At 43.1% G+C, this 133,154-nt stretch overlaps 3 protein-coding genes and 1 long non-coding RNA gene across 7 annotated transcripts; 3 read left to right on the forward strand and 1 right to left on the reverse strand.

The window, feature by feature from the left end:
• Window positions 1-9,828: 9,828 nt before the first annotated feature.
• Window positions 9,829-17,975, forward strand: LOC145881514 (uncharacterized). Its single transcript, XR_014393053.1, has 3 exons — window positions 9,829-10,048; window positions 16,034-16,084; window positions 16,201-17,975. It is a non-coding gene; the product is annotated as an uncharacterized LOC145881514 (long non-coding RNA).
• Window positions 17,976-27,243: 9,268 nt separating this feature from the next.
• LOC106609965 (calcium-binding protein 1) lies at window positions 27,244-40,793 on the forward strand. 2 transcript variants are annotated; one of them, XM_082978368.1, is made up of 4 exons: window positions 27,244-28,293; window positions 29,672-29,784; window positions 35,346-35,493; window positions 40,446-40,793. In XM_082978368.1, exons 1-4 carry the CDS (start codon window positions 28,224-28,226, stop codon window positions 40,472-40,474), a joined length of 360 nt encoding a protein of 119 aa, XP_082834494.1. In that variant the 5' UTR covers window positions 27,244-28,223; the 3' UTR covers window positions 40,475-40,793. The 2 variants fall into 2 exon arrangements, with proteins under 2 accessions (XP_082834494.1, XP_082834495.1); XM_082978369.1 differs by having other exon boundaries at window positions 27,257-28,293; window positions 29,672-29,763.
• A 182-nt stretch (window positions 40,794-40,975) lies between these two features.
• Window positions 40,976-64,743, reverse strand: LOC106609964 (LON peptidase N-terminal domain and RING finger protein 1). Its single transcript, XM_014209036.3, has 11 exons — window positions 63,963-64,743; window positions 56,088-56,203; window positions 53,398-53,520; window positions 50,892-51,107; window positions 50,392-50,620; window positions 49,632-49,849; window positions 49,296-49,417; window positions 48,785-48,943; window positions 46,032-46,194; window positions 45,386-45,538; window positions 40,976-43,119 (listed from the first exon to the last, which is right to left on the reverse strand). Exons 1-10 carry the CDS (start codon window positions 64,603-64,605, stop codon window positions 45,503-45,505), a joined length of 2,025 nt encoding a protein of 674 aa, XP_014064511.3. The 5' UTR covers window positions 64,606-64,743; the 3' UTR covers window positions 40,976-43,119; window positions 45,386-45,502.
• Window positions 64,744-101,774: 37,031 nt separating this feature from the next.
• Window positions 101,775-125,395, forward strand: LOC106609967 (ribosomal protein S6 kinase beta-2). Of its 3 annotated transcripts, none has more exons than XM_082978370.1 (16): window positions 101,775-101,956; window positions 102,819-102,876; window positions 103,168-103,205; window positions 103,333-103,445; window positions 103,648-103,718; window positions 103,879-104,026; window positions 104,199-104,256; window positions 104,457-104,557; window positions 106,170-106,260; window positions 107,647-107,737; window positions 107,848-107,955; window positions 119,649-119,711; window positions 119,982-120,059; window positions 121,485-121,592; window positions 121,854-121,966; window positions 122,939-125,395. In XM_082978370.1, the coding sequence occupies exons 2-16, from the start codon at window positions 102,823-102,825 to the stop codon at window positions 123,129-123,131; spliced, it is 1,428 nt and encodes a 475-aa protein (XP_082834496.1). In that variant the 5' UTR covers window positions 101,775-101,956; window positions 102,819-102,822; the 3' UTR covers window positions 123,132-125,395. The 3 variants fall into 3 exon arrangements, with proteins under 3 accessions (XP_082834496.1, XP_082834497.1, XP_082834498.1); XM_082978371.1 differs by having other exon boundaries at window positions 102,822-102,876; XM_082978372.1 differs by lacking the exon at window positions 102,819-102,876.
• Window positions 125,396-133,154: the final 7,759 nt, after the last annotated feature.

Consider the following 133,154-nt stretch of genomic DNA (forward strand, 5'->3'; position numbering starts at 1 on the left):
AGAGGAGAGAGAGAGAGAGAGAGAGGAGAGGAGAGAGAGAGAGAGAGAGAGAGAGAGAGAGAGAGAGGGGTTTGAGGTAGAGTGATGTGTGGTGTTTTATGATCCGTGGAGTTTGTCCTTTTGACCTGAGGGTGAGGTGGACACAGACAGGACTAGATGTACGGAACACACTGATTACATTTCAGTTAAGAATTTCATTTGGGGCTTTATGAAAATCCCCCGGAATAGCTTGGGGATTCCATGAGAGGTTGGCAGTGTTGCAGGTAAAATGCAACCCCACTGACCAACAGCTTTTAGGGGGTATGCAATTAAAAAAAAAAAATGTATTTCACATTTATTTAACCAGGTAGGCCAGTTGAGAACAAGTTCTCATTTACAACTGCGACCTGGCCAAGATAAAGCAAAGCAGTGTGACACAAACAACAACACAGAGTTACACATGGAATAAACAAACATACAGTCAATAATACAATAGAGAAAAAAAGTCTATATACAATGTGTGCAAATGAGGTAAGATAAGGGAGGTAAGACAATAAATAGGCCATAGTGGCGAAATAATTACAATTTAGCATTAACACTGGAGTGATAGATGTGCAGAAGAGGAATGTGCAAGTAGAGATACTGGGGTGCAAAGGAGCAAAAAAATGTATAACAGTATGGGGATGAGGTAGTTGGATTAGAGAAAGCGAGATGGATGGGGATTCCAGGAGACACCAAACCGGGAGGGTTGGCAACCCCCACCAGTTACCCAAACCATTAACCTTGAAAAAAAGCTGCTTGAGAGACCCTCGGTACTCCTGCCCCAGATACCCCCAGATACACACTTTCTGACACTTACAGTAGATATCAGTCTTGAGATCCGATTCTCTATAGGCTATTTCTCCCTGAAGTGTTCACTTCCATACTCCCCGTGTGGTTTTAAAAGCATTGGAATGGTGCCAGTATTAGCAAGAGAGAGATTACATCCCATATCTTAAAGCAGTCAATTTTTCGTAAATGCACAAGGGGCAGGAGAGGTAGAGAATGAGGGATATTCATTATAATACTATGCAAGCCTTAATGCTGGAGTCTGTGGAATGACCTCCAGGGCTGTAGCACTCCCACTAGTAGCAGCTAGGCTCAAATCGCTAGCCATTCAATAGATACAGTCCATTAACTAAGAAAGCTTATGGCAATTTCAGGAGGACACTAGATGAAGCCCCCTAATTCAACAATGACACAACTGCCATTTTGGCTCCAAAGATCCACAGTCGAACGGTGCCGTGGGTGACTGTGGGTAAGAATTTAAAAGAAGAGGAGAGTTGGGTCCAGTCTGGATTGACGCCAGCCTCCATTTGACAAAGACCTACACGGACCACATAGATTTGTCTCTCTCCCTATGGTCAGTGCAATGGATCAAATGTAATCAATGGTGCTTGAGGAATGAACTCTGGAGAATGACTGGCACTGGGTATCGATCGCTCCCGCAGGGTAAACATGAGGTACCAGGTTGATATTTTAGACAGTGGTCTGGTGCGGTTCATGAGGATATTACAGTTTTTCTCAATTGCTAAAACACTAAAACCCATTGGCTGAACAAAGTTCTCAGTTGCCCGGACTCATTTAGCTAATTATGCAGTCTGCTGTCAATACCTTAAACCATTTCACATGGTAAAACACAATTTGCAGATCTCACGTAGACTTTTCAGCAAAACTCTAAACACATTCTCATTCTCAAAACACTCTAATGCACGTCATCCATATTGGTAAACACAAGTGGCAACAATCAAATACAAATAGAGAACTCATATCATTGATTGAACACAACCACTCAAAATTGATTTAACCTGTTTCAAATGATGCGACACAACCAATATAAGCCAGTTCAGAGAGCAAACAGGTTGTTGAAGGTGGGAAGAAGAAAGTCTGAGAATGGATCGAAGAAAAAATGTGAGAGGACGAGGACGAGTGCGTATGCGAGGTGGGCGACGAGGAGGAAGAGGAGGAGGGCAAGAAAGAGGAAGAGGAGGACGAAGAGGAAGACAAAGAGTGGAAATATCTGATGAAATTCGAGCAACAGTTATAGACCATGTTCTTGTCCATGGACTGACAATGAGGGAAGCAGGACTTAGAGTGCAACCCAATTTGAGCCGATTTTCTGTGTCCACCATAGTGAGGACATTCAGAGAAGAGAACAGGTACAGTATACTACTGTATTTTTGTAATTGCAAATTTACTGTACTGCACTATATGCAGCTGTTTCAATCGACATTTGTAAAGTTACAGTTTTTCTCGATTGTTTACACACATTTTCTGAAAGCATGCCTCATATTCTCAGAACTCTACACACAAATCAAAAAACATACACACAATGGGCAAAACCCCTCAATTCTCCAGCAAAATGAAACCTTACATTCAAAACAATGTTATTTCTTATCAAAATGGTATTTTGTTTTCAAATGACACACACAAACCATCATATGAATAGACATTTATAAGAACCAGTTGAACACTGATGTGCTCAATGTAAAACACTAAGATGAATGGAAAACACTTCTTCTCCATTCATCATAATGACTTAGGCCTTTTCTGGTTCAGTGTTGCCATTACTACAGACAGTACATACATAAGTGTGTTGTAAAATATTTGAGAATATTGTTTTTATACTCAGAACACACAAATACACGGTAACAAATATATTTTATTTTTCCCACAAAAAAAATGTACACAGTGTACATCCCATTCCCAACCAACACAAAGTTGCACATACAGTGGTCTACATACAAAACAGAAGAATTTAATGTATACAGTTACAGTAAAAAAAAACGTTAAAAAACTATGCTGCATCCTCTCTTCTGTTGCGGTCTGGCCACAGCACCTCATCCACATCACAAGCAATGTTTTCCCTGGCCAAGCAGCAGGGGAAATATCGCCTAGCATGGCGATTCCAGCCATGAAAAGCATCAGCTGCTATATCTCCACATGCGTCTTCCATAGCTTGGAGAAGAGGTTTGTGGAGTTCGGTCATACACTTTCCATCTCCAGGCAGAAAAAAATTCCTCAATAAGATTGAGGAATGGAGAATATGGAGGGAGATAAACAACTACAAAGCGTGGGCAGTGAACCAGTTACGAACCAGAGCAGCCCTGTGGAAACTTACCTTGTCCCAAATGACAACGTACCTGAGCTGCTCTGGGCCATCTACCTGATCTGGTGGAATGAGTGTGTTGTGTAGGGTGTCCAGGAATGTGATCAGATGGGCGGTGTTGTAGGTGCCAAGGGTAGCATGGTGATGGATGACGCCGTGGTGGGTAATCGCTGGACACATTGTGATGTTCCCTCCGCGCTGGCCAGGGACTTGAACAATGGCACGCTGGCCGATGATATTCCTTCCCCTCTTTCGTCTTTATGTGAGGTTGAATCCAACCTCATCAATGAAGATGAACTGGTGCTTCACTGCAGCCACCTCTAGCTCAAGGACTCCCTGAAACCCACATGACAATATCAGAAATAGACATGGAGTGGTCACTATTGTGAAGCACAATCATTATGATTACAATACTGAAATATGTATCATTTATACAGTGTTGAGAGTATGCATCAATTGTGGGATTATACAGGACTCATTTGCACATAGTTATATCGCAATTCTTTAACTTTCTGAATTGCTTTCAAATGGCACCCTGTAGACCTGCTTCATCCTGAGATTATTTCTGCGCAAGACATGGTCCAGTGTTGATAAGCTTACCCTATCAATATTTTGAAATATCTCATTGTTTTCTATTATTTTTCTTTGTATTTGCCGTAATGTTATGGCGTTATTTTCTAGGACCATGTTCATGATTTCAGTTTCCTGTTCAGGAGACAGAACACGTTCCCGACCACCTTGTGTTGGTAATCTTTCAGTTCTGCCAAACAAATAGTAAAATACTGTAAATACAAAGTAGGAATACATTTCCCAAATACTTGAAACATACTTTATTTTTACAGTCCTACAGAACAGTCCACAGGCAATACTGTACTACTGTACTCATTGAGTACTGTATTGATATGCAGTACTGCAATTTTCTAGTGAGAGTAGATTTCTTACCTATTCTCATTTCGGAATGTCCGGATGATGGATGCTACAGTGTACCTGCTCAAATTTGGCTGTACTCTTTGCCCAGCCTCCCTCATTGTTAGACCATGGTTGACCACATGATAAACCAAAGTGGCTCGGATCTCATCAGAGATTACGGTCCTTGGCCTTCCTCGTCCTCGTCCTCGTCCTTGTCCTCCCCGTCCTCCTCCTCTTACTCTCACTCCTCTGGCTCTGCCTCTGTTTCCAATGTTGGCACACATTGCTCAAAAACAGAAGAGCTCACCTGTTGCCCTTTTATTCTAAAGCTCTGATTGCTAAATGTAAAACTGTGTGACGGGTGTTTGCCAATGTGATGAGTCAGTGTGCATATATGAATGGCAGTGTGTTCATTGTGAAAACAAGAGATTTTCTGCATGAAAATTGTGCCAAATGCAAAGAATTGTGTGCAGTGTTTTGAAAAAAGTGTGTTTTAGAACTGCAATTTGAGTGTAAAGCAGGAATTGTCCTTGTAGTTTAGCAGAATTGGTTCAGGGGGTTGGTGCATGAGTTACATGTTGTGGTCATTGTGTCTCAAGTACCAGTATTTGTGTGTAAACAATTGAGAAAAACTGTAATCACTGTATGTATTGTACTGCATGAATATGTTTTGTAACTGCACAACTACTTTTTGTAGAATTGCAAGGCTGCCATATGCCTGAAGGACAGCTATATTATTCACTCGGGAGCAAGAGGCCGTTATAGTTGGCATGGTCCTTCAAGATAATGCAATACGACTCAGAGAAATACAAGAACGAGTGATACAAGACAACACACACTTCCAGGGAATCGACAGTGTGAGCATTTCCACAATTGACCGTGTCCTCCATCGTAACAGGATGCGAATGAAACAAGTATGCAGAGTACCTTTTGAGTGCAACTCACCAAGGGTGAAAGAACTGCGAGCTCAGTATGTGCAAGTAAGTGTACATTCAGAAACATTTACTGTAATCCAGATTGTCTACAGTACTAACACATACTATGTGAATGGCATTACTCTTCAGTACATACAATGTATGTGAATCAGAAGTGCATACAGTAGGCCTAATTGTACACTACAGTATAGCACTGTCTCTGTACGACTTACAAAATCCTACATATGGTATATTGTATTTCTATACAGACAATATTTGACTTGGAATCCTTGGACAGACCCCATGAGTTCATCTTTGTCGATGAAGCAGGCTTCAATCTAACAAAGAGGAGAAGGAGAGGCCGAAACATGATTGGACAGCGGGCCATTGTTGAAGTCCCTGGTCAACGAGGTGGCAATGTCACAATCTGTGCTGCAATCAGCAACCATGGTGTTCTACATCACCATGTTACACTCGGGCCATATAACACCCAGCACCTTCTAACATTTATTGCCAATCTAAGAGATATTTTATTTGAGCAGCAGGTTCAAGAGCAGTAGGGTCAAGAGCTAAATGAGAATCCCATTCCCACCTATGTGATAGTGTGGGACAATGTCAGTTTCCACCGAGCTGCTCAGGTAAGGGAATGGTTTAACATCAAACGGCAGTTTATGAACTTGTACCTCCCTCCATACTCACCTTTCCTGAATCCGATTGAGGAGTTTTTCTCCTCTTGGAGATGGAAAGTGTATGATAGACAACCCTACATCAGAGAAAATCTGCTGCAAGCCATGGATTTAACCTGTGGTGATATAGGTGAGGAATCGTGTCAGGGCTGGATACGGCACACAAGAGGCTTCTTCCCCCGTTGCCTCAGGAGGGACAATATTGCTTGTGATGTTGACGAAGTGCTCTGGCCTGACCCAGCCCAAAGACAAGAAGAAGCACATTGATCACATGTTTACTCCTTTGATTTGTGTCCCTTTTAGTATTGTATACTGTAGTACAGTGCATTGTAGGCTGTATACTGTACAATGGACAAATTGTATGGCCCTGAACATTGTGCTTTACATTTATTAAGAGTACTGACTGCTCAATAGATTTTGACTGGTTGCAGGTTCATATCAACAAAGAACAAGAGTTACAGTATCACAGAGACAAAGGACAAGTTTGTGAGATGCAGGGTACAGTACTGTAAAAATAGGGGTACAAGGAGGAGGAAGAACAAAAAACAAAATTGCAAAGAGCAAAGCAGAGTAGTAATTTCTGATCAATTTTGAGCTACTATGATAGAACATGTTTTCCTTCATCAAAAGACAATGACGGAAAAATATGAATATTTTTTTAGATTAAAAATGTACTTCTCCCTGAGAATTGTATGTTTTGAACAACGTGTTTTCTATTTTTCGGTGTATTGTTCACTGACTGCTTGAGAGTGTATATCATTTTGATCACTTTGTTTATGAGTTGAGAGCAGTGTTTGATTTTGAACACAGGTAAAACTGTTTTGAGGCGAATGTTTCATTTTGCGAGAGGAGTCAGAGGTTATGTAAATAGTGCTTGAAGATGTGGTTTTGTGTTTAATGTTTTCAGGAAATGGAGCAAGGTTTCAGCAATTGTGTTTTAGCAATTGAGAAAAACTGTAGTGCAGGTAATCAACTGGATTTTCAGGGAGTAAGTCATCTGAAACAGGAGAGAATGGTGTACGGGCCTATTACAATTCAACGAGCAGAGAAAAACAATGAGAGAGAGAGGGAGAGCGAGAGGGAGAGAGAGAGGAAGAGAGAGAGAGAGAGTGAGAGAGGAAATATTGCAAAAGATAGACAGAGAGAAAGACATACAGACAGAAATAAGATGAGAGAAGGAGGGGGGAGTGAAAGGAGAAAAAAGACAATGAGAGAAAGAAACCAGAGAGAGAGAGCGAGACCAAGTGTTTTTTTTTCCGTTGTTGTTTTGTTTTTTCCCTTGCTTTGGCAATGTAACACGTTTCCCATGCCCCACTGAATTAAGAAAGAGAGAGAGGGAGAGAGAGAGAGAGAGAGAGAGAGAGAGAGAGAGAGAGAGAGAGAGAGAGAGAGAGAGAGCAAGAGAGCAATTTGCAGGAACAAATTCTCAGTCCCACTGCATGTTGAGATTATCTTCTCCCATTACCTCAATACAAAGAGGCAGCGGCCCCTCTATTAGGAAATACAGCACAGAACTTCCCCAGCCTCTCAGCACCATATTAGCATAGATAAAGTCCGCCTCTGTTTACATTTTACATAGTGTCGAAATCAAATATTTCCCTGTTTGACTCAGAGGGAGGGAAATCGCATAAATCTCGCAATTGGGATAGAGCGAGTCGCACCGCATGTCCTTTGACTCGCCCTTCGCAAATATACTTTGTCTTATCTCGGTCAGAATATACACTTTTTCCTGTTCCAGTGAGAAATACAAGGCCAGACCGGTGATGTCATACAGTGTTTGGTGGAATTTTTCTGTGGATTGTGAATATCGCACATTGGTTTCGTCTCCCAGGGGTTTGCTAACAGCATCGAAGTGGTGCTTTGTTGAATTCAGAGTTTTGCTCTAGCCTATTGTTTTTCTCTGCATTGGAAGGTGCTATGTAACAATTGTTCAATACTTTTGAAATATGAGAATATACATGACATAGATTAGGCCTACTGCTATGATACTTGATTATAAACCCACATTTTTATTTTACACAGGTGTGAAATGTTGCTATATTGTTTGTGTTTACAACCACTGAGAATCTCATGGCAGGTCTACTCATATGTTGGACCTCAGCGTCTGAGGTAATCTTCCCGTTGCTGTGTTGTATTCTACTTTGCTGCTCAGCCTAAGGGAGGGATCATTGCGAGTGGTGGCGTTCAGTCGATGTGCTCAGTGTCCACTCACTGAGTCCCTTGGGCACTTATCTTTTCTCTCTCTTTCCCTCGGTCTCTCGCTCCCTCCACCCCCTCTCCACACACCTCCTCTGACAGAGACAGATACCATTAACCTACCGTTGAATTGTCCTCAACTCCAACTAGCAGAAGAACACGCAGAGAGACGGCCAGACACGTCACTTTTTTTCTCTCTTTCTCTGTCATCATGCAATTTTTCTGCTTCTGTTACACTTTGTGACAGCAAAGTCAGCGGTGTAGAAAAACTGTGGAATAAAATAGCTCATGACATATTGACAGACGCATTCCCCCCGAGGATAAATTATTATTATCCATTTTTTTTCTCACTTTTGTGACTGTTCTCGTTTGCTGGAGCTTTAGCCTTGATAAGGATCCTTGTGGTAGTCCTTGGCATTGTCATTACCCTTCCATGTTTATCGTTACTGTTCCACGTTGTATTATGGAGGGATAAGATTAGCATTACATTTTGAGTGATGCAGCTGGCCTACGTAGTAAGGGAGGCTTGGGGTTTGGGGTTCGCCTCAAAACCCTCATCTCTCTTGGGATTAAATTAGTCTCATGCTGGGGATGATCACGAGCTGGGCTGCATGCGGTGCCCGACCTCAAAGTCAAACTGAGCACTAACTCAGCCACTTCTTTTTGCAATTACGCTCCCCTCTGACACACTTTTACACTTTTCCTCTCTCGCTTTCGCTCTTTCTCCCTCAATCCTTTTTTTGTTGTTTTTTTTCACTGTCCATGATGAATGGTTACTTGCTTTTTAGGATAAATGACAGGTCAATGATTAATAGTACGCTCTCTTTCGCTCTTCTGTTCCACCCCATCTTTCGCTTCCCACATGCTCACTCTTCTGTTCTCTCCCTCCCTCACTTCCTTTTACTCAGGGGTATTTTTTTCTATACCTGGGTTAGCCCCATCAGCATATTCCCATAAATAAGCGAGTGGAGCGCAGGGGAGAAGCGTGGCCCAGAGGCAGGGCAGTGGAAATGTGCAGGAAAGAGGGAAGAGAGGGATGGAGGGAAGAGAGGCCAACTGCTCCAGAATACAGTGTGAAGGTGACTGTGGAAAGACGAAAATGGAGACATGGAGAAAGAGGGAGATGGTAGGAGAGGAAGCTATATTAGAAACTAAGAGACAGACAGACGGATTGATATGGAGACAAAAATAGAAGAAGAGAGGGATAGAGATTAAGATGAAGGAGGAAATAGAGAGATTGCGAGAAGGAGGTACCAAGAAGGGAAAGCTGGGACAAAACAACAAAAGATTACTTTCAAAGGTTTATAACTAAGAAGTTCAAGCGTCAACAAAAATCGATCCGTGAGAAAGACAGGAAGGAGTGCTAGAGGAAAGGAAATGAAGGCAAGGCCATCTAAAAAAGATGGAGGGATGAGAGCAGGAAGAAGAGAGGGAAGGAAGAGAGGGGAGATGAAGAGACAGTGTGATCTGCCTGGGTGTTGTGGCCAGTGCCCGAGGGCGGTGCCGTCTTGTTGTGGTTAATGAGGCAATGTTGCAGGTAATTAGCTCTCAATATGGCATTATCAGTCACCAATAACAGGACGCTTCATTATGCTCAACCCACCTCTCATCTCTGCCCAACACACTCCCCGAAGGCAAAGCATCTCATAGACACAAACACACATCTGTAACTACAAAACACCCTTACACACAACATCAGTTTCGGCTGTGTCTTCTTATTTGCGAAGACATGTCTCCCACCAAAATAATCCATATTTCCGCTTGAAAAGCACTCAAACATTATATGAGGCACAATAACCTCACGAAAAACCAACAAGAACTGGGCTTGGCTTGTCTTTGCACCGCAGCCTTGAGGCAAGAGTGAGGCAGCGAGCTAAAATAGTGGATTTCCACTTTAGTAAACATTTCATTGCCAAGGTCCACAGTCCACCGGGAGCTGACTGGTGCGTGTAATGTGACAACATTATTGCGACCCCCATTTCTTTTTCAGGTGGAAAGGAGGGTGTTTTCTCGCTCTTCAGAAGGCACAATGCTAAATAAGGGCTTTGGTTGGCCGGACTAAGCATATTTGAGCGTGGCGAGGTTCGAATAGCATTGGGAAACAGCTTCCTTACTGCGCCAGTGCTTGGCAAGAAAGGGCGGTATAGGACGACAGTGCGGTAGAAAAGGAAGGATAGAGAGGTGGTTCCAAAATGTTTCCCCTCGCTGACTGCACGGTAAGACGAATGAACATTTTGGCAGCCCACCAGTAGGCTAGTGCAATTTTCCAGAAGAAGAAAAGTCTGACGTTCTGCATACTTATCTATCTCACATTGTACTACGTTGATGAAGGTCATTTGAGCGAGGACTTATATGAACTGAAACTTGCACTGACATCATGTATACCTTTCTGCACCGTGGCACAGTTTAGTCGGTTGCGCGGTAGCCTAGATTCCCATGCATCCAGCCTACTGTATTACAATTTTCCAGAAATGCATTTAACACCTTCTCACTGATGCCTAGGTAGCACCTCAAGGACCAACACTGGTCCACAGACCACCATTTGGGAAGCTCTTTTAAGACATATTGTATCCTCAAACAATATGAGGGAAACAAAGTTGTAGCAAGTGACGAAGCAAGGACAACTAAGTTTCGGACAGTGTAGCAAGGAATACAAAAGTTGGAACTGTGACACTTCGGTGAATGTAGAGCTGCAAGGGTAGATGAGTTTGGAGGAGCAATACAGTCATCCACAATAATCAGGTAATTGCAATGATTGTAACCTGAGTGTTAAGAAAAGGACAAGCTCAGTGCTTAAGCCCATCAAAGGTCTACATTAACACATGTAGCCTTGTGAACCAGTGACTCAAAGAAAGGGTTCCCCGGAAGATACACTGGAAGTTTTCATTGTTTGCCCACAACCTGTACATGACTACCCTACAATGTAATTTCAAAACAGTGACTCGGTCAAGCATCTCAAAGTCGAATCCAGACGTATTTAGCGAGATAATCACCCTTCTTATTGTATAATCCGGTGAGGCAGAGGAGGCGGAAGGTAGAGGAACAGGAGGGGAGTTATAGTCCTAATTTATATCAGTCAACACGTCCGTGCCAAACGGTAACAACTGGACTTGTCAGAAAAAGTTTGAAACTCTCTCTCCATTCCTAGCTGCATATTGAAGGTAAGGAGGATAGAGGATGGGGACGAGGTCAAGGGCTGTTGACCATTGGCCAAATTGTGCTTGTATTTGTTTACTTCAATCGATCGGCTAATCAATCGATACATTTATCCTTTCGTCAATAGGGCTTAATGTCGTGTAGCCCTCTTTGCATTTTATCCAGAGAGCTTGGGCAGTTCGAAGTGTACAGTCTGAATGGGAAAACAACAGTCTGTCAACCATTACTGGTGGTAACAAACAGGAACCGACAGACAGACAAGATGCCAGACTGATACCAGGACAGAAGGCACTGAAATGACAACCACACAGGAGATTGATGGTGTAGGGACGCGAGATGGCAGTGAACGGTGGGAAATGCCAAGATGGAACCATTGATAGGAGGATGACAGGGCAGCCGGCGGACAGGAAAATCTACCCATCTCCCTCTCCTCCTCTCCCCCTTCCCAAAAAGGTAACAAAGGGGAGTCTGATTTCTGAGTCGTGACACAAAATCAGTGGTGGAGATCGATAGGGAGAGGAGGAGGCAGCCAGGCCTATTGTACCGCGGGTTGTTTTAAGACATTGGACGAGAAGAGAGTAGCTGAGCCATCTGGGCATTGATCTGCATTCGACTGCAGATGAACAGCAGGGGAAGCAGGAGGAATGACCCAAAAAAAACATAGGGAAAAACACTGAAGAGAAAAAAAAAGACAAAAGGATGAGGCCCCCAGCTAACCGGTTCTGGATCACAGCCAGTCTATGATATCATCTGCATTACCTCTGCTTTAACTCCCCCCCCAGTCCACCGTTTCATTATTTCAATTAGCGGGATTAGGATCTGAAATTGCTCATACCGGCTTGGTGATTGACAGCGATTGGCCACTTAGGGAGCAGCTCATGCTGTCTCTAATGGCTCATGTAGAAGGGTGTCTGTATGTGTGTGCGCGCGTGTACGAACGTGCATGCGTGTGTTTGTTTGTTTACCCTGATATTTTGCGCATTCAAGAGAAAAGCTGGTCTTGAGGCAAACAATAGTTAGGCCTATTGTTAACTATGAATGCACCACCATGGGAATTGTAGCAATTTAGCTGTATGTGTGCGCAAGCAACTCATTATCTTAGAATCCATTTTGTAAAGTGGAGGCTGGTGAGGGGAGGACGGCTCATAATAACGGCTGGAACGGAGCGAATGGAATGGTATCAAACTACAGTATGTATTTGACGTATTTGATACCATTCCACTGATTCCGCTCCAGCCATTACCACAAGCATGCCCTCCCCAATTAAGGTGCCACCAACCTCCTGTGATTTTGAACAGCAATTATATTATTTGGCACTAACTACCAAATACCAGCCAACTGCTCACACATTCTTATTTCCAGTTGTTTTCAGTCATTCCCTGAACCAACTATGAGAGAGGAACAACTGTTAAGATAGGCTAGATGGCTGAAACACCCAGAGAGCTCGAGGAGTTAGTAGGGAGACCAAAGATGATCTATTATGAAGATAGCCGAGTGACTGCTCTAACAATGGAAATACATGTCCTCAATGATTGAAGGCAGGCGAGATCAGATGGTACCATTCTAGCCATTGAGAGGGCAGATATGGGTGTAAACAACAGGCACAATTAAGTAATTTTTCCTCAAAGTTGTCGGGATGTTATCTACTCAATACATTTGTAACAGACTAAATATTTTGAAACTTCTATTCCATCATATAAGCCTCACGTACTTGCTCGTACACCTCCATACAAAAATGGCTTATCTCACGTGGACAGATTTTGGGGCGGAGTAAATCCTCTCGCTTTGCCTCTTCCTCTCTGGGGAGACAGCATGCTCAGAGCATTGCAATCAGTACACATCACATGCGTGCTGCTCGCGTGTCGCTTTCTCTTTCCTGTAATGGTGACGAAGTGAAAACGGGGCTCTGGTTTGCTCGGAGAGGCACATTACAGTGAGGGAAAAAAGTATTTGATCCCTTGCTGATTTTGTACGTTTGCCCACTGACAAAGAAATGATCAGTCTATAATTTTAATGGTAAGTTTATTTCAACAGTGAGAGACAGAATAACAACAAAAAAATCCAGAAAAACACATGTCAAAAATGTTATAAATTGATTTGCATTTTAATGAGGGAAATAAGTATTTGACCCCCTCTCAATCAGAAAGATTTCTGGCTCCCAGAGCTGAGATTAGGAGCACACTCTTAAAGGAAGTGCTCCTTAACTCAGCTTGTTACCTGTATAAAAGACACCTGTCCACAGAAGCAATCAATCAGATTCCAAACTAACCACCATAGCCAAGACCAAAGAGCTCTCCAAGGATGTCAGGGACAAGATTGTAGACCTACACAAGGCTGGAATGGGCTACAAGACCATCGCCAAGCAGCTTGGTGAGAAGGTGACAACAGTGGGTGCGATTATTCGCAAATGGAAGAAACACAAAAGAACTGGCAATCTCCCTCGGCCTGGGGCTCCATGCAAGATCTCACCTCGTGGAGTTGCAATGATCATGAGAACGGTGAGGAATCAGCCCAGAACTACACGGGAGGATCTTGTCAATGATCTCAAGGCGGCTGGGACCATAGTCACCAAGAAAACAATTGGTAACACACTACGCCGTGAAGGACTGAAATCCTGCAGCGCCCGCAAGGTCCCCCTGCTCAAGAAAGCACATATACATGCCCGTCTGAAGTTTGCCAGTGAACATCTGAATGATTCAGAGGACAACTGGGTGAAAGTGTTGTGGTCAGATGAGACCAAAATGAAGCTCTTTTTGGCATCAACTCAACTCGCCGTGTTTGGAGGAGGAGGAATGCTGCCTATTACCCCAAGAACACCATCCCCACCGTCAAACATGGAGGTGGAAGCATTATGCTTTGGGGGTGTTTTTCTGCTAAGGGGACAGGACAACTTCATCGCATCAAAGGGACAATGGACGGGGCCATGTACCGTCAAATCTTGGGTGAGAACCTCCTTCCCTCAGCCAGGGCATTAAAAATGGGTCGTGGATGGGTATTCTAGCATGACAATGACCCAAAACACAAGGCCAAGGTAACAAAGGAGTGGCTCAAGAAGAAGCACATTAAGGTCCTGGAGTGGCCTAGCCAGTCTCCAGACCTTAATCCCATAGAAAATCTGTGGAGGGAGCTGAATGTTCGAGTTGCCTAACGCCAGCCTCGAAACCTTAATGACTTGGAAAAGATCTGCAAAGAGGAGTGGGACAAAATCCCTCCTGAGATGTGTGCAAACCTGGTGGCCAACTACAAGAAACGTCTGACATCTGTGATTGCCAACAAGGGTTTTGCCACCAAGTACTAAGTCATGTTTTGCAGAGGGGTCAAATACTTATTTCCCTCATTAAAATGCAAATCAATTTATAACATTTTTGACATGCGTTTTTCTGGATTTTTTTGTTGTTATTCTGTCTCTCACTGTTGTAATAAACTAACCATTAAAATTATAGGCTGATCATTTCTTTGTCAGTGGGCAAACGTACAAAATCGGCAAGGGATCAAATACTTATTTCCCTCACTGTAGGTTGTTTATTGTAATTTATAGGGCCTACCTGTTCTGCTAGTCTCATCTCATAATGATCTGTGGTCCCTAGGGAGGAGAATGCAGACTAACGGTGCCTTGTTGGCGTGTGCCTCTGCACTTCACATGCACTCGTACAACGTATGTTCAAACGGGGGGCCTTAGGTGCAAATTTATGAGCATCTGAAATGGTAGAAGTGTACTGTTTGACGTGTCAGTGTCTGAGGCAGTCTTTCATGTTCTGACAACACAGTGCATTAATCTGTCTCTCAAATGTACAGCCATAAGTTTATCTGTCTTCCACTCACGCTCTCTCTCTACCTCCCTCACTCTCTCTCTTTCTCTTCTGTATGTCTCTCTCTCTTCTCCTTGGTCCCATGGATACTTATTATTCCTTCTCTCTCTCTCTCCCCCTCTCTCAATTCAATTAAATTAGCTTCATTTGCATGACGTAACAATGTACATATTGCCAAAGCTTACTTTGGAGATTTACAATAGTAATATAATTAAAATAATAATAATCAATATTGTCAATGGGACAACAGTAACAACAATAATCAAGGGTCAAAATAACCAAGGGTTTCAAACTTGGGGAAATTACAGTCTCTAATTGTTTTATATTGCTTACATTTTGTCAGGAAATGCAGCTCTGTCTCAGGTTCTGCTGTGGTGCAGTGGTTGCACAGCCTTTCCTCTACAGGGAGCCAGGTTTTCCTGGCAAGGCTGTGCTCATTGAGACTGTACTTTGTGAATGTTTTTCTAAGGTCTTGATCACTAACCATGGTCAAATAGTTTGCCACGGTGTACTGTCGATTTAGGGCCAGATAGCAGTTCATTTTTCTTTGTGCTTGTGTTTCCCAGTAAGTAAACTAGTTTTGACTGTGTTGTAATTTGGTTTATTCTGATTGATTGGATGTTCTGGTCCTGAGGCTTCAGTGTGTTAGTAGAACAGGTTTGTGAATTCAGCCCTGCATGCTTTCTCTCTCAGTTTATTCATTGCATCATGTTGTACCAATTGAGAACATTGGTCTAATTCCCTGAGATATGGATCTTCTCTGTAAAATCATTATTTTTGTATTTTTACAGTTTACTGCCAGGGGCCAGTTCTGTCAGTACTGCTCTAGCAGGTCCAGGCTCTGCTGTAGATCTTGTGCTGTAGGTGACAGCAGGCACAGGTCATCTGCGAAGAGCAGGCATTTAACCTCTGAATTGTGGAGACTAACACCAAGGGCTGAGGATTTTTCTAGAATAGTGGCCAATTCGTTTATGTAAATATTGAAGAGTGCAGGGCTCTGATTACAACCCTGGCGAAGGCCTCACCCCTGGTTAAAGAATTATATTGTTTTCTTCTTTTTTTCTTTCTTTCTTTCTTTCTTTCTTTCTTTCTTTCTTTCTTTCTTTATTTATTTATTTATTTATTTATTTATTTATTTATTTATTTATTTCTCTTCTCAATAAATCAATCAAATGTATATTCATAAAGCCCTCCTGACATCAGCAGTTGTTACAATTCTCTCTCTCTCTCCCTTAGCATGTCTCAGAAAGGGACAAAAAAGGGAGGCGCGCCCTCACCCAGAGCGAGGTAAGTGAGACCCACCCTCAAAGATAACGGTGATGACACAGTGGCAAAGATGGTCATGTTGACAAGGATGAAGTCAGACCCTTTTCCCTATTCTCCATCTCTCCGTCCCCAAACAGCACGTCGTCAAACACCCCCTCGGCACAGGGGACCCCTGGGCGCTCCGGGCTCCGCCAGCCCAAGTCAGGAGAAAATAGCAACAGCTCCAAGAGTGGCAGGAGCCACAGCCAGGGCTCTGTAGCAGCCGTCTACCTGTCCTACCTCAACACTCTCTTTGGACAGGTCAGTAACACTGTCGCCTTTTTATACCTCTGTCACCTCCTGCCTCTCTCACATGCCAAATCAGTTGCACAGTGAGTTGTGATCCAGAATCGAACGTTTGAACGTTTGACAGAAAAGCTGGGGTGGATTTATACTTTTGATGCAATGCAACCTGGACACAGATCCATAAACCAACTGAAAATGAACAACAACCATATTTCTCACACCTCAATTCCCTCCCCTTCGCCGTAAGCTGACAACTCTATATCAGAGGATTGGCAACAACCACTACTCCATACTGACTCTTAAAATAGGGGTCATCAGCCCTCTGCTGTACTCCCTGTTCACCCACAACTGTGTGGCTTTGCACGAAACCAACTCCATCATCAAGTTTGCTGACGACACCACGGTTCTAGACCTGATAACCAACAACGACGAGTCAGCCTATAGGGAGAAGGTAAGTGAACTGGCATTGTGGTGCCAGGAAAACAACCTCTCCCTCAACGTCAGTAAAATTAAGGAGCTGATTGTTGACTTCAGGTACCGGATCCACGTCAACGGGACTGCAGTAGAGAGAGTCAGCAGGTGTCCACATCACCAAGGACTTGACATAAGACCAACGACACTACCACTCGTCAAGATGGCGCAATAGCGTCTCTATTTCCTAAGGCGGCTGAAGAAATTCGGCATGCCACCCCGGGACCTCTCCAAATATTACTGCTGCACCATTGAGAGCATCCTGACCGGTTGCATCACGGCCTGGTATGACAATTTCTCCGTCCATGACCGCAAGGCCCTCCAGCGGGTGGTGAAGACGGCCCAGTGCATCACTGGGACCGTGCTCCCTCACGACGCCAGGACAGCGGAGTCAATCACCACCTTCCTGAGACACCTGAAACCCCACCTCTTTAAGGAATACCTAGGATAGGATAAAGTAATCCTTCTAACCCCCCCCCTCCCTAAAGATTTAGATGCACTATTGTAAAGTGGTTGTTCCACTGGATATCATAAGGTGAATCCACCAATTTGTAAGTCGCTCTGGATAAGAGCGTCTGCTAAATGACTTAAATGTAATGTAAATGTAAATGTGCTCCCGACCATCCAGGATATCTACTCAAAACGGTACTTAAGGAAGGCCCGCAGCCACGAGCTGTTCACTCCCATTGTGCAAACGGAACATGAGGTCTGATACCAACAGGCTCAGGGACAGTTTATATCTACAAACCATCAGACTGCTGAACACTTGAACTGGACTGATCATCTGCACTGACTCTTCACGCCCTAGCACACATGCACTCTTTCACACACACACGCACGCACACTCACGCTACACGCACATCAAACTGACTCTTATTATGATTTCTAAATACTGCACAATTGAAACACTTTTCCCCCAATCACCCCTTCCCCAAACCAAGTGTAAACATTGGAGAATAAATTGTGTATTTCTGTATTATGCTTATGCTACTGAGCCACTTTATGTTGGTATTTTTATATTTTATTACTTCTTATTGTTGTTCCATTGTAAAGAAGGAACCTGTAAGTAAGCATTTTGTTGGATGGTGTGTACCATGTGTTTCCTGTACATACAACTAATAAAACTTGAAACTTGAAGAACATAGTGTGTATGTGTGCTGGTGGGAAATCGATCATAGAAAACCAAACATGACAATCACAAAGCATGGGGAGCACTTCGATAAAGCACAAACTGATTGACATCCAGGCTACCACATCCCAATTTTCACAATTAGCAGCCGTATCTCTGCCATGCCCCTTCCTCGGCACACTCTGCCCTTGCAGTGACATTGCCATAGAGTATTCGTTTTTTCTGTGCTTGGACACACACACACAGTGGGAGGAGGTTACCCCACCCCATAGCATTCTAATCCCTGCCTCGACTCAAGTATTAATAACACCGTTAGCAAGGCTCACTGTCATCCTTCATTAGCCATAACGAGAACAGAGAGGAGACAGACAAACAGACAGATACCAAGACGAATATCTGTGTACCGGCTCTTCATATGTGTGCACTGACCGTCCATGTGTCTTCTTTGTCTGTTCGTATGTCCAATGGTTATAAAACACTTTGCTCAGCCGCCCGTGTGAAATCAAACCGATTGGAATGAACTGTCAATGGGTCTGTGTATTGACTGATGATTGGAGACCATGCTTTGGCATACTGTCTAATCGTCTCCGGATGAAGAAATCAAATGAACGTGTGTTGACCTTGCCTTCTAAATATGTCCCTGTGTACGCATACACCGTAGGTCAGAATCTCCTCTACAGTGAGCACAGGAGCATATAGCGTATCTGTAAACCATTGGACGCTGTATTGCTTTTACGATCCCTCACCATTTTGATAGGGTATTAGTTATTTCACATTGGCTAGTTGTTGTTTCATCATGAATAATCTTTAGAAATAAAAACAAAGATGGCATCCAATGTATACAACAAATGATGCATAGTAACAGGGGGTGTTCAAAGACTAGGCTTCTACCTAAGTATGTCATCAACGTAGAATTTTGGAGAGTTTATACAGTGCAGGTCCTTTACATTTGTAGAGTGACCTTAACAGTAGCCTAGATGAAAAACATCCTTTTGGCCTGATTTTTTATTTATTTAACCTTAACCAGGAAGTCCCATTGAGGTCAGAGGACCTCTTTCCCAAGGGAGATCTGTGAATGGGTTGTGTTTGTGTCTGCTGCTGACCTTTAGCATGACCTGCGTACATTCAGCTTGACCCTGATATGTCTGCCTAAATGTGATTCACATGTGTACTGTAGCATGTTTCCTTAGCCTCCTGTGTTTTGTAACGCTTGTATCCCACTTTATAGCGTCATCCTTACTGTAATGTCCATTGTGAACATTTATCTGTAGGCTATGTCAGCAAACTTAATGTAGCAAGAATTTTTATAGGGCAGCAGAGTTGCTAGCTGTTTGTACAATTATCCTTGCTGAAATGTGCCATTCTTGTACATCATTGATATGTGTGACAGCATACTTAAATGTGGCTAACATGTTTCGTATGCTAGAGAGGTGCAGAGGGGGTAGTTGGTATGTATCTACTGAGCTATCTGTACAGCCTCTTCTCATAGACTAGACGTAACATAGTAAATGTAAATCCGGGACACCGACATTAGTATATGTTACGTTTGGTATGGTTACATAACAGAGATGGTTGCTTAAGGCAAAAACTAAACTGGGGTGGATGGGTGGGCATGTAACATGAACGTCTAACAACCCAAATGTTGCGATTTCGAATCTCATCACCGACAACTTTAGCATTTTAGCTAATTAGCAACTTTTAAACTACCTACTACTTTTTAGCTCCTCTAACCCTTTAACCTAACTCCTAAACTTAACCTTAACCCTAACCCCCAACCCTAACCGCTAGCCTACCTAACATTACCCAGCTAGCTAATGTTAGCCACCTAGATGGAATTCATAACATATCATATGTTTATCAAATTCGTAACATATTATGCTTTGGCAAATTCGTAGGCATATTGTATGATTTGCAATTTCATAACATACAATACAAATAGTAATCCATACCATACGAAGTGGGTGATTGACATCCACAAATGAATACATGCCATACGAAACGTAACAGAGTATCATACTAAATTGAGTATCCCGGATTTACATTTAGAATAATACGAAATGCTCTGAGACCAGGTTGATCTGTATTTTACTGCAATGCAGCTTAGCCTTTGGGCACATCTTTGTGCTACCAAAATGCAGTGTTGTTTGTATGCTATATGTCATTCTGTTTCTACTAGCCTGTGGGGCCTGTCTTTGTGGAAGAAGGATTCAATGTTATGAGTATCTTACATTTTCTAAACTGGATCTACAATAGCCTATTTATGCTAAGGAAGTTCAGCTTCACTAGTATGGTGCCATTTTTAGCCTGTGTCACTGTAACAAAATAGAAAGACATGAAGCACAGTATCTATTTTTCTACTCAATAATTCCATCTGCATTCCAGTGGGATCCGATCACTGTCTAGCATGCAATTGTTTTCTATCCAGCCTACAGGCCTATCTGTGAGTCCAGTAAGATTCATTGACTTTAGCATGTTTCTGCTCCTAGTGTTCTGAGTACTGTGAAATGTCACTGTGCTCTGAGCTTTGCCTGGCCTCAAGTCCTCAACTGGCAGCTTCATTAAATTAGTACCCGCAAAACACCAGTCTCAACGTCAACAGTGAAGACGCGACTCCGGGATGCTGGCCTTCTAGGCAGAGTTGCTAAGAAAAAGCCATATCTCAGACTGGCCAATAAAAAGAAAAGATTAAAATGGGCAAAAGAACACAGACACTGGACAGAGGAACTCTGCCTCGAAGGCCAGCAACCCAGAGTCGCCTCTTCGCTATTGACATTGAGACTGGTGTTTTGCGGGTACTATTTAATGAAGCTGCCAGTTGAGGACTTGTGAGGCGTCTGTTTCAAAACCTAGACACTCTAATGTACTTGTCCTCTTGCTCAGTTGTGCACCGGGGCATCCCACTCCTCTTTCTATTCTGGTTAGAGCCAGTTTCCGCTGTTCTGTGAAAGGAGTAGTACACAGCCTTGTATGAGATCTTCAGTTTCTTGGCACTTTCACGCACGGAATAGCCTTCATTTCTCAGAACAAGAATAGACTGACGAGTTTCAGAAGAAAGTGTTTTGTTCCTAGCCATTTTGAGCCTGTAATCCACAAATGCTGATGCTCCAGATACTCAACTAGTCTAAAGAAGGCCAGTTTAATTGCTTCTTATAGCTCCTTAAGGATAGGGGGCGCTACAGCGAATTTTGAAAACAATACGTGCCCATTTTAAACGGCCTCCTACTCAAACTCAGAAGCTAGGATATGCATATAATTAGTAGATTTGGATAGAAAACACTCTAAAGTTTCTAAAACTGTTTGAATGATGTCTGTGAGTATAACAGAACTCATATGGCAGTCAAAACCCCGAGACAGATCCTAACAGGAAGTGGAAATCTGATTTGTGGAATCACCTTCAACACTTTGCCTATGAGACACACCGTGAGTTAGGATTCATTGAGCACTTCCTAAGGCTTCCACTAGATGTCAACAGTCTTTACAAAGTGGTTTGAGTCTTCTATGGTAGAAACGGACCAAAAGAGAGGCTTGGAAAGTTGGTCATAGAGGGAGGGCCATTACTACTATGATGCAGGCGCCCATGGGTAGCCTCATCTTCCGAAACATTTAGTAAGACAATGCAATCGTCCCCCTTGAATATTATTGAAGCTCTGGTTGAAAAAGGCCCTAAAGATTTATGTTATACAACGTTTGACATGTTTGAACGAACGTAAATATATATTTTTTGCACATTCGTGATGACAAGTCCTGCGGGCTTCAGTACATTTTGAGTAGCCTTCGGAACGCGCTAACAAGAAGGAGCTATTGGGACATAAATTATTAACTTTTTCAAACAAAACTACATTTGTTGTGGACCTGGGATTCCTGGAAGTGCCTTCTGATGAAGATAATCAAAGGTAAGGGAATATTTACAATAGTATATTTGATTTTAGATGGTTCCAAGATGGCGCTAACTTGTATCAACTAGCCTATTTTTCTTAGCATAGCACCTCGTTTATTGCAAAGTGTGATTTCCCAGTAAAGTTATTTTTAAATCTGGCAATGCGGTTGCATTCACGAGATGTTAATCTATAATTCTTTGAATGACAATATTACATTTTTAAAATGTTTTCGAATAGTAATTTAGTAAATTGTAGCACTGATCACGGGATGCATTTGAGGGAAAATATTTTCTGAACATCATGCGCCGATGTAAAATGCTGTTTTTATATATAAATATGAACTTTATCGAACAAAAGAATGCATGTATTGTGTAACATGATGTCCTAGGAGTGTCATCTGATGAAGATTGTCAAAGGTTAGTGCTTCATTTAGCTGTGTTTTGGTTATTTGTGATGCATGTGGTTGGTAGGAAAATGGCGGTGTGGTTATTTTGACGATGTACTCTCCTAACATAATGTAATGTTTTGCTTTCGCTGTAAAGCCTTCTTGAAATCGGACAACGTGGTTCGATTCAGGAGAAGTGTATCTATAAAACGGTGTAAAATAGTCCTATGTTTGAGAAACAGAAATTATTAGATTTGGTTATGAATATGGCACTCTGATTTTTGGCTGGATGTTGATCCCGGTTACGGGATCAGCGCTAAAATAAGTTTTAATCAGAACAACAGGTTTCAGCTGTGCTAACATAATTGCAAAAGGGTTTTCTAATGATCAATTATCCTTTTAAAATTATAAACTTGTATTAGCTAACACAACGTGCCATTGGAACACAGGAGTGATGGTTGCTGATAATGGGCCTCTGTACGTCTATGTAGATATTCCATTAAAAGTCAGCTACAGTAGTCTTTTACAACATTAACAATGTATTTCTGATCAATTTAATGTTATTTTAATGGACCAAAAATTAGCTTTTCTTTCAAAAACAAGGACATTTCTAAGTGTCCCCAAACTTTTGAACGGTAGTGTGTGTGTATATATATATATACCAACTGTGTGTGTATACATATATATATATATATATATATATATATATACCAACTGCCTCCAATTGGAGATCATCCCAAACAAACCAACATAGAAATACAAAAACTAGAACCTAAGAACATAGAAATCGAAAATATAGAAAAACACTGTCACGCCATGACCTACTCTACCATAGAAAATACCATCTTATTATGGTCAGGACGTGACAAAGGCACTATATATATTTTTTTTTCTATGGTAGAGTAGGTCATGGCGTGACAGGGGGTGTTTTGTGTTTTTCTATGTTTTCTATTTCTATGTTCTTAGGTTCTAGTTTTTGTATTTCTATGTTGGTTTGTTTGGGATGATCTCCAATTGGAGGCAGTTGGTCCTCGTTGACTCTAATTGGAGATCATATTTAAGTAGGGTTTTTCTTCCTGGGTTTTGTGGTTGATTATTTTTGAGTAGTGTTTGTTTCTCCTCTGCGTCATGGTTTGTTGTTTTGTCGATTCAGTTTATTTATATATTGCAAAGTTTCACAGATTAAATAAAATGTGGAACTACACACACGCTGCACTTTGGTCCTCTACTCCTTTTGACAGGCATCAGAAAGTATTCAGAGCCCAATACTTTTTCCACATTTTGTTACATTACAGCCTCATTCTAAAATGTATATATATAAAAATCATTATCAATCTACAGTAGACAATACCCCACAATGACAAAGCAAAAACAGGTTTGGAGAAATTTTAGCTAATTTCAAAAAAATTCTAAACTGAAATAACACGTTTACATAAGTTGAGAGACCCTTTACTCAGTACTTTGTTGAAGAACCTTTGGCAGCGATTACAGCATCAAGTCTTCTTGGGCATGACGCTACTAACTTGGCACACCTATATTTGGGGAGATTCTCCCATTCTTCTCTGCAGATCCTTTCAAGCTCTGTCAGGTTAGATGGGGTGCATTGCTGCACCGCTATTTTCAGGTCTCTCCAGAGATGTTAGAACGGGTTCAAGTCCAGGCGCTGGCTGGGTCAGTCAAGAACATTCAGAGACTTGTCCTGAAGCCACTCCTGCGTTGTCTTGGCTGTGTGCTTAGGGTCGTTGTCCTGTTGGAAGGTGAACCTTCGCCCCAGTCTGAGGTCCTGAGCGCTCTGGAGCAGGTTTTCATCAAGGATCTCTCTGTACTTTGCGCCATTCATCTTTGCCTCGATCCTGAGTAGTCTCCCAGTCCTTGCCACTGAAAAACATCCCCACAGCATGATGCTGCAACCACCATGCTTCACCGTTTGGTTGGTTCCATGTTTCCCCCAGATGTGATGCTTGGCATTCAGGCTAAAGAGTTCAATGTTAGTTTCATCAGACCAGAGAATCTTGTTTCTCATGGTCTGAGAGTCTTTAGGTGCCTTTTGGAAAACTCCAAGCGGGCTATCATGTGCCTTTTTACTGAGGAATGGCTTCAGTGTGGCCACTCTACCATAAAGGCCTGATTGGTAGAGTGCTGCAGAGATGGTTGACCTTCTGGAAGGTTCTCCCATCTCCACAGAGGAACTCTAAAGTTCTCTAGAACCTCCCTGACTAAGGCCCTTCTCCCCCGATTGCTCATTTTGGCCGGGCGGACAGCTCTAGGAAGAGTCTTGGTTGTTCCAAACTTCTTCTTGGGGATCTTCAATGCTGTAGAAATGTTTTGGTACCCTTCCCCAGATCTGTGCCTCAACATAATCCTGTCTTGGACCTTTACGGACAATTCCTTCGACTTCATGGCTTGGTTTTTACTCTGACATGCACTGTCAACTGTGGGACCTTATATAGACAGGTGTGTGCCTTTCCAAATCATGTCCAAGCAATTGAATTTACCACAGGTGGACTCCAATCAAGTTTTAGAAACATCTCAAGGATGATCAATGGAAACAGGATACACCTGAGCTCAATTTTGAGTCTCATAGGAAAGGGTCTGAACACTTATGTATATAAGGTATTTCAGTTTTTATATTTTATATATTTGCAAAAAATAAAAAAATCTGTTTTCACTTTGTTATTATGGGTATTGTGAGTAGATTACTGAGTGTTTAAATTTTGGGGGGAATAAAGCTGTAATGTAACAAAATGTGGAAGAGGTCAAGGGGTCTGAATACTTTCCATAAGGCACTGTATACAGTGCTGTGAAAAAGTATTTCCCCCTTTGTAATTTTCTCTACTTTTGCATATTTTTATACTGAATGTTATCAGATCTTCAACCAAAACCTAATATTAGATAAAGGTAACCTGAGTGAAAAAATAACACAACGATGCATATTATTTCATAAACAAAGTTATGCAACACCCATTTTTACATTTTTTACATTTTAGTCATTTAGCAGACGCTCTTATCCAGAGCGACTTACAGTAGTGAATGCATACATTGCATTTATTTATTTATTTTATGTGCTGGCCCCCCGTGGGAAACGAACCCACAACCCTGGCGTTGCAAACACCATGCTCTACCAACTGAGCTACAGGGAAGGCCAATGCCCCTGTGAGAAAAATTAGTTACCCCCTTACACTCAATAACTGGTTGTGCCACCTTTAGCTGCAATGACTCTAACCAAACACTTCCTGTAGTTGTTGATCAGTCTCTCACATCACTGTGGAGGAATGTTGGCAGAACTGCTTTAACTCAACGACATTTGTGGGTTTTCAAGCATGAACTTCTCGTTTCATGTCTTGCTACAACATCTGAATTTGGATTAGGTCTGGACTTTGACTGGGTCGTTCCAAAACTTCAGATTTGTTGCTTTTTAGCAATTTTCATGAAAACTTAATTGTGCGTTTTGGATCATTATCTTGCTGCATGACCCAGCTACGCTTCAGCTTCAGCTCACAGATGGATGGTCTGCCATTCTCCTGTAGAATTCTCTGATACAGAGCAGAATTCATGGTTCCTTATATTAAGGCAAGTCGTCCAGGTCCTGAGGCAGCAAAGCATCCCCAAACCATCACACTACCACCACCATGCTTGACAGTATGAGGTTTTTTCTGTGGAATGCAGTGTTTGGTTTTCACCAGACATAATGGGACCCATCTTGTCCAAAAAGTTGACTGATGTTTGCCAAAAAGCACTTGGAAGCACCTGAATGATCATGAAGACTCTTGGAAGAATGTTATATGGACAAATGAGTCAAAACTTTTTTGATGACATGGGTCCCATTATGCCTGGCGAAAACCAAACACTACATTCCTGGCTGCATCGTGTTATGGGTGTTTGTCACCGGGAGGGACTGGGGAGTTTGTCAGGAGCAAAAGAAACATTAAAGTTGAGCAAAAACCCTGCCTCTGTCTTCTGAATATCTAACCCTGGGACAAAGTTTTTTTTCAGCGGGACAATTACAAAACAATTTAAGCCAAAGACACACCAGAAAGGCTTTGTAAGAAGTGTTAAGTGTTCCTTCCTTTTTACTTCATTTGGAAAATGTTCAATAAATGTCTTTCAATTTGAAAATGTTGAGTAGGTTGTTTAGATCTGTAGGGAAAAAATGTAGTCCCTTTATAGATGTAATTTTAAGGCAGCAAAATGTAAAGACTGTGCTATTGGTGTATAGACTTTCACTGGACACTAGAGACCGAAATTATTGATACCCTTGATAAAGATGAGCAATAATGACAGTATAAAATAAATACTTCAAATACTGAGTTACAGTAGATTGTATGCTCAAAATCTTTTTGTTTAACAAGTAATACATTTTCTTCTCAAAAAGGTACGGGTTAAAATGATTGTAATTCTTATAAATAAAGTAGTTAAACGTTTAGTATTTGGTCTCATATTCCTAGTACTTTACACCACTGTGTATATGGTTGCATTGGTGGCCATGATTTAGCAGTGCCGGTGCACCGCTGATAAATAAATATAGGAAAAACACTGGTGTGTCGTCACAGTTGACTTCTTGTCTCTTATCTTGAGTAAAGGGTGGTATTAATGTATGTATGTGTATATTAACGACCTGAGATGAGAGTGATATCATGTGTTAAGAAGTAGCCTGTGTAGGTGTGTGTGTGTGTGTGTGTGTGTGTGTGTGTGTGTGTGTGTGTGTGTGTGTGTGTGTGTGTGTGTGTGTGTGTGTGTGTGTGTGTGTGTGTGTGAGAGAGAGAGAGTGAGTTATTGAGAGTATGGTAGCACTTTATGACTGTGTGTGTGTGTGTGTGTGTGTGTGTGTGTGTGTGTGTGTGTGTGTGTGTGTGTGTGTGTGTGTGTGTGTGTGTGTGTGTATGCTTGCACATGCTGTGTGTATATGTCATTGCTCAGACTAGAAAGGCATGTCGTGGAGTAATCCCATTAGGGTCTCTGTCAGGCGCGCTGCGGTGGTTGATATGATATGCATGTTACCTTAATACTCTATAAAAAAAAAATGGATTCAAGTGGGGTATATTTCTCAAGGGACTACTCTGCTATAATGGAGCAGAGATTTAGGGAACACACTCATGCTCTCTCTTAATCTCCCTTCTCTGTTTACTGCAGGATAGGGAGCTGATGCCTGAGGAGTTGGATGGTAAATCTTTGTTATTGATTATAGAAATGTATTAAGCAAGTGCAGTCCACACAGTGAGCGAGAGTCCATTTTACTAGTGCACTTAAGGGTAGTGCCAGCGATATGACGTCTTCATACGCAACGGGGCGACTACCTGCATACATAAATCAACATCAACTAAATTATAATCCTCCAAGAAGGACTATTGGCTCGCCCCAACGTGGCCACGCCTCAAGGGAGGGTGTCAATTTTGATGCGCCAATTTGGGGCATTCTTTACAGTGAATTCAGTTGTTGTTGATGTCTGTAAGCAGGAAATCGACCAACTGATGTCATATTGATGAGTATACCTTTAAACCTTTGTTAGTGAAATGAATAGTGCTAATGCAAGCAATATTATAGAACGTTTTAAGAAACAAAATATTCCGCAGGCATACAGTTTATTGTCCAAAATGCTTGAGTCTCTCATAAGCTCTACTTAACCTTGTGAGTCATACAGGACACAATGGTAGCTTGTAAATGTTACTGGCTATTAGCTTCTTGAAACATCATTCAGCAATACGAGTTTTGGAGCTGCTAAGCTGCTCGAAAACCACTGCACCACAATTATTGAGCACTGTAAATATTATAACATTGTACACATTGTTGTTGTGTGTGTGTGTGTGTGTGTGTGTGTGTGTGTGTGTGTGTGTGTGTGTGTGTGTGTGTGTGTGTGTGTGTGTGTGTGTGTGTGTGCGTGTGTGTGTGTGTGTGTGTGTGTGTGTGTGTGTGTGTGTACGTGCGTGAGTGAGTGTCTCAGAGCTGCAGGTGGCCTTTAAGGAGTTTGACTACGATGGGGATGGCTTCCTGCACTACAAGGACGTGGCCGACTGTATGAGGACCATGGGATACATGCCCACTGAGATGGAGCTCATAGAGATTATACAGCAGATCAAGATGAAATGTGAGCATGTGTGTTTGTGTGCGGAGGTGTTAGTGGTGTGTGTTTGGATGTGTGGAGGGGTTAGTGGTGTGTGTTTGGATGTGTGGAGGGGTTAGTGGTGTGTGTTTGGATGTGTGGAGGGGTTAGTGGTGTGTGTTTGGATGTGTGGAGGGGTTAGTGGTGTGTGTTTGGATGTGTGGAGGGGTTAGTGGTGTGTGTTTGGATGTGTGGAGGGGTTAGTGGTGTGTGTTTGGATGTGTGGAGGGGTTAGTGGTGTGTGTTTGGATGTGTGGAGGGGTTAGTGGTGTGTATGTGTGTGTGTGTGTATGTGTGCGTGCGGAGGGGTTAGTGGTGTGTGTTTGGGTGTGTGTGTGCGGAGGTGTTAGTGGTCTGTGTGTGTGTGTGTGTGTGTGCGTGCGTGCGTGCGTGTGTGCGGAGGGGTTAGTAGTGTGTGTGTGGAGGGTTAGTGGTGTGTGTGTGTGTGTGTTTGCAGAGGGGTTAGTGATGTGTGTGTGTGTGTGTGTGTGTGTGTGTGTGTGTGTGTGTGGTGTGTGTGTGTGTGTGTGTGTGTGTGTTTGCAGAGGGGTTAGTGATGTGTGTGTGTGTGTGTGTGTGTGTGTGTGTGTGTGTGTGTGTGTGTGTGTGTGTGTGTGTGTGTGTGTGTGTGTATGCAGGTGTGTGCGGAGGGGATAGTGGTGTGTGTGTGTGTGTGTGTGTGTGTGGAGGGGTTAGTGGCGTGTGTTTGGGTGTGTGTGTGCGGAGGTGTTAGTGGTGTGTGTGTGTGTGTGTGCGGAGGGGTTAGTAGTGTGTGTGTGTGGAGGGTTAGTGATGTGTGTGTGTGTATGGAGGGGTGTGTGTGTGTGTGTGTGTGTGTGTGTGTGTGTGTGTGTGTGTGTGTGTGTGTGTGTGTGTGTGTGCGGAGGAGTTAGTGGTGTGTCTGTGTGTGTGGGAAGGGAATAGTGGTATGTGTCAGAGGAGGCTGGTGGGAGGAGCTATAGGAGGATGGGCTCATTGTAATGGCTGGAATGGAATTATTGGAACAGAGTCAAACATTTGGTTCCATATGGTTGATGTGCTTGATACCTTTCCATTTATTCCATTCCAGACATTACAATGAGCCCGTCCTCCTATAGCTCCTCCCACCAGCCTCCTCTGGTGTGTGTGTCGTGTTTGACTCATGGCTCTCTCAGGGGTCTGTGCATGTGCGTATGATTGATGTCTCCCTCTAGGAAGTTAGAGGAGGCGGGTGTGTGCATGTGTGACACGTGTGCGTAGGACTAATGTCTGTTTTTGAAGTTTGGGATATTGTGTATTTGATTGATGTCAGGTGGAAACGGCACTTTGTGCGTATGTGTGTGTGTGTTTGTGTGTGTGTAATCTGATGTCTCCCTCTCTGTAGGGGGCGGTCACGTGGACTTTGATGATTTCTGTACTGAGCTGATGGGCCCTAGGATGCTGGCTGAGACAGCTCACATGATGGGGATGAGGGAGGTACGCAGTGCTTTCAAACAGGTGCGAGAAGGACACTAGGAAGTGTGCAAAAGCCACGAGATGTGTGTTTTCAAGCAGATGAGATCGCCCCTAGGAAGTGTGCAAGATCCATAAGAATGTGCTATCAGACAGGTCAGAGGACCCTACGGTGTGTACAGAGTGCTTTCAAATAACTTTTTAAAAACCCAAGCAAGTGGTGCATTCTCTAATCATTACGAATGATAACAGTGTGAAAGATAAAGTGGAACGGACAGCATTTTAGCAAAATGAAATCGTATTCAAATCTGTTCATATACACCCCCAGGAAGAATATGACACTTAAAAAAAAAAAATTCTGACAAGCGACCACTTAGAGATGGTTATTTTCACGTTTTTCATAAATTCATAGAATGTTTGGAAATTACGATGAGTAAATTATTTGCGAAAGTTCTATAGTAATATAGAGTGGGAAAGCGGCCGTGCGTTTGGACAATTAATAGACACTGCAGTAAATAAAACCGAATAAAAATATCGGTCTTGTCCAGGTCCGGAGTCTACACAGACCTGTGCGCCATAGCCAATCAGAGCTGCAGTAGGCCTATATACAAATAAGCCACACGGGCCTGCCTTCATTCACTTTGAACTGGACTGTGTGTTTACAGGCCTAATCAACAGCATGACTTTAGATCATTAGAACACATTCGCCAAAAGCCACAAAATACACCTGAATGGATTTCTGCAAATGTGTAAATGCCACGGTAGTGCTCTTACATTTGGGAACTTCACAGTCCTACTGATCAAACAACCATGAAAAGGTAGGCTCTCTCGCCCTCAGTTCTGCACATCAACAACAACAAGATCAACACCTAATTCTAGCCAGAGCTAGATGAGATAGAATCTAACGAGGGAACATTAGATAAACCCTCTCAAACGTTTTCAGTTAGTTGGCCGTCAAAATTGCACTGATAAATGATGGGGACTAGTAGTCTGCTCCTCCTTCTGCAGCTTGCCTGCCAATGCATGATTGTCCCAACCCACGTTTTGACAACTGAACGGGAACTTGCCTGCCTGCCTGCCCGCCCATTTGATCGATGCCAAATACATGTAATGAACAACTAAAAGCAGTGTTAAACTCAATCAGTGCACGGGCCATATTTAAAAAAAACACAACAAATTTGCGGGCCAGACATAGCCTATTTGTTTTTACAAAAAAAACGTGCAACTGCGACCTAAACTGGCCATTGTTTTATTCGAAAAAATATGGCCCTTTATAATGTCCATTTATGTACATATGATAATGTATATCGACTTTTAAGATATTAAAACAAAAGAGATAAATAATATTTGTCCAGTCTTTGCTGCTATGCTTGCAGATGTGCATAGTATGCTGCGACCCTAATCAAAAAGTATTCAATAACTCCAAATAACAAAAACGTAGCTATAGGTTGTTGTACACTTAAAACATGTTGAATGCAGCATTGCTGTATGGAGCACTCAACATGTATTGTAGTTGAGTAGCCAGCCTAGGCTACTGTTCGAATGTTGCTGTAATAGGCCTACGAGTTTCTCCTTTGCATGGTGTTTGTTGCATGTTTTCTTTCATAGATGAGACAACTTGTGTCCAATTCCACCTGCGGGCCTTGTGTTCGACACGTGTGTGTTAGCCTATTAACCAGGTTATGTCTGACTTGTGATCATTGCCCTTGCTAGTTTGATTGTACTGTCATTTCCAGCCTTAGTTACAGTCGTCTGTTTTTTTCTCTCAAAATATTGAGTCATTGAAACTTAAAACAGTGCATCCCGAATGGGCGGAAGCAGCAAACAATGTACCAGCTGTGATATACAAAGGCCAGCTGTGATATACAACCTGATAGCAATGTTTTTGGGACTACCAAGAAATGTATTGGTGAATTACATGAATCATGCATTGACTTGCATCCATCTATTCTGGCAATAATGCCTTATTGTACGTCATGGAATTTTGAGTCAAATAGAATCTATTATTAAAACGTCTGGTTATTGGTTTTGAGGCAGAGACTGGGAATTTGATACATTTTACTGACATTAGGATTGTCTGTTTGTGTCATATCTGCAAAGTAGTTAAAACGCTGTCACTTCAACCTACCTTTGTAACATCTGCTCGCACTGCACTGACACATCTACCTGTCCCTCATCCTCTTGCTTGTCCTCCACCTCCCTGTCCTCTGTTTCTGTTGTGGAAGTTTTTAAACCACCCTTTGCCTTGATGACAGCTTTGCACACTCTTGCTAAGAAATTCCACAAATTAACTTTTAACAAGGCACACCTGTTAATTGAAATGCATTCCAGGTGACTACCTTCTGAAGCTGGTTGAGAGAATGCCATCATAACAAATGACTCAAGTAAAAGTCAAAGTCACCCAGTAAATACTACTTGAGTAAAAGTCTAAAAGTATTTGGTTTTAAATCTACTTAAGTATCAAAAGTAAACGTAATTGCTAAAATATACTAAAGTATCAAAAGTAAAAGTGAAAGTATGAATAATTTCTAATTCCATATATTAAATAAACCAGACGGCACCATTTTCTTGTTTTTTAAATTTACGGATAGCCAGGGGCACACTCCAACCCTCATACATAATTTACAAACTAAGCATTTGTGGTTACTGAGTCTGCCAGATCAGAGGCAGTAGGGATGACCAGGCATATTCTCTTGATGAACGTGTAAATTGGACCATTTTTGTTCTCCTGCTAAGCATTCAAAATGTAACAAGTACTGTACTTTTGGATGTCAGGGAAAATGTATGGAGTAAAAAGTACATTATTTTCTTTAGTAATGTAGTGAAGTAAAAGTTGTCAATAGTAAATAGTAAAGAAAAGTACAGATACCACAAAAAACAACTTAAGTAGTACTTTAAAGTATTTTTACTTAAGTACTTTACACAACTGTCTGTACCCCACACATACAATTTATCTGTAAGGTCCCTGAGTCGAGGCTCAGTCGAGGAGTGAATTTCAAACACAGATTCAACCACAAAGACCAGGAAGATTTTCCAATGCCTCACAAAGAAGGACACCTATTGTTAGACTGAATATTATTAATTACACTTTGGATGGTGTATCAATACTCCTAGTTACTACAAATATATAGGCGTCCTTCTTAACTCAGCTGCTGGAGAGGAAGGAAACCGCTCAGGGATTTCACCATGAGGCCAATGGTGACATTAAAGCAGTTACATAGTTTAATGGCTGTAATAGGAGAAAACTGAGGATGGATCAACAACATTGTAGTTACTCCACAATACTAACCTAATTGACAGAGTGAAAAGAAAGAAGCCTGTACAGAATACAAATATTCCAAGACTTGCATCCTTTTTGTAACAAGGCAAAGCAAATAAATGTTTGTCCTGAATACAAAGTGTTATTCTTAGGGCAAATCCAATACAACATATTACTGAGTACCACTCTCCATATTTTCAAGCATAGTGGTGGCTGCATCATGTTATGGGTACGCTTGTAATTGTTAAGGACTGGGGAGTTTTTCAGGATAAAAAAATTCATGAAATGGAGCTAAGCAAAGGCAAAATCTTAGAGGAAAACCTGGTTCTGCTTTCCACCAGACACTGGGAGATGAATTCACCTTTCAGCAGGACAATAACTTAAAACACAAGGCTGCAGTTGCTTTCCAAGAAAACAATCTTTAATTTTTTTTTTTACATTTTTGTCATTTAGCAGACGCTCTTATCCAGAGCGACTTACAGTAGTGAATGCATACATTTCATATTTTTTTTCTCCGTACTGGTCCCCGGTGGGAATCGAACCCACAACCCTGGCGTTCCAAACACCATGCTCTACAATGAATGTTCCTGAATGGCCAAGTTATTGTTTTGGCTTAACTCTATTTGAAAATCTATGGCAATGATCAACAACCAATTTGGTAGAGCTTGAAGAATTTTGAAAAGAATAACGGCAGATGTTGCACAATCCAGATGTGGAAAGCTCTTAGAGACTTACCCAGAAAGACTCACAGCTGTAATCGCTGCCATAGTTGCTTCTACAAAGTATTGACTCAGGGGTGTGAATACTTATATAAATAAGATATTTTTTATGTTGATTTCAATAAATTAGAAAAAATGTATTTTAAACATGTTTTCATTTTGTCATGGGGTATTATGTGTAGTGAGATTTATTTTTTTGTTATCCATTTTGAATTGAGACTGTAACACAACAAAATGTGGAGTAAGTCAAGGGGTATAAATACTTTCTGAAGATATTGTAGTTAGCTAGAATTTTTTTGCACAATTGCACTGATTAGCTAGCTAACTAAGGTTAGCAGGTGCAGTCAATTACAGATATTTAAAGGAGAGAAAGCTAGCTCTTGCGCAAATACTAGGCTTGCCAGCGTACACTGTAACAATTCTGACAGTTCTCTTTTTGGAGATAAATCATGGGAAATATATCTTAAAGACCCAATTTAGTCCAAATCTGATTTCCTATGTTTTATGTATTAAACACAAGAATAATACTGTGAAATTGTGAAAATTATGATAATGCGATCTAAGAGCGGTTTGAAAACAGCCTGTTTCGGTGGGAATGAGTTTTGGCCTGCCGGGCGATATGGCTAAGAAACTATTTTTGTTTCTCTTTGACCATTTTAATTGAAAACAATCATAATAATGTATTTGACTGCTATGCAGAAATGATTTGATTTTGAGATTAAAATGTCTGCATTGGACCTCCTAGCTATTGGTGCTACTAGCTAGCTAGCTAGCTAGTTACATAGGGCTGCCAGGTGAACTGGCACAGATAAGTTTAAAGGGCTCAAGCTATTGATACATTTGTTGCAATTTTTGTAGACGAGCCAGACCATACCTTTAGGGAGCCAGACCAGTGATGCAGAGGCATGTTGAGCGTACACTTTTCCGAATGAGAATTAAAAAACAAATAAGAAAAATAAGAAATATAATAAACAAAATTATACACATGTACTATTTAAATCTCTCAGCCAAACATAAGAATTAATTGAGAAAAGTTCATAAATATCTTCTGCTCATTTACGAACAGTTTATATTGAAATTATTGATTTGAAATCCAAGTCACTTCCTGATTTGACTGATTTGAAAATGGAATTGACACAAATTATGGTTTGGCTTTGCAACCAATCTCACTCCAGAACAGGGACCTAGACTTTTGGGGGCCCTAAGTGATCATTTGCCCCCCTCTGCAATTCTACACATTTTAGTATGGAGCGGAGAAAACTCAAGGTCAAAGCCATGGTTCTCATAGTTAGGACTTGGCACCTTATGCTCTCTGAATTCCTGAGTTTGGTTTAGACCTTCGTCAAGAACATGAAAGTGTTAGAGTTTATACTTTTTGGGGTTATTCCATTGGTTCAATTGCGCAGGGCAAACTAAATCAAGAGCATCTCAAGTAACTGAAAGTATTTGAACCAGGTCTGATTTGTTCCTTCTCACTGCTTAATTAACTTAATCAACAATAATTAATTGTAACTGATCTGCTACATAAAAGTCATTATCAGCATAATCATCCTCATCTTCATCCACTGCCCTCTGTCCGTCCGTCATCATCATCATCTCCCCTCCTCTCGACCCCTCCTCTCCCCCAGTTTGACAGCAACGGGGACGGGCGCATCACCTTGGAGGAGCTGAAGGACAGCATGAAGGCCCTTCTGGGCGAGAAGCTGAAGAAGGGCGAGCTGGAGGAGATCCTCCAGGACATCGACCTCAACAAGGATGGCGGAATAGACTTTGATGGTGAGGGGAGTTGGGAAGGTTGATGGGGGGGGGAGAGAGGGAGGGGGTAAGAGGGACGGAGGGGATAAGTGTCAAGAGAGGGGAGAGGATGAGGGAGGAGCGAGGATAAGGTAGGAGAAGAGAAAGGACAGGAGAGGGAGGGGACAGAAAAAAAGTAGGTCCTAGGAGAGAGGAGGGGAGAGGAAAAGAGTGCAGAGATGAGCACAGTGGAGGTAAGGTGGGTGGATAACCCAATCCAATCTCATCAGTAGTGCATTAAGGCAATCATTACAGTGGACATGAGTCAGGTATGGTTGCTCATGGTCACGTGATGAGGTAGCCCCGCCTGCGAACTTCAAAAGCAGTGTCTGCCCTTAGACAAAATGGGAATTTCCTCTTGGTCTAATGGTCTAAAACAGGGTTCCCCAACTGGTTGCACGCAAGCCGAATTTGGCACGTGGTTGATTTTATTTGGCCCAGTGTTTTCTGATTAAAAAAAATTGATATTGTTTTTATTTTTTTATTATTATTTTTGGACATAAAATACTGTAAAAACACCATGAAATTAGCTCCAAGTGATTTTAATTTCGGAAATCGCATAATAGAGAGATGTATGTGATTGTATACAAATGTAAGCAAGGTTTAAAATTATTATGTTTTGGTGAAATATTATATCTATTTGGGCTTCTTGCGGCCAATTTGGAGTCTACAAATTATTTGTAATTATGTTCCGGCTCCCTGACCATCCATTCAAGAAAAAATCAGCTTGTGCCTGGATCTAGTTGATGATCCCTGGTTTAAAACGTTGGCTGCCCCTGTGGGAGATCCGGGATCATATCCTGCATGTTACATTGGCGCCCAACGTGGGGGCGGTCTCTTGTGGGGAAGGAGTTGTGAATGTAGCGAGCGTGGTTGCTAATGGTCAGGTGATGAGGTAGCCCTGCCTGCGGGGGAATTTTATTTTGGTCTAAGACGGTTACTCCCGTGGGAGACCCGGATCCATGCATGCACAGTCACACATGGCACAAAAAACATTTGGACTGCGCAAGGACTGTATACATGCACATGGATACACACACTTAACTCTCAGTTATGCCACACTTCACACACTTTCAAACCAGCACACACACACACACACACACACACACACACACACACACACACACACACACACCTCAATAACTAAAACAAGACCTCTCTCATGTCCCTCAGTAATCCCCCCACAAAACGCATGCTTGTGTTTGTCCTAGCCAGTCAAGCGAAGGCCCAATCAATAATAATAATTGGAAACATGTGGATGGGAGTCTCTGCGTAAGCAGGGGATCAATAAGGAGGTGGCCCACGCATTATCAACAATTAGCCCTCTTGGGGCGATCCAACTAGCCTGATCCCTCTTACTGAGCCCTTCAGCCATCTCGTCAATCAATTGTTGAAGTTGCACACCTATAGCTTTAGAAGACCAGACATTGTCTGAGATCCAAATGCCACCCTATTCCATACATAGTGCACTACTTTAGGGAATAGGGTACCATATGGGACACAGCCATAGAAGTCATTCAACAGTCATGTCCATAAAGAAGCATAATGGAAAATGTAACCAGAATTGACCGAGGGACTGAAATTATGGGATGGATGGGTCCTGCCTATGGTTGTTTAATGGCTACTACTGGCTGGAGCCATGGTGTGATTGACAGGTGGATAGATGGATGTTTGATTGTCAGATGGGAGGCATGCTGAGGGTGCAGGGGACACGATGAGATCGGTTATGCTTGGTTAACCGATTGGTTTGGAGAACTTTACAGACAGGGAAACAGATATGTAGGAGAGGGATGATGGGATGCAACCTGGTCTCAGAGCATTTCGTATGATTCTGTATGTAAATCCGAGACACTCCATTTAGTATATGTTACATTTCGTATATTTTGCATTAATTTGTGGATGTCCATCAGCCATTTTGTATGATATTATCAGGTTTCAGGTATGACCCTAATGCAGACAGTATCGTAGAAACAAACGTTTATTTCTAGTACAGGGGCAGGCAAACGACAGGTCAAAGGCAGGCATGAGGTCAGTAATCCAGAGAGGCTGCAAAAGGTCCAGAACAGCAGGCAGTCTCAGGGTTAGGGTAGGCAGGGGTCAATAATCCAGTGAGGTGGGGCAAGGTATAGAACTACATGCAGGCTCAGGGTCTGGGCAGGTAGAACGGTCAAACCAGGAAGGACTAGATAACAGGAGCAAGAACAGACAGGAACAGGGAAACAAATGCTAATAGGTTTCACGAAACAAAACGAACTGGCAACAGACAAACAGAGAACACAGGTATACATACACAGGGGATAATGGGGAAGATGGGCGAAACCTGGAGGGGGATGGAAACAAGCACAAAGACAGGTGAAACAGATCAGGGTGTAACAGATATGTTGTGAATTATAATTGGGATTATATGTTACGAATTAGCAAAGCGTTTGATATGTTACAAATTCTAGTAGGTGGCTAACGTTAGCGAGCTCACTAATGCTAGCTAGGCTAGAGGTTAGGGTTAAGGTTAGGGTTCAGTTTAGGAGTTAGGTTAAAGGGTTAGGGTTAGGTGAAGGGTTAGCTAAAAGGGTTAAGGTTAGGGGAAGGGTTAGCTAACATGCTAAGTAGTTGCAAAGTAGCTAAAAAGTAGTAAGTAGTTGAAAACTAGCTAAAATGCTAAAGTTGTCTGTGATGAGATTTGAACTAGCAACCTTTGGGTTGCTAGACATTCATGTTATCCTGTTGGGTCTAGGGGGCAGCATTTGCACGTCTGGATAAAAAAAATGTACCCGATTTAATCTGGTTACTAATCCTACCCAGTAACTAGAATATGCATATACTTATTATATATGGATAGAAAACACTCTAAAGTTTCCAAAACTGTTTGAATGGTGTCTGTGAGTATAACAGAACTCATTTGGCAGGCAAAACCCTGAGACATTTTCTGACAGGAAGTGGATACCTGATGTGTTGTATTGACTTTAAACCTATCCCATTGAAAAACACAGGGGTTTAGGAATATTTTGGCACTTCCTATTGCTTCCACTAGATGTCACCAGCCTTTACAAAGTGTTTTGAGTCTTCTGGAGGGAGATCTGACCGAACAAGAGCCATGGAACGATGATGTCCCATTAGACACCTGGCGCGCGAGTTCATGTTGGGTACCCTCGTTCCAATACGTTATAAAAGAGTATGCATTCGTCCACCTTGAATATTATTCATGTTCTGGTTAAAAAAGGCCCTAATGATTTATGCTATACAACGTTTGACATGTTTGAACGAACGGAAATATATTTTTTCCCCTCGTTCATGACGAGAAGTCCGGCTGGCTTACATCATGTGCTAACGAGACGGAGATTTTTGGACATAAATGATGAGCTTTTTTGAACAAAACTACATTCGTTATGGACCTGTGATACCTGGAAGTGACATCTGATGAAGAGAATCAAAGGTAATGGATTATTTACATAGTATTTTCGATTTTAGATCTCCCCAACATGACGTCTAGTCTGTATCGCAACGCGTATTTTTCTGGGCGCAGTGCTCAGATTATTGCAAAGTGTGATTTCCCAGTAAGGTTATTTTTAAATCTGGCAAGTTGATTGCGTTCAAGAGATGTAAATCTATAATTCTTTAAATGACAATATAATATTTTACCAATGTTTTCTAATTTTAATTATTTAATTTGTTACGCTGACTTGACTGCCGGTTATTGGAGGGAAACGATTTCCTCAACATCAATGCCATAGTAAAACGCTGTTTTTGGATATAAATATGAACTTGATAGAACTAAAAATGCATGCATTGTCTAACATAATGTCCTAGGAGTGTCATCTGATGGAGATTGTAAAAGGTTAGTGCATCATTTTAGCTGGTTTTATGGTTTTGGTGACCCTGTCTTTGACTTGACAAAACATTACACACAACTCTTGTAAATGTACTGTCCTAACATACTCTAAATTTATGCTTTCGCCGTAAAACCTTTTTGAAATCGTAAAACGTGGTTAGATTAAGGAGATGTTTATCTTTCAAATGGTGTAAAATAGTTGTATTTTTGAAAAATTTGAATTTTGACATTTATTTGGATTCAAATTTGCCGCTCTTGAAATGCACCTGCTGTTGATGGAGTGCACCACGGGTGGCACGCTAGCGTCCCACCTAGCCCCAAGAGGTTTTAAACACCTACCCATCCACCTTAAGTAACAATCTTTCTTATGTAACCATACCAAAACGTAACATATCATACATACTAAATGGAGTGTGTTGGATTTACGAACAGAATTATACAAAATGTTCTGAGACCAGGTTGTGGGATGAATTCCAATTCAACCCCTATAGTCTCAATATCAACCCTATGCACACGTACAGTATTGATCGGAGGGGGTCAGATGGGTTTAAGCAATATTCCCTGTGATAGGTTGGGTGTAGATTACAGCATATTGCTTCATACCTGTCCAATTCTTCCAGAAATACTTGTGCCTGGGGCCAGTTGTAGGTAGGGGTGTGGGCTTGGGGTCGATTTGGAAACGCAATTTGGACACAAATGAACTGGTTACACTTTATTTTACAGCCCCACTATGTACCGCGTTTTAACTAAGGTCGTTGCACCTACTGAATTCTTTGGATTACTATAAAGTACCCACATTTTGTTTTTGTAAATACAAGGTCCATAGAGCACAAACACTACTGTAAAAATGACTGTCATATAGGACTGTAAAATCAAGGGTCCCCCTCAAAACTAAAATGGTCCCATCCTCAACCCCCCTCCCCCCAGCGGACAGAATGGAACTGACATTGTCATTATCACACCGTGACTTCTAATGGCATCCAATGCATTTTAATGAGGGCAGATGTAACATGGGGTTTGTGTCTTATGTTGTCCCCTGCAATATCCAGAGCCCCCTGATTCTAATCAATGTATCTGGTGCGGTGTCTGTCTCCGTCTCCCCCTGCAGAGTTTGTCATGATGCTGTCCTCGCGGTAGCAAGCCTCAGCCACCAAGCAAACTAACTAACAAGACGCACTGGATGAGGTCTGGATCACCGAACAAGTGGCATCATTCTTGTGTCAATGTCCTGTAGCATTGTGCAGGATTTTGCATATTCATCAGATTTTAGATCGGAATGGTTTTGCAGTGTATAGACTTAGATTGTAAGATATCAATTTAGGTCAAATTGTTGCCTTTATTTTTTAATTTTTTTTACAATAAAACTGATTTAAGCAATGCAGCAGAGGACAAAGGGTGAGTTATGAAACATGACTAGTGTTACATCGCTCTTACATAGCAGTGGTGAGTCTATGTCGCCACCTTGTGGAAACATTCTAAACAACCAATTGAAAAGTTTGGAAATGATTGGTACATTCAGTACAGATGACGTAACACCCGATGCGTAACACTGGGATCGGATGGTTACATTGACAATGGGTTACATTCATGGGTTACATTTAGTCCATACGTTAACATAATACCACTTGAGGCTTCAAGTTGAAAAAAATTGAGTTCATTTATTATTGAAAACTGATAACTTAAACATTCGAGAAAAAAGCATGATCTGTCCAAAATCAAAATGATTTAAACGAAAGAAAGTTGCAACTTGACATACATTATACACACCCGTGAACGATTCGGGCCATGAGGCAGCTGAAGAAAAGGCAAATAATTAACACAAATAGAATTACTAGTACGGCAAAAGGAATGCTAACCAAGACGTCACATTGTGCCATTCAAAGCAAAATGCTAAAATGGTATAAGGCAAAAATTTGTCTGCGAAATCGACCACCACAGATATATTCACCTACATTAGTACTTTTTTTCCGACAAAAGGCAGGTGACTGCTTTTTACTTGACAACAGGGTGACCTTTAACCTTTGCAGTGCTAAACACAGATAATTGTATAGTGTTGTTTCTTTCTCATTTTCACTGTGTCAAAATATTGCAAGTTCCCCTTTTGTGATTTTGTACATACAAACATACTGTCAAAATATATATTTAAATATCTGCCCTTAAAAATTACTTCAGTTTACATTGAATTTAAACAGGAAGTTAGAACTTTTGGTTTAGAAGAGAGACAGGAAATACAACACTCAAGTCACATGGATGACTTTGAGGTTTCTCTCAAGAATCGATAACTCGGAATGGGAAACATCCCTAATGCAAAATCAAAGACTAAGCTATCTGGATTCAAGAGGTTCCATATCCACTGAGAAACGACAACAAAAACAAAAACGCAGAGTAACGTATATTGGAAGTTTGGATTTTTTTGGGGAGTTATGCCTTGTTTTCAGCTAAGAAAAAAAAAACTGTTAAGAGAACAGAAGTTGGGAGCGTTGCGAGACCACAGTCCCACATCTGTAGCTATACTACAGACTGGACAAAATGGCTGCCAAAAGGGTTTTCTTTCTGTAGTCTTGGAAGAAAACCAAAAAATGGATGAAAAAGTAAAAACTTGGAGACATTAATAAAAAAGGGGGAAGCTCTCTTTTTCACCAGGGTCCACTGCCGCCAGGTGGCAGCGGTGAAGGAAGTTGTGCATTTAGTAGACATAGTGAAGTGACAGAGAGGGGCTTAATGCTCAGAAGAGTAAGATTCACACTTTTTTGTTTTCGTTGTTGTAAGGCTGCACCATCCCACTTGTTGGGCTTTGTAGTACACAAACAATTCTGGTACCCCCTCCCTCCATTTGTTACCACCAACCTTCTACAATTCATCCACCCACCCCCTCTCTCTGTCTGACTCAATTTCAGCATTTGGGATTTGCACAGAAGCACAGCCCACCCATAGAAACAAACACACATACACACACACATACACACTCCCTTCTACCATCAACAGTGGCCGAATAGAGACAGCGAGGCTGCTTGGGTAGTCTTGAGTAGACAAGACAACGGAGACATCTCTTCACCAATCTCTCTCTCTTTCTTTCTCTCTCTGGTAACCAAGCTGACAGTAGCAGGGGTGGCTGGTGCCACTGTTGAGTATAGACAGAGAGGCCTTTTTTTGTTTTCACCAACATCACACAGACAGAGACAGAGAGAGACAGAGAGAGAGACAGCGAGAGAACAGAGAGAGAGACAGCGAGAGAACAGAGAGAGAGAGAGACAGCGAGAGAACAGAGAGAGAGAGAGAGAGAGAACCAGTTCTTAGAATTTGTCCGATTATCTCAGCAGTCTGTGGCTTCTCGCCGATGTAGCTAGCTGGTGTGTGGTAGTTGTCGTACTGCTAAAGCTAGCTGCTTATGTGACTGGGATCTTGCTGGTGTCTTAGAAGTGCTGTGTGATTCTGTCCTCTCAGGGAGATGTCTCATTGACGTCTCATGGATGTCTTGTGGTGGATGCCTCAGCAGTAATAAAGAGCGAAATCCGATGTACCGAGGGAGACCTAGGTGTCTGTTGTTTTATGTGGTATGTAGGTACATGGTGCCCGAAACCAGGGAGTAAGAAGTAGTTGTGTTAGGGTGTAACTCTACTCTTCTACTCGTTGGGGATGCTCTGCAGGTAGGAGAGGATGTGCTGGATCTTGACCAGGCGTTCGCTCAGCGTGGTCATGGAAAGCACCGACAGCTGGTAGCGAGGGTCGATGGGCAGCACGGCCAGCAGCCACCAGCAGCAAGCCGGACCGTTGGGAGTCGCCTGGAGGAGAGGAGAGGAGGAGGAAAGGATACCACTGACCAGAAACATGATATCACTCACCTAAAACAATGGGTTGACAATGGACAGAGAATGGCTTGTTGGCTATTGTTTTTCTGCTGGGCCACAGAAGAATTCAAAAGGCTTTAAAGGGATCACGGTGCAAAAAAAAAAAAAGTGATTGGATAGGTTTAAACAGTATCATCACGACTTCACCTTGCCATTTGAAAGACTAGGTGGAATAATTGCCATGTTGGATACACCTATTCAGTCATTTCAGACGTATAAAGGAACTTGAGAGTAGAGGCTAGCGAGTCAGCCGGAGTTCAGTACATGCCTTACGTCAGACAGATATGATGGAGACGCTTCAGATCTACAAGATGTAGTAACTCATCTAGAGAGTCGGCATCCTAAATGGGTTGTTCTATAATTGAGCCAAGAATCTCAGAAAATGACTGACGTGGTGAATTAGCTTGCATCCAATGCAGCCTCAACCTAATCTGCCACTTATTGGATGTTGCTGTGTCAGAGTTACATGTTGTTTGTAATAAACTGGGTGGTTCGAGCCCTTAATGTTGATTGTCTGAAAGCTGTGGTATATCAGACCATATACCACAGGTATGACAAAACATTTCTTATTAGAAACACGCAGGCACACACAAACACAAGCTGCGGAAATGTAATCTAATCTTGACTATGGTTCCTCCGAGGACACTCATCATTAATCCTAGTATCTCCATATATAGCCAGGGTCTAACCACACATTATCCCAATTATATACAGTGCCTTGCAAAAGTATTAATCCCCCTTGGTGGTTTTTCTATTTTGTTGCATTACAGCCTGTAATTTAAATGGATTTTTATTTGGATTTCATGTAATGGACATACACAAAATAGTCCAAATTGGTGAAGTGAAAAAAATTACTTGTTTAAAAAAAAATCTGAACGGAAAATTGGTGCGTGCATATGTATTCAACCCCTTTGCTATGAAGCCCCTAAATAAGATCTGGTGCAACCAATTACCTTCAGAAGTCACATAATTAGTTCAATAAAGTCCACCTGTGTGCAATCTAAGTGTCACATGATCTGTCACATGATCTCAGTATATATACACCTGTTCTGAAAGGCCCCAGAGTCTGCAACACCACTAAGCAAGGGGCACCACCAAGCAAGCAGCACCATGAAGACCAAGGAGCTCTCCAAGCAGGTCAGGGACAAAGTTGTGGAGAAGTACAGATCAGGGTTGGGTCATAAAAAAATATCCTAAACTTTGAACATCCCACAGAGCACCATTAAATCCATTATTAAAAAATGGAAAGAATATGGCACCACAACAAACCTGCCAAGAGAGGGCCGCCCACCAAAACTCACAGACCAGGCAAGGAGGGCATTAATCAGAGAGGCAACAAAGAGACCAAAGATAACCCTGAAGGAGCTGCAAAGCTCCACAGTGGAGATTGGAGTATCTGTCCATAGGACCACTTTAAGCCGTACACTCCACAAAGCTAGGCTTTACGGAAGAGTGGCCAGAAAAAAGCCATTGCTTAAAGAAAAAAAGGACAATGGCTATAAGCAGACTGCTAAAGCAACACTCAAGTGGTTTAAGGGGAAACATTTAAATGTCTTAGAATGGCCTCGTCAAAGCCCAGACCTCAATCCAATTGAGAATCTGTGGTATGACTTAAAGATTGCTGTGCACCAGCGGAACTCATCCAACTTGAAGGAGCTGGAGCCGTTTTGCCTTGAAGAATGGGCATCTTCAAAGTGGTAGGCATGTTGTGTAAATCAAATCATACAAACCCCCCAAAAAATCCATTTTAATTCCAGGTTGTAAGGCAACAAAATAGGAAAAATGCCAAGGGGGTGAATACTTTCGCAAGCCACTGTAACTGTACCATTCCAAATTTTCCATGAAAAATGCTATGCCTCCATTGGATAGTGTGTGTGTGGTATAGAGGGTGAGGGGTTGTCGTAAGGACACTCTGAAGGAAGGTGACATAACACCTTCCTCCAGAGGATTAGTTAAGAATTGCCCACAATGATCTCTTCTAGAGCAGTGGAGCAACCGTAGAAATAGATTATATTGCTACGTGAGTGACACTGGAAGAAAGCCTGAAACAGCAAGGGACTAACTGAACTTATCCAATAAGAAACAATAATATTCATACTCTGTTGCAAATAGTTTTGCTACAGTATGCCCTAATGAATGACCCTGGAGAAGGGGAGGGGGAACACTATATGCCAGGGAAGAGATTTGTGTCTTAGCTCACCTGGATGTCGAGCTCTCTCTCGGGCATGGCGCCGAAGTGCTGAAGGATCTGGTTGCGGAAGCGGTTCTTGAGGTTCTGGAACCAGGTGTGCGCTTGTTCGTAAACGGCGTCGTGCAGCTACTGCAGCTGTGTCAACTCCTCGCTGTCGCTCACCTGTCAATCAATCAATCCATTTATCTTAACCATACAAGAGGGACATTAGGTTTGAAAGCAGGGGTCACATGAAAATGAAAACGACATACATTACAGTGTAGCATTCACCAGAACACCACACATAATCCATAATCCATTAACAGATGGCCTCTGATAAACTAAAATACAAGTTTGTTTTTACATGAGACCTTTTAAATCAAAGGGTGAATAATGGACTAAAAAGTAGATTATTCAAATTAAAATATTAGGCTAATTCAAGCTGTGCTAAACTTGTGAGTGGGAGTTATTATCAAGGTAGTCACACCAATGGAAAAAGGATTAAAATATAATTTTCTCTATGCTTTTGTGTTTTCTATTGTATTATTTTGCAATCCTTTCTTTACAAAAAAAAATATAACCAAATATATTACCAAAAAATACAAAGAACAGAAACTCTCCTTAAAGTAAAAACATCCGAACCAGTATTTTCGGGTAAGAGAACATGGGTTCTTACCCTGGTATCCTCCAGGTACTTGATGTCGGCGATGCAGTACCCGTCCTTCATCCCGCGGGTCAGCACCCGGAACCTCTTCCCTCCGATGGTGTCCACCACGGAACGCCCATCTGGGAGGAAGTGGACACTCCGGATGATCAGCATACAGCCGTAGTCCACAAATCTGAAACGGGAATATTCCGAATTTTTATTTGTTGTAATCATATAGTCATTTTAAGGTGATTTGCAAATGGTGATTATTTCTAAATTTGTATTTATTATGGATCCCCATTACTCTTCCTGGGGTCTGGCAAAATTAAGGAAGTTATACAATTTTAAGAACATTACAATACATTCATTACAGAATTCACAACACACTATAAGTGCGTGACCTCAGGCCCATACTCCACTACCACATATCTAGAACGCAAAATCCATGTGTGTGTATAGTGCGGATGTTATCATGTGTGTGTATGCATGTGTCTGTGCCTATGTTTTTGTTACTTCACAGTCCCCACTGTTGCATATGGTGTACTTTTACCTGCTTTTTAAATCTGATTCTACTGCTGGCATCAGTTACCTGATGTGGAATAGAGTTCCATGTAGTCATGGCTCTATATAGTACTGTGTGCCTCCCATTATCTGTTCTGGACTTGAGGACTGTGAAGAGACCTCTGGTGGCATGTCTTGTGGGGTATGCATGGGTGTCCGAGCTGTGTGTTAGTATTTTAAACAGACAGCTCGGTACATTCAGCTTGTCAACACCTCTTACAAAAACAAGTAATGAGGAAGTCAATCTCTCTTCCATGTTAGGCCATGAGAGATTGACATGTATGTCATTAAAGTTAGCTCTCCGTGTACTTTTAAGGGCCGGCCGTGCTGCCCAGTTCTGAGCCCACTGCAATTTTCCCAAGTCCATCTTTGTGGCACCTAACCACACGACTGAACAGTAGTCCAGGTGTGACAAAACCAGGGCCTGTAGGACCTGCCTTGTTGATAGTGTTGTTAAGGCAGAGCAGCGCTTTATTATTGTTAAAGTTGCATATATACATTTTGCAGGCGCTATTATACAAAGCGACTTAATCATGCCTGCATACATTTTACGTATGAGTGGTCCCAGGAATCAAACCAACTATCCTGGCGTTGCAAGCGCCATGCTCTACCAACTGAGCTAAAAAAGACCACAAATATATTGCATATGGTCGTTGCATAGTCAAATCAGACAGCCATTCAAAGCATTGTGAAAAGGTACCGGCTCATTGTAGGCAACATTTTGAACAGTAATGCAATGGATCATTAGATCAGTCTAAACCTTTGCACATTCACTAAAATCTAAATTGCGCCTATAATCCTAACACGGAACCCAAACCGGCTGCGCGCGTGCGCCATCGTGCATACATTTATTTTGTCCCCCCACACCAAACGCAATCACGACACGCAGGTTAAAATATCAAAAAACAAACTCTGAACCAATTACATTAATTTGGGGACAGGTCGAAAAGCATTAAACATGTATGGCAATTTAGCTAGCTAGCTTGCACTTGCTAGCTAATTTGTCCTATTTAGCTAGCTTGCTGTTGCTAGCTAATTTGTCCTGGGATATAAACATTGAGTTGTTATTTTACCTGAAATGCACAAGGTCCTCTACTCCGACAATTAATCCCCACATAAAAGGGTCAACCGAATCGTTTCTAGTCATCCCTCCTCCTTCCAGGCTTTTTCATCTTTGAACTTATATGATTGGCATCTAAACTTACATAGTATTACCACCACGACCGGCAACAAAGTTCATCTTTCAATGAGGAGATGGGAGAGGCAGGACTTGCAGCGCGATCTGCGTCAGAAATAGGAATGACTTGTATTTTAGCCCTTGGCAACGCAGACGCTCGTGAGCAGTGTGGGTGCAATAATTGAATAACAGTTTCTTAAATTTATTTTGCAAGGTATAAGTATGTAGTCAAGGTATGTAGTCAAGGTATAAGTCATATAATGGCCTTTGTCTTGCATTTCAAAGAGGATGGAACAACTTTTGGGGGGGAAAACACCTGTTTTTGTCTTTGTATTATCATTTACCAGATCTAATGTGTTATATTCTCCTACATTAATTTCACATTTCCACAAACTTCAAAGTGTTTCCTTTCAAATGGTATCAAGAATATGCACATCCTTGCTTCAGGTCCTGAGCTACAGGCAGTTAGATTTGGGTATGTCATTTTATATATATATATATATATATTTTTATATATATTTTTATATATATATATATTTTTTTTTAAAGGGTCCTATCCTTTAAGTGAACTTACACAGGGCCATTGCATAGTCAAGTCAAACATCAGCATTCAACTCATTTGTGAGAAGGTACAGTAGCCTAAGGCATCTTGAAAAACGTAAATATTAGCATATATATGCTTAAATCTCATGAAATGTTTGAATTGTCTTTTTCCATCAGGAGGATGCTCAAAGTTGGATTTGATTTTATATTCAGTCAAAATCCTATTAGCTAGTATTTTCATAATTCCGCAGGCCCTGTCCTCTCTCTAACAGAGTTTTAATTAGTTCTCCAGGGTGAGGTGACAGAAGGTGACGCATTAGTGCGCAGCAGAATGGTGTGTGTGTGTGCATTTGAGTGAGTGTTTTATTTGCAAATGTGTGCGTGCTGGCCTATGTGAGCAGGTGCTTGTATCGGGTGCCACTGTGCCTGCCACTGTGCCTGCCACTGTGCCTGCCACTGTGCCTGCCACTGTGCCTGCCACTGTGCCTGCCACTGTTCCTACCCTTTCTGAGCGTCGTTGATGCACATCCCAAACTGGCGCGTGCCAGTCTCCATGCAGCGGCGGATCATGAGGCGGTACCGCGGTTCAAAGACGTGCAGGGGACAAGGCACGGTCGGGTAGGCCATGGTGCACACAAAGATGGGGACCTTCTTCATCAGGCTGCGGAGAAAGAGAGCGAGAGAGAGTTGGAATGATGCTAAGACACTCAAGCATCTCTCGCAGGTGAAGTGATTCAAATGTGACATACGCATTCCAAAGACGAAGTAAAAATAGATCAATAGAATTCCATCTAACGGTCAGTGCTAACATTAGGTGAACCTGTCTGCTGTGTGTGTTTTGCATGATTTCTCCTGCATTCATTTAAAAAAGAAAAAAAAAAAGAAGTAGAACAACCAGGGAAAAAGAAAGACAAGGGTTCAGAGAGAAGGCGGAAGCCATAGCAATACAATTACCAGAATGGACATTCTAGTTTAATTCTATGTCAAAATGATATGTCAGGAGGACAACTCACTCTGCGAGCTCTTGGGTCTCCTCCAGGTGAGTCTTCTGCCGTTCCGACTGCGCCTTAGACAGGTATTGCTTTATCACTCGGTCCAGCACACTGGTAACCTTGTACTTCCTGGCTGCCAGATACTGGGGGGGGGTAAGGGGGGAGAGAGAGAAGATTAAGGTTTTCTTTTTGAGGCCATGTCATTCTTTTTGAGGCCATGTCTTCCCCAAGTTAATTGTCTTAGGCCTCGTCCCAAATGGCACCATGTTCCCTATTCAGCGCACCACTTTTCAAAAATAGTGCACTATATAGGGACAAGCAGGCGCTTGGTCGTGGTTGGTGGTAGTGTCCTCTTACCTCTTTGAGGCTCTCCTTGCAGAGAGGACACTGGGGAGTGTGGTCCAGACAGCGCTCCAGACAGTTTTTACAGAAGGTGTGACCGCACGGCGTGGTCACTGGCTCGTAGAACAATCTAATGCAGAGGGAACACTCCAGGTCGTTGGGGTCCAGTAGGTCTCTGGGTACGACTCTGTGAGCTCGGGCTGAGGCTCCCTGGCTCGACGCACCACAGGCCACTACAGAGGAAGCGACAGGAGAACGTCAAACACTTCACACACACACCCAAGTACGCAGAGAGACGCATACAAACACAGACAGAGACAAGGTACCTGGCAATGGCTAATGGGACCGTTGCTAATTGGTACTGTGGCGGTTGCGGCTATGCAACTAATATAAAGGGAATCCATATTTTAGCTGCTTTAACCCAGGAATAATCACATTTAAAATAATAGAAAGCGCCAGCACTCAAGCTAAACCAGGGGTTCCCCAACTGGTGGCTGAATTCGGCCCGCGGGTGGTTTTATTTGGCCCTCAAAGTTTTCTGAGCCCCCCCCACCAAAAAAAAAACATGATCCTATACAAATGTAAGCAAGGTTTGAAATAGTTATGCTTTAGTCAGACATTATATCCATTTGGGCTTCTTGCGGTCCATTTGCAGTCTACAATTCGGGGCCCCCCGACCATCCGCTCAAGAAAATAAAAGAATGTAGTTGATGATCCCTGAGCTAAACTATTCCCTGTTTAATTACGACATACTAGCAGCAGTCTTGATTCCTACCTCCTTGTTTCTTATGCTTGCTCCCGTGGTTGTAGACGACGTGGGGTCCACCCTCGAAGAACATCAGCTTCCGCTTCAGTAGTATGCCTTTCTCCTGGTCCCCCAGCTGGGGTGCAGAGCAGACACGTTTAAGACCCTCATCCACGTCGCCCAGACCCGGCCCGTGGGCTCGCATCGAGTGAGCGCGGCTGAGGCCCGAACGCTCCAGGCTCCCTGAGCGACCTGGCTTCTGGACGGAAAGAGAGGAGGGGGAGGAGGAGCGAGAGAGAGAGAGAAGATTAGAAAGTTAAAAGGAGTGTTAGACATTGTTGATGCATTTTAACTGAACAAACTATAAAAAAATTCAAAACATACTTGACTTTGGAAACTTTGAAGGCACCCTAGTGGTTCAGGGATTTTTATTTGACCTTTATTTAACTAGGCAAGTCAATTAAGAACAAATTCTTATTTACAATGACGGCCTACAGGGCAGTATCAAGCACACTGTCCAGTTAGCGTACCTCGTGCTGTGCGTCAGTGCTGGGGTGTGCCGAGGAGGTGCGAGCCTGGACTTGGTGCAGGGCAGAGTGTTTGGCTTCGGCCTGATGCTGTTGGGCTCTGGCCTCGGCATCCGCTACCAAAATCTTACTACGCAGGTGAGGCGATGTGCTCTGCGCCGTCTCCCTCAGACCCACCTTCACGTTCTCGCCGGCCGGAGACAGCAGGTCGCACAGTATCTGTGGTACACATTGCGTTAGCCATAAGAGCAGTCCAACTGCATAAAAATCGGCCAAAAATGGCAGAACAAGAGCCTAGTTCACTTAAATGCAGGAAAGTGGCTGGCCTAGACTGGGAGTGACCACTGGCCAGCCGGTCAAGTCTGCCTTCCTGGCACCAATGTGGATTTAGATGTAGAAAAATGTACTTGTCCACACAATGTGGAAATATGCCTTTGGCTTCACAATAACATGATTGACGTCAAAAACAAAAGGTTAAATCTGCAGTAAAGTTCACTTGTAGATAAGAAATATGTGTTTTGTTGTTGCACCAGCTCTGTTACTCTACTTCCACCCAATCCCTCTCATCCTATATATCAATGTTTCATTTCCTCCTCTAGGCCCTATATCTTCTCTTTCTCCCTTTCTATCTTCTGTGTTTCCCCTTCTTTTGCTCTCTCAGAGTCCATTACATGTTATGATATGCTGACGAACACCCGGGCCCCGTTCCAATCCATATAAATCTATCTAATCCACATCCATTCTGCTGCACTCCCAGACACACAGAATGTCCAACTTTTGCATCTGCTAACCTGGTGCCCATCCAGGATCACAAGATGGGGAATTTGTGTTTCCATCAGCATTTAAAAGGAGATTTTTTTTTTAAGCACCATTTTTTCAGGACCTTGTGATGTAGGCTACTGATCGTATTATATGAGTTAAAGAAAACAGAAACACAGCTTTGCTGAAGCACACAGACACAAACATCACACAGACAATCCCATATAGCTCTTTTCAATCAAACAGGTTTCAGACAATACCCTTCTTGAGCAGAAAGAGAAGCCATTTGCACTCAGCTACTCAACCAATCAAAGTTCTTCTTAAAGAGTGAAACAACAAGAATGCAAATCCACACATCAACGACACGATCAAAGTAACGCAGGCCTATTTTCTCACATCCAGAGTATTACCCTAACACTTCACATAGCCTCGGAGACCCTGTCAGCGATTGTGATCGGACAACGGCCCACAGCGTCTATGACTTATGTCACCCTGCTTCGTCACAGTACTTTGTCTTAGTCCCGAATTACACCCCATACCCTACATAGCGCACTACTTTTGACCAGAGTCCATAGACCAAAGTCCCCATAGGTCTCTGGTCAATAGGGAAAGGGTGCCATTTAGGATGAAGCCTTTTGTCTAATGGGGTTAATGTCATTACAGGAGGGGAGAGTCACAAGGGCTGACCCACTGGAAAGTAAACCTCAAAAACATGGAGTCTTTGCTGGGATGTTGTGTTGAGGGAGGGGGGGAAAAAGATTTGTAACGCTTTATTTTAACTGAGACACTATGGTAATTAGTGAATACAGCATAAATAACTGCTACCCAAGACTTACTTCTTCGTCACGGGGATTCAATTGTAACGAATAACATTAAGTCCCAACTGTTACCAAGTACTTTCAGAGCACCTACCAAATAGATACAAGTGGTATTAGGTAAATAAATGTAACCAAAAAGAACGGCAAAGCGATGGACAGGCATAACTATGCCCATTCCAACTCTTATTCAACAGGGTGTCAACAAAAAAGAAATACGCTTTACTGCGCTCTGAACTTCACCTCAGTCTGACAGGTGATTCATCATGGAAGCATAACTCACAATCACCGTCAACGCGTTTTCCGTCAGCCGCAAAAACAGCTGCTTTTCTCTGCAAATAACGTGATTTAGTCGTTAATTAAGGCCGCTGTCAGCCCGATATGTTCCATCTCTCACGCAAGCGCCTAAAGGCTTAATTCCATTAGGCCAATGCTAAGGATAATAACCTAGCTAGCCGACGCTAGGCTATCAGCGAAGGAATGCACAGTGTTCCTTTTCATGGATGGTAAGCAAATCAGTGCCGGGAAACACTTGGCTTAAGTAAGACGAAAGGGGGAACTCAGAGAGCGCCTGGATTCTTATGAAATGGACTACGGCGCTAAGGGGGTCTAGACTTCAAACATTCCTGGAGATAAAAAAAAAAAAAGTATTTATACAAGTATAAACTTAGGCACTGCAATTAGTGATAGGCCTAGATATTGTCAGGGTTGCATGTTCCCAGGATCGGGGGGGGGGGGGGGGGGGGGTCTATCACTGATACACACAGAGGAAGTTTGGCTCAACAGAGCAACCTCTTCACAAAGTATGGAAAGACATTGAGAAGATACAATATCTCCTTGCTTTCTTGCACTCAAGTCAAGTCCCAAAGCTTCCAGGAAGACCAAAGCATTGCCAAAGCAAATTAGTTCAACAACAACATCACTCCTTCTCTCACATTTTCCACCTCTCGTTTGGCCAGGGTGAAGTCCTCGTCCAGGGCCAGACAGTGGAGGAAAACCTGCAGCGAGTCGTCCACCTGGCCCATGTCCTGGAGCACCTTGGCCTTCCAGTAGAAACCCTGGGAGAGAGAGAGAGAGAGAGTGACAGGGGGACGGGGAGGTTATAAAGAGTGCAAGACTTCCAGTGGAGAGAGGGAGAGATAGGTTACGTCGCTGCATTTCATTTGAGCGACAGCCAGAGGGTGAACCGCTAGAGAGAACGGTAGAGAGATGAGAGAGAGAGAGACCCCAGTAAGAACACAATGCAAGGTAGGCTGACAACACGAGTCAACATTGACCTGAATCACTCAACATCAATTCAGTTTTTTCAGGCTTCACTGAATAGGATTAACATACATTGCAAAAAATTCCTAAACCCTTTTTGGTCCTGAACCAGTTCGTCTTCTCTCTAGGAGAGGCATGACTCTTGCTCTAGCCTAGCTTGCTAAATTACACATTACCAACAAAATCAGCAGTTATGGGAAATACAGATTTAAATAAAAGGTCTACCCTGTGTGGCTACTAGCTTGGGCCTTTATGTTTATCCCCAACTATATATTTCCACCTCTTCAACTAACCTCTCACCATTAAGAATAACAGGGGAGGTTAGCTTGTCTTGCGGGTATGATCTTTGACCCTCTGTAACTTTCTCACTCATCATTATTCACAATTCATTCAGGGTTATCTGTAATCACGGTAGCGTCCACGTTAATGTAGAAGGGTTTAGAAACATATTATATTCTTATTTACAATAAAAGTCCTTCCAAAATGACACTACATTATTTACCATTAATTTCTACTGGGTACAAAATAATCTGAAACACAACCAAAACAAACTGAAAATGAATCCAATAAGGTTGTAGAGTCACAAGCTTGGCGTAGTCATTGCGCGCTAGAAATATGGGATCAAATACTGAACTTTGACTACTTTATTTATAAGGTCATTTAGGGGTCTCAATAATTACCTTTTGAGAAATATTATTTGTTAAACAAAATCTCTTTCTCTAAGCAATTGCATTAGTGTCACGGATACTGCTGCTCATTCCGTGCACCAGCTCTGGAGGTCTACGTCACCGGCCTCTAGGTGTCACTGAACTGTTTCATTACGCACACCTGGCTCCCATTTCCCCTGATTGGCAATTGTATACATGTGCCCTCTGTTCACTATTGTCTTGTCGGTTATTTTTTCCCATGTCCGTTGGTCTTGTGAGTACTTGTGCTTTGTGGTTTCGGCTTTCGTACTGAGTATATTGTGTACTCGTTATTACGGGTTTCGTCCCGTGTATTGTTGTGCACTTGTTGTTACGGGTCTTGTCCCGTATATTGTTACAGGTCTCGTCCCGTGTATTTATTAGAGGTTTAACATCGCTCTTTTGTTTGGGTTACTTCCCTGTGTTTTTGTATACGTTTTTGTTTTGGGTTTCGTCCCCTTTCATGGCATGTTGTATTTTTGGGTGGAGTATTAAAACCCAATTTTACGTATTCCTGCACCTGTCTCCAATCATTGATACGTGACAATTAGTATAATATAATTTCCAAATTTTTTGGCGCATATGATATAGTTAAGTATTTGAATTATTTTATACAGTCATTATTGCTCATCTTTATCAAGGGTATCAATAATTTCAGACACCACTGTATATTTCCACACTGAGGTTGGAATAATACTGTGGAATTATGAAAATGATGATATTTCCCTTTTAGTGTAAGAGCTGTTTGAAAAGACCGCCTGAAATTTCAGCCTTGGTGGGATGGAGTTTTGGCCTGCCTGTTGACATCACCAGGTGGTAAATGAGTTAATAAACCAATAACAAAGCAAGTTCCAAACCTCTCTACCAATAACAGCTTGTTTTTCCCCTCCCCACTCAGACCACTCCCAGACAGTCTTGGCAAAATTCTTGCTTTCTCTTTCCTAAGAATCTATTTTTGTATTATTTTGGACCATTTTAAATTGAAAACAATCACAGTAACGTTCTTAATTGTTACCCAGAAATGATTTGATATTATGATAAAAACATCTGCATTAGACCATTTAAAATAGCTCAAGGTACAGTAAAAAGAAAGTGTGACCAAATGTGCAACAAACAAATGCACATCTCCCAAATGAGGCTCTGTACCCTGTATCAAAAAAAGTGATGTAAAGGGAAAAACAAATCAACCTTTGATACAGACAAAATGTCTAAAGGTATAGAAGGTTATACAGTAATATTCTATTATAATTTATCAAGTCTTAAAAATAGAATTAGAGGACATAATGAACAATGCTGTTTAGTGCTAAGATGTCCTAAAATATATCCTACCGGTTCATATTCAGGATGGCCTGCTAACCCATTTAGACTTACTAACACCTGGCTGAGCCTCTAATCAGCCTCCATTCCCCTCCATGACGCATCACGCGGTGTAGTAAAGCGTGGAGGATATACCCGGAGCTGTAGACTTTTACTGTTTTAAAGTGCCACAGGGTGCCTGGGTAAGAACTAAGGATAATGATAGTGCCGGGGAGCAGACAAGTGAATTAAGTAGGCCCTCAGCAAACTTAAAACCTCCAATAACAACATTTGTTTTAATTTCCTCAATATTTTTTTTCTCCCACTTGTGCCTACTGAACTTAACACACAGTTTCCCCCCGTTTGGTCCAGTAACCTACCTCTGCAGAGAGGGTGGAGCCAAGACAGAGTTCAGCGTCCTCCAGGGCCAATCGGTACTGCAGGAGCCCGGTGTAGGCCTTGACCCGTGACCACCGCACCGCCTCATCCCCAGGATCTGGGAAAAAAAGGAGAGAAGGATAAAGGAGGAGAGACAGATTATTTGATTAAAAACAGACCATTTCCGACAACGGCCATTTTACAAATATTTTTGGATCCGTCACCGAAGATAACCATAACTCCAGGGTGGAATATCAGTCTAATGAGAATTGCATACATTCAACATAATAGCAAATGACGGAATGAAAGCTTAGGTTACATCCATAAAAGGATGCATGTCAAACACGTGACATGAAGACCTATATATATTAAAACCAGGAGATAGTGATAGCATTTACAATGCATTCGGAAAGTATTCTGACCCCTTCACTTTTTCCACATTTTGCTACATTACAGCCTTATTCTAAAATGTATTAAATCATTTTGTCCCCCTCATCAATCTACACACAATACCCCATAATGACAAAGCAAAAACAGGTTTAGCCATTTTCACAAATTTACATAAGTATTCAGACCATTTACACGGTACTTTGTTGAAGCGCCTTTGGCAGGGATTACAGCCTCAAGTCTTCTTGGGTATGACGCTACAAGCTTGGCACACCATTATTTTATTATAAGCTCTGTCAGGTTGGATGGAGTGCATCGCTGCACAGCTATTTTCAGGTCTCTCCAGAGATGTTTGACCGGGTTCAAATCCGGGCTCTGGTTGGGCCACTCAAGAACATTCAGAGACTTATCCCGAAGCCACTTGTTGTCTTGGCTGTGTGCTTAGGGCCGTTATCCTGTTGGAAGGTGAACCTTTACCCCATTCTGAGGTCCTGAGCAGGTTTTTATCAAGAATCTATCTGTACTATGCTCTGTTCATCTTTCCCTCAATCCTGACTAGTCTCCCAGTCCCTGCCACTGAAAAACATTCCCACAGCATGATGCTGCCACCACCATGCTTCACTGTAAGGGATGGTAATGGCCAGGTGTGCAGTGCCTGGTTTCCTCCAGACGTGATGCTTGGCATTCAGGTCAAAGAGTTCCATCTTGGTTTCATCAGACCAGAGAACCTTGTTTCTCATGGTCTGGGAGTCCTTAAGGTGCCTTTTGGCAAACTCCAAGCGGACTATCATGTGCCTTTACTGAGAAGTGGCTTCCGTCTGGCCACTCAACCATAAAGGCCTGATTAGTGGAGTGCTGCAAAGATGGTTGTCCTTTTTGAAGGTTCTCCCATCTCCACAGAGGAACTCTGGAGCTTTGTCAGAGTGACCATCGGGTTCTTGGTCACCTCCCTGACCAAGGCACTTCTCTCCCGATTGCTCAGCTTAGCCAAGCGCCCAGCTCTAGGAAGAGTCTTGGTGGTTACAAACTTCTTCGATTTAAGAATGATGGATGCCATTTTGTTCTTGGGGACCTTCAATGCTGCAGAAATGTTTTGGCACTCTTCCCCAGATTTGTGCCTCAACGCAAACCTGTCTCTGACCTCTACGGACAATTCCTTTGACCTCATGGCTTGGTTTTTGCTCTGACATGCACTGTCAACTGTGGGACCTTATATAGACAGGTCTGTGTCTTTCCAAATCATGTCCAATCAATTGAATTTACCACAGGTGGAGTCCAAGTTGTAGAAACATCACAAGGATGATCAATGGAAAAAGGATGCACCTGAGCTCAATTTCGAGTCTCATAGAAAAGGGTCTGAATACTTATGTAAAAACGGTATTTCAGTTCTTTATTTTCAATAAATTTGCAAAAATGTCTAAAAAACTGTTTTCGCTCTGTCATTATGGGGAATTGTGTGCAGATTGATGAGGGAATTTTATAAAAAATACATTTTTAAATAAGGCTGCAAAGTAACAAAATGTGGAAAAGGTGAAGGGGTCTGAATACTTTCAGAATGAACTGTACGTCATTCACATATTTGTACGGGAAACTCCTGATGGCGCATGAAGCCGGAAATATTTGAATTTGAAGCGCGCCATATTGCTGAATGGGGCTGAATGGCACCAAAAAAATGTCTAAGGATCATGGTCAAAGTGGCCGTAACTAGCAAAGGATGATGGTCGAAGTAGTCGTTTTCATCCTGCCTGAGAGAGTCAACCACGTGAATACCACGTGCAATGAGCGTGCACGAGGGTGCGAGCTCCCTTGTAGCCTGCCGGCCCTTGATTGGTCTGTGTCAGCACATGACAAATGTAGTAGTCAGAATGGAACACTATTTAATTAAATATCTGGATTGGTAGCAAACCTTTAAAGAATTTACTGCGGGAATTGAACTTGATCATAATAAACACATTTTAGAGCCAAAAAAATTGCCATTAAAAAAAATGTGGTCTATTCTCGCAATCTTAAATTACATTCTAGGGCAGACCAGGGCTTTTTGCTACGCAGTAGCCGACCAGCAGAGCTCGTGACTTCACGCTCCAGACCGCACACTGGGGGTCTGTGAATACTGTGACAATCCTGTCAAGGAGTAGTCCTATGAATGATCCAAGGCATGACATTGGTCCGGAAGGTGTCTTAAATCAGTCCAGAATTCTATAAAAGCATCCTGCAATTCTATTATTGTTTCTATGAAGCTGAAAGAAACTTTTGCAGTGTTAAAGCTAATTTCCTGAAATTCTATGCATTTTGACATGGCTATTTCTGTGTTCTTATGCTCAAACACTATAACAAAATCATCAGGGACCCCAATCGGGAACCCTGGGCATATACCCTGCGTAGCATGTCAGTAATCCAGCCATACCAAAAATACTCCTAAATTCAACATTTTGGACATGTTAGATTCTACCTGACTGTCAAAGATTATATTATAAAACAAGTATGTAGGTCAATTATATTTTCTACATACTTTCTGTGTGGATGTAATCATTTAAGTTTACACTGTAAGTGTTTTTCCATCCCAAAGATTGTTTAGTAAAAAAAAAAGTTTTTTATATACTATATATACATATATATATATATATATATACACTGCTCAAAAAAATTAAGGGAACACTTAAACAACACAATGTAACTCCAAGTCAATCACACTTCTGTGAAATCAAACTGTCCACTTAGGAAGCAACACTGATTGACAAATTTCACATGCTGTTGTGCAAATGGAATAGACAACAGGTGGAAATTATAGGCAATTAGCAAGACACCCCCAATAAAGGAGTGGTTCTGCAGGTGGGGACCACAGACCACTTCTCAGTTCCTATGCTTCCTGGCTGATGTTTTGGTCACTTTTGAATGCTGCCGGTGCTTTCACTCTAGTGGTAGCATGAGACGGAGTCTACAACCCACACAAGTGGCTCAGGTAGTGCAGCTCATCCAGGATGGCACATCAATGCGAGCTGTGGCAAGAAGGTTTGCTGTGTCTGTCAGCGTAGTGTCCAGAGCATGGAGGCGCTACCAGGAGACAGGCCAGTACATCAGGAGACGTGGAGGAGGCCGTAGGAGGGCAACAACCCAGCAGCAGGACCGCTACCTCCGCCTTTGTGCAAGGAGGAGCAGGAGAAGCACTGCCAGAGCCCTGCAAAATGACCTCCAGCAGGCCACAAATGTGCATGTGTCTGCTCAAACGGTCAGAAACAGACTCCATGAGGATGGTATGAGGGCCCGACGTCCACAGGTGGGGGTTGTGCTTACAGCCCAGTACCGTGCTGAACGTTTGGCATTTGCCAGAGAACACCAAGATTGGCAAATTCGCCACTGGCGCCCTGTGCTCTTCACAGATGAAAGCAGGTTCACACTGAGCACGTGACAGACGTGACAGAGTCTGGAGACGCCGTGGAGAACGTTCTGCTGCCTGCAACATCCTCCAGCATGACCGGTTTGGCGGTGGGTCAGTCATGGTGTGGGGTGGCATTTCTTTGGGGGGCCGCACAGCCCTCCATGTGCTCGCCAGAGGTAGCCTGACTGCCATTAGGTACCGGGATGAGATCCTCAGACCCCTTGTGAGACCATATGCTGGTGCGGTTGGCCCTGGGTTCCTCCTAATGCAAGACAATGCTAGACCTCATGTGGCTGGAGTGTGTCAGCAGTTCCTGCAAGAGGAAGGCATTGATGCTATGGACTGGCCCGCCTGTTCCCCAGACCTGAATCCAATTGAGCACATCTGGGACATCATGTCTCGCTCCATCCACCAACGCCACGTTGTACCACAGACTGTCCAGGAGTTGGCGGATGCTTTAGTCCAGGTCTGGGAGGAGATCCGTCAGGAGACCATCCGCCACCTCATCAGGAGCATGCCCAGGCGTTGTAGGGAGGTCATACAGGCACGTGGAGGCCACACCCACTACTGAGCCTCATTTTGACTTGTTTTAAGGACATTACATCAAAGTTGGATCGGCCTGTCGTGTGGTTTTCCACTTTAAATGTTGAGTGTGACTCCAAATCCAGACCTCCATGGGTTGATAAATGGGATTTCCATTGATTATTTTTGTGTGGTTTTGTTGTCAGCACATTCAACTATGTAAAGAAAAAAGTATTTAATAAGATTATTTCTTTCATTCAGATCTAGGATGTGTTGTTTAAGTGTTCCCTTTATTTTTTTGAGCAGTATATTATAATTAAGTCTATGATTTGATAGAGCAGTCTGACTGAGCGATGGTAGGCACCAGCAGGCTCGTAAGCATTCCTTCAAACAGCACTTTCGTGCGTTTTGCCAGCAGCTCTTCGCTGTGCTTCAAGCATTGCGCTGTTTAAGACTTCAAGCCTATCAACTCCCAAGATTAGGCTGGTGTAACCCATGTGAAATGGCTAGCTAGTTAGCGGGGTGTGCGCTAATAGCGTTTCAAACGTCACTCGCTCTGAGACTTGGAGTAGTTGTTCCCCTTGCTCTGCATGGGTAACGCTGCTTCGAGGGTGGCTGTTGTCGATGTGTTCCTGGTTCGAGCCCAGGTAGGAGCGAGGAGAGGGACGGAAGCTATACTGTTACACTGGCAATACTAAAGTGCCTATAAGAACATCCAATAGTCAAAGGTATATGAAATACAAATCGTATAGAGAGAAATAGTCCTATAATAACTACAACCTAAAACATCTTACCTGGGAATATTAAAGACTCATGTTAAAAGGAACCACCAACTTTCATATGTTCTCATGTTCTGAGCAAGGAACTTAAACGTTAGCTTTTTTACATGGCACATATTGCACTTTTACTTTCTTCTCCAACACTTTGTTTTTGCATTATTTAAACCAAATTGAACATGTTTCATTATTTATTTGAGGCTAAATTGATTTTATTGATGTATTATATTAAGTTAAAATAAGTGTTCATTCAGTATTGTTGTAATTGTCATTATTACAAATAAATAAAAAAAGATCAACCGCTTAATCGGTATCGGCTTTTTTTGGTCCTCCAATAATCGGTATCGGTGTTGAAAAATCATAAATCGGTCGACCTCTACAATATATATATATATATATATATATATAAAAAACATTTAGTATCTCCTACTGTAAATAACCTACACACTGTGTGTGTGTGTAGCCAGCCAGCCAGCCAGCCAGCTAGAAAAATGGCAGAAAAATAAAAGACGGACATCAGAGTATTTTTTTCAATACACCAAAACGCAAAGTAAGAACCCTAGTAGCCTAATATCTCAAAGACTAGTTGATAAAATGTTCATAAGAAAGAAATTCGAATGGAAATGTTTCACAATGATGTCATGAGGCAGAGCAGGCAACATGGTACACAGACAGCAGAGTTGGGGACAGATATGCAGGGACAGACTGGCAGAGACAGGGAGTCTCAGATAAGTTTGTTGAGTCTTTGTTTGGCAACATTATGAAAGGTTCTCAATTTTTTTGACTTGTAAAATAGGAACATAATTGGAAAATGCCATGGATACCCCCCACTCTCAACTTAAACTGGTGACTGAACTAAGATTTGTTAAAGGCAATGGTATTGCTGTTGTGATTAGTTGTGTAGTTTTGGGTACCGGTAGTTAGGAGTACGGCAAACACCTTATTTCTTTGGTTCCTCAATATACATTTACCATATTACAATGTAGGCTGTGTTACAGCACTACTTTTGGTGTCCCCCTCAGGAATTGCTCTTGAGAAAATTTAATGTAATTGTCCCCTCCAAAGTTGATATCAGATTTTCGCCCCTGACATTACGGAGAGCATTGCCTTGGTTAGCATCTGTAACTGTTGATCTGATTGATTTTAGAATTATTTTCCAAGAATAATTGGCTGTCAAGGTGAGATTTTGAGTCCGGTTCGGTTTCAGTTCGATTGTTACAAAATAATCAAGTTTTTTTTAAATTTTGGTTTCAACTATTATTGTTAACATTAAATGCACTGTGGGTTGAATGCTGTAACAATATAGAATAAAACAATTAATACAAGTCCCAAGATGTTAGTGACTGCCCATTACTGCTTATCACTTATTATCCATAAATGATTCACATTATTCATCAAATATTTAAGTTGTGTATATTAAATTAGTTGTATTTGATGACTATTATTTCATTCCAAGTCATCCCATTTTCAGGTAGAGATACCTCGCGAAGCAACTGGTCTCTATCCCTCTCGATCGCGCATTCTTCTGTCTCAGGTGTCTGCCAAACACTATCCCAAAGTAGCAGGCCTAAAAGGCTACGTTCACACAGTCAGCCCAATTCTGATATTTTCCCCACTAATTAGTCTTTTGATCAATCACATCAGATCTTTTCACGTCAAGCTCTTTTTCAGAGCTGCCCTGATTGGTCAAGAAATCTATTAGCGAATTGGGCTGCTTGTGTTAATGCATCTGAAGAAACAAAGACTGGACAAGTAGGCGAGCAATGGATTATGCCTATTTGTGGTTAATTACGATGTTTTCTGCACTAAACTATGTAAAATATTGGCCTAATGTAAACTACAACTCCCTACAAAGCACAGTTTGGGCTTGATCTAATGTCTCTAAAGAAACAGCACTGAGCTCACAGAAAAAAAAACATAACAAAATGGAATTCGGATAATTTAACAGATTTCGGTCAATTACCTTTCAGGAAACTCTTAGGTATTTATGTTTTAAGTATTACTAATTGTATGTCTGGTGTCATTAAAACCTCAAGGCATCTAATAATTGAAGGTATCTAGACATAGCCTACAGCAATGACTATAAACTTCCGTGCTGTCACTTTGTATTGCGTTGACACTCTCTGCACTTTTTACTTTTTGGTGTGTTATGTACCAGTAGAGACTTGGCAACATACAGGTATAAACACGTTTGTTATGTGGAAATGCAATCACGTGAACTGCATCGTCATGCCTTGATCTGGCAGCACATTTAGCCTTTTTTTATTTTTTTTATTTTTCGGACTTCGGGAAACATTTGAGAGGGGACCAAACGTTATAACATTATTGATTGGCAAACCCAGCACTCTCACACAACCTGCCTTATGAAACTCGCTGCTTGTGCGCATGCCCAACTTACGACATTTCGTAACAGGGGTTAGTTACGTCAGTGGCACAGAGGCTGCGTTCTCACAGGTAACACAATTCTGAGATTTTTTTTCTCACTAATTGGTCTTTTGACCAATCACATCAGATCTTTTCACGATTTGATTGGTCAAAAGATCAATTAGTGAAGAAAAAAAAAGATGAGAATTGGGCTGCCTGTAAACGCAGCCAAAGGACCTACAGACACATGACAAGTGGGTACCCGTAATATTGGTCAGTGGAACTCCCCTTCCCTACTCTTCGATAATAAAGACCACAAATAGTAATAGGGAGTGACTAAAATAACACTTTGTTTTCATGCTTTGACAGGTTTCCTAAACGTCTCATCTTAGCATATAAAACAAGGATGCGAAGTGATTGGTGGTCTCCACAAGCCCCCCCCCCCCCCTCACCAGATTCAATCACATCTGTCGCTAGTGATACGGCCTCCTCGAAATGTTTCCTTCTAGACAGGTCTTCAATTTCACTAATAGCTCGAGACCTTTTCAGCTCCTCGGGAAACCACTTTTCCAAAAGTCCGAATAGAATCACATTCGTTTTAAACTCCGTCGGCCTGCCTCCTACCTCGCTACACAGCTTGCATTTGGAGAGCAGCTGATGTTGTAAACATCTTTTACAGTACGAATGTCCACAGCCGATAGTCACGGGCTCGCCTAGAAATCTATGACAATTCGGGCAGTCAAAAACGTCCTCTTCCCCGGCGTTATCAATAATATGTGGCGTTCGTTCCGAAGGCGCCTCATCCTTTCCCAGCTTTCTCTTAAAGTTGCGCAGAATACAATCCACTAAAGTGCTCATCTGCTCCGGCCCTACAGAACTATATCTCAAGGCCATCGAGTAAACATAGATGGCTTCTTTGAGACGGTTTTCTGATGCCAGTGCGTCGGCTTTTTGTAAAATAAGTGTGTGATTGTCTACATTGTCCTGCTCCTCGTCCCAGTCGTATTCTGGTTCAATGAAGAATCCTTTTCTTTCTTCGACGGCGTCCTCTCCTTCGGGGTGTTGGACCGACATTGTAGGATAGATGATCGGCATACAATGTATACCGGTTATTATAAACGTATTTAAAACATGTGTTCCGCCATAGCTATAACCTACAACGTGTCTAGCTTATGTGCCAGTAGAGACTTGGCAACATACAGGTCTACACCCGATTGTTACGTAAAAATGCGATCACGTGTTCGGCATCTCAGTGACTTGGTTGGCCAGCGCGTCTCGATTACAAAACCTGAGTTTAGAAGTTTCGTAACTGACGAAATGTGCGCAGACGCAAAGTGTAACACATTGAGCTATAAAAGAGAGGCGCGAGTAGCTTTTATTCCTGTGCCAGCACTAAATAATGCAGTGGCGTAATTTCAGCTAAACCTAGGGAATGGCAAAGTGGGGTGGGGGTGGGGGGGATTTCAAAGCCTCTACGGAGTTTTGGGTAAGTTGAAGCTCATTTAGGCCTACTGCAGTTCTACACAATTTAAAAGCTCTAAAAATTGTATTTTGGAGGACAGCAAAAACAAACAAAAATGTCTTAAGTTATTAATTATCACCTCAATATGATGTTTAAAGGTTCGTGGAAAGGTGTGTACAAGGTTAGCTACTCAACCTCATCATAAATTGACTAATTTACAACAAGGCCGACTTTAAATATCAATGTGAAAGTAACCGATGCATAAAACAGTTGACAGGGAAGGCAAACTATGACAGATACATTCTACACATGCATTGAAATAAAATGCATACATCAGAGGACTGCAGCCTACTCAGGCCTACAATCGGCAGGGATGCATGAAGAAAAACAAACTCGACCAAATAATGACGAAAATCACGAAATACAAAAGGAAAATCTACACATGCCTTTTTAAATGGAGCTAAGGCCCCGCGCATGATTCAGCACTGCTGAATGGACTGCGCCTCCGGACAGGTGGTCATAGTGGAACTCCGTGGTGTGGTGCTGAATGGACAGCGCCTCCGGACAGGTGGTCATAGTGGAACTCCGTGGTGTGGTGCTGAATGGACAGCGCCTCCGGACAGGTGGTCAGAGTGGAACTCCGTGGTGTGGTGCTGAATGGACAGCGCCTCCGGACAGGTGGTCATAGTGGAACTCCGTGGTGTGGTGCTGAATGGACAGCGCCTCCGGACAGGTGGTCAGAGTGGAACTCCGTGGTGTGGTGCTGAATGGACAGCGCCTCCGGACAGGTGGTCAGAGTGGAACTCCGTGGTGTGGTGCTGAATGGACAGCGCCTCCGGACAGGTAGTCATAGTGGAACTCCGTGGTGTGGTGCTGAATGGACAGCGCTTCCGGACAGGTAGTCATAGTGGAACTCCGTGGTGTGGTGCTGAATGGACAGCGCTTCCGGACAGGTAGTCATAGTGGAACTCCCTGGTGTGGTGCTGAATGGACAGCGCCTCCGGACAGGTGATCATAGTGGAACTCCGTGGTGTGGTGCTGAATGGACAGCGCCTATGTTCAGTTGCCAGCTATATAAATATTTTGTTTTTGGGCAGTTAAGACATTTTTGGGACACAGTTAGGTAGCCTAAAACAGTGTAGCCTACTAAGACAGTGTCTCTGCGCTTCCCACTCATTACTGTATTTGACTGTCTGCCTTATTCGCCAGGGAAGGGGAAAAACATTCAGCGAATATTGAAGCATTGAATCAACAAGGTGGCCCTGTGAATATTGAAACATTGTATCAATGAACGAGGCTGTTTGGAGAATATTGAAAAATGTACTAGGTCAACAAAGACAGTTACGAGATTATTGATTGTAACATACTAGCCAACGAGGGGTCGGCTCGCGCAATTCTTTCCCCGGGCCAGCTTGTCTCTGATATTATTGTATTGCCTACGCAGTAGGCGAGTGCTCATTATTATATATTTTTTTAAACATCCCTAAATCCACGCTGTAGCTAAATATTCTGGCAATATTTAATGATGTTTTGCCAGGAAGATTGATCTATAAGAATAACTCATTTTAATTGAGGAAGCTGGACAAGCAAGACTGATACAGTGAGAGGTGGAAATTCATTAGACCAGAGGCAGGTTGGGATTAGGAATACAGGCAGATGATGATGAATTAGGCCAACAGCAAGTTCAAAAAAGTTAGTCCAACTAAGTCATCATTAATGACTTGCATTATCAATTAAATCTATTCTGCCACTGCATGACAATACACATTTGTTTTAGCCCACAAATGTTATCGTCTATGAAGCCAAAAACAGGAAATGTATTTTGGGGAAATGCTCTAAATAGCAAATTGTTCAGTTGTTTATTTTCATACCAATACATGAAACCAAAATTGTGCTAGCCTACTGGGCGAATAAGTCAAAATATAAACTGAACAAAAATATAAACCCAACATGCAACAATTTCAACTATTTTAACTGCGTTACAGTTCATTTAAGGAAATCAGTCAATTGAAATAAATGCATTAGGCCCTAATCTGTGGGTTTCACATGACTGGACGGGTGCAGCCATGGATGGGCCTTGGAGGGCATAGGCCCATCCACTTGGGAGCCAGGCCCAGCCAATCAGAATTAGTTTTTCCCCCACAAAAGGGCTTTATTACAGACATAAATACTCCTCAGTTTCATCAGCTGTCCGGGTGGCTGGTCTCAGACGATCCTGCAGGTGAAGAAGCCAGATGTGGTGGTCCTGTGCTGGCCATTAGCCTACTCAGCTGCTTCTCTCCATCCATTCTTTCTGCGCATCTCCATTAGTTTTAAGAGGTTATTTAGCTGTGATGGCAAGCTGGGGTGTGCAGAGAGTGATGGGCTTTCTGTTGTTGTTTCATTTTAATTTATTGGAGTGGACTTGTCTTTTCATTTCACTTGTAAGAACATGCAGTAACAAAAGTAACACCAAAGCGATTTGGATTGATTACAAAAGCATAAGAGGGGTTGTCACTCGCAGAAAGATCGGATGTTTCCTGAATGCTGATATTAGACCAACTCCTAGACTAAATGTCTGTCCATTTCCCAAAATATAGACAATAGCACAGCAATAGGCCGTCTATAAAATGTCATTCTGTCAATGAACCAGGATCTGATATGACTTCAAAGGAATGTTATGACGTTTAATCACTCACTCATACTGTAATTCCATTGCAAACAAAACACAATAGCATGAGTGCACATATCCCTCTGTTATGCGTGGGAATCACTTGGAACTCATTTGCTCGTTTTTCTACAGTCTTGTGTCCAACAATAAAAACCAAAATGAAATCAAAGTGTGTTTTTTTTTGCTCAGAAAAGTTGGGAGGCCAAATAAAATCACACCAGTTGGGGAACCCTGGTCTAAATGAAGTACATTGCAAATGCAAAACTAAATTCCTTTGCTGATACCTTCAGAATTCCTCAGAAGTATCTAAGGAAAGATTCTGGGCCATGCAAAAAGCTTTGGATAAGTTGGGCGTGGTGGGCACTGCCCAATCGGCCCATCTACAGAGCATTTGGAAAGTATTCAGACCTTCACTTTTTCCTACATTACAGCCTTTTTTCCCCCTCAATCTACACACAAAACCCAATAATGACAAAGCAAAACTGGTTTTCAGAAATGTTTGCAAATTTATTACAAATAAAAAAACTGAAATATCACATACACATAAGTTGAGAGACACTTTACTCAGTACTTTGTTGAAGCACCTTTGGCAGCGACTACAGCCTCGAGTCTTCTTGGGTAGGACACTTCAAGCTTGGCACACCTGTATTCAGGGAGTTTTTCCCATTCTTCTATGCAGATCCTCTCAAGCTCTGTCAGGTTGGATGAGGAGCGTCGCTGCACAGCTATTTTCAGATCTCTCTGAGATGTTCAATCGGGTTCAAGTCTGGGCTCTGACTGGGACACTCAAGGACATTCAAAGTCTTGTCCCGAAGCCACTCCTGCGTTGTCTTGGCTTTGTGCTTAGGGTCGTTGTCCTGTTGGATGGTGAACCTTTGCCCCAGTCTGAGGTCCTGAGCACTCTGGAGCAGGTTTTCAACAAGGATCTCTCCGTTCTTCTTTCCCGCGATCCTGACCCTGCCCCTGAAAAACATCCCCACAGCATGATGCTGCCACCACCATGCTTCAATGTAGGGATGGTAATGGCCAGGTGATGAGCGGTGTCTGGTTTCCTCCAGACTTTTCACTTGGCATTCAGGCCAGAGTTCAATCTTGGTTTCATCAGTCCAGAGAATCTTGTTTCTCATATTCTGAGAGTCCTTTAGTTGCCTTTTGGCAAACTCCAAGCAGGCTGTCATGTGCCTTTTACTGAGGAGTGGCTTCCGTCTGGCCACTCTACCATAAAAGCCTGATTGGTAGAGTGCTGCAGAGATGGTTGTCCTTCTGGAAGGTTCTCCCATCTCCACAGAGGAACTCAATCTCTGACAGAGTGACCATTGGGTTATTGGTAAACTCCTTGACCAAGGCCCTTCTCCCCTGATTGCTCTGTTTGGCCTGGCGGCCAGCTCTAGGATGAGTCTTGTTGATTCCAAACTTCTTCCATTTAAGAATCATGGATGCCACTGTGTTTTTGGGTACCTTCAATACTGCAGAAATGTTTTGGTACACTTCCCCAGATCTATACTTCGTCACAATCCTGTCTCGGAGCTCGACGGACAATTCCTTTGACCTCATGGCTTGGTTTTTACTCTGACATGCAATGTCAACTGTGGCACTTTATATAGACAGGTGTGTGCCTTTCCAAATCATGTCCAATCAATTGAATTTACCACAAGTGGACTCCAATCAGGTTTCAGAAACATCTCAATGATGATCAATGGAAACAGGATGCAGCTGAGCTCAATTTCAAGTCTCATAGCAAAGGTTTTGAATACTTATGTAAATAAGGTTCTGTTTTTATTTTTTATAAATTGGCAAAAATAAACAGATTTCACTTTGTCATTATGGGGTATTGTGTTTAGATTGATGAGGGGAAAAATACTTAATACATTTTAAAATAAGGCTGTAATGTAACAAAATGTGGAAAAGGTGAAGGGGTCTGATACTTTCCGAATGGACTGCATCTACTGCGTCCATTTGCCTTCATATGACTTTGACCATTTTAGCTCTGTCATAAGTGTTTAGGGTCTACAGCCCAAACAGCACCCTATTCCTTATATAGTGCACTACATTTGACCAGGCCCATAAGTCTCTGGTCAAAAGTAGTGCTATGTAGGGAATAGGGTGCCATTTGGGACAAACTGGAGGTCACACATTCCACCTCGGGTCAGTCAGCGTGTTGTGTCTATCAAGTCTCTTGGCCCTCCCACCCCTACGGGAGGGCAGCTCCCGGCACAGCCCACTCCATGCTCTTCTCTGTCCTGTTACCCCAATAGTGGAACCAGCTTCCCCCTGAAGCTAGGACAGCAGAGTCCCTGCCCATCTTCTGAAAACATCTGAAACCCTACCTCTTCAAACAGTACCTTCATAGTCCTCCTTCTCACACTTGCACACCAGCACTTGCACTTTACCCCACCCCCCTTCTAGCTCTGACTCTACTGACAGTTAAGTTATTTTAGAAAAATGTACTTTCTATGCCTGTGATATGTGGTTGTCCCACCGAGCTATCTTAAGATGAATGAACTAACTGTAAGTCACTCTGGATAAGAGCGTCTGCTAAATTACTAACATGTAAAAATGTAGATATGGCACTTAACCATAATTGCGCTTGTAAATCACTCTGGATAAGAGCGAAAAAAATGTGCATGAAAACGAGTCGACTCTCGTTGAACGACAACAAAGACCTTATAGAAGAATCCCTACTGTTGACTAATCACCGATGAAGGGACGTAGATTTCGGCTCCGAACTTTGGCTTGCCCCTCGAAAAAAATATGTGCCCGAACAGCAGAAAAAAACCTCACCAAAATCCAAAAAAAGAACAAAAACGTCACAAAATCTCGTTATAATATATGCACAAAGCATGCGGACCGTTTTTAATAGAGCGAGATACATGGCAAAAGGTTGAACGTACGTATCATTAGGATCATAAGAAAATCCATACGCAAAATGTTAGAAAAGCCATGCGTGAAACATGAACACACAAATACCATGTTACGATTACGGACTAACATTTTAGGTCTGAACAAATCTTGTGTTGCAATTATGATGTACAATAATACCTTTCAGAGTTTGGGCAGTTTCATCTCACCAACAAAATAAAACGTACACTAAGCGGCCTGTTAATAAGAGTACGACCCGAACAATCATTACGCCGTATAAAAAAAGATTTAAGTCAGGGAAACCGGAAAGAGGTATCCGGCACGTTTTCAATTTAAAAGTCTCCATTGTCTATTACTCCTCAGTTGAGTTTACATCACATTTAGGTATCTAATGTAATGGATTTGTTTGCCAGCGCAAGTCTAGATAGCACTAGCTGTATTGTGCCTACAACAGTGAAGTTTCAGTCCGCTAGGTGTATCTCTACAGCAGGGGTGGGCAACTCCAGTCCTCGGGGGCCTTATTGGTATCACACATTTTCTCCATCCCTAGCAAACACAGCTGATTAATCAAATTCCTTTCTAAACTGAAGATCATGATTATTTGATTATTGTTAGCTGGTGCTGGGGCAAACCTGTAACACCAATCATTCCCCCGAGGACTGGAATTGCCCGCCCCTGCTTTACAGCATGGGCATATCTCTGGGTGACGTGGACATCTCCATGCATGCACCTTATCAAAATATGACTAATTCAATATTGCACCTTCCCATTCTCGGGACTCTGTCTGAGAATGGGAAGTAGTACATACCAGGAATAATGAAACAGAATAATAATAGACGTTGGTGAATGTATTAATTATGTATGACCACTGGAGTCTTCGCCACTCAAAATATTTTTTTTTATAGAATATTTGGATATTTATTTCAACACTCCAAATCTTGCCAAAGCATATTCTGTATGAGGGGTTAATATGAATTAAAAATAATTTGACATGATTTATATGAATCGGGTCATGAACATATGGACTTTTAAATGAACAAGGGATAAGTTAAACGTAGGCTAAGTCTGGCATAAGCTTACTCGAACACTGTCTTAGGTAGTCTCCGTATAGGCTATCCCCTCCATCGCGATACTGCTGCCCAGTTGAAGAGCTTGTGATCTCCATGCAGCCCCACAGCAACATGCGCCTTCAGAAAAGCCCCCTTCAGCCTCAGAAGATGCCCTTCTGAAGTCATGCAGCCATAGAGTCATTATACCCTAATGTAGGCCTATTTCCCTACTAGCCAAATAAAGTGCAGGGCATGCATGATGCGTGCAACTTGTCATTCCAACATATTTGAACATTTAATTCATCCTTCATTTAGTTCAGTTGGTATGTCATCCATTCAGTCATTTGTTTGAGTTGCAATAGGAACTAAATCATAGCGAATAAAACAGTCTCATCCATTTGTTTTTTGAAATTCATGTGTGTATTTATAATGATCTAAATTCTCCAAAGTTCTTTAGCCTTTCCCTTTAATAATTCAATGTTTAATTTAGGCCTATCCAAATAAAAAAATGGTCCTTCAATTCGTAGGCATTGCAATTTAGGCTGTCATTTTGAGTACTGGTGTCTTGCGGAATAATTTTAGAAATCTATTTGTTTTATAACATTTTATTACAGGGCTCCCGTTAAAAAGAGACACTAGATCACGGGCCTCTAAATATAGCCACTATATACATTTTAAACAAAATAGTTGAAGAAGCACATGCAGTGGCTGATAGGGAAAACAGATCTGGCAATACGAATAGGCTATAGATGGTCTTGACCATTTGGGACCCCTTGGCTATTTCCCTCAGGACATGTTATAGCCAACACTTAATCAATATTTTGTCTCATTTATTGATATGGATATAACCTCTGCGTGATGGGGTTGTGCAATGCAAATGGCTATAACAAGCCTACATACAGAGTGGAATTCACTAATATAACAGTCCAATTTCCTAATATAAGTTCTCCCAAATACTGGAAGTGTGATTCATTAGGTTACATGATCACCACAGCATCCACACCCTGCTATACAAATAAATGATGCAATTATTTGGCCAAATAATAACATACAACAACATGGCATATTTAGATAGTGGAATAGGCCTATTTTGTAGCTCAGGCAGTTATTCAAGACAAGGCTCTTCTGTCTATCATTCTCACACAAGCCTATATTACGTCATCTACTGGTATAACGTCGTTATTGAATCCAGTTCTGAAACAAGCTCTAGACTTTTATTTTGCAAATGAAACCGAAGCTGCAAAGCAATTGCTTGATTGACTAGCTCACTTCGACTAGCTATGTTCGGTTCATGTCCTTTGCAGATGCCACATTACTGACAAGTTTGTACATGTAAAAAGATCTGTAACGAGTAAAGAGAGGCGTTAAGTAATAATTGAACGTGTTAAGGTTCTTTTATAGTTGTAACATATTTAAAGTTTACGTTTCATGTTTCACGCATGGCTTTTCTTACGATCCTAACTATTTACGTATGGATTTTTACGTGTGGCTTTTCTTACGATCTTTCAACCAATTTTGGCAGCTGTCTCGCTCAATACGCTTTACACCGACAACGCAGAACCTCTGTCCTGCCTCTTGCAGCACTGACGTGCTAACCTCAAGGCCACCCGGGCGTCATCACAATCCAGTTTGATTTAGTTTCCATTCCCCTTTTAGAATTGTTTTACAATTGTAAACAATAGGAAATAAAACCTGGATTTAATTTAATTTAACAAGCACTGAATCAAGACACGATTATACACCACATAGGTTCACATTTAAAGATAGAATCCTTAATTGCTAAATCCATTTTTGGACTTATATTTTGGGGTCTGATTGGGGTATGACAGTTGAACTAAGCTCATGAGTCATTTATAAATAATATTCTTCAAGAATTACTCATTCATTTATATGTTTGTTTTACTCCAATGTTTGTGAACAACGTACATATAAACAAACACTGTATAGCCTAAAACATAGTTAAAACTATAATGTTGATGTGGTCTGTCCTTGCATCCTTAACACTGTCTGCATTTGAGAGTGGTTGCAATTCTCCAGGCCCATCCTCAGCTTTTCACCAATACAGAGGCAGGGTTTACGCTTTGTTATTGTTTCTTAAAGGAGCAGTAATGTGCTAGCGTAAAACGTGTTTGAAATGAAGGAGTAAGAAGAGACAGAATACCAGAAATGCGGATTTGAGTGACTTCAAAATGTCAAAGTAGCATAGGCTTCAGATAAGCATACCTACTGTATGTAAGGGCAATTTAATTACAGTAGCGTGTTTTAGACTGTCAGAATGAATGACAAACTGTCTGGATGAATTGACTACAGCTAAGGTAAGTGAAAAATCATCTTTAGTCTATTTACATTTTGAGGGATGAAATAAAGACTTTCAGATACATACAACAAATGTGTGATGTATTGTATTTTTCTTGGAGAAGGCCCTGGCGGTCCTCGGTGATGTGCGGACCGATAAGTGCACCATTGAATTAGGCTAGGAGTTGGAGGGTTGTTGGATGGAGCCAGCCTTCATTGCACAAGTTCTACTTGGTCAGCGAACCCACATTATTTCCATTTTGCCCGCGCCTGTTGCACTTTTATGGTCACAATGTCCGAAAACAAACACTTTTTGGAGGGTTGGGATCATGAGGCGAGCGAGGGTGTGGGCCATTATACAAATGAGGTGGTGATCATTTAAATGGCCAAATAGGTCTGTGATGTGGAGCTTTCAAATCTTCACATGATGTGATTCACAGATGACGGCAGTAGTAAAAAAAATAGACTAAAGTACAATAATCATCAAGCGTTAAACAGATTCATGTCATAAGCTAACTATGACAATAATCATAGTTGATTATAATTTTGTTCATGTAATGACATGACATCTGAAATGATTGTGACTGTAAACAATGTCATGATACAAATTTCTTGAACATCTTATCACAGGGTTCCCCATCTGGGAATTAATTTAGCCATGACATTGGGTGAACCCCCCCCCCTTTCCATTTTTTGTGAATGACCAATGCATTATTCCGATTATGATAAAACGGACCATATGTTACGAAGCTAGTAGTTAGTCACAGAAATGTACGTTATAGTCTTGTCCCATTGCTGCCACTCCCGTACGGACTCGGGAGAGGCGAAGTTCGAGAGCCGTGCGTCCTCCCGAAACACGACCCAGCCAAGCCGCACTGCTTCTTGACACTTAACCCGGAAGCCAGCTGCTCCAATGTGTTGGAAGAAACACCGTACCCCTGGCGCCGTGTCAGCTTGCATGCGCCTGGCCCGCCACAGGAGTGGCGATGGGACAAGGAAATCTTGGCCTGCCAAACCCTCTCCTAACCTAGACGACACTGTGCCAATTGCGCGCCACCTCATGGGTCTTCCAGTCACTGCCAGCTGTGAAACACCCTGGGATCGAACCCGGGTCTGTAGTGACGCCTCAAGCACTGCGATGCAGTGCCTAAGACCACTGCACCACTCTGGAGGCCCCCGCAAATTGATTTTAACAAACAATTGATCCCCCAAAAAATGCGGCCCTCCGTTGAATTTAAAATCCCAATGTGGCCCTCGAGCCAAAAAGTTTACACACTCCTGCCCTAGAGGTTTTGTAACTGATTTAGCCTACTTGTCAATCCATATCTGAATATTTTATATCCTTTTTACTGTACACTGTTAATAGCTAATCACTTAATGTCCTACTACAAGGATGTGGTCAGGTTGACACACTTCTGAGTCAATAACACAGAACACACACACCACAGATTGCAAGGGCAAGTACAATGAGTAGTTGGGGAAATGAAGTCTGCTTTGTGGTTGCCCGATATACACAAGCACACACTTAATTTAGTTTAATGTGTAGTCTAGGCTTTTCCATACAAATATTATTGTACCTATCTTTCAGACCTGACAACCAGACTTGGTGGGTGTTTCCACCAAACTGTTCCAGGCCTGGAGTGGCACGCTGGAACTTCCAGAGGCTTGTAGACCTGAAGCAGTGTGATGTGGTCCAAAAAATGATCACACACATGTAAACACACTCACTCAATCGCTCACTCTGTTTTGTTGCATCATTCATTGTAAAATTGTGCCTCTCTCTTTTAGATCTGACAACCCAATTACAACCTCACAGCTGCAGTCATCTGCCCCTCCATCTGCTGCAGCGACAGGTGATACAGGTCATTATCACATGCATGTATACACACATGCACACTCTCCCTCACTTGGGGCTCTATTCAATCACGTCCGCTTTAGCCGACATCCACATAGCGGTTGTTTTGGCGGTGTCTGAGGTGGGATTGTGTTAGAGCTGTGAAATCCACAAGCGGCTCCTGGCATTATACCTAAAGCCAACATTGCCATTGGCTGCACTGAGTTGCATCAACAGAAATCTCATGCAGCCCTGTTTACAAGTTTGAACACTGGAATGTGAGATGTAATCTACAACTCGATTAGGCTAATTGTAACGGCTGTCGTAGTAATAAAACCAAGGTGCAGCGGAGAATGTGGGTTCATCTTGATATTTAATGAAAAAAGGAGAACACTATACAAAAATAAACCAAAGACAGCAAAACAGTCCTGTCAGGAAAAACTCTCAACAGAAAGCACTAGACAGAAATAGAAAACAATCCCCCACAAACCCCAAAGGAAAAAACAGGCTACTTATGTGTGACTCCCAAGTAGCAACAACAAACTACAGCTGTGCCTGATTGGAAGCCACACGGCCAAAATCAACGAAACAAACCAACCTAGAAAAAAGAACATAGAACGCCCACCCAATGTAACACCCTGGCCTAAGCAAAATAACGAACAAAAAAAAACCTTTCTATGGCCAGGGCGTTACACTAATAGAAATCCTCATGATTTTGTTTAATGATTTTGAATTTGAGCATCATTATATCTATAGCCTTCACTTTCTCGTTCTGAACTTGTAACACGAGTAGGACGGGTGTAGCTTCATGACAATAATCAAGAGCTGCTGATTACTGATTTGACAGATCCAACTCAGTTACCCCTCAGACACCACCAAAACATCAGCTATGCGGCTGTTGGCTCTCGCCGGTTAACACTTGATCTGATTGGATCTAGGCCTTACACTCATTCAGTCTGTTTATTTGTATGATTATTGTCAGTTAAGAAAATTGTGCCTCTCTCTTTTAGATCTGCCACCCCCAGCATTTCAGCTGCAGGCACAGCAGTCCTCTGCTGTGGTATTTAATTTACCGGCTGCACCAGTTCCTACTACACTGGCGTGAACGGAGAAACTTTTGAGGATTCCCAGATGGATACAGGTAATTCAGAATTATATTACATACGCTCACTCACTCACTCACTCTCACCAACAGATGTACACACACAAACATGTTGTTGAGCTGTATAGTTACTGCCACTATGTGCATCACTCCTTCAGATCTGCCATGCACTCCACCATTGCCCAACAGCCTCACCCAGAAGTGCATACACTGGGCCTATCAAGACTGATAAAGCAGAGATGGTTGGCTGACAAGGAAAAATTAAACACAACATGCACACGCTCTCTCTCTGTCGCACACACACACATTATCCCCCAATGTAAAGAAATTGTAATTACTTGTTTATTTTATGTATGCTCGAGTTTATTTTAGGATATCTATGCCTATCTATCCATTGTCAATATTTACATAGTTACTCTAAATATCTATCAAATCAAAATGTGATTTATAATATGTACAGTTTGAGGAAATTCTGTGTGCTTTTCTCGGAGTTGAAAAACATGCCTCACTCTTACACACACACACACACACACACACACACACACACACACACACACACACACACACACACACACACACACACACACACAATTAGACCCAATGTAAATACATTGATTATTTTATTTATGCTCCATTTAATTTGAGGATTGTGTGCAATGAAGTACATTGACAGTTAAAACAGTTCGGTTTATAGGATATTTCTCTAATTAAAATGAATGACTGCAGACCTGCAACCCGCTTGTGTCATCTGGAGCTGAAACGGCCCCAAACGCCCTCACATATGTACATGGTTCCCGGAAGTTGTCCTGCAAAAATATTTTTTATGTACCAAGGCAACCCACCCTGGCTACCCATCCACATCGCTCTGGCCAAACGGATGTTTGTTCTCCACAATGAATGAATGTAGTGCTTAAAAACCAGGCAACCAAGGCCAAGGAATGGAGAGAGCGATGACCTGGAGGGAGTTCCAGACCTCAGCTTTTTATAAAGCAGAAAAGCAAAGATGGTTGGCTGACAAAGAAAAATTAAGACAACATGCATATACACATTCTCCCCGTTCTCTCTCCTGGGTCTCGACCCCGCCCTGTGCAACTGGGTCCTGGACTTCCTGACGGGCCGCCCCCAGGTGGTGAGGGTAGGAAACAACATCTCCACCCCGCTGATCCTCAACACTGGGTCCCCACAAGGGTGCGTTCTCAGCCCTCTCCTGTACTCCCTGTTCACCCACAACTGCGTGGCCATCCACGCCTCCAACTCAATCATCAAGTTTGCGGACGACACTACAGTGGTAGGCTTGATTACCAACAATGACGAGACGGCCTACAGGGAGGAGGTGAGGGCCCTCGGAGTGTGGTGTCAGGAAAATAACCTCACACTCAATATCAACAAAACAAAGGAGATTATCGTGGACTTCAGGAAACAGCAGAGGGAGCAGCCCCTATCCACATCGATGGGACAGTAGTGGAGAGGGTGGAAAGTTTTAAGTTCCTCGGCGTACACATCATGGACAAACTGAAAAGGTCCACACACACAGACAGCGTGGTGAAGAAGGCGCAATAGCGCCTCTTCAACCTCAGGAGGCTGAAGAAATTCGGCTTGTCACCAAAAACACTCACAAACTTTTACAGATGCACAATCGAGAGCATCCTGTCGGGCTGTATCACCGCCTGGTACGGCAGCTGCTCCGCCCATAACCGTAAGGCTCTCCAGAGGGTAGTGAGGTCTGCACAACGCATCACCGGGTGCAAACTACCTGCCCTCCAGGACACCTACACCATGCGATGTCACAGGAAGGCCAAAAAGATCATCAAGGACAACAACCACCTGAGCCACTGCCTGTTCACCCCGCTATCATCCAGAAGGCGAGGTCAGTACAGGTGCATCAAAGCTGGGACCGAGAGACTGAAAAACAGCTTCTATCTCAAGGCCATCAGACTGTTAAACAGCCATCACTAACATTGAGTGGCTGCTGCCAACATACTGACTCAACTCTAGCCATTTTAATAATGGAAAAATTTATGTAATCAATTTATCACTAGCCACTTTATATAATGCTTACATACCCTACATTACTCCTCTCATATGTATATACTGTACGCAATACCATCTACTGCATCTTGCCATCTTGATGTAATTAAATGTATCACTAGCCACTTTAAACAATGTCACTTTATGTAATGTTTTCATACCCTACTTTACTCATCTCATATGTATATACTGTACTCTACACCATCTACTGCATCTTGCCTATGCCGTTCGGGCATCACTTATTCATATATTTTTATGTACATATTCGTATTCATTCCTTTACACTTGTGTGTATAAGGTGTTGTGAAATTGTTAGGTTAAATTACTTGTTAGCTATTACTGCATGGTCGGAACTAGAAGCACAAGCATTTCGCTACACTCGCATTAACATCTGCTAACCATGTGTATGTGACAAATAAATTTGATTTGATAATAGTTACTGTATTGTGATTGTTAAGTGTTTTAATTACTCAACAAGTAGTGCCCCAAGGTGGGATTGAACCGTGTCTCAAAAGCAGCAGAAAAGGTCAAATAAGGTAACAAAAATGTCCGTTACGGCTATACACGTCACGTCTGGCCCAGCACGGATAGCTGCAAAGAAAAAATGCTAAACTAGTTGAAATTAGCTAACATTAGCTGGTTAGCTGGCTAGCTAGTAGAGGTAGCTAGCTAAATGCCACAGGGTTCAATTCTTGGGCCGACTCTTTTCTCTGTATACATCAATGATGTCGCTCTTGCTGCTGGTGAGTCTCTGATCCACCTCTACGCAGACGACACCATTCTGTATACTTCTGGCCCTTCTTTGGACATTGTGTTAACTACCCTCCAGAGGAGCTTCAATGCCATACAACTCTCCTTCCGTGGCCTCCGACTGCTCTTAAATACAAGTAAAACTAAATGCATGCTCTTCAACCGATCGCTGCCTGCACCTGTCCGCCCATCCAGCATCACTACTCTGGACGGTTCTGACTTAGAATATGTGGACAACTACAAATACCTAGGTGTCTGGTTAGACTGTAAACTCTCCTTCCAGACTCACATCAAACATCTCCAATCCAAAGTTAAATCTAGAATTGGCTTCCTATTTCGCAACAAAGCATCTTTCACTCATGCTGCTAAACATACCCTCGTAAAACTGACCATCCTACCGATCCCCGACTTCGGCGATGTCATTTACAAAATAGCCTCCAATACCCTACTCAATAAATTGGATGCAGTCTATCACAGTGCCATGCGTTTTGTCACCAAAGCCCCATATAGTACCCACCACTGCGACCTGTACGCTCTCGTTGGCTGGCCCTCGCTTCATACTCGTCGTCAAACCCACTGGCTTCAGGTCATCTACAAGACCCTGCTAGGTAAAGTTCCCCCTTATCTCAGCTCGCTGGTCACCATAGCAGCACCCACCTATAGCACGCACTCCAGCCGGTATATCTCTCTGGTCACCCCCAAAGCCAATTCCTCCTTCGGCCGCCTCTCCTTCCAGTTCTCTGCTGCCAATGACTGGAACGAACTACAAAAATCTCTAAAACCGGAAACACTTATCTCCCTTACTAGCTTTAAGCACCAGCTGTCAGACCAGCTCATAGATTACTGCACCTGTACATAGCCCATCTATAATTTAGCCCAAACAACTACCTCTTCCCCTACTGTATTTATTTATTTATTTAGCTCCTTTGCACCCCATTATTTCTATTTCTACTTTGCACTTTCTTCCACTGCCAATCTACCATTCCAGTGTTTTACTTGCTATATTGTATTTACTTCACCACCATGGCCTTTTTTGCCTTTACCTCCCTAATCTCACCTCATTTCTCACTTTGTATATAGACTTATTTTTCTACTATATTATTGACTGTATGTTTGTTTTACTCCATGTGTAACTCTGTGTTGTTGTATGTGTCAAACTGCTTGCTTTATCTTGGCCAGGTCGCAGTTGTAAATGAGAACTTGTTCTCAACTTGCCTACCTGGTTAAATAAAGGTGAAATAATTATTTTTTTGAAATGCTTGCACAATCGCTGGCTAGCTAACTATCAACGTTGTTGGATAGCTGAAAAAAACATGCTAAACTAAGCGACATTATGCAACAGAATATTTACACATTAACTCAATTTAAAACTGCTTATAACTCACCTGAGCGCTGTTGACACTTATCTAGGCAGACAGGTCAGGACAGGTGTCTGTTTTCTCTTTAAAAAATGTTGCTTGCTTTACAACAGCACACAGAACCAAGTATTGCGTGAGCGTTGGCCAGCTACTTAATCGATTTCCATAGACAGAGTAGAGTCAACAACTCACTACGAAATGGTACACATGTTTGCATTTCTGATTAAATTGCAAAGAGGTGGGACGGACAGTAGGTGAAAGTTATGATAAAAGTCTAGCTCCTTTTCTTATTATAAAGTCATAATTGTAGGCCAGGCCCTCATGCAGTCTTTATTTATTTTAATTTCAAAAAGCCCAAGAGCAATACAAATTCGAATAATAGAATATGCAGCAGGAAATATTACACACTGAGAGAAAATAATTCCTTCCTTCCTGATAAACTTGACCCAAATTCGTGAGCTCTTGACCATAATATAATTGTCTTAAGATAAATAATCAAAATACATGCTGTAGGACTATGGCATTCAGGTTTCTTCATATATTATACTGTAATCAGACACTGAAACACACTGGGCAAGAAAAGCATACAGAGCAGCTTATTTAGACCGTACCGTTAAGGTTGTCATGTTCCTTTTCTTGGACTTGTGATGCAAACTGCCAGTATCATCCCCACCAGACCCAGTCCAACTGCAGCTCAAATCAAAATCAAATCAAATTGTATTGGTCACATACACATGGTTAGTAGATGTTAATGCGAGTGTAGCGAAATGCTTGTGCTTCTAGTTCCGACAGTGCAGCCCAAGTATCTAACAATTCCACAACAACTACCTAATACACAAAAATCTAAAGGGATGGAATAAGAATATGTACATATAAATATATGGATGAGCGATGACCAAGCGGCATAGGCAAGATGCAATAGATGGTATAAAATACAGTATATAGATATGAGATGAGTAATGTAAGATATGTAATCATTATTAAAGTGGCATTATTTCAATCAATCAAATCAAATCAATCAAATTTATTTTTATATAGCCCTTCGTACATCAGCTGATATTCTCAAAATGCTGTACAGAAACCCAGCCTAAAACCCCAAACAGCAAGCAAAGCATGTGAAAGAAGCACGGTGGCTAGGAAAAACTCCCTAGGAAAAACTCCCTAGAAAGGCCAAAAACCTAGGAAGAAACCTAGAGAGGAACCAGGCTATGAGGGGTGGCCAGTCCTCTTCTGGCTGTGCAGGGTGGATATTATAACAGAACATGGTCAAAATGTTAAAATGTTAAAGTGTTCATAAATGACCAGCATGGTCAAATAATAATAATCATAGTAGTTGTCGAGGGTGCAACAAGCACGTCCGGTGAACAGGTCAGGGTTCCATAGCTGCAGGCAGAACAGTTGAAACTGGAGCAGCAGCACGGCCAGGTGGACTGGGGACAGCAAGGAGTCATCATACCAGGTAGTCCTGAGGCATGGTCCTAGGGCTCAGGTCCTCCGAGAGAAAGACAGAAAGAGAGAATTAGAGAGAGCATATTTAAATACACACAGGACACCGGATAAGACAAGAGAAATACTCCAGATGTAACAGACTGACCCTAGCCCCCCGACACATAAACTACTGCAGCATAAATACTGGAGGCTGAGACAGGAGGGATCAGAAGACACTGTGGCCCCATCCGATGATATCCCCGGACAGGGCCAAACAGGCAGGATATAACCCCACCCACTTTGCCAAAGCACAGCCCCCACACCACTAGAGGGATGTCTCCAACCACCAACTTACCGTCCTAAGACAAGGCCGAGTATAGCCCACAACGATCTCCGCCATGGCACAACCCAAGGGGGGGGCGCCAACCCAGACAGGAAGACCACGTCAGTGACTCAACCCACTCAAGTGACGCACCCCTCCCATGGACGGCATGGAAGAACACCAGTAGGCCAGTGACTCAGCCCCTGTAAAAGGGTTAGAGGCAGAGAATCCCAGTGGAAAGAGGGGAACCGGCAAGGCAGAGACAGCAAGGGCGGTTCGTTGCTCCAGCCTTTCCGTTCCTCTTCACACTCCTGGGCCAGACTATACTTAATCATAGGACCTACTGAAGAGATAAGTCTTCAGTAAAGACTTAAAGGTTGAGACTGAGTCTGCGTCTCTCACATTGGTAGGCAGACCATTCCATAAAAATGGAGCTCTATAGGAGAAAGCCCTACCTCCAGCCGTTTGCTTAGAAATTCTAGGGACAATTAGGAGGCCTGCGTCTTGTGACCGTAGCGTACGTGTAGGTATGTACGGCAGGACCAAATCGGAAAGATAGGTAGGAGCAAGCCCATGTAATGCTTTGTAGGTTAGCAGTAAAACCTTGAAATCAGCCCTTGCCTTAACAGGAAGCCAGTGTAGGGAGGCTAGCACTGGAGTAATATGATCAAATTTTTTGGTTCTAGTCAGGATTCTAGCAGCCGTATTTAGCACTAACTGAAGTTTATTTAGTGCTTTATCCGGGTAGCCGGAAAGTAGAGCATTGCAGTAGTCCAGCCTAGAAGTAACAAAAGCATGGATTAATTTTTCTGCGTCATTTTTGGACAGAAAATTTCTGATTTTTGCAATGTTACGTAGATGGAAAAAAAGCTGTCCTTGAAACAGTCTTGATATGTTCTTCAAAAGAGAGATCAGGGTCCAGAGTAACGCCGAGGTCCTTCACAGTTTTATTTGAGACGACTGTACAACCATCCAGATTAATTGTCAGATTCAACAGAAGATCTCTTTGTTTCTTGGGACCTAGAACAAGCATCTCTGTTTTGTCCGAGTTTAAAAGTAGAAAGTTTGCAGCCATCCACTTCTTTATGTCTGAAACACAGGCTTCTAGCGAGGGCAATTTTGGGGCTTCACCATGTTTCATTGAAATGTACAGCTGTGTGTCGTCCGCTGTCACGTCCTGACCAATATTTAGGTATTATTTCTATTATATTTGGTCAGGACGTGGCAGAGGTATATTTGTTTTGTATTATGGGGTTTTGTGTGTGGTGTAGTGGGGTGTATTAGTTTGGTATAGGTTCTAGGTTTGTTTTTCTATGTGTAGTTTTGGGTGCTGGACTCTCAATTGGAGGCAGGTGTTTCTAGTTGCCTCTGATTGGGAGTCCCATAAGTAGGTGTGTGTTTGTTTGGTTTTCGTGGGTAGTTGTTTTTGCACTGCGTGTTGTGTGCCTGCAAAACTGTTCCTGTCTTATATATTGTTTGAATTGTTAAGTGGATGCTCTACTCCTTTATTTTTATTAAAGATGAGTATTCACATACCTGCTGCGCCTTGGTCCATTTTTACAGAAGACAGCCGTTATAGAACTACCCACCACCAAAGGACCAAGCAGCAGAAGAGGAGGAAGCCACAGGAGAGAAAAAGGGAACAATGGACATGGGAGGACGTCCTGGACGGCAAGGGAGCCTACACCTGGGAAGAGATCCTGGCCGGAAGGGATCGCCTCCCATGGGAACAGGTGGAGGCACTCAGGAGAGTGGAGGCAGCTGGACAGAGGAACCATCGGGAACGTTACGCTGGAACACGGTTGGCTAGGAAACCCGAGAGGCAGCCCCAAGATTTTTTTTGGGGGGGGCACACGGGTAGTTTGGCCAGGCCAGGGAAGAGCCGTAAGCCAGCTACCCGTGACTACAGGGAGGTGCGTACGAGGTGGAGGGCGCCATGTTACGCTGAGGTGCGCACCATCTCGCCTATACGGACGCACAGCCCAGTGCGCCCAGTACCAGCGCCCCGCAGGTGCCAGGGCAAGGGGAGCATCGAGCCGGAAGGGGTGATGCCAACCCTGCACTCAAGACCGCCAGTGCGCCCTTTCGGTCCAGTGTTTCCCGCCAGACGCACTAGCATGGAGGTGCGTGTCTCCGGGCTGGCACGTCCTATACCAGCCCCGCGCATCAGGAGTCTAGTGTGTCAACCCAGCCTCGCCAGTCAACCATCACCAGAGCTGCCCGCCAGTCAACAGTCGTCAGAGCTGCCCGCCAGTCAACAGTCGTCAGAGCTGCCCGCCAGTCAACAGTCGTCAGAGCTGCCCGCCAGTCAACAGTCGTCAGAGCTGCCCGCCAGTCAACAGTCGTCAGAGCTGCCCGCCAGTCAACAGTCGCCAGAGAGGTCAGACTGCCCTGAACTGCAGGAGTGGCCAGACTGCCCTGAACTGCCGGAGTGGCCAGACTGCCCTGAACTGCCAGAGTGGCCAGACTGCCCTGAACTGCCAGAGTGGCCAGACTGCCCTGAACTGCCAGAGTGGCCAGACTGCCCTGAACTGCCAGAGTGGCCAGACTGCCCTGAACTGCCAGAGTGGCCGGACTGCCCTGAACTGCCAGAGTGGCCGGACTGCCCTGAACTGCCAGAGTGGCCGGACTGCCCTGAACTGCCAGAGTGGCCGGACTGCCCTGTTCTGCCAGAGTGGCCGGACTGCCCTGTTCTGCCAGAGTGGCCGGACTGCCCTGTTCTGCCAGAGTGGCCGGACTGCCCTGTTCTGCCAGAGTGGCCGGACTGCCCTGTTCTGCCAGAGTGGCCGGACTGCCCTGTTCTGCCAGAGTGGCCGGACTGCCCTGTTCTGCCAGAGTGGCCGGACTGCCCTGTTCTGCCAGAGTGGCCGGACTGCCCTGTTCTGCCAGAGTGGCCGGACTGCCCGGTTCTGCCAGAGGTGCCCGCCTGCCCTGATCTGCCAGGGTGCCCGGCCTGTCAGGATCAGCCCGAGTGGTCCTCCTGCCCTCCGGTCCAGCCCGAGTGGTCCTCCTGCCCTCCGGTCCAGCCCGAGTGGTCCTCCTGCCCTCCGGTCCAGCCCGAGTGGTCCTCCTGCCCTCCGGTCCAGCCCGAGTGGTCCTCCTGCCCTCCGGCCCAGCCCGAGTGGCCCGCATGCCTTCCGGCCCAGCCCGAGTGGCCCGCATGCCTTCCGGCCCGGCCCGAGTGGCCCGCATGCCTTCCGGCCCGGCCCGAGTGGCCCGCATGCCTTCCGGCCCGGCCCGAGTGGCCCGCATGCCTTCCGGCCCGGCCCGAGTGGCCCGCATGCCTTCCGGCCCGGCCCGAGTGGCCCGCATGCCTTCCGGCCCGGCCCGAGTGGCCCGCATGCCTTCCGGCCCGGCCCGAGTGGCCCTCCTGCTCTCCGGCCCGGCCCGAGTGGCCCTCCTGCTCTCCGGCCCGAGGGGCCCTCCTGCTCTCAGGCCCGGCCCGAGGGGCCCTCCTGCTCTCCGGCCCGGCCCGAGGGGCCCTCCTGCTCTCCGGCCCGGCCCGAGGGGCCCTCCTGCTCTCCGGCCCGGCCCGAGGGGCCCTCCTGCTCCCCGGCCCGGCCCGAGGGGCCCTCCTGCTCCCCGGCCCGGCCCGAGGGGCCCTCCTGCTCCCCGGCCCGGCCCGAGGGGCCCTCCTGCTCCCCGGCCCGGCCCGAGGGGCCCTCCTGTCCCCCGGCCCGGCTCGAGGGGTCCGTCTGCCTGGCGCAGCTATCGGCTCCACCGAAGTGGGCGACGCCGAGGGTGGAGCAGGGTCCACGTCCTGCACCGGAGCCACCTCCAGGATAGGTGGGTTGGGGAGGGAGGGTGTAGCACAGTGCCGTCGTTGACGGCAGCCACCCTCCCTTCCCTCCCTTATTGTTTAGGGGGTATTGCTTTTTGGTTTTGTTGGGGTAATGGGGATTTTTTGTGTTTTCTTTTAAGGTGCATTCCGGGGTCTGCACCTTTAGGGGGGGGTAATGTCACGTCCTGACCAATATTTAGGTATTATTTCTATTATATTTGGTCAGGACGTGGCAGAGGTATATTTGTTTTGTATTATGGGGTTTTGTGTGTGGTGTAGTGGGGTGTATTAGTTTGGTATAGGTTCTAGGTTTGTTTTTCTATGTGTAGTTTTGGGTGCTGGACTCTCAATTGGAGGCAGGTGTTTCTAGTTGCCTCTGATTGGGAGTCCCATAAGTAGGTGTGTGTTTGTTTGGTTTTCGTGGGTAGTTGTTTTTGCACTGCGTGTTGTGTGCCTGCAAAACTGTTCCTGTCTTATATATTGTTTGAATTGTTAAGTGGATGCTCTACTCCTTTATTTTTATTAAAGATGAGTATTCACATACCTGCTGCGCCTTGGTCCATTTTTACAGAAGACAGCCGTTACATCCGCATAGCAGTGAAATTTAACATTATGTTTTCGAATGACATCCCCAAGAGGTAAAATATATAGTGAAAACAATAGTGGTCCTAAAACGGAACCTTGAGGAACACCGAAATTTACAATTGATTTGTCAGAGGACAAACCATTCACAGAGACAAACTGATATCTTTCCGACAGATAAGATCTAAACCAGGCCAGAACTTGTCCATGTAGACCAATTTGGGTTTCCAATCTCTCCAAAAGAATGTGGTGATCGATGGTATCAAAAGCGGCACTAAGATCTAGGAGCACGAGGACAGATGCAGAGCCTCGGTCTGACGTCATTAAAAGGTCATTTACCACCTTCACAAGTGCAGTCTCAGTGCTATGATGGGGTCTAAAACCAGACTGAAGCGTTTCGTATACATTGTTTGTCTTCAGGAAGGCAGTGAGTTGCTGTGCAACAGCTTTTTCCAAAAAAAATTTTGAGAGGAATGGAAGATTCGATATAGGCCGATAGTTTTTTATAATTTCTGGATCAAGATTCGGCTTTTTCAAGAGAGGCTTTATTACTGCCACTTTTAGTGAGCTTGGTACACATCCGGTGGATAGAGAGCCGTTTATTATGTTCAACATAGGAGGGCCAAGCACAGGAAGCAGCTCTTTCAGTAGTTTAGTTGGAATAGGGTCCAGTATGCAGCTTGAGGGTTTGGAGGCCATGATTATTTTCATCATTGCGTCAAGGGATATAGTACTAAAACACTTTAGTATCTCCCTTGATCCTAGGTCCTGGCAGAGTTGTGCCACACGAGGAAGCCACACGGCCAAAATCAACGAAACAAACCAACCTAGAAAAAAGAACATAGAACGCCCACCCAATGTAACACCCTGGCCTAAGCAAAATAACGAACAAAAAAAAACCTTTCTATGGCCAGGGCGTTACACTAATAGAAATCCTCATGATTTTGTTTAATGATTTTGAATTTGAGCATCATTATATCTATAGCCTTCACTTTCTCGTTCTGAACTTGTAACACGAGTAGGACGGGTGTAGCTTCATGACAATAATCAAGAGCTGCTGATTACTGATTTGACAGATCCAACTCAGTTACCCCTCAGACACCACCAAAACATCAGCTATGCGGCTGTTGGCTCTCGCCGGTTAACACTTGATCTGATTGGATCTAGGCCTTACACTCATTCAGTCTGTTTATTTGTATGATTATTGTCAGTTAAGAAAATTGTGCCTCTCTCTTTTAGATCTGCCACCCCCAGCATTTCAGCTGCAGGCACAGCAGTCCTCTGCTGTGGTATTTAATTTACCGGCTGCACCAGTTCCTACTACACTGGCGTGAACGGAGAAACTTTTGAGGATTCCCAGATGGATACAGGTAATTCAGAATTATATTACATACGCTCACTCACTCACTCACTCACTCTCACCAACAGATGTACACACACAAACATGTTGTTGAGCTGTATAGTTACTGCCACTATGTGCATCACTCCTTCAGATCTGCCATGCACTCCACCATTGCCCAACAGCCTCACCCAGAAGTGCATACACTGGGCCTATCAAGACTGATAAAGCAGAGATGGTTGGCTGACAAGGAAAAATTAAACACAACATGCACACGCTCTCTCTCTGTCGCACACACACACATTATCCCCCAATGTAAAGAAATTGTAATTACTTGTTTATTTTATGTATGCTCGAGTTTATTTTAGGATATCTATGCCTATCTATCCATTGTCAATATTTACATAGTTACTCTAAATATCTATCAAATCAAAATGTGATTTATAATATGTACAGTTTGAGGAAATTCTGTGTGCTTTTCTCGGAGTTGAAAAACATGCCTCACTCTTACACACACACACACACACACACACACACACACACACACACACACACACACACACACACACACACACACAATTATACCCAATGTAAATACATTGATTATTTTATTTATGCTCCATTTAATTTGAGGATTGTGTGCAATGAAGTACATTGACAGTTAAAACAGTTCGGTTTATAGGATATTTCTCTAATTAAAATGAATGACTGCAGACCTGCAACCCGCTTGTGTCATCTGGAGCTGAAACGGCCCCAAACGCCCTCACATATGTACATGGTTCCCGGAAGTTGTGCTGCAAAAATATTTTTTATGTACCAAGGCAACCCACCCTGGCTACCCATCCACATCGCTCTGGCCAAACGGATGTTTGTTCTCCACAATGAATGAATGTAGTGCTTAAAAACCAGGCAACCAAGGCCAAGGAATGGAGAGAGCGATGACCTGGAGGGAGTTCCAGACCTCAGCTTTTTATAAAGCAGAAAAGCAAAGATGGTTGGCTGACAAAGAAAAATTAAGACAACATGCATATACACATTCTCCCCGTTCTCTCTCCTGGGTCTCGACCCCGCCCTGTGCAACTGGGTCCTGGACTTCCTGACGGGCCGCCCCCAGGTGGTGAGGGTAGGAAACAACATCTCCACCCCGCTGATCCTCAACACTGGGTCCCCACAAGGGTGCGTTCTCAGCCCTCTCCTGTACTCCCTGTTCACCCACAACTGCGTGGCCATCCACGCCTCCAACTCAATCATCAAGTTTGCGGACGACACTACAGTGGTAGGCTTGATTACCAACAATGACGAGACGGCCTACAGGGAGGAGGTGAGGGCCCTCGGAGTGTGGTGTCAGGAAAATAACCTCACACTCAATATCAACAAAACAAAGGAGATTATCGTGGACTTCAGGAAACAGCAGAGGGAGCAGCCCCTATCCACATCGATGGGACAGTAGTGGAGAGGGTGGAAAGTTTTAAGTTCCTCGGCGTACACATCATGGACAAACTGAAAAGGTCCACACACACAGACAGCGTGGTGAAGAAGGCGCAATAGCGCCTCTTCAACCTCAGGAGGCTGAAGAAATTCGGCTTGTCACCAAAAACACTCACAAACTTTTACAGATGCACAATCGAGAGCATCCTGTCGGGCTGTATCACCGCCTGGTACGGCAGCTGCTCCGCCCATAACCGTAAGGCTCTCCAGAGGGTAGTGAGGTCTGCACAACGCATCACCGGGTGCAAACTACCTGCCCTCCAGGACACCTACACCATGCGATGTCACAGGAAGGCCAAAAAGATCATCAAGGACAACAACCACCTGAGCCACTGCCTGTTCACCCCGCTATCATCCAGAAGGCGAGGTCAGTACAGGTGCATCAAAGCTGGGACCGAGAGACTGAAAAACAGCTTCTATCTCAAGGCCATCAGACTGTTAAACAGCCATCACTAACATTGAGTGGCTGCTGCCAACATACTGACTCAACTCTAGCCATTTTAATAATGGAAAAATTTATGTAATCAATTTATCACTAGCCACTTTATATAATGCTTACATACCCTACATTACTCCTCTCATATGTATATACTGTACGCAATACCATCTACTGCATCTTGCCATCTTGATGTAATTAAATGTATCACTAGCCACTTTAAACAATGTCACTTTATGTAATGTTTTCATACCCTACTTTACTCATCTCATATGTATATACTGTACTCTACACCATCTACTGCATCTTGCCTATGCCGTTCGGGCATCACTTATTCATATATTTTTATGTACATATTCGTATTCATTCCTTTACACTTGTGTGTATAAGGTGTTGTGAAATTGTTAGGTTAAATTACTTGTTAGCTATTACTGCATGGTCGGAACTAGAAGCACAAGCATTTCGCTACACTCGCATTAACATCTGCTAACCATGTGTATGTGACAAATAAATTTGATTTGATAATAGTTACTGTATTGTGATTGTTAAGTGTTTTAATTACTCAACAAGTAGTGCCCCAAGGTGGGATTGAACCGTGTCTCAAAAGCAGCAGAAAAGGTCAAATAAGGTAACAAAAATGTCCGTTACGGCTATACACGTCACGTCTGGCCCAGCACGGATAGCTGCAAAGAAAAAATGCTAAACTAGTTGAAATTAGCTAACATTAGCTGGTTAGCTGGCTAGCTAGTAGAGGTAGCTAGCTAAATGCCACAGGGTTCAATTCTTGGGCCGACTCTTTTCTCTGTATACATCAATGATGTCGCTCTTGCTGCTGGTGAGTCTCTGATCCACCTCTACGCAGACGACACCATTCTGTATACTTCTGGCCCTTCTTTGGACATTGTGTTAACTACCCTCCAGAGGAGCTTCAATGCCATACAACTCTCCTTCCGTGGCCTCCGACTGCTCTTAAATACAAGTAAAACTAAATGCATGCTCTTCAACCGATCGCTGCCTGCACCTGTCCGCCCATCCAGCATCACTACTCTGGACGGTTCTGACTTAGAATATGTGGACAACTACAAATACCGAGGTGTCTGGTTAGACTGTAAACTCTCCTTCCAGACTCACATCAAACATCTCCAATCCAAAGTTAAATCTAGAATTGGCTTCCTATTTCGCAACAAAGCATCTTTCACTCATGCTGCTAAACATACCCTCGTAAAACTGACCATCCTACCGATCCCCGACTTCGGCGATGTCATTTACAAAATAGCCTCCAATACCCTACTCAATAAATTGGATGCAGTCTATCACAGTGCCATGCGTTTTGTCACCAAAGCCCCATATAGTACCCACCACTGCGACCTGTACGCTCTCGTTGGCTGGCCCTCGCTTCATACTCGTCGTCAAACCCACTGGCTTCAGGTCATCTACAAGACCCTGCTAGGTAAAGTTCCCCCTTATCTCAGCTCGCTGGTCACCATAGCAGCACCCACCTATAGCACGCACTCCAGCCGGTATATCTCTCTGGTCACCCCCAAAGCCAATTCCTCCTTCGGCCGCCTCTCCTTCCAGTTCTCTGCTGCCAATGACTGGAACGAACTACAAAAATCTCTAAAACCGGAAACACTTATCTCCCTTACTAGCTTTAAGCACCAGCTGTCAGACCAGCTCATAGATTACTGCACCTGTACATAGCCCATCTATAATTTAGCCCAAACAACTACCTCTTCCCCTACTGTATTTATTTATTTATTTTGCTCCTTTGCACCCCATTATTTCTATTTCTACTTTGCACTTTCTTCCACTGCCAATCTACCATTCCAGTGTTTTACTTGCTATATTGTATTTACTTCACCACCATGGCCTTTTTTGCCTTTATCTCCCTAATCTCACCTCATTTCTCACTTTGTATATAGACTTATTTTTCTACTATATTATTGACTGTATGTTTGTTTTAATCCATGTGTAACTCTGTGTTGTTGTATGTGTCAAACTGCTTGCTTTATCTTGGCCAGGTCGCAGTTGTAAATGAGAACTTGTTCTCAACTTGCCTACCTGGTTAAATAAAGGTGAAATAATTATTTTTTTGAAATGCTTGCACAATCGCTGGCTAGCTAACTATCAACGTTGTTGGATAGCTGAAAAAAACATGCTAAACTAAGCGACATTATGCAACAGAATATTTACACATTAACTCAATTTAAAACTGCTTATAACTCACCTGAGCGCTGTTGACACTTATCTAGGCAGACAGGTCAGGACAGGTGTCTGTTTTCTCTTTAAAAAATGTTGCTTGCTTTACAACAGCACACAGAACCAAGTATTGCGTGAGCGTTGGCCAGCTACTTAATCGATTTCCATAGACAGAGTAGAGTCAACAACTCACTACGAAATGGTACACATGTTTGCATTTCTGATTAAATTGCAAAGAGGTGGGACGGACAGTAGGTGAAAGTTATGATAAAAGTCTAGCTCCTTTTCTTATTATAAAGTCATAATTGTAGGCCAGGCCCTCATGCAGTCTTTATTTATTTTAATTTCAAAAAGCCCAAGAGCAATACAAATTCGAATAATAGAATATGCAGCAGGAAATATTACACACTGAGAGAAAATAATTCCTTCCTTCCTGATAAACTTGACCCAAATTCGTGAGCTCTTGACCATAATATAATTGTCTTAAGATAAATAATCAAAATACATGCTGTAGGACTATGGCATTCAGGTTTCTTCATATATTATACTGTAATCAGACACTGAAACACACTGGGCAAGAAAAGCATACAGAGCAGCTTATTTAGACCGTACCGTTAAGGTTGTCATGTTCCTTTTCTTGGACTTGTGATGCAAACTGCCAGTATCATCCCCACCAGACCCAGTCCAACTGCAGCTCAAATCAAAATCAAATCAAATTGTATTGGTCACATACACATGGTTAGTAGATGTTAATGCGAGTGTAGCGAAATGCTTGTGCTTCTAGTTCCGACAGTGCAGCAATATCTAACAAGTAATCTAACAATTCCACAACAACTACCTAATACACAAAAATCTAAAGGGATGGAATAAGAATATGTACATATAAATATATGGATGAGCGATGACCAAGCGGCATAGGCAAGATGCAATAGATGGTATAAAATACAGTATATAGATATGAGATGAGTAATGTAAGATATGTAATCATTATTAAAGTGGCATTATTTCAATCAATCAAATCAAATCAATCAAATTTATTTTTATATAGCCCTTCGTACATCAGCTGATATTCTCAAAATGCTGTACAGAAACCCAGCCTAAAACCCCAAACAGCAAGCAAAGCATGTGAAAGAAGCACGGTGGCTAGGAAAAACTCCCTAGGAAAAACTCCCTAGAAAGGCCAAAAACCTAGGAAGAAACCTAGAGAGGAACCAGGCTATGAGGGGTGGCCAGTCCTCTTCTGGCTGTGCAGGGTGGATATTATAACAGAACATGGTCAAAATGTTAAAATGTTAAAGTGTTCATAAATGACCAGCATGGTCAAATAATAATAATCATAGTAGTTGTCGAGGGTGCAACAAGCACGTCCGGTGAACAGGTCAGGGTTCCATAGCTGCAGGCAGAACAGTTGAAACTGGAGCAGCAGCACGGCCAGGTGGACTGGGGACAGCAAGGAGTCATCATACCAGGTAGTCCTGAGGCATGGTCCTAGGGCTCAGGTCCTCCGAGAGAAAGACAGAAAGAGAGAATTAGAGAGAGCATATTTAAATACACACAGGACACCGGATAAGACAAGAGAAATACTCCAGATGTAACAGACTGACCCTAGCCCCCCGACACATAAACTACTGCAGCATAAATACTGGAGGCTGAGACAGGAGGGATCAGAAGACACTGTGGCCCCATCCGATGATATCCCCGGACAGGGCCAAACAGGCAGGATATAACCCCACCCACTTTGCCAAAGCACAGCTCCCACACCACTAGAGGGATGTCTCCAACCACCAACTTACCGTCCTAAGACAAGGCCGAGTATAGCCCACAACGATCTCCGCCATGGCACAACCCAAGGGGGGGGCGCCAACCCAGACAGGAAGACCACGTCAGTGACTCAACCCACTCAAGTGACGCACCCCTCCCATGGACGGCATGGAAGAACACCAGTAGGCCAGTGACTCAGCCCCTGTAAAAGGGTTAGAGGCAGAGAATCCCAGTGGAAAGAGGGGAACCGGCAAGGCAGAGACAGCAAGGGCGGTTCGTTGCTCCAGCCTTTCCGTTCCTCTTCACACTCCTGGGCCAGACTATACTTAATCATAGGACCTACTGAAGAGATAAGTCTTCAGTAAAGACTTAAAGGTTGAGACTGAGTCTGCGTCTCTCACATTGGTAGGCAGACCATTCCATAAAAATGGAGCTCTATAGGAGAAAGCCCTACCTCCAGCCGTTTGCTTAGAAATTCTAGGGACAATTAGGAGGCCTGCGTCTTGTGACCGTAGCGTACGTGTAGGTATGTACGGCAGGACCAAATCGGAAAGATAGGTAGGAGCAAGCCCATGTAATGCTTTGTAGGTTAGCAGTAAAACCTTGAAATCAGCCCTTGCCTTAACAGGAAGCCAGTGTAGGGAGGCTAGCACTGGAGTAATATGATCAAATTTTTTGGTTCTAGTCAGGATTCTAGCAGCCGTATTTAGCACTAACTGAAGTTTATTTAGTGCTTTATCCGGGTAGCCGGAAAGTAGAGCATTGCAGTAGTCCAGCCTAGAAGTAACAAAAGCATGGATTAATTTTTCTGCGTCATTTTTGGACAGAAAATTTCTGATTTTTGCAATGTTACGTAGATGGAAAAAAGCTGTCCTTGAAACAGTCTTGATATGTTCTTCAAAAGAGAGATCAGGGTCCAGAGTAACGCCGAGGTCCTTCACAGTTTTATTTGAGACGACTGTACAACCATCCAGATTAATTGTCAGATTCAACAGAAGATCTCTTTGTTTCTTGGGACCTAGAACAAGCATCTCTGTTTTGTCCGAGTTTAAAAGTAGAAAGTTTGCAGCCATCCACTTCTTTATGTCTGAAACACAGGCTTCTAGCGAGGGCAATTTTGGGGCTTCACCATGTTTCATTGAAATGTACAGCTGTGTGTCGTCCGCATAGCAGTGAAATTTAACATTATGTTTTCGAATGACATCCCCAAGAGGTAAAATATATAGTGAAAACAATAGTGGTCCTAAAACGGAACCTTGAGGAACACCGAAATTTACAATTGATTTGTCAGAGGACAAACCATTCACAGAGACAAACTGATATCTTTCCGACAGATAAGATCTAAACCAGGCAAGAACTTGTCCATGTAGACCAATTTGGGTTTCCAATCTCTCCAAAAGAATGTGGTGATCGATGGTATCAAAAGCGGCACTAAGATCTAGGAGCACGAGGACAGATGCAGAGCCTCGGTCTGACGTCATTAAAAGGTCATTTACCACCTTCACAAGTGCAGTCTCAGTGCTATGATGGGGTCTAAAACCAGACTGAAGCGTTTTGTATACATTGTTTGTCTTCAGGAAGGCAGTGAGTTGCTGTGCAACAGCTTTTTCTAAAAAAAATTTTGAGAGGAATGGAAGATTCGATATAGGCCGATAGTTTTTTATAATTTCTGGATCAAGATTCGGCTTTTTCAAGAGAGGCTTTATTACTGCCACTTTTAGTGAGCTTGGTACACATCCGGTGGATAGAGAGCCGTTTATTATGTTCAACATAGGAGGGCCAAGCACAGGAAGCAGCTCTTTCAGTAGTTTAGTTGGAATAGGGTCCAGTATGCAGCTTGAGGGTTTGGAGGCCATGATTATTTTCATCATTGCGTCAAGGGATATAGTACTAAAACACTTTAGTATCTCCCTTGATCCTAGGTCCTGGCAGAGTTGTGCAGACTCAGGACAATGGAGCTTTGGAGGAATACCCAGATTTAAAGAGGAGTCTGTAATTTGCTTTCTAATGATCATGATCTTTTCCTCAAAGAAGTTCATAAATTTATTACTGCTGAAGTGAAAGCCATCCTCCATTTGCGAAGGCTGCTTTTTAGTTAGCTTTGCGACAGTATCAAAAAGAAATTTCGGATTGTTCTTATTTTCCTCAATTAAGTTGGAAAAATAGGATGATCGAGCAGCAGTAAGGGCTCTTCGATACTGCACGGTACTGTCTTTCCAAGCTAGTCGGAAGACTTCCAGTTTGGTGTGGCGCCATTTCCGTTCCAATTTTCTGGAAGTTTGCTTCAGAGCTCGTGTATTTTCTGTATACCAGGGAGCTAGTTTCTTATGAAAGATGTTTTTAGTTTTTAGGGGTGCAACTGCATCTAGGGTATTGCGCAAGGTTAAATTGAGTTCCTCGGTTAGGTGGTTAACTGATTTTTGTCCTCTGACGTCCTTGGGTAGGCAGAGGCAGTCTGGAAGGGCATCAAGGAATCTTTGGGTTGTCTGAGAATTTATAGCACGACTTTTAATGCTCCTTGGTTGGGGTCTGAGCAGATTATTTGTTGCAATTGCAAACGTAATAAAATGGTGGTCCGATAGTCCAGGATTATGAGGAAAAACATTTAGATCCACAACATTTATTCCATGGGACAAAACTAGGTCCAGAGTATGACTGTGGCAGTGAGTAGGTCCAGAGACATGTTGGACAAAACCCACTGAGTCGATGATGGCTCCGAAAGCCTTTTGGAGTGGGTCTGTGGACTTTTCCATGTGAATGTTAAAGTCACCAAAAATTAGAATATTATCTGCTATGACTACAAGATCCGATAGGAATTCAGGGAACTCAGTGAGGAACACTGCATATGGCCCAGGAGGCCTATAAACAGTAGCTATAAAAAGTGAGTGAGTAGGCTGCATAGATTTCATGACTAGAAGCTCAAAAGACGAAAACGTCATTGTTGGTTTTTTTTTTGTAAATTGAAATTTGCTATCGAAAATGTTAGCAACACCTCCGCCTTTGCCGGATGCACGGGGGGTATGGTCACTAATGTAACCAGGGGGTGAGGCCTCATTTAACACAGTAAATTCATCAGGCTTAAGCCATGTTTCAGTCAGGCCAATCACATCAAGATTATTATCAGTGATTAGTTCATTGACTATAACTGCCTTGGAAGTGAGGGATCTAACATTAAGTAACCCAATTTTGAGATGTGAGGTATCACAATCTCTTTCAATAATGGCAGGAATGGAGGAGGTCTTTATTCCAGTGAGATTGTTAAAGCGAACACCGCCATGTTTAGTTTTGCTCAACCTAGATCGAGGCACAGACACGGTCTCAATGGGGAAAGCTGAGCTGACTACGCTGACTGTGCTAGTGGCAGACTCCACTAAGCTGGCAGGCTGGCTAACAGCCTGCTGCCTGGCCTGCACCCTATTTCATTGTGGAGCTAGAGGAGTTAGAGCCCTGTCTATGTTCGTAGATAAGATGAGAGCACCCCTCCAGCTAGGATGGAGTCCGTCACTCCTCAACAGGCCAGGCTTGGTCCTGTTTGTGGGTGAGTCCCAGAAAGAGGGCCAATTATCTACAAATTCTATCTTTTGGGAGGGGCAGAAAACAGTTTTCAACCAGCGATTGAGTTGTGAGACTCTGCTGTAGAGCTCATCACTCCCCCTAACTGGGAGGGGGCCAGAGACAATTAATCGATGCCGACACATCTTTCTAGCTGATTTACACGCTGAAGCTATGTTGCGCTTGGTGACCTCTGACTGTTTCATCCTAACATCGTTGGTGCCGACGTGGATAACAATATCTCTATACTCTCTACACTCGCCAGTTTTAGCTTTAGCCAGCACCGTCTTTAGATTAGCCTTAACGTCGGTAGCCCTGCCCCCTGGTAAACAGTGTATGATCGCTGGATGATTAGTTTTAAGTCTAATACTGCGGGTAATGGAGTCGCCAATGACTAGGGTTTTCAATTTGTCAGAGCTAATGGTGGGAGCCGTCGGCGTCTCAGACCCCACAGCGGGAGGAGTAGAGACCAGAGAAGTCTCGGCCTCCGACTCCGACTCGCTTAATGGGGAGAACCGGTTGAAAGTTTCTGTCGGCTGAATAAGCGACACCGGTTGAGCATTCCTACAGCGTTTCCCTCCAGAAGCCATGAGAAAGTTGTCCGGCTGCGGGGACCGTGCGAGGGGGTTTATACTAACGTTACTATCTGTACTTACTGGTGGCACAGACGCTGTTTCATCCTTTCCTACACTGAAATTACCCTTGCCTAACGATCACGTCTGAAGCTGGGCTTGCAGCACAGCTATCCTTGCCGTAAGGCGATCGTTCTCCTGTATATTATAAGTACAACGACTGCAATTAGAAGGCATCATGTTAATGTTACTTAGCTTCGGCTGTTTGAAGTCCTGACGAACCATGTCCAGATAAAACCTCCGGGGTGAAAAAGTTGAATGAAAAAAGTTGAGTGAGGGAAAAAGTAAAAATATACGGTAATGAAAAAGTAAAAAACCGTCAGGTATCAAAGTAAGATCGGCAACAAAAACGCACAGCAGCGTAAACAAGTCTGCAAGTTGTGACCGGAAACAGGAAACAGGAGGTAGTCACCTGGAATTGTGATTGTGACAAGTGATCCATGTATTAAAGTGGCCAATGATTTGAGTCTGTATGTTGGCAGCAGCCTCTCTATGTTAGTGATGGCTGTTTAACAGTCTGATGGCCTTGAGATAGAAGCTGTTTTTCAGTCTCTCGGTCCCAGCTTTGATGCACCTGTACTGACCTCGCCTTCTGGATGATAGCGGGGTGAACATGCAGTGGCTCAGGTGGTTGTTGTCCTTGATGATCTTTTTGGCCTTCATGTGACATCGGGCGCTATAGGTGTCCTGGAGGGCAGGTAGTTTGCCCCCGGTGATGCGTTGTGCAGACCTCACTACCCTCTGGAGAGCCTTGCGTTTGAGGGTGGTGCAGTTGCCATACCAGGCGGTGATACAGCCCGACAGGATGCTCTCAATTGTGCATCTGTTAAGGTTGTGAGGGTTTTTGGTGCCAAGCCAAATTTTTTCAGCCTCCTGAGGTTGAAGAGGCGCTGTTGCGCCTTCTTCACCACACTGTCTGTGTGGGTGGACCATTTCAGTATGTCCGTGATCTGTACGCCGAGGAACTTAACTTAAAAACTGCATGCAGATGAAAGAAGGAGAGACCGTTAGTACCAATAGACATTGCAGGTGAAGCTAAAAGGAGAAGTATAGGAGGGAGGCGGGGTTAGCTTTACCTGCTGAAATTATGCTACATTAGGAAAATTGCATGGCTCATTTTTGTTTGTGTTAAATGCAGTATGACATAGTATTTAAGCTGTAATATAATTTAGTATATATATTTATGTTACCTTGTACACAAGTGGTAGATGATTCATTTATAGTTCATTTTTACATTTTAGTCATTTAGCAGACGCTTTTATCCAGAGCAACTTACAGTAGTGAATGCATACATTTCATACATTTTTTTTTTTTTTCTTCTCCCCATACTAGTCCCCCATGGGAATCGAACCCACAACCCTGGCGTTGCAAACACCATGCTCTACCAACTGAGCCACACGGGACCAGGCCCGAGTGGGCCTCTGAGGCAGAACGTAAAGCCTCTGAGGCAGAACGTTTTAGATGTGAGAATAACATTCCTAGGCCAGACACTGAACAATAGTGACATAAATTACTAATGAGATCGGTTGATGATTAGGTGTACCACCAGTGATGATAAATAGGTTTGTAAAGGTCACAGTTGGAGAGACTGAACATAAAGCCTCTGAGGCAGAACGTTTTAGATGTGAGAATAACATTTTGTGACAGATTTAACAATTAAAATGGAATGTTCTAAATTGAGGAGCATGGTATTTTGTGAAAAATACACATATGTTTTTGATGATCAAAAATCTCCTCTTACCATGAAGTCTGCTTTCTCCCCCAAGCATCATCATTTTTCCAACCTTTCCAATTCAGTAATACAATCCAAGATCTACATCCTCAACAGTCTTGATTTTCAATGCCAATGACCTGTTGGCAATCTGTGCCTCGAAACAAAGATTGTGTTGGTGCCCATAGATTACAGTTCCATCATTTAGACTCACAAACAGCAAAACGGCAGGAGTCTGCTCAGGATTGTGCTTCAACCAGGTTATCTCGTAATGGTAAGAGATATCGCAGGGACAAATGACGATATCTCCAAGCTGGACCTCTCAAAACACAGACTCCTCCACAGACTGCCGTGGCCTGACGATGAACACGGTTTGATAGATAGACACATTAGTCAATTTTTTATTACAATCAAATAAAAAAACATGTGTATAATCAAATCAGGCTATTCATCAAGAAGACCCTCTGAAAATCCAATACATTGTACTCACAAATCATCAAGATAAACCAAAGAGATGACATTCTCTGTGTGCTGTTACTAGCAGAATTACAGGTCACAGGTTACAAGTTACAGTCTGACAATGGACAGTTTCATGTTCACTGGTAAAACCTCTAGTTCCGTGAAAGTTCCACTTCCTTTCAGATGTAGACCACTTTTATGAAAAAAAAGTGTTATCAACTACACTTAGGTTTACCATTTGCAAACCTTCAGTGTCATACTTTAAAACATGATTTGTATTTAATAAATGCCTCTAAGCCTCCTAAAATACAACAAAAAGCTTTGTCATACGTGGTAGCATGCATAGTGTGATGGTTTGGTGTTGGTTAGGTGTTGTACTCTCATTGGTGAAACAACAGTTGCTTCTGAGCTGGTGTGTTACGGACTGGTCTTGCAGGAAGTTGCAGCCACAGAGGTGTGTAGGTTGTAGGCCTAAGTGACCTTTCTCTCTCTCACTTCTGTTAACCCTGGAAACAAAACCACCAAAAGAGATACTGCCTTTGATTGAAACAGACAAAGCCAGAGACAACGACGAAATCAAAGATTGCTTGTAACTTTCCAAATAGGCTAGGTAACGCATCTGTTGGAGTGTTTTTTTCTCTCTTAGGGTTTGTTGCTTTTTTATCAGTTTGATAAAACAGTTGAATTGTCTCCAAAGTCTCAATAGATGTAAATATCATTGTCATCCTTATAATAACAAAAACCTGGCATTCTATTCCCTGTATAGTGCACTCCTTTTGACCAGAGCCCTATGGGGAGCTCTACAATAGGGTGTCAGGGCCGCATACACAATGTCCATAACCTCGTTACTGAAACTGGGATAAAGCCAGTTGGTGGAGAGACCACAATGTCCCTGACCCCTGAACAGCTTATGTAGAGCTGGAATGCAATTTTTTCCCCAATGGGAATTGCCTTTCTGACACATGTCTGCACTTGTCAAAATGCCCATGTCCACTTTTATATAAACTTTTTTTCATGTATGTCTCTTGCTGTATTTGTGATTTTACATTGTATATTGTTTGTTCTGTTCTGTTTTTGTTTATAAGAACATTTAAAAAAGCACTGCCATAAATTGATCTACCGCCATAAAATAAAATAGCAGCCAATCGCATGTCTTTTACTGATGACGTAGCTAAAAAAGGTCAAAGTTCAATCACACTTGCCAAGAGAAACAAACAACGGAACATCAACAAAGACCAGAGCGGGGTGACAGAAAATCCAAATTCTTATTTACGACTACAGTTTAGGTCCAACACAGCAAGAAAAGTGGAATCAGCCACTTATAAGCTCACTGACTCAGTGGTTACGACGAATGCAGCTGAGAGTGAAGGTATGAGGCGAGGTGAAATGCTTTGGGTAGCTAACGAACGGTAACTTATCACCTGCGAGTCATCGTAATCAGCTAACTAGCTAGCTAACGTTAGTTGTCAAACCAGCTCTCAAACAGATGGGATCACGAACCGTTCGTTATATATTACATTGATACAGTCAGTTCAGTCATTTAACTAGCATAAGTGACACAACAAACTTAATTCTCTCTTTTTTCTTTCAACATTCCCAGAGTCTGAGTTTAGTTTCACATGAGCTGGCTAGCTTTCTGACTCTGGTTCTCTCGAATCTAGCCGATATAACTCAACTCTTGAGATTTAAGATGGAGGTGTGCGGCGACTCGTGTGGCCGTGGGCGGACTGGAGCCCAGACATCACATAAAATTAAGTTTATTTTTTATCAACAACTACTGCTTTCAGTAGGACTATTCTTTACCAGGGTGCGGAAATCAGTAGCTAGTTTTTGATAACGTCGTTGTATGTGACGTCGGCGCTCCAGTCACCGCTCAACTCTATCGTAAATCGTTGAGTTTAGTCGGCTATCTCCAACCATGCCTGTTGACGACGCTAGCTAGCATACATTGCCTTCCCTGCCAGCAGGCCCAGTAAGAAATGTTCCTTTTTACGTAAACTTCACCCATGAGTCCGATTAGCCTGCCTAGATCCCATCTAGGTTAACGTTAGATAACGCCAGCTTCTTGTCCAGCTTTGACACTGTAACTTAGCTGCTTGGTATTTGCACCTGTCAGTGGTAGCTAACTAGATAGTAACAACAATAAATGCGTGTTTCACATTGCTAGCTCTCGGGCCGTTGTGTTTTTAATTACATCACACATAACTAAGCTGTAACTGTAATTTCTTCAGCAGGATGGCAGGTGTTTTCGATATTGACCTGGAGTCGGACGACCTTAGCGATGCAGAGGTGGGGTTTGAGGACACTTTTTTGGGGGGGTTAAATTAGGGTACCTAACTAACTTATTGTTAGTGTCAGATCAAGGCTGTGTTCAATGTAGTGAAGAAAAAGCCCAGACAATTGCAGCTAGTATAAACACAGCATATAAACTACAAAGAATGTTCCCCAAAATAAAAGATGAATGCATGTTCTGTGATATTAAATAATGCCATCTTCAGTCTATCAGCAGTGACCCTTCTTCACGTGTCTACGGTGCATTAACTTTGACATCCTCTCTTCTATCCCTCTTGTGCTCTGTAGGATGACATTTGTGACTTCACCGTAGCAGAGACAGACCTGTAAGTGGAACAATGAACTTAGTCACTTGTCCAGCATTCTTGCTTGAGCCTATATTTTTTACTGAATCATATAAACTCACCCTCACTCATTCCCCTCTTCCTAACTCTCTCTTATCCCCTCTCTTAGTGTTCAGACAGAAGAGATAGAGCTGACCAGTGCCATTGTCAACAGAGACAGTGAGAGGATTGGACCAGACAGCTTTGAGCTGCTAAGTGTGCTGGGCAAGGGGGGCTATGGCAAGGGGGGGGTGTGTGTGTGTGTGTGTGTGTGTGTGTGTGTGTGTGTGTGTGTGTGTGTGTGTGTGTGTGGCGCGCGCGTCAGTCAATCAGTGCGTTTCTAAGAATTTCAGTTCCACAATGTACTTGGATATACACCAAGCTCTTGATCAGAAACTCAATCCATTTGTCATCAATCCTATTTAACAATTGTATTTCTACTTGCAGGTTTTCCAGGTACGGAAAGTGCAGGGTACACAGACGGGGAAGATATTCGCCATGAAGGTTTTAAAGAAGGTACGTACGATTCCTCTTAATAATTTTTCGCAACCAAAAGTATGTTCTAAACATTGCCACGGTACCAGGGCAAAATGTAATATATCTAAATACACAACTTTCTCCACCTCCTTCCACCCATCCTTCCTTTCACTCATCCCTCTCTTTTTCTCCCTGCCAGGCGAAGATAGTGTGTAACGCCAAGGACACAGCCCACACGCGTGCAGAGCGGGAGATTCTAGAGACGGTGCGGCACCCCTTCATTGTGGACCTGCTGTACGCCTTCCAGACCGGGGGTAAACTCTACCTCATCCTGGAGTGTCTCAGTGGTGAGAGAGGGATGGGAGGGAGGGAGGGGGACCTGTTGTACGCTTTCGACCTCATCCTGGAGGGAGGGGATCTGGGTAGGACAACCGTGTCTCTCTCTGAACCCTTGCACTTCAACTTCGACACTTCTATCGCGTTATCTCCCTAATCTTGTTGTTTTTGTTTCTTTATCAGGTGGAGAACTGTTCATGCAGCTGGAGAAAGAAGGAATCTTCATGGAGGACACTGCCTGGTAAGAGGGAGAGATGCTCAGCTTCAGGTTATCATTGGGAAAGGATACAAGTGTGAGGCTGAGGCCATAAACAGCAGTTAATTTCCATGTGAACATTTGTAGAAGAGGAGGAGAAGATGAGAATAATAGCTTGACCGTATGTCTTGTGCATGCTTACGAGGAGGAGTGTTAATACATGTTTTTCCTTCTTTGACAAATAGTTTTTATCTGGGTGAGATTGTGCTTGCTTTGGGACACCTCCACTCAAACGGAATCATCTACCGAGACCTGAAACCAGAGAATATCATGCTGAACCACCAAGGTGTGTCTGTCTGTTACATAAACTCAGCAAAAAAAGAAACGTCCTCTCACTGTCAACTGCATTTATTTTCAGCAAACTTAACATCTGTAAATATTTGTATGAACTTAACAAGATTCAACAACTGAAACATACACTGAACAAGTTCCACAGACATGTGACTAACAGAAATGGACTAATGTGTCCCTGAACAAAGGGGGGGGTCAAAATCAAAAGTAACAGTCTGTATCTGGTGTGGCCACCAGCACTGCAGTACTTAATGCAGCATCTCCTCATGGACTGCACCAGATTTGCCAGTTATTGCTGTGAGATGTTACCCCACTCTTCCACCAAAGCACCTGCAAGTTCCCGGACATTTCTGGGGGGGAATGGCCCTAGCCCTCACCCTCCGATCCAACAGGTCCCAGACGTGCTCAATGGGATTGAGATTCGGGCTCTTCGCTGGCCCTGGCAGAACACTGACATTCCTGTCTTGCAGGAAATCATGCACAGAACGAGCAGTATGGCTGGTGTCATTGTCATGCTGGAGGGTCATGTCAGGATGAGCCTGCAGGAAGGGTACCATATGAGGGAGGAGGATGTCTTCCTTGTAACGCACAGCGTTGAGATTGCCTGCAATGACAACAAGCTCAGTCTGATGATGCTGTGACACACCGCCCCAGACCATGATGGACCCTACGCCTCCAAATCGATCCCACTCCAGAGTACAGGCCTCGGTGTAACACTCATTCCTTCGATGATAATCGGGAATCCGACCATCACCCCTGTTGAGACAAAACCGTTACTTGTCAGTGAAGAGCACTTTTTGCCAGTCCTGTCTGGTCCAGCGACGGTGAGTTTGTGCCCATAGGCGACGTTGTTGCTGGTGATGTTTGGTAAGGACCTGCCCTACAACATGCTTATAAGCCCTCAGTCCAGCCCCTCTCAGTCTATTGCGGACAGTCAGAGCACTGATGGAGGGATTGTGCGTTCCTGGTGTAACTCGGGCAGTTGTTGTTGCCATCCTGTACCTGTCCCGCACGTGTGATGTTCGGATGTACCGATCCTGTGCTGGTGTTTCTCGTGGTCTGCCACTGCGAGGATGATCAGGTGTCAGTCCTGTCTACCTGTAGCGCTGTCTGAAGCGTCTCACAGTACGGACATTGCAATTTATTGCCCTGGCCACATACCTTCTTGCAGCATGCCTAAGGCATGTTCACGCAGATGAGAAGGGACCCTGGGCATCTTTCTTTTGGTGTTTTTCAGTCAGTAGAAAGGCCTCTTTAGTGTCCTAAATTTTCATAACTGTGACCTTAATTGCCTACTGTCTGTAAGCTGTTAGTGTCTTAACGACCGTTCCACAGGTGCATGTTCATTAATTGTTTATGGTTCATTGAACAACCATGGGAAACAGTGTTTAATAAACCCTTTACGATGAAGATCTGTAAAGGTATTTGGATTTTTACGAATTATCTTTGAAAGACAGGGTCCTGTAAAAGGGACATTTATTTTTTTGAGTTTAGAAATCAATGTGACTGAGATGAAAATATGATATTTTTGGGGGATAATTGATCTGCTATGGATTGGCTTATTGTTATCATTTACAATTGACAGATATTGTATCTCTGTCTCCCAGGACACATCAAGCTGACTGACTTTGGCCTGTGTAAGGAGTCCATTCATGACGGCGCTGTCACGCACACCTTCTGTGGGACCATAGAGTACATGTGAGTAGTGTCATACTGATGTGAGATAAGGATGCTGTCTCTGAGTCAGCTGTCACTCTGAGACTGCACTTTCTTTGAATGACAGTAGGGGTCGCTGTAGTAATCATAGTTCAGATAGGTCTGGGTTCACCTAACTAGTTATAGTACAATTCTCCCCCTCCTCCCTGAAGTTAACTGTGCATTTAAAAACATTACATTTGTCCATGGGCTGCATGGTCTTCCACAATTATCCTTACACTAACTAAACAGGGCTCCCGAGTGGAGAAGCAGTCTAAGGCACTGCATCTAATGTGCAAGAGGTATCACTACAGTCCCTGGTTCAAATCCAGGCTGTATCACATCCGGTCGTGATTGGGAGTCCCATAGGGCGGCGCACAATTGGCCCAGCGTCGTCCGGGTTTGGTCGGGGTAGGCTGTCATTGTAAATAAGAATTTGTTCTTAACTGACTTGCCCAGTCAATTAAATAAATCCATGTTTTTTTTTTTCAAACTTTTTATGTGAGTGAAGTCATACCGTATCAACAAAAAAAAATCACGACAGCTATGATGGTACAACTTTATAAATGCTGACAGATATTTTGTTCAATTGACGTGATCTTTTTGTGTCGGTAAAATGAATCATACGAGACATGGCGGTGGAAACGCTTTTAAGAGCAAATATTGCTATAATAACCATCATATTAAAGTAAACTTCGGAGTCACGAGATGATATGGTGTGTGTGTGGTCCTCCCACTACGACTCAGAAAAAACATGCAGTTTATTAGGCTACAGATGAAATGACTTATGATGAACATCCCAGGGTGGTGAAAGTTCACATTGATGTTGATGCTTCTAAAGAGTCTGATTCTGGTGACATGATGGTCGATGCTTGACTGCTGTTTGACAAATAAAACTATTTGTCGCTCTATCCATAATATAGTTTCATCATGTAGACTAGCCTACCTGCTCTGTAGGCCGACTGTATCGGAGTTCACGTGCCAAGACCAGAGTAGGCACATTTGCTATTTAACGCAACAGTTTTTGTGACACAACTGGAGTTGAAAATGCTATGGAAACACATTGAACTTTTAGATTTTGATTTCGTACATGAAAACTTAAACGGAAACCTTTTTATGTGCACTACGTCATCACACACTGATTTTTATCCGCACCAAGTCCGTTTGGTGGAAACACCACTGGTGGGAAAATATGCTTATTTTCTTTATTCGGATTTTCAGAATATTCGCATATAAATCTGTCGCATATTGAATTCTCTTTCAATCCATGAAGGGGAGTGAAAAGTTCACACTTCTAGAAGGTTGATCATTGAATCACAGCCAATACTGTGATTCTTCTACTGAAGTGTCTCTTGCCTGCGCTCTCTATCCCCTCACTCTCTTTCTCAGGGCTCCAGAGATTCTGACCCGTACAGGACACAACCGGGCGGTGGATTGGTGGAGTCTTGGAGCCCTAATGTATGACATGATGACGGGCTCGGTGAGAGACGGGGAGGGGGGGTGTAAAGAGGGATGGGTTGTACCATTTGAAAGACTTTTTTGACTCAAACCTCTGTGGTCTTCTCGCCTGTTCCTGTCACTCCCCCATAGCCTCCGTTCACTGCTGAGAACAGGAAAAAGACCATTGATAAGATCTTGAAGTGTAAAGTCAACCTACCGCCCTACCTCACACTGGACGCCCGAGATATGATCAAAAAGGTAAAGACGCCCACCCCTCCCCATCTCTCGTTATGTTTAAGAACATTTATCATCCTCAGAATAGAGGTCATGTCTTTCTCTCTCTCTCTCTAACCCACTGTACTACTCTCATTATACCTCTCTCTGTCTCTCTGTCTCTCTCACACACTCTCTCTCACACACTCTCTCTCACACACTCTCTCTCACACACTCTCACTCACTCATATATTTCAATTTAAGGGATTTATTGGCATGGGAAACATGTTTACATTGCCAATGCAAGTGAAATGGATAATAAACAAAAGTTCCCCAAAAAATGTCACATGTGCAAATGGTTAAAGTACAAAAGGGAAAATAAATCAACATAAATATAGGATGTATTTACAATGGTGTTTGTTTTTCACTGCTTGCCCTTTTCTTGTGGCAATAGGTCACACATCTTGCTGCTATGATGGCACACTGTGGTATTTCACCCAATAGATATGGGAGTTTATCAAAATTGGGTTTGTTTTAAAATTCTCTTTGGGTCTGTGTAATCTGAGGGAAATATGTCTCTCTAATTTGGTCATACATTTGGCAGGTTAGGAAGTGCAGCTCAATTTCCACCTCATTTTGTGGGCAGTGTGCACATAGCCTGTCTTCGCTTGGAGAGACAGGCTGCCGTAGGCAAACCTTTCTCAATAGCAAGGCTATGCTCACTGAGTCTGTACATAGTCAAAGCTTTCCTTAAGTTTGTGTCAGTCACAGTGGTCAGGGCCAAATACTATTCTAGTTTGCTCTGTTTTTGTTGTTGATTCTTTCCAATGTGTCAAGTAATTCTCTTTTTGGTTTCCTTATGGTTTGGTTGGGTGAAATTGTGTTGCTGTCCTGGGGGTCTATTTGTGTTTGTGAACAGAGCCCCAGGACCAGCTTTCTTTAGGGGACTCTTCTCCAGGTTCATCTCTCTGTAGGTGATGGCTTTATTATGGAAGGTTTGGGAATCACTTCCTTTCAGGTGGTTGTAGAATTGAACGGCTCTTTTCAGGATTTTGATCATTAACGGGTATCGGCCTAATTCTGACTCTGCATTATTTGATGTTTTACGTTGTAAAAGGGAGGATATTTTTGCAGAATTCTGCATGCAGTGTCTCAATTTGGTGTTTGTCCCATTTTGTGAATTCTTGGTTGGTGAGTGGACACCAGACCTCACAACTATAAAGGGCAATGGGTTCTATAACTGATTCAAGTATTTTTACCCAGATCCTAATTTGTATGTCGATTTTATTTTTTGTTATTTATTTTTTAAATTTAAAATTATAATTTTTTTTAATATGTTCCTTTTGATAGCATAGAAGGCCCTTCTTGCCTTCTCTCTCAGATCGTTCACAGCTTTGTGGAAGTTACCTGTGGCGCTGATGTTTAGGCAGAGGGTGTGTGTGTGTGTGTATATAGTTTTTTTTGTGTGCTCTGGGGCAACGGTGTCTAGATGGTATTTGTGGTCCTGGCAACTGGACTTTTTTTGGAACACCATTATTTTTGTCTTACTGAGATGTATTGTCACGGTCCAGGTCTGACAGAATCTGTGCAGAAGATCTAGTTGCTGCTGTAGGCCCTCCTTGGTTGGGGACAGATGCACCAGATCATCAGTAGACATTTGACTTCAGATTCTAGTAGTGTGAGGCCGGGTGCTGCAGACTGTTCTAGTGCCCTCGCCAATTTGTTGATATATATGTTGAAGAGGGTGGGGCTTAAGCTGCATCCTGTCTCAACCCACGGCCCTGTGGAAAGAGATTTGTTTTTTTCTAATTTTAACTGCACACTTGTTGTTTGTGTACATGGATGTTATAATATTGTTTGTTTTTCCCCCAACGCCACTTTCCATCAATTTGTATAGCAGACCTTCATGCCAAATTAAGTCAAAAGCTTTTTGAAATCAACTAAGCATGAGAAGACTTTGTCCTTTTTTTGTTGGTTTGTTTCTTTGTCAATTAGGGTGTGCAGGGTCAATACGTGGTCTGTTGGTGATTTGGTAAAAAGCCAATTTGACATTTACTCAGTATATTGTTTTGACTGAGGAAATGTATGAGTCTGCTGCTAATGATAATGTAGAAAATTTCCCCAAGGTTGCTGTTGATGCATATCCCACGGTAGTTTTTGGGGTCAAATTTGTCTCCACTTTTGTGGATTGGGGTGATCAGACCTTGGTTCCAAATATTGGGGAAGATGCCAGATCTAAGGATGATGTTTAAGTATAGCCAATTGGAATTTGTGGTCTGTTTAACCTGTTAGGGCTAGGGGGCAGTATTTACACCGCCGGATAAAAAAACGTACCCGATTTAATCTGGTTACCACTCCTACCCAGTAACTAGAATATGCATATACTTATTACATATGGATAGAAAACACCCTAAAGTTTCTAAAACTGTTTGAATGGTGTCTGTGAGTATAACAGAACTCATTTAGCAGGCAAAAACCTGAGAAGGTTTCATGCAGGAAGTGGCCTGTCTGACAAGGTGTTGTTGTTCTTGCTTCTGTTTATTGAAGAGTCAGGATCTTAGCTGTAACGTGACATTTCCTACGGCTCCAATAGGCTCTCAGAGCTCGGGAAAAACCTGAACGATGACGAGGCAGCCTCAGGCTGAAACACATAATCGCCTTTGCCAAGTGGCCCATCAGAGGACAATGGAATTAGGCGCGTGCCCGATTCGACCCAGTGATATATTTTCCTTCGGCTGTTTATCTAATTGCAGATTCCCGGTCGGAATATTATCGCTTTTTTTATGAGAAAAATGGCATAAAAATGGATTTTAAACAGCGGTTGACATGCTTCGAAGTACGGTAATGAAATCTTTTGTCACGAAATGCGCCGTGCGCACGACCGTTATTTACCATTGGGATAGTGTCTAGAACGCACAAACAAAACGTCGCTGTTGGAACATAACTATGGATTATTTTGGACCAAACCTACATTTGTTATTGAAGTAGAAGTCCTGGGAGTGCATTCTGACGAAGAACAGGAAAGGTAAGACCATTTTTCTTATAGTAAATCTGATATTGGTGAGTGCTAAACCTGCTGGGTGTCTAAATAGCTAGCCCTGTGATGCCGGGCTATGTACTTAGAATATTGCAAAATGTGCTTTCACCGAAAAGCTATTTTAAAATCGGACATATCGAGTGCATAGAGGAGTAATGTATCTATAATTCTTAAAATAATTGTTATGCTTTTTGTGAACGTTTATCGTGAGTAATTTAGTAAATTGTTAGTAAATTTGCCGGAAGTTTGCGGGGGGTATGCTAGTTCTGAACGTCACATGCTAATGTAAAAAGCTGTTTTTTGATATAAATATGAACTTGATTGAACAAAACATGCATGTATTGTATAACATAATGTCCTAGGTGTGTCATCTGATGAAGGTCATCAAAGGTTAGTGCTGCATTTAGCTGTCTTCTGGGTTTTTGTGACATTATATGCTAGCTTGAAAAATGGGTGTCTGATTATTTCTGGCTTGGTACTCTGCTGACATAATCTAATGTTTTGCTTTCGTTGTAAAGCCTTTTTGAAATCGGACAGTGTGGTTAGATTAACGAGAGTCTTGTCTTTAAATAGCTGTAAAATAGTCATATGTTTGAGAAATTGAAGTAATAGCATTTTTAAGGTATTTGAAAATCGCGCCACAGGATTCAACTGGCTGTTACGTAGGTAGGACGAATTCGTCCCGCCTGCCCCATAGAGGATATTTTATAATCTCTATATTTTTGGTTTCGGATTGTTAGGTTCTAATTTTCAGAGTAAAAAACTCGCTTTCATAATGTCCATTGAGTTTTTTACTCTGAAAATTAGAACCTAACAATCCTAAACCAAAAATATACAGATTATAAAATATCCTCTATGGGGCACTGCTCCTTCTCTCCAATCCTTACATCTATTATGATTCGACAGGAAGACAAAGTAATAGGGTAATAAACCATAATTTCTCCCTTAAGGGGACCTGACCTAATTTTTTTTACATTTTAGTCATTTAGCAGACACTCTTATTCAGAGCGATTTACAGTAGTGAATACATTTCATACCATTTAAAAAAAAAAAAAATTGTACTGGCCCCCCGTGGGAATCAAACCCACAACCCTGGCGTTGCAAACACCATGCTCTACCAACTGAGCCACAGGGAACTCCTGCAGCTCTGTTGCACGCTGGGTATGTACAGTCAATGGTAGGCTTTGAGGGGACTCTAAATAGTACTGTAGACTACTTTATCACTGACCTCAACCCAGTCTCTCAGAGCATTCATTCAACCCCTCATTTGCCTAATCCACAGATGTCTGTACGTATCCCCTATAGCAATCCTGACTTCCTCCCGTCCACCCAGCACATTCTAAAGCCATCTGGTTCCTACAGATAACCATTAACTTCTGATGTAAAAACCACTCTAGGATAGCAATGTTCCAAGTTTAACCCAGAATCCAACAGGATACCGTCAACACCAGAGGCATTTTTGGGTTGGAGAGTTTGTATTTTGTCCTGTAGTTCATTCAATGTAATTGAAAAATCCAGTGGCTTCTGGTAGTTTTTAATAGTTGATTCTAAGATTTGTATTTGATCAATTATATGTTTTTGCTGTTTGTTCTTTGTTATAGGGACAAAAATATTGGAGAGTGGTTTTTCCATACATCTCTGTTTTGGATAGATAACTATGTGTTTTAGTGTTTTCCAATTTTCACAGAAGTGGTTAGTCTATGGCTTCTTCAATTTCATTGAGCTGATTTCTGGCGTGCTGTTCCTTTTTCTGTATTGTTTTAGTGATTCACCATAGTGAAGGCGTAGGCTCAGGTTTTCTGGGTCTCTGTTTTTGGTTGGATTGGTTTCTCAATTTCTTTCTCAGGTTTTTGCATTCTTCATCAAACCATTTGTCATTGTTGTTCATTTTCTTCGGTTTTCTTTTTGAAATGTGTAGATTTGATAGGGAAGCTGAGAGGTCAAATATACTGTTTAGATTTTCTACTGCCAAGTTTACACCTTCACTATTACAGTGGAACGTTTTGTCCAGGAAGGTGTCTAAAAGTGAAATGAATTTGTGGTTGTCTAATTGTTTTTTGGTAGCATTTCTTCATAATATTTAGTTCCTTTGGCTTTGATGCCTCATGACTTAAGTATTGCTCTGTTCAAGTAGACTGATTTTGCTTTGATCTGATAGGGGTGTCAGTGGGCTGACTGTGAACGCCCTGAGAGACTCTGGGTTGAGGTCAGTGATAAAGTAGTCTACAGTACTATTTAGAGTCCCCTCAAAGCCTACCATTGACTGTACATACCCAGCGTGCGACAGAGCTGCAGGAGTTGTGACCCGTTTTTGTTGGTTATGTTGTCATAGTTGTGCCTAGGGGGGCATATGGGGGAGGGAATGCTGTGAACCGAAAGGCAGGTGTTTGTCCCCCTGTGTGCTTAGGGGGTCAGATTATTGTCCAGTTCTGGCATTTTGGTCACCACAGACTGTTACATGTCCCAGGAAATTATTGATTTCCCCCTCCAGGATGGAGAAGCTGTCTTCATTAAAGTATGGGGATTCTAGTGGGGGGGGGGGGGGGGTGTATAGGTAGCACACCGGAGGACATTTTTCTGTGGAGATCATTTCCTTCAGAATTTCTAGCCAAATGTAATGTTCCTGATTTTAATTTAACACAGTGAGTTAGGTCTGCTGTATACGAAATTAGCATACTGAGTCCCTTCCATGTTAACACCTGGTAGTTTGGTAGATGGGACTACCAGCTCTCTGTGACCTAGAGGGCAACCAGTGGGTCCATCTCCTCTATACCATGTTTCTTGTAGGATGACAATGTCTATATTTCTGATTTATTCGGTCCAGGTCCCTGCTCTTTAGGCCAATGACCTCAGGCCTTGGATATTCCAGGATGAGAGAGTGAAGGCTTTGTGTTCCATAGTGTCCAATGTTGTTAGTCGTATGGTTTGGCCTCAGACCATTAAGTGTGATTATCTGGTACATGCCATTGGCTTGGGCTAGTGTAAGAATGGGGGGTTGGGCCTGTTTGCCTACTCAAGGTGTCTCTTTACCTCTCTGTCTCTCTCTCTCTTTACCTCTGTCTCAATTTAATTTGCTTTATTGGCATGATGTAACAATGTACATATTGCCGAAGCTTACTTTGGATATTTACAATATGAAACAAATAATCAAAATTGTCAACGAGACAACAGTAACAACAATAACCATGCATTTAACAATAAGCATTCAGTAGAGGATATGTGCAGGTTGATTGGTCTGTCAGACACTCTCCCTCATCTTATGGCAGGCAGCAATGTAGTGCGCTGCCAACCCACAGCTCTCTGCGTCCTCTCCCAACAGGACGGGTAGCTTATTCTCATCAGAGAGGTCTTTGAAACCTTGAATAAGGGTTTCAAATTTGGGGAAATGTTTTATATTTTTGACATTTTGTCAGGACATGCAGCTCTGTCTCAGGTTCTACTGTTGTGCAGTGGTTGCACAGCCTTTCCTCTACAGGGAGCCAGGTCTTCCTGTGTCTACCCTTCTCAATGGCAAGGCTGTGCTCACTGAGTCTGTACTTTGAATGTTTTTCTAAGGTTTTGATCAGTAATCATGGTCAAATACTTTGCCATGGTGTACTTCAGTGTGTTAGTAGAACAGGTTTGTGAACTCAGCCCCAGGACCAGCTGGATGAGGGGACTTTTTTCTTTGCTCAGCGCTTGGCATTGCAGGGCTTGATAATGATATGAGAGAGAGTCACTGTATTTCAGATGTTTCCAAAACTGAATTGTTCTTTTTTGAGTTATTATTAGTGGATATTGGCCTAGTTCTTCCCTGCATGCATTGTTTGTAGTTTTCCTCTGGACATGTAGTAGAATCTTACAGAACTCTGCATGCAGGGTTTTAATGGGGTGTTTGTCCCATTTGGTTAAATCTTGTTTTGCAAGTGGACCCCACACCTCGCTGCCATGAAGTGCAATTGGTTCAATGATACATTCAATTAGTTTTAGACAAATTTTAATGGGGATTTCAATTTTAATTTGTTTTTTAATGGCGTAGAATGCCCTGCGTGCTTTCTCTCAGTTCATTCACTGCATCATTAAGGTGTCCAGTTGAGCTTATTTTTAAACCTAAGTAATTGTAGTGTGTGCAGTACTCTATATTTTGTACCAATTGAGAACATTGGTCTAATTCCCTGAGATCTGGATCTTCTCTGGAAAATCATTATTTTAGTATTTTGGGGTTTACTGCCAGGGCCCAGGTCTGGCAGTACTGCTCTAGCAGGTCCAGGCTCTGCTGTGGGTGACAGCAGGCATAGGTCATCTGCAAAGAGTAGGCATTTAACCTCTGAATTGTGGGGACTAACACTGGGGGCTGAGGATTTTTCTAGAATAGTGGCCAATTCGTTGATGTAAATATTGAAGAGTGCAGGGCTCCGATTGCAACCCTGGCGAAGGCCCCGCCCCTGATTAAAGAATTCTGTCCTTGCCAATTTTAATGCTGCACGTATTGCCAGTATACATTGATTTAATTATGTCATATGTTTTACCCCCTACACCACTTTCAATAACTTTGTAGAACAGTCCTGTATGCCAAATAGAATCAAATGCTTTTTGGAAGTCGACAAAGCAAGCGCATATTTTGGTATTATTTTGGTGGACATGTGGGTGTGTCAGGGTGTGTAGGGCTTAAATATGATCAGTCGTGTGATGTTTTGGTATAAATCCAAGTTGGCTTTTACTCGATATTGTGCTTTATTAAGGAAGTTTAGAACTGTTACATTTATAATACTACAGAAAACCTTCCCCAGGTTACTGTTCACACAAATGCCTCTAATTGTTAGGGTCAAATGTGTCTCCGTTCTTAAAGATTGGTGTTGAGTCCTTCATTCCAGATTGTTTAGGGAAATAACCTACACTCAGGATCAAATGAAACAGTTGTAATATAGCCAATTGAAATTTTGCACTAGTCAGTTTGAGTATCTCATTTAGGATGCCATCAGGTCCGCATGCTTTTTTTTTAAATTTGAGGGCCTGAAGTTTCTTTATGGGCAGTAGTTGGGGAGTCCAATGGATTTTGAATGTTCATTATAGCTTTTTCTAATCCATTCAACATCTCAAATTTAGCAATTTTGCCAGAAGTTGTTTGTGTTTATGGACTCCTCAATTAGTCTCAGCTGCTTGCTGTTGTACTGTGCTTTTTTTGGTTCTGAGTGTACATTTATAGAGTTTAAGTCTCTCACAGTAATGAAGGTGTAATTCACCATTTAATTTGGTCTCTGTGCTTTTGGTTGGATAGTGTTCTAAGTTTTTTTTTTTTTTTCCTTATAATTTTACAATCTGCATCAAACCAGTTGTCATTTGGTCTTTTTTGTTTAAAAAAAATAGAAAAAAATTCAGTTGTGCTTCTTTTGACGTTTGCCTGAAAATACATGTATGTATGTATGTATGTATGTATGTATGTATAGAGTTGAAGTCGGAAGTTTACATACACATAGGTTGGAGTCATTAAAACTCGTTTTTCAACCACTCCACAAATTTCTTGTTAACAAACTATAGTTTTGGCAAGTTGGTTAGGACATCTACTTTGTGCATGACAGAAGTCATTTTTCCAACAATTGTTTATAGACAGATTATTTCACTTACAATTCAATGTATCACAATTCCAGTGGGTCAGAAGTTTACATACATTAAGTTGACTGTGCCTTTAAACAGCTTGGAAAACACCTGAAAATTATGTCATGGCTTTAGAAGCTTCTGATCATCATTTGAGTCAATTGGAGGTGTACCTGTGGATGTATTTCAAAGCCTACTTTCAAACTAAGTGCCACTTTGCTTGACATCATGGGAGAATCAAAAGAAATCAGTCAAGACTCCAGAAAAAAAATTGTAGACCTCCACAAGTCTGGTTCATCCTTGAGAGCAATTTCCAAATGCCTGAAGGTACAACGTTCATCTGTACAAGCAATAGTATGCAAGTATAAACACCATGGGACCACGCAGCCGTCATACCGCTCAGGAAGGAGACGCGTTCTGTCTCCTAGACATGAACGTACTTTGGTGCGAAAAGTGCAAATCAATTCCAGAACAACAGCAAAGGACCTTGTGAAGATGCTGGGGGAAACAGGTACAAAAGTGTCTATATCCACAGTAAAACGAGTCCTATATTGACATTACCTGAAAGGCAGCTCAGCAAGGAAGAAGCCACTGCTCCAAAACCGCAATAAAAAAGCCTGACTACGGTTTGCAACTGCACATGGGGACAGAGATTGTAAGCTTGCAAGCCGAAGAACACCATCCCAACCGTGAAGCACATGGGTGGCAGCACCATGTTTTGGGGGTGCTTTGCTGCAGGAGGGACTGGTGCACTTCACAAAATAGATGGCATCATGAGGGAGGAAAATTATGCGGCTATATTGAAGCAACATCTCAAGACATCAGTCAGGAAGTTAAAGCTTGGTTGCAAATGGGTCTTCCAAATGGACAATGTAATGTAAAATGTTGAGGCAAAATGGCTTAAGGACAACAAAGTCAAGGTATTGGAGTGGCCATCACAAAGCCCTGACCTCAAGCCTATAGAAAATGTGTGGGCAGAACTGAAAAGGGTGTGTGTGTGTGTGTGTGTGTGTGTGTGTGTGTGTGTGTGTGAGCGAGCAAGGAGGCCTACAAACCTGACTCAGTTACACCAGCTCTGTCAGGAGGAATGGGCCAAAATTCACCCAACTTATTGTGTGAAGCTTAAGGAAGGCTAACCAAAATGTTTGACCCAAGTTAAACAATTTAAAAGCTATGCTACCAAATACTAATTGAGTGTATGTAAACTTCTGACCCACTGGGAATGTGATGAAAGAAATAAAAGTTTTCACATTCTTAAAATAAAGTGTTGATCCTAACTGACCTAAGACAGGGAATATTTACTAGGATTAAATGTCAGGAGTTGTGAAAAACTGAGTTTAAATGTATTTGGCTAAGGTGTATGTAAACTTCCGACTTCAACTGTATATATATTTAGTTAGTTGATGTTTTTTACTGCTAGATTGATGCCTTCTTTACTGTGAGTGAATGTGGTATCCAGAAATGTATCTAAGAGTGTTGGATATTTTGGTTACAGGTTGCTTTCTGGTATTCTGTGCTGTTTTGGGCCCATCTGTATGAATTTCTGATGTTGCATAGCTTACTGGGCTGTGAATGTGTGGTTGTTTCCATGTCTGTTCTTTTGAGGAACAACGTCATTTGGCTGTGATCAGACAGAGGTGTTAGTGGCTTGACAGTGAATGAGCTGAGAAAGAAAGGGTCAATGTCTGTAATCATATAGTGTACAGTGCTGTGGCCAAGATGTGAGCAATAGGTGCTCTGGAACATCACTACTCTGGACGGTTCTGATTTAGAATATGTGGACAACTATAAATACCTAGGTGTCTGGTTAGACTGTAAACTCTCCTTCCAGACTCATATTAAGCATCTCCAATCCAAAATTAAATCTAGAATTGGCTTCCTATTTCGCAACAAAGCCTCCTTCACTCATGCTGCCAAACATACCCTCGTAAAACTGACTGTCCTGCCGATCCTTGACTTCGTCGATGTAATTTACAAAATAGCCTCCAACACTCAAACAAATTGGATGCAGTCTATCACAGTGCCATCCGTTTTGTCACCAAAGCCCCATATTACCCACCATTGCGACCTGCGGTCTTTGCTAGGTAAAGCTCCGCCTTATCTCAGCTCAATGGTCACCATAGCAACACCCACCCACCCGAGCTCCAGCAGGTATATTTCACTGGTCATCCCCAAAGCCAACACCACTTTGGCCACCTTTCCTTCCAGTTCTCTGCTGCCAATGACTGGAACGAATTGTAAAAATCACTGAAGTTGGAGACTTATATCATCCTCACTAACTTCAAGCATCGGCTGTCAGAGCAGCTTACCGATCGCTGCAGCTGTACACAGCCCATCTGTAAATAGCCCATCCAACCAACTATCTACCTCATCCCCATATTTATTTATTTATTCTGCTGTTTTGCACACCAGTATTTCTACTTGCACATCTATCACTCCAGTGTCAATTGCTAAATTGTAATTATTTCGTCACTATGGCTTATTTATTGCCTTACCTCCTTACTCCATTTGCACACACTGTATACAGATTTTCTATTGTGTTATTGACTGTACGCTTGTTTATTCCATGTATAACTCTGTGTTGTTTTTGTCACACTGCTTTGCTTTATCTTGGCCAGGTCGCAGTTGTAAATGAGAACTTGTTCTCAACTGGCCTACCTGGTTAAATAAAATGCATTTAAAAAAAAAAAGTTTCAAAAAAAAGGTGAATCTCCCCAAAGAGTCCCCGTAACCTACCTACCTTCTCTGTTTTTGATTTCTGCTGGAAATTCAAAAAGGGGGGGGGGTCTCTCTGTCTCTGGTGGTGGTGCTGCTAGCGCTGCCTCGGTGGCCATGTTGCTATGGTTACCACCAGTAAACAGTTGGAGTTAGATGGTAAGCTAGCTGGCAAATTTGAATTTGGCTAGCTAGCACGATTTAAGATTGAGAGGGAGTTAAAAGACCAATCTTTTCCTCCTGTGTTGATCTTCAGTTGTACAATTTGATTACGTATAAATATTTTGCTAATTTAATCATTTAACAACCAGAGAGTTAAGTCAGGAGCTATTCTTCTGCATGACTTAACTTTCTTTTCGCTCTCTCTGCCCCGCGCTCTCTCTGCCCCGCGCTCTCTCTCTCCTTTCTGTAGCTGCTGAAGAAGAGTCCTTCTCAGAGGCTAGGCTCCAGTGCGGCAGACTGTAAAGACATACAGGTGATACACACACACATCTCCCGTTCACTCCACTACTCCCTTTGTTTTCTATTGACATCATAAAGCTTTGTACTAGGCTTGGGGTCAATTCAGGAAGTGAACAGAAATGTCTACCTCTTTGAATTGACTGGAATGAAATTGCCTCCAACCCTGCTTTATGATCAGTGCTTATACTGATGCTAATTGAACAAAATCCAATAGCGCATAAGCCTAGACCTACACTGTACAGGGATGGATTCTAAGTGCAGCGTTTTTCTGCTGGTTTTACAGAAGCATCCCTTCTTCAGACACATCAACTGGGACGACCTGCTGAATAAGAGGTGTGAGCCGCCCTACAAGCCATGCCTGGTACGACCACTATTCTACTGTCACTGTCTCAATCGCTAAAATGTCAAATCTTAGCTGGGTCTTTTAAATAATTGAGGAGGTACCTTTTTAAGGTTCAAACTGTGGCATACCACTCTGAGCACGGTTTCTCCATCCTGCTATCTGAGCATGGATACATGCACACAATAATATGATTTATTGTGGATAGTCAGATGTAATATAGTTCGTTTTAAAACGTTTAAATGCTTTGCAAGAAACTATTTCCCTAATAATCCTGGCTAACTGATGGGACAAATGCAGAAAATCGCCTATCAAAATAAACATTCTACAGAAGTCTATTATATTCTGAGTTCAGACATATAACATTTATAAAAACTATAAGATGCAAAGTATTCAGACCACTTTACTTTTTCCACATTTTGTTACATTACATTACATTTTTTTTTCTCCTCATCTACACACAATACCCCATAATGACAAAGCAAAAAACTGTTTTTTTTTACAATTTAAAATTTTTTAAAATGGAAATATTACGTTTACATAAGTATTCAGACTCAAGGCTGTAATCACTGCGTTCCGTGCTTCAACAAAGTACTGGGAAGAGTCTTGGTAGTTCCAAACTTTTTCCATTTAAGTATGATCGAGGCCACTGTGTTCTTGGGGACCTTCAATGTTAGAGAAATGTTTTGATACCCTTCCCCAGATCTGTGCCTCAACACGATCCTGTCTCTGAGCTCTACGACAATTCCTTCGATCTCATGGCTTGATTTTTCTCTGACGTGCCTTTCCAAATCATGTCCAATCAATTGAATTTACCACATCTCAAGGATGATCAATGGAAACAGGATGGACCTGAGCTAAATTTCGAGTTTCATAGCAAATGGTCTGAATACTTATGTAAGGTATCTGTTTTTTGTTTTTAATACATTTGCAAAATCTTCTAAAAACCTGATTTTAGCTTTGTCATTATGGGGTATTGTATGTAGATTGAGGATTAACATAATTTTTTTTTGAATTAAGTTATAAAATGTGGAAAAAGTCAACGGGTCTGAATACTTTCCAAATGCACTGTGCATTGTTTTTCCAAACTCACTTCACTTGCGCATTAAACAGAGGCTTGCGCTGCTGGTACATGCACAGATCAAATACACTGCTGGAACACCAATTAAGCTGTTTACGTGTCCTAATAACTTAAATGATTGCTCAGAAAACCAGGTGTTTTATTCGGCGTATACTTTGGTTTTGACCGTATGCTGATTTAAGTTAAGCAGAGTAAAATGTTTACACGAGTATTGCCATACTACGTAATCAGTTCAACATCAAATGATTCGTGTGCGTGTAAATGTACACTCACCGGCGTTTTATTTATCTTCTCCCACCATTTCTCTCTCTCTCCATTCAACCTGTTTCTCCTCTTTCTCCTCTCTCTCACTTCACCCCCTGTAGCAGTCGGATGAGGACGTGAGTCAGTTTGACACGAGGTTCACCAAGCAGACTCCGGTGGACAGTCCCGACGACTCCACAATCAGCCACCAGCACGAACACGCCTTCGCTGTAAGACGATTTACATTTTAGTCATTTAGCAGACGCTCTTATTCATAGCTACTTAGAGTAGTGGGTGCATACATTTTCCGTACTGGTCACACATGGAATTTGAACCCAGAACCCTGGCAAGTATTATTGAACACGACCCTGTTCTCACCTGGAACAAAACACCTCTTATTCAGGTATTTCCCCAAACAAAATAGATTAGTGGAAGTGTTGCTAGAATTGCTTGTCATCCTACATAATTAATGAATGGATGTTGTCTGTCAGGGTTTTACCTATGTGGCTCCCTCTGTGTTGGAGAGTTTGAAGGAGGGCTTCTCCTTTGAGCCACGGACACGTCCTGTACGCAGACACAACAGCAGCCCACGCACCCCCATCAGGTGACACACACATATGCATGGGCTTACACTCGCCTACATATTTATTCTGACTGAAGCTGAATATTTGAATTTGGCTCTATACTCCAGCATTTCGGTTTTGAGATCAAATGTTTCTTATAAGGCGACAGTACAGAATGCCACCTTTTTATGAGGGTATTTTCACATATCTGTTTTACCGTTTTAGTCCCCCCTTTTGAACATGTCATAAGTATTTGGACAAGTTCACTTCGTGTATTACAGTAGTTGACATTTTAGTATTTGGTTCTATATCTCTAGCACAAATCATACAGTGCCTTCAGAAAGTATTCATACCCCTAGACTTATTACACATTTTTGTTATTACAGCCTGAGTTAAATTATTCTTTAAAAAAAAAATTCAAGCACGGTCACGTTGGTTGTTTATCATTACTACACAGCCATTTTCCAGTCCTGCCATAGATTTTCAAGTAGATTTAAGTCAAAACTGTAACTAGGCCACTCAGGAACATTCACGGTCTTCTTGGTAAGCAACTCCAGTATAGATTTGGCCTTGTTTTAGGTTTATTGTTCTGCTGAAAGGTGAATTTGTCTCCGTCTGTAAAATCAAACTGAACCAGGTTTTCCTCTAGGATTTTGCCTCTGCCTAGCTTTATTCTGCTTCTTTTTATCCTAAAAAAACTCCCTAGTCCTTGCAGATGACGAACATACCCATAAGAAAGGTTTAATCTGAAATCCAAAATGCTGGAGTACAGAGCCAAATTAAAAGATTTAGCTTCTCTGTCCAAATACATACTTAGGGGAGTGTATATGCGTACACACATTTATACATGCACGCTGTACACACACACACACACACACACACACACACACACACACACACACACACACACACACACAACCCTACCCCATGATTGATATATTGATATGCATTTCCCTTATCTAATGTCTCTCTCCCCTTTTCTTTCTATTATTGTTCATATTCTCGCTCCTCAGTCCTCTCAAGTTCTCTCTCCCCGGGTCATTCGCCAAGTCCACAGGAGGATCAGGGGGAGGAGAGAGCGAGTCGGACCTTCTCTCCCAGACCTCGTTCCGTCTCCCGCCAACAACCCCGCCCACCGACAACGGTGCCACGCAGCCAATCAGCACACCAGGCCGGAACAAGAAGCAGAAGGGTAACCGGAGATGAACTGGAGTAAGCCGCGTCAGGAGGAGTCTGACCTTTTGGCCGCGTTCCAGGCCGACTACTTTGCAGACGTGCCTCACGCATCCGCCAATGGCTGATTGCCACGTCATCGACAGTTGGGTGCAGGTTGCTATATCATACGATGTGGTTAGCTGATATGTTTAACACCTATCCAGGCGTTGTGACGTCTGGCAGACGACTGCTAGTCCGTCTGGAACGCGGCCGTTCTCAGGGGGCCTTGTGTTTCTCACAGGCTGGGTCCCAAACCCCATACTGCACACTCGCTCCCTTCCCCCCTATTGACTCATTCCTTTGAGGTCTGAATGGGGGGTGAGCTTAGTTGAAGAGCTACAGGGTGTGCAGCTTTTTGTTCCAGTCAAGCACTAACACCTGATTCAGCTCCTGGTCTTGATGATTAGTTTAGTAGAATCAGGTGTGTTGGTGCTGGGCTGGTGCCCACCTACCAGGGTTGTGACTAGAGAGAGAACAGCTGCAACCGGACGTTACTTTTCGTCGCAGGTTAGGAGAGCATTTTAGCTAATCCTAGCCCTTTTCCTAACCTGCCACGTTAATGATCCTAACCTGCTGCATAAATGTCACTTTCGGTCGTAGCTGTACTCCCTCTAGTCAGAATCACCTACCAGGGGTGGGGTCAATATCTGTTTACTTCCTGAATTGACTTGAAATGGAATTGACCCCAACCTTTCCTACGCTACCAGAGGACCAGCCACTGCTTTTACATGTCCAGTTGCCACAGAGCCACAAAGGGAAGTCAACAAGGGTTTAGGTAACAGGTTATCAGTTTGGGATCCAGCCACTTCACTTGACATTTTTCTCAACCTGCCACATAAGCAAAGAGAACACCAACTACTGCCAAAGCATTTGACATTGCCATTATCAAAATGTTAACAGCTTTAAACTGTATAACTGATCAATGTGCCATCATATCAGGTTATTTAATGCTTTAAAAAAACAAAACAATTTTATGAATAAGATATTTGACTATAGATGTGCCATTTCTTGCTGATCTCTACAGTTTCCGGCTAAAATCAAATCATGTGAAATGATTTCCACATGTACTGGAGGAGTTACTGGCTAGCGTAGCTAATGAACTAGCAAGGTTGGTTGCGGCACGCCTGACCACAATAACACAGTGAACCACCAAAGGCACGGCCCATTTCTATTTGAAAATTGAGAAATAGGCAGAGTTGGACCGTATTTCGTGCCCGAAGTCGACCTTTAAATGGTTGATTTTAGACTAGTGATCGTTTTCATAACGCAGGAATGAAAGTATTGAATGACGCACAGTTCTAGAAACACTGTATAAAATACTCCGCTTAAGATAATCTTTAAAATACTAAAAAGATGAGTATTTTTGATTATGAAAATGACCGCATTTATACATAAGCTCGTAGTACAGCTGTAAAGCAATCTGACTCATTTGAGTCCTGTGTGTCTGAAGCGATGTCGAATAAGCCTTTTATTTTTTAACAAGCACTCATACCATAACATTACTCATATCATGTAGAACCATAGATCTACAGAGTTCTAGCAAACTATTGTACATGTGGGCAGACCTGGGTCCAAATAGTATTTTGTTTTCTTCCTTGAGCTAAGGTTTCACTTGATTGAGCATGTCTGGCGCAATGGGACCAATGGAATAGTCCAAACGCCATCCATCTGGCTCTCCAGTCAGGCTCAATCAAATGATCAAAGAAAATTGATACCGTTTGATTTTGAACCCAGGTCTGGTGCCAACATGGCACCCATTCACATTCTTCAACTGAAACAGTTTGCTGGACTCTGTTTATCCGTGGCTCTTTCATCAACCATCCTGTCATACTATTGTGAGAACTAGCTTTGGCAGACAAGACCTCTATCATTGAAAGTCGTATTTGCGTCTGGGGAGGGAAATAATATTTACATGCATTTCATTTAAAAATAGTATTATTTAATGGACTGATGACATGTTCTGGATCTAAGTGGAATGTTTTTATCAGGTTTTTATTTCCTGCGGCTAATGTGGTTGTGAGGAAGATGGGGTTGCAGAATCCTGAAGAATAAAGACATTGAATGTCTGGAATCTGTGGTATGAATGTGCTATTAATTGTGGTTTAATGCAATGTCTGTCTGTCACAGGAATTGAACAACAGCCTCCATAGTCCAGTTGTAATGTAGGATATATTTCCCTAACTGGGTGCAGTTGACCTGTGGGTCAGTCCTAATAATTAGTTCATTTTAACACAATGATAAACAATCTCTGAAAACCTTCGCTCTCTCTCTCACTCACTCACTCACTCACTCACTCACTCACTCACTCACTCACTCACTCACTCACTCACTCTCACACACGCACACAAACGGTTGCGGCCAAATACACTGAGTATACCGAACGTTAGGAACACCTTCCTAATATTGAGTTGCACCCCTCCACCCCCCCTTTTGCCCACAGAACAGCATCATTTCGTCGAGGCATGGACTCTACAAGGTGTTGAAAGCGTTCCACAGGAATGCTGGCCCATGTCGACTCCAATGCTTCCCACAATTGTCAGGTTGGCTGAATGTCCTTTAGGTGGTGGACCGTTTTTGATACACATGGAAAAAACCCAGCAGCGTTACAGTTCTTGGGACAAACCATTCACCTTCTGAATGGCACACATACACAAAGTATCAATTGTCTCCAGGCTTAAAAATCCTTTAACTGGTCTCCTCCCCTTCATCTACGCTAATTGATGTGGATTTAACAAGTGACATCAATATGGGATCATAGCTTTCACCTGGTGAGTCTCATGGAAAGCACAGGTGTTCTTAATGTTTTGTATACTCGGTGTATTTTGGCGCCCTTGCACTTTTTCCATGGAGCAGAATGTAATGTTCTCTTTACTAAACTGATTTGAATGGATATTTTAAACCAGTAGGCACCAGCAACTTACCACAGGTGAGAAATTACACAAACAAGAATCACTTACCTCCACCCAAATTTAGAATAGTTACGTCCAGGACATGTTTTACTTTGAAGTGCATATCTGTTTTTTTTAGGTGCAGTTGTAAATCAAACAAATACACGTGAACAAAGTTTTCTCAATGTCAACTTATTTTAAAAGAAATGGTGAATTGTGCAAAAGGTGACAATATTTGACCTCACCTGTAATCTATTAGGGGGTCCGTCAGTTAATTAAAACACAGATGTAACATAGATTACCAAAACCTATATTTGGCTGAAATTAACATTGACACGCTTATGAAAAATATACTCCAATAGTAAGAGTGAATTGTGTCAAATGATCTGTAACACTTCATATTGTATCCCACCCTCACATCACCAGTTTAACCCCTTCCTCTCTCTTTCCTTAGAGTGCTGTGAGGTCACAAGTATCTCCCTCACTTTTCTCTTCACTGGGGATTTCCCCTGTTCGCTCTTCTTCACCACCCTCCTTCCATCAGTCCTCTCCTTTCATGTTATCCTGGCCTCCCTCGCTCCCACTCTTCACTACCTTTTTCCTCCTCATCCTCTAGGTTCTTGGCTCTCGTTGAGGTCAGTACCTTCTTAACTGGAGTAGTCATCTGAGGAATCTCCTTCATCCTCCTCCCTCTATCCCCCTCTCTCACACTAGACAGAGCGTGCTCAGAGCTAGGGTGATAAAATAGGTTACAACTTATTTGCTACTTTAAGTGTACAATAAAAGGGACTTAATATTATTTTAACTATGTTCCGATTTATTTAATGCATCGGAAACACAAAGGTGTGCTAGCACGCACGCACCGACACACACAGGAAATGGCGGTGTGCCTCAGAAGCTGCTGTGACTCACCCGTATTAACAGGAACTAAAGACTACTTGTGGCAGAGCCACCTGTCGTGCATCCTTCCTCATTTTGCGAACTGAACCACTAGTAGAATGGCATGAGAGGAAAAAGAATACCCAGTCTAAACATTCACATTACTATCACAGATTCAAAACTGGCTGAATTTGCCCTTATAAGAAAGCAGAAACACTAAATAACCTAAGATTTAGACCACTGCAAAGCTTTCCAACGTTCTCTACATTCCTGAACAACAGCACACACAGAAGAGGTCAATAACCACTGTATGGCCAATTCACTTTATTTCTCATCAACTCAAGTCATAAAGCAGAACTATAGACTATATAACCCCGTCAGTTGTCTGTCTAATCTCTAGTGCTTCAGTGGCTGAGTTGTGTGGTCGCCAGGCCCAGCCCACAGAGAACTATTAGAAACCAACATTCATTTCTAAAAACTGATAACTGATTGTGTCTGTTTGTTTCATCAGTTGGAACAATATACAAAGTTGGAATGGATTGGAATGACTATGTCCATCCTCAGGAGTCTGAATCCTCTTGAACAAACTTCTGAACAAAACCAAAATGATGAAGATAACCGTTTGCTTGGTCAATTCTCAATAGTGAAAAAACAGGAAGCAAGATCATCAATGGAAATACACTGCTCAAAAAAATAAAGGGAACACTTAAACAACACAATGTAACTCCAAGTCAATCACACTTCTGTGAAATCAAACTGTCCACTTAGGAAGCAACACTGATTGACAATAAATGTCACATGCTGTTGTGCAAATGGAAGAGACAACAGGTGGAAATTATAGGCAATTAGCAAGACACCCCCAATAAAAGAGTGGTTCTGCAGGTGGGGACCACACACCACTTCTCAGTTCCTATGCTTCCTGGCTGATGTTTTGGTCACTTTTGAATGCTGGCGGTGCTTTCACTCTAGTAGTAGCATGAGACGGAGTCTACAACCCACACAAGTGGCTCAGGTAGTGCAACTCATCCAGGATGGCACATCAATGCGAGCTGTGGCAAGAAGGTTTGCTGTGTCTGTCAGCGTAGTGTCCAGAGCATGGAGGCGCTACCAGGAGACAGGCCAGTACATCAGGAGACGTGGAGGAGGCCGTAGGAGGGCAACAACCCAGCAGCAGGACCGCTACCACCGCCTTTGTGCAAGGAGGAGCAGGAGAAGCACTGCCAGAGCCCTGCAAAATGACCTCCAGCAGGCCACAAATGTGCATGTGTCTGCTCAAACGGTCAGAAACAGACTCCATGAGGGTGCTATGAGGGCCCGACGTCCACAGGTGGGGGTTGTGCTTACAGCCCAACACCGTGCTGAACGTTTGGCATTTGCCAGAGAACACCAAGATTGGCAAATTCGCCACTGGCGCCCTGTGCTCTTCACAGATGAAAGCAGGTTCACACTGAGCACGTGACAGACGTGACAGAGTCTGGAGACGCCGTGGAGAATGTTCTGCTGCCTGCAACATCCTCCAGCATGACCGGTTTGGCGGTGGGTCAGTCATGGTGTGGGGTGGCATTTCTTTGGGGGGCCGCACAGCCCTCCATGTGCTCGCCAGAGGTAGCCTGACTGCCATTAGGTACCGAGATGAGATCCTCAGACCCCTTGTGAGACCATATGCTGGTGCGGTTGGCCCTGGGTTCCTCCTAATGCAAGACAATGCTAGACCTCATGTGGCTGGAGTGTGTCTGCAGTTCCTGCAAGAGGAAGGCATTGACGCTATGGACTGGCCCGCCCGTTCCCCAGACCTGAATCCAATTGAGCACATCTGGGACATCATGTCTCGCTCCATCCACCAACGCCACATTACACCACAGACTGTCCAGGAGTTGGCGGATGCTTTAGTCCAGGTCTGGGAGGAGATCCCTCAGGAGACCATCCGCCACCTCACCAGGCGTTGTAGGGAGGTCATACAGGCACGTGGAGGCCACACACACTACTGAGCCTCATTTTGACTTGTTTTGATGACATTACATTAAAGTTGGATCAGCCTGTAGTGTGGTTTTCCACTTTAATTTTGAGTGTGACTCCAAATCCAGACCTCCGTGGGTTGATAAATTGGATTTCCATTGATTATTTTTGTGTGATTTTGTTGTCAGCACATTCAACTATGTAAAGAAAAAAGTATTTAATAAGATTATTTCTTTCATTCAGATCTAGGATGTGTTGTTTGTGTTCCCTTTATTTTTTTGAGCAGTATATTTAGTCCCGCTTAAAGAGGAAGTGGAATGCAGAATGAGAAAAGAAGAAATCAAGTGTGGTCACGTAATGTTTTGAAGCGGTTGGGCCGAGAGGGGAGGGGGCGAAAGGTGTGGACATCGGGAGGAGCTGTAGAGATGGACAGCAGACGAGAAGGATGGAGAGATTGGGGGAAAGGATCAAAAACAAAGGCACAGAAAAAGACAGGTCAGAGTGAGACGAAATCATCAAACATGAATTACAATGAATTATCAAATTAATAAACATGATATAAAATCAAAGCTTTCAATTCACCTGATCAATGTGATTGATCAATTCTGAATCTGACAGGGAAATAAAACTGAATGAATGAGACGGAAAGAAAAGAATGAAAGAGCAAGATTGGGCTCTTGCAGATGTGTACGAAAATCAGTTGGAGAAAAAAAAGAACAGAACGAGAAGGGAAGGACGGTGGGTGGGTGGGGTAAGACACAATGAGACAGAAGTGTGAGTGTGAAACTGCAGAGAGAGAAAGATAGGGAGAGATGGGTCAGATAAGTAATTCAAAAAAAGTGATACGGGACTAAGATCGAATCATACTACACCGGCTCCGACTCTCGTTGGATGTGGCAGGGCTTGCAAACTATTACAGACTACAAAGGGAAGCACAGCCGAGAGCTACCCAGTGGCACGAGCCTACCAGACGAGCTAAATAACTTCTATACTCGCTTCCAGGCAAGTAACACTGAAACAGGCATGAGAGCATCAGCTGTTCCGGATGATGTGAGTAAGACCTTTAAACAAGTCAACATTCACAAGGCCGCAGGGCCAGACGGATTACCAGGATATGCACTCCAAGCACACGCTGACCAACTGGCAAGTGTCTTCACTGACATTTTCAACCTCTCCCTGTCTGAGTCTGTAATACCAACATGTTTCAAACAGACCACCATAGGCCCTGTGCCCAAGAACACTAAGGTAACCTGCTTAAATGACTACCGACCCGTAGTACTCACGTCTGTAACCATGAAGTGCTTTGAAAGGCTGGTCATGGCTCACATCAACACCATTATCCCAGAAACCCTAGACCCACTCCAACTTGCATACCACCCCAACAGATCGGCAGATGATGCAATCTCTATTGCATTCCACCCTGCCCCTTCACCCCTGGACAAAAGGAACAGCTACAGTTGAAGTCGGAAGTTTACATACACTTAGGTTGGAGTCATTAAAACTCGTTTTTCAACCATTCCATACATTTCTTGTTAACAAACTATTGTTTTGGCAAGTCGGTTAGGACATCTACAGTTGAAGTCGGAAGTTTACATACACCTTAGCCAAATACATTTAAACTCAGTTTTCACAATTCCTGACATTTAGTCCTCGTAAAAATTCCCTGTCTTGGCAAACCCTAGAAACCGCTGCACTTCCTTTACCGTGGTGGGAGTCGGCCAATTACGCACGGCTGAAATGTGGTTACTCTCCATCTCCACCCCTGAAGTGGAAATGCGGTACCCTAGGAAGGAGACGGACTGTTGGAAGAACAGACATTTCTCAGCCTTGACGTACAGGTCATGCTCCAACAGTCGACCAAGCACATGCTCGGCGCCGTGCAGGTCCCGGAAAATCTCATCAACAAAGGCCTGGAAGACTGATGGAGCATTCATCAACCCGTACGTCATGACGAGGTACTCATAGTGCCCTGAGGTGGTACTAAATGCCGTCTTCCACTCGTCCCCCTGCCGATTACGCACCAGGTTGTAAGCGCTCCTGAGATCCAATTTTGTGAAGAAGCGTGCCCCGTGCATAGACTCGATCGCACTGGCAATGAGAGGCAGCGGGTAGCTGTACCTCACTGTAATCTGATTGATACCCCGATAGTCAATACACGGGCGCAGACCTCCATCCTTCTCTTCACAAAAAATAAACTCGAGGAGGCAGGTGAAGTGGAGGGCCAAATGTATCCCTGCCCCAGGGATTCGGAGACATATGTTTCCATAGCCGCCGTCTCCTCCTGTGACAGAGGATACACGTGACTCCTGGGAAGTGCTGCGTCTACCAGGAGATTTATCGCACAATCCCCCCCGTCGATAGGGTGGTAATTGAGTCGCAAGAAGGCGAGAGCCAAATAGGCATATTCTGAGGGGATGCACACGGTGGAGACCTGGTCTGGACTTTCCACCATAGTCGCACCGATGGAAACTCCCACACACCTCCCTGAGCACTCTCGTGACCACCCCTTGAGAGCCCTCCGTTGCCACGAAATAGTGGGGTCATGACAGGCCAACCAGGGTAGGCCCAGCACCACGGGAAACGCAGGAGAATCAATAAGGAAGAGACTGATTCTCTCCTTGTGACCCTCCTGCGTAACCATGCTTAGTGGAGCGGTGGCATCCCTAATCAGCCCTGACCCTAATGGTTGACTATCTAGGGCGTGCACAGGGAAGGGCATACAGGAACAAGGGGGATCCCTAAACTATGAGCAAATATAACAGTCAATAAAATTCCCAGCTGCGCCTGAATCTACGAGCGCCTTATGCTGGGAATGCGGGAAAAACTCAGGAAATTTGATAAACACATACATGTGAGCAACAGGGGCCTCTGGGTGAGCCTGGTGCTGACTCACCTGGGGTAACACGATAGTGCCCTGCCTGCTGCCTTGACTCCCTGAGGAATCCCCCCAGCACCGACCAGCAGTGTGCCCTCTGCGGCCACAGATGGTGCAGGGAATGACCCCTCCTGCGGTCGCACTAAATGCAACACCTCCTAGCTCCATGGGCGTCGGGTCGGAGGTGCTGGGGGATGGAACTGACGGGCCCCGATCCGGATGTCCGCGGGTGGCCAGCAGGTTGTCCAGCCGGATGGACAGTTCCACCAGCTGGTCCAACGTGAAGGTGGTGTCTCGGCAGGCCAACTCCCGACGGACGTCCTCGCGCAGACTGCACCGGTAGTGATCGATCAGGGCCCTGTCGTTCCATCCCACGCTGGCGGCCAGGGTCCTGAAGTCCAAAGTGAAATCCTGCGCACTCCTCGTCCCCTGCCTCAGGTGGAACAGACCTTCACCTGCCATTCGACCCTCAGGCGGGTGGTCAAAAACTGCCCGAAAGCGGCAGGGGAACTCTGTGTAATGGTCCAACGCAGCGTCTCCCTCACTCCATATGGTGTGGGCCCATTCCAGGGCTTTGCCTGAGAGGCAGGAGACGAGAGCGGACATGCTCTCACATCCCGAAGGAGCCGGGTGGACGGTCGCCAGGTAGAGCTCCAGCTGGAGTAGGAACCCCTGACATCCGGCAGCCGTCCCATCATACTCCCTCGGGAGTGCGAGCCGAATCCCGCTGGGACCGGGTGAAGGAGGGGTGGACAGTGGAGCCTGCTGTGGTGGAGGCGTTGGAGGACCTCCTCTCTCCCATCTATCCATCGTCTGCAGCACGTGATCCATGGTGTTGCCCAGACGTTGTAACATGGCCGCGTGCTGCTGGACGCACTCTTCGACCGCAAAAGGGGGGTTGTCTGCTCCTGCTGACTCCATTTCAGGTGAGTAATTCTGTAATAAAGTCTGTGTGAGCTGGTGTGGAGGAGTCAGGCGCAGGACAGCAGATATGAGTCAAAAATGTATTTACTCAAAATACAAACAAATACAACGCAATAATGCGAGCCCACAATAACAGACCGTATTACATACAAACAATTACTCACAAACAAACATGGGGGAACAAGAGGTTTAAATAATGAACAAGTAATTGGGGAATTGAAACCAGGTGTGTAAGACAAAGACAAAACAAATGGAAAATGAAAAGTGGATCGGCGATGGCTAGAAGGCCGGTGACGTCGACCGCCGAACGCCGCCCGAACAAGGAGAGGGACCGACTTCGGCGGAAGTCGTGACAGCCGGATGTCCCCCACCACTGTTTTAGATGGTTGAAAGCAATAGTGGACTGGCCACCGGGAGAATTCCACCATTTGTCACTATGTTGACGGTCCCTAACTGCTGTTGGTGGACGTGAAGAAAACTACAGTCGAATAT

Source organism: Salmo salar, chromosome 08 (genome assembly GCF_965601325.2).
Source record: "Salmo salar chromosome 08, fSalSal1, whole genome shotgun sequence".
Taxonomy (NCBI): domain Eukaryota; kingdom Metazoa; phylum Chordata; class Actinopteri; order Salmoniformes; family Salmonidae; genus Salmo; species Salmo salar.

Excerpts from the sequence above, each read along its gene's own strand:
- LOC106609965 (XM_082978368.1), top strand. The coding sequence starts at position 28,224 with ATGAGGACCATGGGATACATGCCCACTGAGATGGAGCTCATAGAGATT. Across the intron at positions 28,294-29,671 it reads ACAGCAGATCAAGATGAAAT|GGGGCGGTCACGTGGACTTT; the intron begins GTGAGCATGTGT and ends CCCTCTCTGTAG. Across the intron at positions 29,785-35,345 it reads TACGCAGTGCTTTCAAACAG|TTTGACAGCAACGGGGACGG; the intron begins GTGCGAGAAGGA and ends CCTCTCCCCCAG.
- LOC106609964 (XM_014209036.3), bottom strand. The coding sequence starts at position 64,605 with ATGCCGATCATCTATCCTACAATGTCGGTCCAACACCCCGAAGGAGAG. Across the intron at positions 56,204-63,962 it reads GACAGATGTGATTGAATCTG|ATCCTGGGGATGAGGCGGTG; the intron begins GTGAGGGGGGGG and ends TTTTTTTCCCAG. Across the intron at positions 46,195-48,784 it reads ATCAACGACGCTCAGAAAGG|ATTTGTGGACTACGGCTGTA; the intron begins GTAGGAACAGTG and ends TTCCCGTTTCAG.
- LOC106609967 (XM_082978370.1), top strand. The coding sequence starts at position 102,823 with ATGGCAGGTGTTTTCGATATTGACCTGGAGTCGGACGACCTTAGCGAT. Across the intron at positions 102,877-103,167 it reads ACGACCTTAGCGATGCAGAG|GATGACATTTGTGACTTCAC; the intron begins GTGGGGTTTGAG and ends TGTGCTCTGTAG. Across the intron at positions 104,027-104,198 it reads CATCCTGGAGTGTCTCAGTG|GTGGAGAACTGTTCATGCAG; the intron begins GTGAGAGAGGGA and ends TTTCTTTATCAG.